Source organism: Glycine soja, chromosome 12 (genome assembly GCF_004193775.1).
Source record: "Glycine soja cultivar W05 chromosome 12, ASM419377v2, whole genome shotgun sequence".
Lineage (NCBI taxonomy): Eukaryota > Viridiplantae > Streptophyta > Magnoliopsida > Fabales > Fabaceae > Glycine > Glycine soja.
In genome coordinates this window covers 2,089,291-2,203,411 of record NC_041013.1, presented here as the reverse complement: position 1 = coordinate 2,203,411, position 114,121 = coordinate 2,089,291, and the positions used below count along the sequence as shown (strand labels likewise).

The following is a 114,121-nucleotide window of genomic DNA, read 5'->3' as shown; positions in this document are numbered from 1 at the left end:
TAGTGACAAATGGTACCATGGGACTTAAGACAACAAAAAGTAACATGCCACTCACTTCTAGAGTTTGTTATTAGTATATGGTGAATGGTGAGTATGAGGCGATAAATGATCTTTGGTTTCTTCAACTAAAAGTTTTTTTTTAATAAACCAAAGTTAGTCAACTTCACCATTGAGTTTTTATCCTATATTATGATGATTAATATTTACAATATCAACCAATCTGTACATACCAGAGTATTTTTCCAAGTCTGGTTTTGGCTATTAAATCGGATTCCTTTGGTTGTTCTCACTACAATCATTAAAATTTCTCTGTTTTTTTGTTGACAAACCTTACATCTATTTTCTATGAATATTTTCCTATATCCATTATTTTGTCTTGGTAACTGGATTTGAATAAAACATTCTAAATATCGAGAAATCACAAATCAGTCATAGTCTTACAACTTCATTTAAAAATATTAAACGCTGTAAAGAAGCACCCTTGTCGAATGTGTGTCTTGCTCAACTAAAGTTACTGTTCCTTTTGGCATTTTTATGGTATCATTGGAAGTAATATGCCAAATTGGTGATCGATTGGTATCGAACCATAAAATAATTTTGGATGCTAGATTAAAATCCTCACTCTCTTGAACTTGACCGGCCAGTTTAAGATGCAATATTAAGTTTTCCATCTCCAAGATCGAATAAACACCAGATGATTCGACATGAGAATGATCAAACAAGGTGTGTTAGGGAGTTACAAAGGAAAGAAACGGAAGGAATCAAGGAGTGAGGAAACGTGAGAAATGGAAGGGAAATGAAGAACAAACAAAAACAATACAATATGCCACTTACAAGAACCAAATTGTATATTAACTCAATAATAAGTTGCACAATAGTTTCTGCTTTGCAATATTTCCACAGCACAGAGATATAAGTGCTTGATTGTTACAAAAAATTGTAGCAATGCTCCATTTGCTTCGAGTTGCATCTCTAACACCATTGATTATAATTAACATCATTGTAGCTACCGATCTTATCAAAAGTAAGTGTTAAACCAATCTTACAATGAATCTCCTGGCTCCCTCTCCTCCCAAAACTCCTCCAATTTTCAACTCTATCAAACATACTTTGCACAATTCTAAGCAAACACACTAGTTTCCTCCAAAACTGACAACAGAACCAAAAGACAAAGGAAAAAAAGGAACACGAATCATATTGGATTTCCTACCTTCATCTGAATCAACGACTTCACAAGCTCCTCCTTCCTTTGCATTTGTGTCTCTCACCCTCTGTGTCAATTTCTCTCTTCAATTCAAAGCTGAAACACAAACAGAGAACCTGAATGATTCAAAGCATGGTGATAATTTGTAATAACTTGTAGATCAGATTCAACAACAATTCAATAAAAACCTTATCCCATTAGTAGTTACCGATCGGAATGTAGATTCAATAATAACCAACACACAAATTCAATAAGACAAAAATGAGAGATACTGATGCAATCCTATCCTGTAAGGGCATTGGATAGAAGACTCCAAGTAAATTGGACCAGAGATGCAAGAGAATGTCATAGGGTTCTCATGAGCCTTAAGGTGGATTTCGGGCCCATGAACTAAGTATGAACTCACTTATCTTTGTACATATTAGATTAAAGTTTTATTATTTTTGGGCCTTATATTTAGGGCTCCATAATGTAGGTAGGATACCTTAGAAATGTAGGATTTTTCAGTCATTGTATTTTAGGGCACCTAGACTAGTTTTTGTATTAGGGATAGTTTTGTAATTTCACATGTATTAAGTGAATATTTGATGTGTGTGTTGAGAAATAAATTTAATTGAATTGGAAGAAGCTCAATCCAATTAAATTTTAGAGGGAGAGGTGAACATTTGCTTGCTACACCCCATTGCCACTTCATATAGTCACACTTTGCGTATGTCCTTCATGCTTTACATGCCTCATGACACCTAAACACATTTAGTGAAGAATCTTGGACTTGATCTTGAATTAGTGGGCTGAATCATAGCTAAAATTCACTAATCATAATTAGTGAAATTTTGGCTCCAACATTTAACTCCACAAATTCAATTTCAAATTCAAGTGAAATTTGAATAGAAATTCAAATTTCCCTCCAATTTTGTGTGATACTTAGGCTATAAATAGATGTCATGTGTGTGTATTTTTTTAACTTTGATCATTTGAGAATTAAATTTCAAAGTTCAGACCTCTTTTGAGGCACAAAATTTTGTGTTCCTTCTCTCCCTGTCCCTTCATTCATCTTCTCTTACCTTCAAACTCTTATCCATGGTTTCCTATGGTGGTGAGCTTCTTCTAGACTCATCTTCTCCTTGAAGTTGCATCTCCAATCATCCTTCTCCTCCGTTCTGCTGCTATCAAACTTTAAGAAGCAAAAAACTCCATTGATGAAAAAAATCCAAGGCCTACAATGAACTTCACTCCAATGGACTCCGCTCCAATGGACTCCACTCCAATGGACTCCAATGGAGTTTGTAGGCCTTGGATCTTCTTCATCAATGGAGTTTTTTGCTTCTTAAAGTTTGATAGCAGCAAAACGGAGAAGGAGAAGGATAATTAGAGATGCAACTTCAAGGAGAAGATGAGTCTAGAAGAAGCTTACCACCATAGGAAGCCATGGATAAGAGCTTGAAGGTAAGAGAAGATGAATGGAGGGAGAGGGAGAGAAGGAGCACGGAATTTTGTGCCTCAAAAGAGGTCTGAACTTTGAAGTTTAATTCTCAAATGATCAAAGTTAAAAAAAATACACACGCATGACCTCTATTTATAGCCTAAGTGTCACACAAAATTGGAGGAAAATTTAAATTTTTATTCAAATTTCACTTGAATTTGAAATTGAATTTGTGGAGCCAAAATTTCACTAATCCAAAATCAAGTCCAGGATTCTCCACTAAGTGTGCTTAGGTGTCATGAGACATGTAAAATATGAAGAACATGCACAAAGTATGACTATATGATGTGACAATGGGGTGTAACAAGCAAATGCTTACCTCCCCCTCTAAAATTTAATTGGATTGGGCTTCTCCCAATTCAATTAAATTTATTTCTCAACACACACATTAAATATTCACTTAATGCATGTGAAATTACAAAACTACCCCTAATACAAAAACTAGTATAGGTACCCTAAAATACAAGGGCTAAAAAATCTTACATTTCTAGAGTATCTTACCTATATTATGGAGCCCAAAAATAATAAAACTTTAATCTAATATGTACAAAGATAAGTAGGTTCATACTTAGCCCATGAGTCCGAAATCTATCCTAAGACTCATGAGAACCCTAGGATTTTCTCTTGCATCTCTGGTTCAACCTACTTGGAGTCTTCTATCTAATGCCCTTACGGGGTAGGATTGCATCACATACTTGAACAAGATTTTTGCAAAATTTTGACAAGCATCTATAGTGATGGCATATTTTTACAAATTCATAAACCCTTAAAGAGATCAAGAGAGGGTCGCACTAGAGAGTGATGAGAGAAAAATGGGTTTCTATTGAGTCTTTGCACTAAATCACAAAGTTGTAATTTTACAGCTTAAACAAGGGATAATGGATACAATTTGGAGAAAGTCAAAATGATTAAGAGGAGAGTTCTCTTTTTAAATATCTCCCAAATGTTGGAAAAACATGTTTAGATATCTTTTCTTTCCCTCTATAACTCCCCACCCAAACACACTCTTAAACTCATGAATTAAAATCATCCACCTCTATCAGACTATATCTTGGAGTCTTTTCCACTCGTAATCCTTTTATGAGCTTCCTGACCTGAGCAGACACTTCCCAGTTTTGAAACATTTTATACAAGTTAGCCAGAAGTGCATAATTACCACTATGGTTTGGTGGCTGATTTACCAATAAATTCCCCATATGTTCACCCATTTCAAAAGCTTTGTAGACCATGCATATTATCAATAATTTGTTTGGCATCTTCCAAATACCCCGCTCGACCAAACATATCAACCATGCAACCATAATGGTCCATCTCTGGCTTCAAATGATATACATATTTCATCGATTCAAATAACCTTTTCCCTTCCTCTACAAAACCTCCATGAGAACATACAGCAAGAACTCCGACAAAGGTAACTTCATTGGGTTGAATACCACTTTTTAACATGCAAGAGAAGATATTCAATGCTCCTAATGCATCCCCATGCACAGCCAAACCATTAATTATTGCTGTCCAAGTGTACACGTTCTTAACTTGCAAGTTTTCAAATATCCTTAAAGCTTCATCAACACACCCACATTTTGCATACATATCCACCAATGCAGTCCCTAACGCTACATTCATATTTATCTTGTTACACTCAATGTATTGATGAACCAATTAACCGTCCTTGATCCAAAGCCCCCATGCGAGCACAGGCACTAAGAACACTTAAGAGTGTGAAATCATTGGGCGAAACATTGTCCAATATCATGTCCCAGAAGGCACGAAGTCCTTCTTGGAACTTGCGATGCATAAATCATAAAAGGGTCATGTCATGACCAATGGACTTGGAGAACGTCTTGAGAAGCAAAGGGAAGGTGTGTTTGTCTGGTAGCACGCCCTTTTGTCGCATTTTTGCTTAGCATAGAAGGGATATGTGGGGATGGGAGCAGGTTGCGATCATTTTGTTGAAGAGTGTGGATGGTGCCGAAGAGAAGCAAGAGACAGGTATTTTGATTTTGAGAGAATGGCACAGATTGAATAGAGACCGCAAGTGACGATGATGGATTGAATCCAATGTTTGGTGTTTCTTGAAAAGGGAGATAAGGGTGTTGCTCATAGCATAGCAATTGGTGCAAGAAGCCGCGAGAACGAGAGTGGTTACTTCACCAATTTGTGTTACTGTTGGTTTGTTACATGCGAAATTGCAAATAGCCAAGCGGAACTTTCTCGTTTTTTTACCGGGTTTTTGGGTCGAGTACTGATTGGGTTTAATATAACAAAACCCAATAGCAATTCTCCAAAGCCCAAGAAATAAGACCCAAATCCAACAAATCGGCGCACAAGAGGATCCATCACCAGATAAAAAAACAAAACAGCTTGATTGACATCTTATTTTTTTATATTTAATACAATGAAATATTGATTATTAGGTTTTAATGTAATTTCTGTCCCTTTGTTTTGTTTGTTTCGTAATTTTTGATTCTTTAATTTTAAAATTGAAACATTTGATCCTCTTATTTTATAAAATTCACGATATTAGTTTTCACATTTTAAAATAAAGACATTTAGTCATTTTATTTTGAAAATTTTGTATTTTTTTTACATCTTATTTATTTTCTTTTGGCCCAATTAAGCTTTAAACCTAACATATTTACCTAAGGTACTATGAACAAAGGATTTAATTAAATACAAAGTAAGAAATAAAACATAGTCAAAATTAAAAACTAAATCAAAATTATGAATTTTTTAAAATACAGTAATCAAAATTATAAATTTTTTAAAATACAGGAAACCAAATGTTTATATTTTGAAATAGGGGAATCAAAATTGTTAATTTTTTAAAATAGAAGAATCAAATATCTTAATTTTAAAATAGAAATATCAAAATTATGGATTGAGTCAAATAGGGACTAAAATTACATTTAAGTCTAATTATGATATTAATATTCATGTAATACATTAAATAGTTTATTTTTGCTTCTCTTGCTATTTCAAATTGAAAGATGTTTGATAGACAATGTGTTATGTAAAACCTAGAAGATAGTAAAAAAAAGAAAAAAAAAATATAAATATGATATAATTTATGATGTGATATGAAAAAGTAAATAAATAATTAAAAAATATTAATGAGATATTTAAAATAAAAAATAATTTATTTTAAATTTTGATATCAGAGAGAAAACGACACCCATCCAAAAAACTCTTTTGGGCAGTCATTTGACTTAATTTTGTTACACTAATCCAAAAATCTAACTTTACATAATTTATTTTTACCAAAAACTATAAAAGTGGTTTTTTTTAATGTCACCACTCTAAAAAGCGTTTCGGTTTAGTTGATGCAATAATATAAAAATAAATAAATAAATAAACGTAATTAATAATTTACTAGAAAAAAAAATTTAAGCCATAATAATTATAATTATTACTAATAAAACAACAAAGAGAATAATATGTACACGTGAAGCCATAAAAAAGAAATCAGTATAAGATGTTGTGTGTGTGGGCAAGTTGACACATAACTTATATTATAGGTAAATTGGCCATGCCAAGCATTTAAATATTGAAAGATGCATTGCATTGGTCGGCGGAGAGACCCGTGATTGACTCTTCTTAACTTAATTAACAAATTGTAGCAAATTTAGGAGACAAATATTAGTCCTCAAAATTACATGTAGACATCATATACATATTTTTTCTTTGACAGGGGGCACCGACGGTTCTAATTCAATTATTCAGAACAAAAGGAAAAAAATTACATTAAAAATGATTTTTTGAAATTTCAATATGTAACTAATTTTATATATTAAATTTTAATCTTTGAGAATTGAAACTGTTTTTATTTTTTTTCTTAATAAATGAAATGAAATGTTCTTATCAAACATTTTATATATTATTTTTTAAATTCTACTAGTTTCAGAAAATCACTTCCAATTTATTATGTTAGTTAAAAACCATATTTCCAGATTTGAGATTAAAAAAAATTAATTTCATTATTCTTTATTAAATTAATAATGAATTTTGCAAATAAAGTTTGGTTCAATTAATAGGTAATTGGTATCTTTCCATAAAAAGAAGGTAATTGGTCTCTTAAATAATTCAGGATTTGATCCTTGTCATAAGAGAAAATAAAACTCACTTTGATATGCCGCAAAATTATTAGTCTTTGACTGTAGAAGATACCATTTTTTTTATTTATTTTTTAAATGGAAGATACCATTGTTGCATACAAAAAAACTACTGAAATAATTAATTTACACAATTTATTTCCGTATTTTTTTTCATAATTTAAAATGTTATTAGATTCTTTTTTATTAAAATTATCAGGATTCTTAATGCAGTCATTAGATTTACCTACATTAATTATTAGATAAACTTCTTAAAGTCATTAAGGAAAAAAGTCTCAATTAAAAACCACTAAAATTGACTGAATGATAGTGGTTTAAGGTCCTAAATTCAAATTCCGTTTCCGCCTGCATACACTGCAAAAAAATCTCAATCAACGCAGTAACATACACCTTTATCAATGACCACGATAATCTTTTTCCAGGATCCTCGTAAGGTCCCTTCTTCACGTGTTACGAAAGTGTATCAGGCAAAAATCCAGGAGGCAAATGTGATTTTTTATTAAAAAAAAGAAGAAAATAAGGGTCAACATATATTTGTTTAAAATTTAAAAATAGAAAAGTGTTAGTAGCATATTCTCTAATACACTCCTTTTATATGTTGCTAGTATTTTTTTTAGAAAATATTTTTAAAAATAGATCTAAAATTAAAAATAACAAATCAACATTTTTGGATCTTCTCTAAAACTCGATATATGTTTTTTAAATCTTTAAAAATTTAAAAATAAATAAATAAATAAATACTCAAACCAAGCGTCACTTATAATATATATTTTGGGTTCCAACTTCTTTACTTACAGACACATATTTGCTGCATCTGACAAAATCCTTACATAAGGTCTTGCTATTCGTTCGACCAACACATATATAACAAAACCTTTTTGTGATTTTCTTCAATTATTTCATATGGTACAACAACTTGTTGGTTACATGGATCAATAGGACAATTTAGGCAAATATACATAGGGGTATTAGCTCCTGTGCCTCCACGTTTACAATAACACCAAAAAACTTGTCACAGATGGGACATATACATGGGATCTGTCATAAAATAGCCAAAACTAAAACATGATCACTACCACTGTAGACTCACGGCAGAAAAAACCGTATTCAATAATAAACAAATCATCATATAAACTATAAAGAATAAAAAAGAGAGAGATGAGAAACCATTGATTCAAGTTAACAACAGAGGTATGAATAATAATGTAGTTAGAAAGTTGTAGCTGAAACTTGTTCATAATTTAATTGGGTGAGTTGGGAATGATGCACCCTTCTATGCCACATAAATAAATAAAGCACCTATTTTGGTTAGAATAATAACATAAAACCAGGCTACTGTAGGAGATGATAATAGGATATATCTTCATGTGAAAAAGCATTTTCTCTTTTTGTCATAAGGGGTGCATATCCAAAAGCACAATTTTTTTTTTCTGTTTTCCTTCAATGCAGAAGTAGCTATGCCGAAGCCTTGTGACTTGAAAATCAACATTGATGGTCAGCAGATATTCCTTTTGAAAGAGGTATTCATTAGTGTTCTTCACTGACTCTTTCTAGTTTGACATATATTTCAAAGAAAAAAATATAAACATGAGTTGTGTAAGGTGAGGTGACACTAGTGTATTTATTTTGCAGAAGGTTATATCAAAATACTGTGGAGGGTTGAAGAAGATCTTGAATCACCAAAAGAGAAGATGTCATGTGAAGGAGTTGGGGATTAGAATCAATGATTTCCCTGGAGGACCAAAAGGGTTTGAGCTAGTTTCAATGTTCTGTTACAACAATGGAAAAATCCAAATCACTGTGGCTAATGTGTCTCTCCTCCACTGTTGTGCTGTTTATCTTGGAATGACTGAGGAGGCATTCAGCAACAATCTCTTGCAACAAACAGAAACTTTTCTTGAGAGAATCTATTACTGGAAATGGAATGACATACTTGCAAGTCTCAAGAGTTGCCAGCTGTTTTATACATATGCAGATGGCTATGGTCTCTTGGAGAAGATCATTAGTGCCTTAGCAAAGTTTGTCCAGAATTCAGATTCAAACCTCCTCACTTCCTCGCCTTCGGCATCATCATGGTCATCTTCACCAGAAAGCAACTTTGCCAAGAGATTCTCTTTCTCATCCAAGAAAACTACCCCAGAAAAAATCAAGTCATGTTTGCCGCGCAAGGCATGGTGGTTTGATGATTTGGCAACTTTACCACCAACGATCATTGAGAAACTCTTCCAGACTATTGGAGCATACAAAGCTGATAACAAGGATTTAATCCTCACAAGATTTCTGTTGCATTATCTGAAAATAGCTACTCAAACCAAAATGGTTAATTGCAGAAACAGCAATGAGTATGCTGCTCTTGCAGAAACAGCTGCTTATGGGGTCATATCTGTTGGTAAAGAGACATTTTCTTGCAGAGGCCTTTTTTGGGTACTAAGGATTGTATCTAAGTTTGGGTTGAGTAGAGACTGCAGAACTGAATTGGAGAAATTGATTGGTGGAATGCTTGAGCAAGCTACACTGGATGATCTTCTAGTCTCTGGGCATGACATGGGAGTTTATTATGATGTTAATTTGGTGATAAGATTGGTTAGATTATTTGTTGATATCAATGGTTCTGATGGACTGTCTTTACAGAAAGTGAAAAGGGTTGGTAGATTAATTGACAAGTATTTGAGAGAGATATCTCCTGACCAGAACCTCAAGATCTCTAAATTTCTTGGAGTAGCAGAATGCTTGCCAGACTCTGCAAGGGATTGCTATGATGGGGTCTACAAGGCCATTGACATCTATCTTGAGGTGAATAACACATACCCTTCTTCCATTGCTTTTCATATGAATCATCTTCCTAAAGAAAAGGAAATGGAAAAGAGCAAATAGATTACAGGACTTGTTTTGCTTGAGAGAGCAATTTTTTGTTTTTAGTTTAGTTTTTTTTATAAATAATTACAAAAATGTTACTTTGTTTTGATTTTGTTTTCTGACACTAAAAATTTGTACAAAAAACAATAAAGAACACTGTTTATTTTATGCTCAGTTTGTTTCTCCCTCCTTTCTTTTCTTCCTTTTTATTTTATATATGTATACGTGTTGTTTTTATTTTATATACATATACATATTACTGTATTATGTGACAAATGCAATCAACCAAAAAAAAAAAAGGACAAGGAAGGTGCCTGGATAGGTACAAAATTTATCTAATTAAAATTAAAATTTTAAACATTTTCCTAAGATACTAATTATTTTCCCTCCATCTTTCTAAGAGTATCTCTCTTCCATTATGAGTAGGAGCTTCAGCCGTCAATATATTAAATTGGATGCTAATTTTTCTTAATCCGTATTTTGTCTTTCACCTTTGTTTTGTGGTCTTCTGTTGTAGTTTATGCTTCTTTTTGGTACAATAGGAAAATAAAGACAGAATAAAGTAAAGGCATGTAAACTAGTGTGGAAATTTTTACACCATCAGTGCGCACTTCTAATAAAGTTCCAATCTCAAACAAGTATTTTAGACCGTTGAAATCACTGTAAATAAAAATCTGTTATTCGTAATTGCCATTGATCTTAAATATTATGATTTCTGAAGTCTTGCTCCCAACTGATCTTAGTAGCATTTGCCTGTTACTATAATGTTATATAAAATTTTCTTTCTTTCACACCACCGTATTTGACTACTACTATACTATAGTATTATATAAAATATTCCCATTTCCTGAACCAATAATGATTTTTGCAGTCTCATCCAACTATCACATTTGAGGAAAGATCGAGACTGTGTAGATGTCTTAATTACAGCAAACTCAGCTTTGAAGCTTGTAAAGATCTGGCCAAAAACCCCAGAATACCTCCAAGGGTTGCAATGCAAGCTCTTATTTCTCAACAGCCAAAAATTTCAACAAGTGACCGTGTAACTGAGAGTCCAAGGATGAAGCATTCCCAAATAGTTTTGTACAATGAAGCCAGCAGAGAAAGCTTCTCCCAAGAGAGGAGAGATATGAGACTAAACATAGAGAAAATGCAATGGGGTGTAATAGAACTGGCTAAATTACGCAAGCAAACGAACGTTCAGATGCCACAGTTGTTTACCCATAATGTCTTGCTTAATCCTGCTCGTGCTTCATCCTCACCAAGATTTTGTTGAATACCTTGACCTTCTGTACCTGTCTACGACTATCCATGATATTATGGTGTATTTCTGGAATTGTAAAAAGATGTAATTGTATTTTTACTTTGTACTTTATATTTGCTTTAGAATTTTAACGTGATATATGGAATCAAATAGTAGTAAAGATTTCTTCTTCATGGCAACACTTTGCATACATAAACATTATAGTATGATATTCTGTGAACAAGAGAAAAATGCTATTGTGTATTAAGTGCTACGGGTAGTAAAGTTTTGATAGCTTCAGATGTTTTAATCCATCTGTAACTAGTGATATGACAACCGGCTTGAGATGCATATTAAGCTTGGTTTTTCTTTTCCTTCTAAATAATAGGAATAAGAAATAATGAACAAGAGCAGAAAGAGATGTTATAACATGCAGTGTTACACTGGAGAACATAACAATGAAACCAGAGTACATCAAATCATAGCAATCAATTAAACTAGACAGTAAAACAGATGGCGACCTGAATTTCTAGCTATGCAGTTTGCACTCTACCATGGCCCACTACCTTTCAGTATGTTGGGAATGATAATTCACCTGGCTGTCCTTGCATTCTAAATTTGTTAGGCTTTGATTGATATAATGAAAATACATATAAATGAATGGAATCTATGTAAATATATAATCATTTCCTTCCAAAAGGGCGTAAGAAAATGGTGGGGCTTGCGACAATTCTATCACCACAATTCTTTCCTTTCTTTTGCAAATGTGCTACCAAACATAGGATGCACTTCATCCTTCCAATCCAACCTTTTTTCCTTACCTTTACGTCCTAAAAAAACATAACAAATAAAAGAGAGAATAATAGGTATGTAAAAGATTAGCAACAATGCAATGATCACATAAAAAGAAGAGAAAATTTTATTTAAGGATGCACAAAATAATAATAAAAAGATATTTCCCTAAACAAAGAATGTAATATTTGCGAATGAACTACTCATGATATGAACTATGAAGCATCAGAATTTTACAGTGCAGACATAGTGATAGATGGGGAAAGGTGTATGTTAGTTGTCAGTTAGTTAGGATAGCTAGGATAACTAACTATTAGTTAAGAAATTATAAATAGTCTATTAGAGGGGAATTAGAGGGAATGGGGGATTAGGAAGTGGAGGGTGGTGAGACCTCAAAACTCATTTGTATTTTGTCATGGGTGTTGGAGGACCATAATAATAATAATAAGCATTCTCTTCCTCTGTTTCTGGTCCAGTTCTATCAACTCGTATCAGAGCTTCGATCTAGGAGCAGGGGAACAGTTAACGGTGATGAAGGCGAATACAAGAATGGAGACACACATGGAAGTCATGGAGAAGGCAATAGAAGAGAATCGCGAAGCAGTGGAGGCACGACTTAGTTTGATAGAAGGGATAATACAGCGAGTAGTGGCAGCATGGGAGAAAAAACCTCCCGAATCGAACGTTCACGCGGACAATTCGATAGGAGGGAATAAGGGGAACACTGTGCAGGGCAGCAATCGGTGGAGAACTCTTGAAATGCCAATATTCGAGGGAGAAGATCCGATGGGCTGGTTAACGAAGATAGAAAGGTATTTTCAATTGCAAGCTGTAAGAGAAGAGGATAAGCTTGAAGCACTGATGGTTGCCACGGACAGAGAAGCTCTAGGGTGGTTCCAATGGTGGGAATCTTGGAACCCAAACCATTCTTGGGAAGGGTTCAAGATCGCAATCTCCCAAAGGTTTCAAGCGTCTAACCTAGGGAATCCTTTTCAAGCATTGCTGGTGCTGGAACAGGAAGAAACAGTGCAAGAATTCAAAGGCCAATTCAAGAAGCACATCGGAATGGTGAAGGGGTTGGAAGAACCGTTTCTGGTGGAGGTGTTTCTCAAGGGGCTGAAAGAAGAGATCAGCACTGAGGTAAGGCTCCATGAACCAAAAAACTTGATGGAATCTATGGTCAAGGCTCGTAGGGTGGAAGATAGGAATCAAGTCTTAGGAAAGTTACCCGTGAGTAATAGTAAGGGGTAAATTTCAGAAACCCAGTTATTCAGGTCAGAGATTTGTAAGGGATTGGCAACCAGCAAATAGTAAGGTAGTTAATCCTACTAATGCTGATAAAACAGGATCTAGTGGATGGCAAGGTAGAAGAACATTCCATAATTTGTCACCTGCGAAAGTAAATGAGAAGATGAGGAAAGGAGAATGTTTCACCTATGAAGAAAAGTATAATCCTGCTCATGTGTGTAAGAATAAACAATTCAGATTGATGATTATGGAAGAAGAGGATGAAGGAGACCCTTGCTTATGAAATGCAGGATGTTTTCCTCAACTTGACCTTGAGGATAAAGTCCATCTTGAAGGGGGAGTGGGGGGTATTGATAGATGGGGAAAGGTGTACGTTAGCTGTCAGTTAGTTAGGATAGCTAGGATAACTAACTGTTAGTTAGTTAAGAAACTATAAATAGTCTATTAGAGGAGAATTAGAGGGAATGGGGGATTAGGAAGTGGAGGGTGGTGAGACCTCGAAACTCATCTGTATTTTGTCTAGGGTGTTGGAGGCACCATAATAATAATAATAATACACATTCTCTTCCTCTGTTTCTGGTCCAATTCTATCACATAGACAAGTTACAGATATAAAGAATGTGTGGGTGTTTGAGGAGTTATGGAAGATACGAGTCCCAACTAAAATTACTATTTTTGCATGGAGGTTATTAAAGGAGAGACTACAAACAAAGACAAACTTGAGGAGGAGAAGGGTGGCAATTAATGACACATTATGCCCATTCTGTGGGAATTCTGAGGAGAATGAAGCACATGTATTTTTGATATGTGATAGAATACTTCCTTTATGGTGGGAATCTATGACATGGGTCAACATTCATGGAGCTTTTCCGCAGAAACCGTGGCAGCACTTTTCCCAGCACGCGTTCTGTTTGCCTAACAGAATTCGTGTTAACAGATGGAGAAGTTGGTGGTTGGCCCTCACATGGACAGTGTGGCAGCACCGGAATAAAATCATCTTCTCAAATGAAACTTTTGATGGTAACAAGTTAATGGAGGATGCTATTTTTACACTGTGGACATGGATGAAGAGCTTCGAGAAGGACTTTGCCTTCACCTACAGCTATTGGTCGTCTAACATAGCATCAGGATTTGTCTTTTCAGGGGGGTAGAAATCATAGACAGTGGGAGCAGTAGGTCTTTGTAATACCTAGCTATGGTTCCTTGCGAGACTGATCTCAGTCTGAGCTTGGAACCATGTTGCTGGCAAGTCAATCTAATTACATGTACTGTTTTGTACCTCTGGTACTCACAATACATATAAATATAATTTATCTTTGCTGATCAAAAAAAAAAATAAAGAATGAAAGCAAAATCATGGCCGGAAAAAGATGTGGAGGGATTGAAAAAATGGTCAATCTTTCAGAAAGAGCAAAGTGGAATAAAGTTCCCCCTTTGTTTCTCTTATGGCATATAAGAATAACTTAACCTCAGACAAAAATGGATCTTGACAATAACTTGATTTGGATCCTATCTATGTCATAATATTAAATCCGGTCAGGAAGTCACATGCATATTCTTTTCACTCAAGTTCTCTAAGAGAAGTTGTATTACATCAACTAACAACCAAGCAATAAAAAAATTGAAAGCATATAAGTAAGGACTGCTAAAGTAATAATGATACTGACAAGCAAGCATATATTTAGAATGCTCAGAAGAGACAAGACACAATAATTTAGTTACCCACAACTGAAAGAAGGATAATGGATCACATACAGAGATCCCTTTGCAACAAGTGCTTCATGAATCGACAAAGACACCAGCCTACAAGTTCAACAAATCCAAATTAAGCCCAACAAAAAAATCCAAGTTTAATAACCTTAAAATTGTCCATAACCATGATCCACACATCATGTTCTTACATCTTTCACTACAATCTTATCCGGAAAACTCAATCTTGGCAATAACCATTCCAACAAATAGAATGAGGAGTTTTGATTATTGGTTGTAACAGGATGCTCATCTGAAAGTCAAGAATATGCTGAAATCATGGCTGATGACAAAAGCAATTGGCAATTGTAACCAGTGCAATGGAGTCCAAACCTGAAGAACGTACAAGTATTCTGTGTGTAACAAAGGACTGTGACAGTTGAAGGAGCAGTATCAAATTAGAAATCTTAATACTGAATTAAAAAAAGGGCAACTATATTAGAAATTACAATGAAAAACAGCATTATGAATTACTTTCTTCTACCCAGGAAAATAAAAAGCATTAGAAGCCATAACAGCAGCCAGATCATAATTTTGTTATTTAGAACATATCCACATTTTAATTCATGCTCATTATTTAGAAAAGATTCTTCCAGTAAACAACTGCTTTTAGATCTCCAAATAATTAAATATGAAGTACTTAAAAATATTATTTGAAGAATTTCCTGAAATTTTATAACTGAATATAAAAGCTTCCACATTTAATGATTGTCATACAGCCACACATAAATAAATTAAAATCATATGCAGAAACCAGTGATATTGTTGAACATCTAAGTCCATTAGAATATATCTAAAATCTTATCTATAATACAAATAAAGATAACTGTTATTTGTGGGTTGTTTATCTATCATAAACCTTTGCCCATATAATGTTTATAAATATCTTCATATTACATAGCATATTTGCCAGATAAAAGGCGTAAGGGTATTTATATAACTGGTTAAACAATATCTCAGATAAATACTCTCACTTTCTCCTCTTCTCTCCCACTACTCCCATTATTGCCTAGTGTGCTTCCACTTTCCATCATTATTATTAAGGTTTAAATACATTTTTAGTCCTTGCATTTTAGTGTTTTTTTGCTTTTTGTCCTTGCAAAATTATTTTTTTGTTTTTATTCCTTATAAATTATGTTTATTTTGTTTTTCATCCTTAAAGCGCTATAAACAGGGACAAAAGCACTATTTAAAGTATTATAAGGACGAAAAACAAAACAAACATAATTTGCAAGGACTAAAAACAATTTATACGGATGAAAAGCAAAAATAAACGCTAAATTGCAAGGACTAAAAAGATATTTAACCCTTATTTTTTATTAATATTTCAGATATCATACCATTTTTAGGCCTTCACCTACAAAAACATAAGATCTTATGAGATGGTCACGCTAAATTGCAAGGACTAAAAAGATATTTTAACCCTTATTTTTTATTAATATTTCGGATATCATACCATTTTTGGGCCTTCACCTATAAAACATAAGATCTTATGAGAGTTGGTCTTGGGACACACTGACAAATATATATGACATGTATGTATATGATGTATGAGTAATGAAACTTTTACCTGCCAGACAGAAGGCATGTATTCACGATACAGGTAATTTTGATGGTTTCTTGTCACATTTTTTGAACATCTTTCCTCCATATTCCTGTTATAGGGTATCATGCATAAAATCAAGAAGTACACTTGAGACTAGAACAGAAAATAAAGCCTTATATTTTATTAGTGGCTGATCAATGATAAGCAGAACAATGATACAAAAGTATTTAGACATTGCCGATGCAAAGGACCTGAGAAATCACAATTGAACTACAAAGGCCAATTGGGTTTGACTAAATTATATTTATAGAAAATATTAGAGAGAGAAAATAAAGGCATGCCACACAGAGGTGTTACTTTGTTAAAGAGAGAAATATATTTATAGAGAAAAGGATACACAAAAGGGAGGACATTTATAAGACCTCAAAGCTCATACCTACAGTTATATTAGAGGAAAGAGTATATGATAGTGTTATTGCGAATCAATTACCCCTTGATCAGCCTCCTAGCTAACAGCAATCAATCAATTAAATTGATTCTCCTATTAATCAACCTTGAAATGGGTCAACTCTTCTTAACCCACAACTTTCCTAAATAGTTTTTCATGCTTTTGACATATTGCAAGGAGTTATCAAAATAACCCTGTACCAAATCAAAAGATATATTTATGTTCATACAAGATTTCAGGTCAGATTCAAGAGTTCTTGAAGCTTCTCTATTATTTGCAAATTGAAAGGAACGATTTTTCATTTCCAAAACCATTATAGAACTCACCCTTTGACCTCATTTGAAGCTGTAGAATATCTATTCCCAAAAATCACTGACTTTGTAGCTATAATAAGCATAGGGTGCACCTGAAGAAGTTTTTTAATATTCTGAACTACAGCTTCTGACACAGTCTGAAGGAAAAGTTTTTTTCTGCATCACATATGCATCCACGAATTAAAATCAATATATATCTGAACCAATAATACACATAGGTACTACTATTAATAGAACCTCCTTTCAATATTCTCCATGCCTTGTGTCTATAAGTTTCACTCTTTTTTAAGAAAGCTAAAAAGGGACAAACTGATCATATGAGATTGAGGATTCTGAATACAAATTGATCTTCCGAGAATTCTGAATACAAATGAGGCCAAAAAGACACCAGCCATCCATTAGGAAATACTAACATGTATAACTCACTTTCTGTTTTCTCTTTGAGACAAGAACATCGATGCACGATCCATCCAATGAAAAGCTCCGATGCTGTCAATATGGTTCAATCAGTCAAAGTTTACTTATTACATCAGATCAAGTCTTCACATAATTAATGCAGAAACATTGAAAGTAAGAGTTGGATGAACCTAGTGTTTATTTTTGGTATTTTATCTAAATGGTTGTATGGAAGCTATGAAATAGCTGCATCATTAACCACAATTATACAGATGGCATTCCAATGAATATATCAATGGAAACCATGGAATAGAAAAGGCCTTTATGGCTCACAGTAAGATGACCCAACCCAACTAATGACAATATAAAGATCATAACTAAAGCTTTTTAAATTATAGAAAAAACAGGCCTAAACTTTAGTAAACGAGAAATGCAACCAAAAAACAAGAGCAGATTTATTTTACAAAAATCATTTCAAATTATAAAGTTGATCCTTCAAGAAAAAGCAAGAAGAAACCAACCTGTCAATCATGAGCAAGTGAACACCAACTCCATGAACTTCTTTCTCCTTCTCTAAGCGACAATGCAATGTCTGTTGCAGAACAAAAAGAATAAGATACATTAACAGGAGTAAAAATAAACATTGATACTCCACCACATGCACTATTATATTAGAGAAGCACTACAATGTTTCTTGGTGAGAAATTACTTTGAGGAATTATACATTTATACTGAAGGATTATGTCACAATACGTATTGGCATCAAGAAATCATTAGTTTAAGGATCAAGGTGTCTTAGTAGTGTCAATATTCTCGGCCACTTATGATTCATTACAGCACTCATTTTACTTGAGGAAGACACAAAAATCCGAGTATAATCCAGTGTCTAGCAGTGTACAAAGAGATACTAGTTATATTAGAATGGTTTAATTACTCATTTGATCCCTACAATTGCACAGTTTTACGGTTTAGTCCCTACACATACACTTTTTACAATTTTGGACAACAGAGACTACAATAGATTAAAAAGTATAAGGACTAGAACGTGTAGTTTGTAAGTGTAGGAACTAGAACAAATTGTATCAAATATAAGAACTAAACGAGTAACTAATTGCATGTTTGGATTGAAGTTAGAAATGCTGTACGCGCGTTCCAATGCAAATCCAACGGTCCCTTGGCAAAAACATGAAACATATTGTATCATTTTTTTCTTCTTATTTTCTAGTGTCTAAAGAAAATTACCGAAACATGCCCAATAGCAAAATGAAAGTTAAAGCAAGGGTGCTGATCCTTTGGCAGAAGTCTTTGGCAAAATTACATTTGCCACAAAATTACTTTTTCACCCAAAAACCAAACATGCACTAAACCTGCGACTCTATAATACAAGGAAGTACCAGAAGTGTAATGCAAAAATACTAATGCAGTATAGCACAAATATATGCAAAAATGAAAAGAAAAAAAAACATTTACCCTGAGAGTGTGAAGAAATTCAAAGCTGTCGTAACAACGGACATACAAAAAACGGGCCATGCAGAGATCATAGAGGGTTTTATCATAAGAATCCGTTCCGTGTAGGGTAATGCGGTGAATGAGCAATTGGGAGAAGCGCGTGACGTCGAAGCGGGAATCAAGGTCGAGAAAGAGGACCAAGTGGTCGAGGCCTCCGTGGCGTTTGGGGAGAACGGAAGTGATGGCGGCGTGGATGAGAATGTGCGTTTTGGCGGAGGGAGAGGGCCCCACAAGCTCGAGGACGTTTCCGACGCGAAGAGGAACCCTGTGGAGCGGCGGAGGAAACAGGAAAGGTCGCACGCTGCTCACTCTACTCAGCATCTCCGCGCCACTCTCGTCTCCCTCAATCCACTTTTCAGTCTTGTTCATTTCTCTTCTCACGCTCCCACACGTCTTCCCCCTACACTCTCTACTCTCTCCTCTTTCTTTTTCTTACTAGTTACTAGTGTCTAGGGGCACTTTTAATTTAACTCACCAGTAAAAATTTCAACAAATTAATTTATATTTTTTTAAAATTACTCAGATTCTATTTTTTGATTAATTGTGATTTTCTGCAATCAGAATAGCCCTTGACGTTTTAGAACGTGTTTCACCGTAAATTTCAGTTACCTTTTAGTTTGTTTATTAGTTAAAAAATATTTTTTATTGTTTAATAAATAAGTATTTGTAACATTTTTTTAAATAATAACGTTACCTCTATTTAATAAATAAGTAAAATTTTATTATTTTTATCCTTTATGTGATTTCATATTTTTTTAGCTATTTCAATATATAATTCTATAAAATACTTATGATTTAATAAAATAGATTTTCAACTAGTTTTATTATCATTTGTGATTTGTTATTTGTTGTATGTCAAGATTGATTCTCTCTCTTATTCGCTGTAAGATGGATTCTCTTATTTGCTTATTTTCTTATCATGTTTATTATGTGGGTTGTTTAATCAATAATTTGCATAACCTTAGATGTTTTGAGAAAAACTAAAAGGTAGACCTAAACATTAAAGATATATATATATATACAGAAAGAATTTAGGGGTGTTGTTTTACGAATTTAATTATATCTTCAAAAATAATATTTTTTAGTGTTATTACTGAAATGTTATTTTCCCCAGAGATGTTTGATAAATACTTATCATTTCTTTAAATGTTTTAAAAATATATATTTTAAAATAAAAATATTAAATAAATAAATAAATGAGATAGAATAAGAAGAAAGTGAGAAATTATTTTAGAAAATAATTTCATTTTCACGAGAACAATAAGACGAGGAAACATGTGTAATCTAGATTATCCGGAATCAGTTATATCCAAACATATTTTTTTAAAACTTGTAATAAACACACATGTTACATTTCCATGTCAACATTTTTTGAAGCACTTTTAATTCGTGAAATAAATATACTCTTAATTTTTAAATCACAAAATTATGTTTATTTCTTCAAGAACTAAACGAAGTAACATACATCATAATATGTCTAATTGAACACTACTGACATACAAGTAATAATCAATTCTGTTAAATATACTTTTGTGTCATGAAAGGAAATGAAAACTATCTTAGGTTATTTTTGAATCAATCCCATCATAGAGATCATAACAATAAATTTATGGATAATCATTGCGAAAACCTAATTATTTCTTAGTGTACACTTATGATTTCACCACATTAATATACATTACCCCAATTAATGACAATGGTACGCTTTTTCACAAAAAAAATAAGTTGTTTAACATTCAAAGTTGCAAGAGGTTTCTCAGACGAAAACAAAATTTATCTAAAATGGTGAAGCAAATTAACAAAAGAACGGAATACATACAAGTAGATAACTAATTGAACTAAAATAAGGATACGCCTAACACTATTTTGAACCTAAAGCTAAAAGCAATCTAGAAAAAATATAAAGAACAAATAACAAGAGGACAATCAATCTTAAGTTTATGTTGATGGATACTTGAAGCTAATATTACAATAACTCAAAAATACCTATAAAACCTATTTAATATTCTTTTATATATAGAAACTACATTAAAAATCTTAAAGTGAATAAATTATATGTTCAACCATAAATAAAAAGAAAGAAAGATGTTAATGAGAGGGCGAGATATGCTTTAGGTTGGAAGTGGGAGGCCTCACAAATGTATGTAAGAGGGATGCTAGCTAGTAACCCTGTCTCTCATATTTTATTTTATTTTATTTTTTACCTTTTTCTTGTGAAGGGATGAAGTCTGTTAAAAATCATAATATTTTCTCGGTTTCATGATGAATTAATAATTTGATCTCCTGATTTAAATAAAATTGATAATTTTTAATAAATTTGACTCCATCACAAAGGGTTTAAAAGAGAGTATTGGCAAACTAGCACTCCTCACGTATGTAAATGCGTGCCGTGGCATGTGATGTTGTCACGTACGTAGGGTGAAGTGAGGAGACGTGGCCTGTTAGTAACGTATAACATGCGTTTTCCCGTGCGGTGTAAGAGTTGCGTACTGTTTGCACATGGCAACCTGTGGTTGGCCTTATTTACAAGAAAAAACGTGAGGTTCTTATTCTCTTAATTGCACAACACCCTTTAATATCCACAGTCCCACTTCTTCTTAGTTTATCTCTTTCATACTCTCACGTCATTATATTAAGCTAGCTTTGCTAATATTGGACCCTTCTTCAACCCCAAAAATATAAAAAACTAAAAAAACATCAACCGAAGGGGTCATTTCTCCCAATCCGTTTCTGTTTCTGTCTTCCAGGAACACTGTCAGGTTTGCTCTCTACATGTACTGAACATGTTCATTAATACAGTTACTGATAATTTACCGCATGTATGTATGGTTTTGTTTTATGTTTACACAGAACAGCTTATTAGCGAAATAATATTTCTGCATGATTTTGATCATAAAGAGTATAAATATCTATTTTGTGGCATTCTGTTATGTAGTTACTTTAGTTTGCACTATAGTTCTATTATCTTCCTTTGTAATTTAATAACCAGCTTTTTAAGCTGGTAGCTAGTTTTTCCGCTATTTTTTTTTAAAACATAGTCTTGGTCTTAAAGTAGAATTTGGGAAAAGCATATGATGATCTCTTTGATGTACTCCTTGCATGGAGTTAGGAAGGTTAGTTAACTAAATTCATGCTTCTAAGCTTATCTATTTGAAAATTGTAAATGATCAGGCATCAGAGTAATAATTGTCTCAATCTATTTATTATCCGTGGCCTTTTTGTTTCCATAATTGTTAATTGGTCTTATCAAATTATGTTATTGCTTGATGATTCTTGTGGCCTACTTTTCAAATGCCCATTTTGTCTTTTATCAACAAAAAAGAAGAAAAAACAAGTCCGTGTTGGGCTGAGATTTGAGAACAATATGTCTATTTTTGTTTTTTGGCTGCTAACAGTGTTTTCCACTTTCCGTGCATATTTTGAATGACAGTGAGTGAAGGATACGATGAACATCATGTCTACCCACCAGTGTAGTTGGCCTGTGAGAATTCAGGATCATCCTGACAAAGGAAGTATTAATAGGGCTCCATTTTCCAGAGGATCAGACTTCCTTAATGTTGGATACCATACTCAAAAATATGGTCATAGTGCCAGAAAATGTAGGCCCATTTTTTCCAGTTCAGTGAGCAACAGTACGGATCCTTCAGATTCAGATAACACTGATAAGAAAAAACCTCAGAATGGTGAAATGGGAGGAGTATGTTCAATTCTCAGTTTCCTATTGCTTGATCAATTTATATTTATGTCAAAGTGATTTTCCAACTGGATTATTATTTATTAAGTATTAACTTTCCATTGCTGTGCTTACCTCTGAGTCTGGGTTCTTTGAAATATTCATCAGGTGAATAGTGAAATGCTTAGAGAGAGTCTCGAGAAAATAGTTGGAAAAGATGATTCCACGTTTAGTGGATTTGACCTTGCTACCCTTATCAGGAACAAATATGGGAGGTCTTATGATGTTCAGTTGATAAAGAAGGTTAGTTTTTAAACAAGTGGGTTATATGCGAGATTTACTTGCCCTGAATTCTACATGACTAATTCAGCCCATATAATATCTGGCTAGTTTGTTCCAAAGTATAATTATTGAGAAATGAGGTTTCTTCTGGCATAGAAAATTGTACATTTCTGTTTCTTCTGTCATAGAATTTCCATTTTTCAGCTGATATATCTTCTTGTCAAGTCTATCCAGATTGCATTTGTTGATCAGGCATATACTTTGAAATACTGAAGCATACATGCTGTTGTTCATAGACATGCAAATGGTGATCAAATCAACAGTGCACATTGACATGCTTGTGGTTGAAAAAATTCTGATAGTAAAGAGATCAACGTTGTAATTAATAATTATATCCTGCAGTATGCTATTAAAAAATTAGGTTTATTCCATCCCACCTCCCTTAGGGTGGGATATAGGAAATTATATTGAAAGAGTTGGAAATGCTTAGCTGCCATTTATAGACCAATATTTTTCAAAAAGTTTCTAGCATCCTTGTTCTTGAATGTTGTTGCATTATCTGTTTCCTTGAATATAACTTGAAACTTCATCAGTCTGATGCTTGTTCCCTATTTTCACATTTTACTTACGAAGTCCTTGGAGCATTATATCAGCTCCATGGTGTGTGCTTGATTATTTGAAATTGGATAAATTGTTCAAGTAAGGCATTGTTTAATCTCATACTGTTAAACATAATCTGTGCTAGGAATTCATGGGAAGAAATCTCCTTGCGATGAATGTCATGTGGAAGTACATGGAGCAGGTATTAAAAATTCTGTGCTACATCTAGTATTTGCTTTGTATAATATAAATGATAAATGATTTGATTAGATTCCTTTCAAATGAAATGTACAATTTGTTGGACATTAAGAAAATAAAGGAAAATACTGGACACAATTTTTTTCTCTTAGAGTTTTTGCATAATGAGTTGATATTGTTATTGATTCTGTTGCATAAACGAATGGTCTCCTGCAATTTCACTTATCCAACAGCCACGCTTACAAATTCTGAGGGAATTATGTCAAGCTGGCAATGTTGCATTAATCAAAATGAAAACAGCTTATGCTTTCTGTCAGTTTAGAAAGGGAGAACAAAAGAAAAAGCAAAATGCAAAGGTTACTGTTTTCATAGATTGCATTGGTATGAAGAGTTTGTGTACCTAAACCATGCATTGGTTGTACTTTAAAGTACATGGTTATTAAAAGCATTTTGTACCACTATAGAATTGCTTGTATACATTGAAATTATCCATGTAATTGTATTTCAGTATCTCCAATATTTTTTTGCTATTAGAGATCCTTCCCATTGACCGAAGAAGAGTATATTTTGAGGCTTGATGATATTGCAAACAACTTAAAATGTTGGGGAGCTGTGTCTCATATTCGGAACAGCCTAGAAAAGTCGAAGGAACGACCTCGGATAGGGAAGGTATATGCTCTTCTGTCTTTTATATAATTATCTAGGTGCTGTTTTTAAACTTTGAAATTTGGTTACCTGATATGTGCTTCAACTCAATTTTCGATGTACTATTCAAATTTATGTTGAAGCCTGTTTCTTTCTTGGATAATATCATTAACGTAGAAAGAAGTGCATATCCAAAGGTGGATATATATATATATATATATATCCTTCTTAGAGAAGATAGAAGACAGAAGAACACAAATAAGAAAAACAACAAAACAATGACTGCTTAATGCAAAGCAGCATATATGTAAATTAAGACCCGGACTAGAATGAAAAATTCTGCAAGAAGTGTAATTTTGAACGGAGATTTTGATGTTTTATACCGACAGTAATCCTAGACATAAGCTGTGGCTGACAAGAAAAAAACAATGGTCCATGTACATTCTAATTTGTTGTTATTTGCTGCAGGCAGTAAGCATTTTTATAGATATGGATGAGTCGGGTGCTCGTTCCAACGAGTGGATCTACAAATAGAATGTGTTACTGATTTGAAATCTTAAAGTTAGTCACTGGTTTCCAGATAACAGTGAAGGAAAAGTCCATAGGCAGCAGGTCCACCACTTTTAGTGAATTTCGTTAGTTTGGAATTTATTACACTTGGATCTTAACATCTACAGAAGCTTTTCTGACGTTTCTGTTGGCAACTTGGCATCAGGCCTAGGCAACTATATTTTTGGTTCTGCCCTTCTTTTTTTCCTTTGTTCATATTGATGTAAAATGAGTTAATATAAGAAAAAGCATTCATATTAAATTTCTAACAAACTTTCTCTTCAAATTAGAGGAGACACTAATATTAAAGGTGTTGTCCTAAGTGCATGCACATTCCTCGTGGGAATTACTTGAAACATGAGAAAAATTTGAATCCTTTGCCAGCAAGTATGATTATAGCCAGCTGATGCTATAACTGCTTGGATAGAGAATACGATTTTTCAGTGTAGCTTTTATCAAAGTAGAAATTTCTTTCGATGCCAAAAGGAAGTTTTCAGGGCAAAACAATCAGATTAGATTACTCTCAAAATAATAGATTCCAATCCCAATCTATGTCCAGGTTTAAATAGCGTGAAATGTGAGAAACTATGTATTTTCCACCATTTTTATAGCATCATGTCGACTCCACCTTAAAAAGATATATGCCCGAGCAAATCGATAACTTTGTAATTTGGCCATAAATTATTTTGTGAGCATCAACTAAGGTAAGAATGTAGATGTTTACTTATCTACTTTCTCTTCAAGTTGGTATTTAAATATTCAAGTTCACAAATATAAATGCACAGAAGACAAACAACATATTCTACAAAAACTGAATTATGGCAAAAAAAAAACATAAGATCTATTTTAGTAAATGCAAGCTACAATTTACATGCTATCTAATTTATCTTTGCCTGCTTTCTTCTTTACAATAATTATAAGCCGACCTAACATTAGCATCTACACAAACAACCTCGTTGATACATTATAAACTTCTATCGCATGCTGTAAGGAGCCGGACCAGTCAATGTAATTCTTTACAATCAAAGATCAAGACTACAAAAGTTTCCTTTTTTTCTGGTGGAGGTAAAAGGAAAGAAAGAAAACCTATAATAAATCAATTTTAAGAGCTGCTATTTTGAATTGGCTGTGAGGGACACTGGTCCGCTGGTGAGTTTAAGATCTTCCTAAGAGAACGGTACTGCAGGCGGACATTCTCTCCGGTTTCAATAATCTTGAGCAAATACCTGCACAAAAGTTCACAATTAAATGAGAATTTTACTTTTTCACTCTTTTCCATCTCAAAGGGTTGCAAAGAATGTAAAAAAGTATGATAAGATACATCAGAGTGCATGCAAATATAAAAATAAAAAAAACATATAAACTACCAAATGCCACCCACAAAAACCCAATAACATAATAGTCTTAAATTTATGCATAATAGTACAGTGCTATTAAAACTAGACGGGATAGCAAGTTGACTCAATTTTAGAAAAACTTTCGGAAAAGTTGGAAAATAGAGTTGATTCACTTGATTGTGACAGTGTTTGCTTTCATGAGCATACAAGAACATGCTATAAATCACTCAAAGAGGATACCCTAAGGGACCTTTTGAGGTTGTTGCGAGTTTTTGGTTTTAAAAAAAAAACGCATTTGGAGCTAAAATGGTTTTTAACTCAATTTTAAAACATATTCTTTCAAAACCAAGAAAAAATTATTTATGAATTTGGTTTTAGTCTTAAAAAAAACACTCTCCTCACATTTAACAATGGTCCTTCCCTTGCCGCCACCCCCACCCACATTGGCACCACGACCAACATGGCCATCAACACCACCGCCACCGGCTCCACCACTACTACTGACATTACTACCACCAATACTGACACTGATACCATCACCATCACTACCACCATTGGAACAGCAGCCGCCATCGCCAACCACCACTACCGGCAAAACCGCTGTCATAACTGTCATTATAACCACCACCACACAAACACACCCTTAAACTAATTTTAATATGATAGGAAACTTTTAAAATAAGTTTATTTGAAACTAAAAATTAGACAAAAAAAAAAACTAAAACCAAATTTTAAAAACTATAAACTTGTTTTTAAAAATTTTGAAACTTACAACTAAAACACCCCAAATGGACCTATGTAAGTATATTATTCATAAACAAAGGGACTAGGAATGGTAATTTTGGTTGGAGATGAAGACAGCACAAAATCAGTGAAACCAAGCACACAGAAAACCTCTATATGGCCTTACCACATTCAAATGGGAAAATGCACCAAGGCATAAAAGAAGCTGACTAATGTGCATGGAAACAGAATTTTTATATTAATATTTCTACATTACGGGTAACTTATAACTCAAAATATAGAGTCTTAATGCAAATTTAACAAATCCATCCTTGATAACTCACCAGCCATTGAGACACTGAGATGTAATCACAGCTTCTTTCCCAACAAATTTTTCTGGTGTTCTCCTGTTGCCCTGTAGAAATTGGTTGTTCTTGATTCCGCTGACCATTGGATATATTAATTGCCAAAAAATTGAAAACGTAAAACCAAAAATGTTTACCTTAATAACAACTTTCTCATTTACCGAAAATGGATATTGTACGCCCCGCTGAAGTCCATCGGTAGCATTAAAATCTCCATTTTCCTGAAACATTTAAGTGCTAATATAAATAAATTTCTCTCCAGACATCTAAGTCCTTACAGTCTTGAACATTTTGTTTAATCAGAAAACATGTCCTAATTAGTTAATTATGACCTGTACACAACACTACTGATTTGCTACTCATGTCAACTGGTCAATCTCTTCATCAATATGTTTGATGGGTTTATGTAAGTCAGTTTATAAAATTATATTTTAAAACACAGATATATTCTCTTACACAGATGATAAGAAGAAAAGGCACAACAACAAAACCCAGGAAAGCAGAAACAAAAAGGAACACAAAAAACAGGAATTGACACCAGATACATAGCCACTCCTCCATGCCAAAGGCCACTCTTCTCACCCAAAACCTTACATGATTATTCCCCCATCATTCCACTCATGACTCTTCAATTCCTTTTTCCAGTTATCCAATCCGTTAGTCATTTCTCTCTCTCCTCCAACTGATTCTCCACTCATTGACTCTCTTTTTTCTCATCTTATTTCCATTCTTGTTCCTTTTCCTCTTCTTGTTCCCTCATATACCTACATGCCTTTTCTACTGTTATACCCACCTGTTTTTTTTTACTCTCCTTCCATAAACACAGGTGAATGGCACATCATAATCATTGTGATTGAATATAAAATAAATTCATTTTAATCATTGCCCATAAATCCCAAACTTTTCCTGTTCTACACATATTGAGGAACTTATTTTTAATAAAATATGAGTAAATTTAAATGCCCAAATTTTTTCCAGTTGTAAGATATAGGAACAACCATATTATCATTTATCAAATATATAGTCAAACATTGTTGTATTAGTATATCTTGATTTTTATATTGATGCTGCAGACAACTTCCAGGCATATTGTGGAAACTTTTGGGACCAGGATTTCCTGCAGTTGGGTATATGACTGCAAGGTCCTGAATTCATAATCCAAGGGCCCAAATATTTTTGAGCTCATATTTTATTAAATATTTAATATAAGGAAGAAAAAAAAAACAGTAGAGACTCTTCTTGCATTCTCTCTCTGACTGCAGGGTATCCAATTCCAAATTTTTGCCACCAATAGGAGTATAGGATATGCAAACAAGAAATATCTGCACAAAGATTGCACTATCTAATTGCTAGTGTTAAATTTCAAATCAAAATTTAGAGAAACTTAGTAAATAAAAGTATAGTAACAATTGTATCTCAAATCTGGAATTTCTGAATAAAAACAAAACGATGAGTTTTGTTTTTATGAAGTGGAACTAGCAAAAACTGGATAACACTTTTACCAAGTACATTTCTGTAACAGTCTAGGTAAATCATACTATTCACAGTCAACCTTAGATTCATCCTATTTCCTTATCATTATTGAAGAAATCTTTTACTAAAAATAGCCACTTAAAAAAGAAGCTGAATAAAACATTTCTGGAACATTCTTGGTAAATCATACTCTACGTGGTCAGCCTAAGCTGTCATGCTATCTCCTTATCACTGTTTAAGTAATCTTTGATTAAAAATAGCCACTATATATATTTGCCAATTGCACATTTAATGTATAGCTTCACATTTTTAATGTGAAGAGATAAAAAATGTTTCCTGCCACTATTTTCTCTTTGAACATTTGCTAATATTTTATAGAAAAAGCCAAAAAAATCACAGGCTACTTAAGTTATATACCCTATTCACTCTTCTCATTGAATCCATTTGGTCACCCATTTCTTTCCGCCGCTTTCGGAGAGCGGCATTACGAAATAACCTCCGATCGTCCTCATGCTTGACAGCGGCTGCTGCAGCTCTAAGAGCTGAAAAGGAAATCAAATTAATTGATGTCAGAAAAATAAATAAATAAAAAAACAACAAACCAAATGCATCAGAAAGATATAATAAGGCTGTGTATTTGTGTATATTGTGTAGATGGATGAAAGAGTGTTAAGCTATGAAGGAAATGGAAGATACCATGATTAGGGATCAAAGAACCAGTTTCAATTTCTGCATTGCAGAGAGTACATCTTGACTGTAACAGAAACAGTAACTGTAAGTATGATTCTTGTCTCTCCCCATCTAAAAGTTTAATACCATAAATAAAGTGGAAGGTAATAAAAATGAGACAACACAAATACAACCAAAATAAGAATACAAAATGCATGGAGGGCACAAATACCAAGAGAATAAGTTTAAATACACAGCAAATAAGGATATGGTACAATTTGATACTGGATTTAATTGTGAAATTCAAGGCATTAGCTAGCTTAAAGTTGTTAATATTTGGATATAGAAATTAAATGATAATATTTAGAAGACCAAATATTTTAGCAACACATACACCCAATCCCAAACACATGGAATAAACTCGGCCTCTCAAGCAGTCTCCTCTTGTGCATTGGTCAAGCCTACCGGTAATAATTTGGATATGGCTTGGAATTGAAACAGCTTACGAGACATCAACAACAGGAATGCTGTTACTTGCCATTTTTGTGGCAAAACTGCCACTGGTAGGATTACCCAAGCGCAGAAACATCAAATGGGATAGAGGAGATGTTGAGAGTTGTGCCAAGACTCCTCCTAATGTGAGAGAATTGCTCAAAGAAGCTTTTTGGAAGAAGCATTGATTGAGCTTCAAGCAAATAATGAGGAGGTCGGAGAGGCAGAAGAAATTTTCAATATTCTAAGAGGAAAAGGGGCTGTGGCATCAAGTGATCTAGCTGCTAACAAGAAAGCAAAAAAATATCAAAGGCCCCATGGATTTACTACTGCTCGTTTGTTTGTATTGGATGGATGGATGGATAGAATAAAACCATGATCAATTTCTTAGTAAATTGTCCAACTGGATCCATGTTTGTTAAGAGTGTTAATGCAACTCCTTACATGAGGACTGGAGAAAAATTATTTGAGTTGTTGGATAAGTTTGTTGAGGTTGGAGAAAAAAGGTTGTGCAAGTGGTCACAGATAGTGAAAGTAATTACATGTTGGCCGGTAAAAATTTTGATTCTTGATTATTTATTACTAGATAATTTTGATTATTACTTGTTAATGTTTTATACTCATTTCAATTTGTAAATTTTGGTCTTAGGTGAGATGTTGCAAGCCAAAAGACTGCACATGTTCTGGACTGTATCAATGTAACGTTAGAAGACAATGGAAAAATGGCAAGGGTCAAGAGGACTATCCAAAAGGGGATTAATCTTGTGGGCTACATTTATAATCACTCATTTGCATTGAATACTATGAGGAGGTTCACCAACAAATCGGAGTTTGTTAGATATGGAGTGACAAGGTTTGTCACAACCTTCCTCGCATTACAAAGATTGCATACTAAGAAAAACAACTTTATAAAGATGCTTAATTGATGAGTGGTTGAAGTCAAAGGCAGCCAAGGAAAATAAAGGGAAAAGAGCAACCGACACGGTGCACATGCCTAGTTTTTGGGCTCAAAATAGCAGTCTTTCTGCTATTGACTACTATGCTAGTAAGTTCTACTATGTCCGCCTTCAAATGCAAAAATATCACTTTATTCAGCAATGGGCTTTCATTTCTTAATGCAGAGATGTAACATAAAGAATCCTACTTACCGTTTCAATGACTCTCCTCAGCATGAGACCACCAAAAGAATGTCCACATGAGACAAGCATGGCATCTTCAAGGAATGTGCCACTGGTAAACAAAATTGAAAGAGGAAATGAAAATAGATATCAGAATTAAATTAAATCTTAGTACATCCTTAAGGGCATATTTTTCTTTTCTGATCATAATAAATGAAAAGGACACAAAATGAGCCAATATGCAAGTTAAAAAGAAAATCTCTAAATGCGAACAAAAGTACCAACAAAAAATCACCAATGTTGCATTAGACATTAAAAGAAAATTGCTGATGTGCCGAAAACCCACGACAATGTTCCAACTTCCAACTCAAGTTTTACTTAAGACAATCTATAGCTTCATCATGCAACATGGAAAAATTATGCTATTAAAGAATCCTTTCTCTTCTCCATATTACATTGTGAAATTTTACTCATTAAGATCAATATCATCATTTGTCTGGCAATTACAACTCTGTCTCCATATGAATGTCATAGACAATCATTTGGTACAATCAGTAGAATCTGAAGACATACATAATATAACAGCAGCTCTCTTCACAGAGTTATACATTCAGCAACACTTGCACAGACCAATAGCAGCAGAAAAAGAACAGAGCAATGAATTAGACAACCTCAAGGCATAGCACAATTTTTCTAAGGGATAAAGTAAGAACATGAACAGAGCAAAGATAATAGTTTATTTCCATGTACTTAAATCTATTGCATATGTTTTATAAAAGGGGGAAAAAAACATGGCATATGGAATTATGGATCACAATAAATAAAAGGAAATGTGCACTATATCAAGCATTTTCAGAATGTAAGATTTCAAAATAAAAGAACAAAAGAAAAAAGTATTCTCAATCTCAAGGCTTTGGGCATACAATGCTCTAATAGCATAGTGTTACTATCATGTATATCTGTAATTTCACTATGAACAATCCACTGCAAAAATTAGCATAATATTTTATGTATTTCCCAAAGCGTGAATTTATTAGTCTTTTACTTTTAATCAACTCCTGTCAGTCTTGTGTTATGGCAACTTCTTTTATTTTTTTAATTTTTGAAGAAACTTGAAAAGAATTATGTGAGACTGTTAATGACAAATCACATAGTATCAATAACATACTTCTCAAACAAAATGCTAAATCAGTTGGAGAGTTGAAGTTAAACTAAACTTACGATAAAGGATCTGATAGAACACTTCTTAATGATGGCTCCTTATTCACATTGTTTTGAGCAGCAGCCTGTGAATAAAAGAGTATAAGTTTCCACATACAACAAAGAATATTTTCTTAAAGGGAAATCGTAGAAGTATTACAAGAAGAGCCATTACTATTACAAGAGCTGTTATTAATGACAGGGAAACAAGAAAAAGACCATTATGATCTTCTGAATAGCTGGCCTCAATGGTTAACCAGACCCTCCAATGCCAACAAGCTTACAGACAAAAATACTACAGGCATAAACTTTTAATTATAAATAAGTGAAACAAGAGAGTCATAATCAAATTAGTTTAAAAGATCAATTCAGTCAGTAACTTGGTATAGGACACTGGACAGATTAACAAGCTAAGCTCTAAGGATTAGTCTGTACATAGCATCACGCCACAAGAGCTTAAATTCAGCTTTAGTTTCACAGCAGAATGCTAGCAAAAAGCTATCAAACATGGTCATTATCAACAGGGCAAGAGGCTCATCACTAATCCTCAATATTTCACCTAGTGTGCAGCAAATGAAAGTTTAAATGCAAAAAAAGTTTATTAGTTTCATTGTAATAATATCCGTGTCTTTTCAGGGGCAATACCACAATAGGAGGTAAGAAACAATATTACAAAAGAAAATGAAGTGTAAACATTGTTGATGATTAATTTTCTGTGAATTGTATTCTACTTTCCATTAGGATTCAGGATATTTTACATTAGAAAGAATCCTATTGAATGATTGAATCTATTTGGAGAGGAACTCCTGTGGCTTTTGCAGCAGGAAAGTTACAGTTGGCGAGAATATGAATGCTGAGATTTAAGCAGTTTGTAATTTTACAGATCTCTGATGAATTTGGGTTGGGTGAAGAAGAATGCGGTATTTTGAAAGGTGCCTCTTAGCACTTCCATTTCTCATGGTTAGGATCTTCTTTTGTTTGTCTGGTCATGATCAGTGTAGAAGACTTCCATAATGCATATCAAAAAATAAATATTAGGAGAAATAACTTACATCAGCATTATCACATCTGCTGCCTATCAGTTCTTCGGCAGCAAGGTCATCCATAAATTGGCTTACAGATATTCGAACATAACTTTGGGGAATAACATGGCCAGCTGCTGCAATTGGGGAACAATCTAATATAGCATTGCCCTGTGGCATGAGTCTATATGCAAGAGAAGTCCTACAGTCACAAAGCTCAAGAAAGTACCTAAATAAGTTCCTTGGAAATCTTATCAGTCATCACAAATACAAGACTTTTGTTAAAAAAATTATTTGGTACCTTCCTCCACCATTAGGACTCAGAAAATAATCAGGAGAAGCTCTATATGATGCAGCAGGACATAGGCCAGCAGTAGCATGGGTAAGTGCCTTGCCTGTTATGAGTAAAAGATCTCCAGGCACAGACCCACTGTCTGCCAGATACCAGCGACCACTGGGGTCACATACCTAGAGAAGAAAATATATTATTCATAAAAGTTGAAAGATAAATCAACTCAAAAGTCACCAAGCTTTAACAGACACTAAACAGAACTACTCAACAGGCTAGAAAATAATTATTGGACAATAGCACAAGACATTGTGAATTCTATGGGAGCTAAAGCTAATTGTTTTTTCTTCAGTGAACTAAGACACACTTGAACTCTACTTTTTCAATCCACATAAAACAATTAAAATGACACCTGAAGACCAGGAGTGTCTGAAGATATCAATGTCAACAATCCCTTCTCAACTTCACCATTCATGGGAGGCTTACCACCTCCAATGGCACCTCTTCCATTTTGCAAAGAAGCATGTGAGTAGGTCACAACAAGAACTGATGAAGACACCTCATTAGCAGGCAATGGAGCATCATCAAGCAAATGGTTAAAAACACTGCACAAAGCAACTGTTTTCTCATGAGCACACATGATCATAAAACTAGAAAGAAAAGAACAATCAGACAACACACAGTAACAAGACAGTTAAACTAAAAAGAAAGGCTCTCCTTCACAATACTCATTCCTTACTCGCTTCTAAGACGCAAATGCCTCGCAATGGCACTCAAGGCAGATCGAGACGCCTTTCCCATGCACTTAAAAATATCAGCCATGCAGGGGGGAGAAGAATCCCAATCCTCCAAAGCCCTGAAGCCAATAAAAAACAGTAACAGATCAAGGTAAGCCAAACATCATCCATCTCAAAACAGTAATTTTCCATCAAAACGCTAGGCTCTCCAAACTTATCAATAATAATAACTACTAGGACCTTGTATGGATAAACTTCTCCATAAACACTCGTAAGATAAGAAAAATAACAAGGTAAAGTGAATTAAGCTTGTAAAATGAATTAACTGCACTGGTAAAATGAATTGAGTTTCTCTAGTGTGCTAAAATCAACTTCTCCAAGAGCAACTAACTTTTACAGAAACTTCCTCATCTAATCTAACGTATTCAAACGCTAAAGTGCATAAGTTGATTTTAGCTTATGCAACAAGCTCAGCTCATTCAATCTTTTTATATTCTTCTACTAAGTGTGTGAGGTTGAATGGTTTATACCTTCCTGCTCTGTACATGTAAACCCCACGGCTACCCTTGCCAGAACCAAGGTGGGCCCTACTTCTGAAAAACAACCTCGCACCTTCCAAGCCGCATCGCATCAGAGCAGTGTCTTCGTTCCCCAATTCGATCAACGCAGCATTGTGCCGCAACAGAGACCCACACAGTGCCTCCATTGCTCTGAGATAGGGCCCCGCCGGTGCCCCTTCATAGGGGGCAATGTCCGAGAGCCGGACTCTGACCAGCGGACACGTCGGTACCGCCGTCAGAGCGGGCTCCACAGACGTAACCGGCACCGGATGCGAGGAGAGTGGGGATTGCCGGAGGGGCGGGACGACGGATAGCGGCGAGGAGAGCTGCGACTGGGCGGAGGGTGACCTAAGGGGAGTGGCGGCGGCGGCGGTTGTGGTGGAGGATTGGGGATTCTTGAGCTGAAATGGCACCAGTGCAGAGGGGTTCTGCTGTTGCTGTTGTTGCTGCTGCTGCTGTTGCATGATCGCTACCATCAATCATTCTGAACAAACGTCGGGAATATGACTGATGGAGGACTCGGTTAGGGTTTCTAAGTTCTTTGGGTTCTGTGATTCATTTTGATGGTGGCGCGCCATTCGTCCATGTTTTGTTTTGTTTTTTGCCTTTACTTATTGGGGTTGGAAGGCTACTATCTCTACCAGGGTTTTTTTTTCAGCAGGCAGCTGCAGAAGGGAAGATCCAATTCCCCTTTCTATAAAATTTAAACTATTGGGATATTTTATTTTGATAAATAAAAACAAGTAAAATCATAAATTTTATAGTATTTATTTGACATATAATTATCTGTTTCATGATGATAAATGATGTCATTAAGGTATATTTTTATTATTAATAATAAATAATTATTAAAACAACTTATATTTTTTTCTCTTAAAAAAACCTATATTTTTAAAGAGATATTAAACACGATCAGAATAATCTGAAATACAAAGTAAACTTATATTAATAATAAAATTAGATTTTGTTGCATTCACACAATCACATTATTGTAAACCATTAAATGAATATCATATGATTCATATTTTTTAAGTTAGACGTATGAGTTAAGATATGATTTATTTGATTTTTATTAGGAGATTATCATTATATGAATGCATCAAAATTTTGACGGCAAAAAAACGGGTCCATTAAAGATGCATCTAGTGTAATTTCAATATTTGAACCGTTCAAAACAGTCTTAAAATTGAACTGAGTTACCATGTTGTGTTAGGATATGCTCACCTCTATCAGAAATCATCTAATGCAAAAGGTTTGTAAAAAAAATTATAATCATTTTATGGTTTACACACTTTAAGTTTAGTCGTTTATCACTTTTTTTTATTGCAATTTCACATAAGAGTAATTTAATATAAAAATCTCAAATTCATAATTTTTGAAAAACTCTTTAAAGTGGATTAAGAGGACTTGATCAGGGAACAAAATTCCTTCCTTAAATCAATCCCTTATTTCATTGAACAAAACAACCCCCCAACTGTGTGTTAGTAAACACAATAATTGAGCATATTTCACCCCAACAAACATAAATACTCAAATTTACAGTACATAATTAAATTTTCACTTCAATTTTAATTTTGAATTTAGTTTTCACGGAAAAGTTTTATATTACTAACTACTAACTAATTAGAAATATGCCCTCATGTTTTTTTGAGTGTTTTCATCATATGAAAGTGAAGGACAAGAGGAGAAGGGGCTACATGTGTCTCCATCTAGATATGTCAAAAGCATATGGTAGAGACCGTAGAGTGGTATTTTCTTGAAATTGTTTTAAGAACAATGATAAAAAGATGGGTTTCTTTGATCATCATCTAGATATGTCAAAAGCATATGGTAGAGACCGTAGAGTGGTATTTTCTTGAAATTGTTTTAAGAACAATGATAAAAAGATGGGTTTCTTTGATCATCATCTAGATATGTCAAAAGCATATGGTAGAGACCGTAGAGTGGTATTTTCTTGAAATTGTTTTAAGAACAATGATAAAAAGATGGGTTTCTTTGATCATGAAGTATGTTTCCACTGTATTTTTTTTTTCTGGTTTAGAGAATGGAAGTCCTCGCACTCAGTCTAGGCCCCACAGAGGATTGAAACAAAAATAAATAAATTTCCTTATTTATTCTACATGCTGAAGTATCATCATCTATGCTCTTCAAATCAGTTGAACAAGGAGTGATTCATGGCATTAAAGTTCCCAATTTCATTCCAAAGATTTCACATTTTCTTTTTGTAGATGATAGAATTATTTTTTGCAAGAGTAACTGTTGAAGAAGCTTCTCATATTTGCAATATCTTTAAATCCTATGAGACGGCTTTTGGATAAAGGGTTAATAACCTCAACAAATCAAAACTTTACTTGATGACCTGACAAATTAATTGGATCTAAAAAGCGGTGGAGAGTGATGACAAATATTTTAACAACTTTAGTAGAAAGGTCAAAATTAATTAAAAATCATTTTTTATGTATCTTAATATACAACAAAGCGCAAAACTAAATACTTATATTATTATTATATTTTAATTTTACGTGCTAAGATTGGGATAGTATTGGAGACTTTGAGTAATTTGTATAAGGTTTTAAGTTCTTGTCGCCTATGGTTAAAAAATATATTCATTAATTTTTCAACATAATAAATTAAATAAATATTACTTTATCTTATATAAATTAAATAAGTATTACTTTACCTTAAGTTTACATATGATTAATCAAAATTCAATTTTACATAGTTTTCGTCATTCAAAATCAAGAGCTGCTATCCGACCCGTATTGTTGTGGAAAAAAAAAAATGGTGAGAGGAAAAAAAAAAAAGGTATAAGGATTGACATTGGAGAAGAGGAAGAGAAACAGTGCAGAGAGTGTAGAGGGAGTGAAAGGAGAAGCGATAAATCACAGATCTAACCAACAACACAACAACTGCAGTTTTTTTCAGATATCAACCTCCTCCGATTTTGGGTACACACTCTCGTTTCATTTCTTTATCCTTTTATCTCTAATCTCTATTAGTTTCTCTGTTTTATTTACCCTTAATTTCGTTTATTCAACCAAAACCTCCCAATTGATTTTTTTTCTTCTTCCCTACACCCCTTTCTCTCCGACTGTTTTACTATCGAGCAGTTACTTGCTCAAACGGTGTCGTTCAAACTGCCACAATCGCGAAACGTGGCTTTTGGTTTTTTATAACGGGGAGCATATTTCACCGTTCCTTTGTTTTTCAATTGATACACTGGCCTAAGATGTTATGAGTTTGTGCACTGTACGATTTTTCAACCGATGATACTTTCTCGAACATGTTTTTTCCTTGCTAAGGCGCTGTTCTATGCAGTAAACTTATTGTGCCTTTTCTCCTGCGGTTTCCCCTCTTTAAATAACTACGCACTTTTTTTTTTGGGAAAACTAATTTCTTCAATGTCACATTTTGCCCCTTAATAAGTAATTTGTGTCGAATCCGAATGTTTGTATTTGTTGTCGAACCTTGTAGAAGAATCTATGTTAGGGTTGTTATAGTTTTTTTTTCCCTAGAGGTTAATTAATTACTTGTCTGATTTCTGTCTTCACTTGTGTGTGTGTGCGCGTGCATTTGTGTACACCTGTCAATTAATTGTCTTGCTCCTTCAGAGCTCTGGTGGTTCTGATTGCTTCTGTTTCATGAGATTAAGGCCCCATGGCAAGCCATCCTGGAAATCATGCTCCTTCAAATGGGTCTGTCTATGTATGCAACTTGCCCTATGGGACTGACGATAACATGCTGGCTGAATATTTCGGTACCATCGGATTAATAAAGGTATGGAGTCTGCATCATGCATGGCAACCATTCAAATTATGTTATCTTATTGTCAAAATTTCTTTTCTACTCTAGGAAAGATCAGAAATCTTATAAGGAACATAAGTATGGACGCAATTTTTACCTTGGTCAAATTGAAATCTCATATTTCTACGTTAAAGTGGTGATATTTGAATTAATTGTGGTTTTTTATCCTTGCAAAATGAGGTTTATTTGGGGTTGTTTATATGAACACTAAAACAAACAATAGGTTCAAATTTTCAATTAATGATTGACTTGTCATTTTTTACATTTCTCTCTCCATTTAATATTGTTTCTTGTCTTTTTTTTCTCCTCTATGTTGCATTTTTTTTCTAAACTGTTAGTCCTATTTCCTTTGCAATTCACATTTTGCAGAAAGATAAACGTACAGGGAGACCAAAAATATGGTTATATCGAGACAAAGAAACTAATGAACCAAAAGGAGATGCTACTGTAACATATGAGGATCCGCATGCTGCTGTAGCTGCTGTTGAATGGTTTAACAACAAAGATTTTCATGGCAATACAATTGGAGTTTTTATAGCAGAGTCAAAAAACAAGGATGACCAAGCATATAATGCAGCAGTTGAACCGGGAGTTACTGATAATGTTGGTGGACTAGAGGAAACTACCAAGGATGTTAATGGTGGTAGTGGAAGAGGTAGAGGTCAAAATGATACTTCAGGCAAAGCATGGCAACAAGATGGTGATTGGTTGTGTCTGAATACAAGGTCTGTGATATGAAATTGGTGAGCAGCTCTTTCTTGCTCTTCTACTCACTTCAGTCATTTTAGATGATTTAGTGTAGAGAGAATAACATTTTTTTTTCTCTCATAGCAGTTGCTCCAATGTGAACTTTGCTTTTCGTGGTGCTTGTAATCGCTGTGGAACTGCTCGTCCTGCTGGTGCTTCTGGAATTTCAGGGGCTGGTGGCCGTGGCAAGGGACGTGCTGCACAAGAATCAGGGGGTATTGGCCGGCCAGCTGGTGGAGGACTCTTTGGTCCCAATGATTGGCCTTGTCCAATGTATGATTATGTTATATTGCCCGTGTGTTGTTTTCTTTCCTGAGTCTGATTTCTTTATAATTATTTTCTATTCCATCATCACTAATTGTTTTACTGTTGACTAAGTTTTTTCATTTCTTGTTGAGTCATGTTATAATTAACACTTGGCCTGAGGTAGTTATACACTTATACTTGACATTCAATTTGCACATCATGTGTACACTTTTGTTGTTTATGCAGGATTTTTAAAATAAAAATTTAATGTATGAATTGACTTTCTCATGTTTTTTTTTTTTTGCTTAGGTGTGGGAATATCAATTGGGCAAAGCGGACTAAATGCAATATCTGCAACACAAATAAGCCTGGGCATAATGAGGGTGGTGTAAGGTATTGGATTGGATTCTATTCTTTTTTATACATTCTAGTGTTAGTGAAGTACATAGTGGCACCCAGCCACCCCTGATGAAAGCCTCTTCATGATGACTATTCTCTATGCATGCTGGGAAGTGTGTGGGTGTGCTTGTGATCTGTTTCCTGAAGTCTTTTTGTAAAATGCATTCCATTATGTTTTATGGGAAATACCATGAAGTATTTCATTTTGGGAGACTGGGAGATTTCAACTTATGAAGTCTTGTCAAGTCAAACAAACTTCCATTTAGTTATAAAATTAAAATTAAGTCCACATATTTTGTTAACCCAGTTGGTACTTGGTTTACACATGGATTAACCATTATTTTTCATTTTGGTTTCAATTTTGAAAATGTTGGATTTCTTCAATCATAATTGTCTCCTTCATTTTTCATATGTTGAAGTCAAAATTTCAATTTAGTGTCTGTTTTACTATTCACATTTTTTTCCTTTACCGATGAAATGCTACCGAGGTTACTCTGCTAAGGTTTGTTCTTACTTTCTAATTTCTAATTAAACAGAGGAGGACGAGGTGGAGGTTACAAAGAGCTTGATGAAGAGGAAATAGAAGAAACTAGACGTCGTAGGAGGGAAGCTGAAGTAAGATTGATTAAAATCAGATCGTACATGCTATATATATATATATATATTACCTTTGTCTTATAATATCCTTTTTACTGGCAGGATGATGGGGAGTTGTATGATGAATTTGGAAATCTAAAGAAAAAATTCCGTGCCAAAACACAGCAAGCTGAAGCTGCACGTGGGCTTCCTGGTTCAGGGCGTGCTGGTTGGGAGGTTGAGGAACTAGGTATGGCTGCATATCTAGAATTGTTTATACTACATGATCACCTCCGCACTTTCCCCACATGTTCCATAACACTAGTACATTTTGGGATAGAGTTGCATGTTATTCTAGAATCATGATGATTGCATATCATTTCTTTTTTCTGTTTTCTTATTTCTTTTTCATTTTTTCTTTTTAGCATTCTTGATCTAGGCTTTATGCAACTAGTTGATTTTTTAGTTTCTAAACCTGCATACTAGATCAACCTGGTTATTGTTTGTCTTGGGCATTGTTTGGATAAACTTCTCCATTAGCACTTGTAGAGAAGAAAAGAAGGAACAAAATAAAATAAGCTTTTCCCACAAGCTAAAAGTAGTTTATGTATAAGCTAATTTGTAGAAACTCTCTTATATTAACTTCTTCAAAAGAATACTTGAACTTGTGCATAAGTTCATTTTAGTTTATTATGGGAGAAACTTATTTTATTTTTCTTCCTATTTTTTCTCCTATCAGTGCTTATGAAAAAGTTGATCTAAATAGTCCCTTAGTGCATTTATGTAGTGGTTGATTGCCCAACTAAAGTTTCAAGGTAAAATTATATTGAACTGGTTATTTGTGTTGGAGTATATTAAACAGGTATATATGGTTTGCCTAGTTTTTTTAGCTATCATGGTTAATTAGGATGCCTAGATATGCAAGTTAGTGAGTGTATACTTATTGATATCATCATTTAACGTGTTTGTATGAAATTATGAATTATGAATTGGTTTGATCTGCAGTAACCAAGCTTTTCTGTAATAATACCTATGACAGGGATAGATAGGGATGCTAGAGAAAGTAGAGACAGAGGAAGGGAGCGCAATGATGGGGAGAGCAGGAACAGAGAGCGAAGCGAAAAAGAGAGGCCTAGCAGTTGGAATAGGGAGAGGGGAAGAGATCGAGATTGGGATTATGTTGATCGAGATAGAGATTATGGGAGAGATCGGGACCGAAGTAGACACCGTTACTAAAATTAGCAGCAAGAGTGCATTCTGATGTGTTGACTACCATGCTGTGTGGGCCTTTTGTAGAAGAATTTCAATTGCTTTGAATTCAATCCGTAAGTTTGGGGGATCAACTTCCTGCAATCTGATCATGGACCTTTTGTACAACCTATGGTATTTATGTTTTTTCTATTCACAAAGACAAGTTTTTGTTTGAGAACGTCACAATAGTTTGAACTATTAGTTGTCGTCAGCTAATTTCTTGTGTTGCTTGAATGGAGTAATTACTAGAGCGCGAATGATAGTATTACAAGACGATGATGATCTTGAAGGCTGACAATTTTTCCTGTTGCAATTTGCTAATTAGTGTTTGTTGCTTGTTCGAGTTTTGATCGTCATTTGACTTGTTACTCGGTCATAGATGCTTTGGGCGAACTAGTATTACAAGAATACAGTGACATAACTTGTTGGAGGTAAAGACGCCAGAGAGCAATCAGCATGCAGAACATGAATTAACCCATTCGGGGTTGAGAACACTTGTGTAAGTTTATTAAATGATAAATTTGTCCTATTTGAGACACTTTATTGTAAACTAATCTTAAAAAAATCGTAAATATTATATTAGACCCTTTTTAGTCTTCTAACTTTGGAAAAATTAGACTTGAGTATTAGTTTATTTATTTTTCATAGTTTAATAATTTGATTTACTAAGGATTTATTGGCCTATTAGCTAATTAGCTTATTTAGAGGTAGTTTAGGTCTACCAATTTTTTTAATATGAAACAGATTTTTAAAAAGTTTAATAGACTAAGTCAGACTTTCAAAAATGTCTAAAAACACATGCAAGTAAAAAGCCAAATTTAAACTTATTTGATTTAAACTATTTCCATCCTAACGAAAAATGTAAAGATTAATAGAAAGTGTGATATTTGAATAAATAGTAATAAAATAATTAAATTAAATTGAGTATAGGATGATTTCAGGCTAACTCATAAGGGTAATTTGGACCCTTTATTTGGGCCTTAGTCACATACTACTTGTTGCTTGGGGTACCTAGCATTTTTACTGGTACAATCAGCAGTTTTCCATAATATCAAAAATGTTTTTATAGGTATTTTTGGCTATAAATAATAGATTATTTTTTTCATTTATGCAGTGTTTTTTTTTTTTTTTCGTAAAATCGCACTCCCTTAGTGTAACTTGTTTTCATTAGTGTCCTTTTTTGTGAGCGTTTGTTATTGTCGATGGTGTATGTGCATTGTTTACGGATATACGATGAAGTTCGATGATTTTTCATTGTCGAAAAAATAAGAGGTGCGTTTTTTTTTTTCAAAACATATGAATTGAAAATCTGCATGATTAATACGGATTGTTAATCCGTATGTTTTAAACTTTTTTAGAAATTATAATTTATTTAGATTTTTTTATACATTTAATTTATTTACAAGATTTTATAATCAAACAAATTTGATATTTAACTGAATGTTATATTTAGATATTTATTACAGTAATTAATAGTTAAAAAAATTGGTATTTAATTGAATGATGTATTTAGATGTTTATTATAATGATTAAAATTAAATAAATATGATATTCAATTGAATGATGTATTTAGATGTTTATTATAATAATTAATAATTAAAAAATTTGGTATTTAATTTAATGATGTATTTAAATGTTTATTACATTGAAAATTAACAAATTTGGTATTTAACTAAATGATGTATTTAGATGTTTATATGTGTAAAAAAATACATTATTAAATCAAAATTAACTATAATAAGGTCAAAAAATACATTAGTAGATTTATGTTAATAATGTATTTTTTTTACATATGTAAATTTTTATCAAACATATGATTTTTATTTACAATTCATATATGTAAATAAATTAATTATTGATAAAAATTAATTGTCATAAGATTTATTATGTAAGTTTACATGTGCATTAAATATACATTAAAAAATTTAGTGTTATATATAATAATATTAATTATTTTATAACATAATTGATTTATTAATTTAGTTGGTTAGAACATCGTGTTAATGACGTATTTACATGTGTTCTTTCTCCCTTAAATTAACCATTTTTCAAGTAAACAAGAAGGTGTTTAGGAGAAAATGGATGTATTTAATTATGAGCAATATTTAATACCACATGTATGTAGTTAAATTGTTTCTAATAATTTCATCTAATTAAATTTTATAATATAATATTCATGTGATTTTTAATTTGCTCATTAGGAAAACATGACTTTATTCCATAATTTATTTGACAAGTTTATATTTCTAAGTAATACAATCCTATAAATAATGATCGTTAAGTAATCTTAATATTTACGAATATGTAGTTTAATTATTTTTCAATATTTACATCTTAATAAAAAATGATTTTAGTATTGTAAAAGAATTCAACTTCAATCAAATATTTTAAATTTTATCAGTAATAATTAATTCAATTGAAATAAGTACTATGTTTCTTATAATTTAAAAAATGTATGGCTATCATTTCTCTTCTTATAATTAGAGAAAAAAAACTTTAATTGGTTGATAATGTATAAATTTTAAGGAGAAAATTGTTTTAAGCTATCTACTGGCAATTAGGGAAGACAAAAATATCAGTATTTATAACATATGAAAGAAAAATATTTAAATAAATACCTTTAAATAATTTAAGAAGATATATTGGTTATCACTAATAAATAAGAGCAAGGATGAATGTCAAGGTGTCTGTATCGTTAAATGTCCGCTATAATAAAATTATTTTAAATATCTTTGTTTAAGTACTTTTATTTTTTTAAACCTGTAAGATTGAAGTATTATATCCTATTAACTTTTCTTTGAATATATGAGATTGAATTATTTTATTTGGACTTGTGAGATTGAAGTATTTTAAATATAATTTCTAAAATGAATAATCTTGTATACTATAATTGTATAGAATATTTGAAAATTTTTAATTTTCTCCTTTAAACATTTTTAATTTTTTAAAGAAACTGTGAGAAGGAGCAAAAATTACAATTAAATTGTATTCTAGAATAATTTTAAATTATTTATTATTTTTGAGTAAATATCTATGAATATTAAAAACAAAGACGCTTCTAGTTAATGGACCTCATGCGAGTACATGACGATCACATGCATATTTATACGGCAGGATTGGATAATGAGTAGTTACTAATCCGTGTTTGTCCTATCACATTCTCATCTTTTGGAGAATATAGTTGAATGATATTTTATTTATTATATATATATATATATATATATATATATATATATATATTATTCCTACTCTATCTATTAACTTACTCACCTTTTTATGTATGAATGAAAATATGAGAATATGAAAATTATTCTTCTCCTAAAATTTTTTAATGTTGGAGAGTAAAAAAAATTAATCTTATAATAAACATGAAAACATTAATTCCCCATCTGATATTCTTAAAAAATAGACACAATAAAATTGAAAACGTGTGAAGTGACGTTTGGCAGGCGTTTGGTTGAATGGAAGCGCGTGGGCGGGTGGTTCGTGTTTCCGTTCACAACAGTGTCAATGTCCTCCTCCCTTCTTTTCCCTTTTAAGTCATAGCTTTCCCCTTCCCTTCAAATTCTCCTCAAACCCTACCTCCCTTTCCCCCCCCCCTCTTCGCGTCTTTTCGCAACCGGTAAGTCTCTTAGGGTTTCAATTTCTTTCTCAGATCGCTCACTACTGCTCCGTTTCTCTGTATCGCTATTCTTTTCTGTGTTTTCTTTTCAATTCCTCTACACCCTAGTTTTCCAGAAGGTTTCTCCTCTGCTTCAATCGGTGTTGTTCTGTTCTGTTTCGGTTTTTCTTTTTTCTTTTTAGTTCGATCAATTTATTTATTTTTATATATATTCCGCTGATAAATTGATGATTATGTGTGATATGATTGGAATCGGGTTACTTCAAGAAGCTTTATCGTGCACCAGAGTAAACACGCTTTAGTTTTTTTATGTAATCTAGCACTGTGCTGTTTGTTGTAGGTACGTAGAAAGTTAGTCACGTGACTTGAGAAATAGTGATGGAAGATGGTAGTGATTCTTTAATTTTCTATTCAGTTGCAGGGAATCGCTGTATGCTTGCACAGATTGTAGTGCTGGCGTTGTGTGTGTGTTTAGGTTGTTTAAGTTTTTGAATTTTTCTGTTTTGTGATTGTCTTCTAACCTTAAAAGTTTGCCACTTCACCTATTATTTTATGCCTAGACATTCTCCTAAGCGCAACGTTTGTATGATATTGGATTTTTTCAGACTGCATCTTGGATACTGGAATAGTGTGCCAATATGAGCTCTTGGGCAGGCAAGGGACCTGCCGTCAGAAGTTATCGGAGGAGAAAGACAGCGTTGGACCTTGACCTTAACCGTGTACCAGCTGGTGAGAATCGTGAGCAGGAGGGACCTTCGACTCAGTCGGTGCCTCGAGAAGTTCAAGTTGAACAGCAGCAGCAGGCTACTCAACCTCCGATGATTGACGTGGAAGCCATTGATGATGATGTTGTTGAATGTACCCCAAGGGCTTTTGCTGAGGTTTATCTTCCCCTGTACTTGTTTGGTTTCTATTATCTTTTCACTTATTATATTTCATTGTTGGAAATCAATCTCATTTTTTCATTTGTGTTCCATCTTAGGCTAAAAACAATTCAAGAAGAGTTCGTAGGAGGACTATAGTTGATGTTGATCTAGGTAATGTTATCCTCCCCTTTCACATGCCTTTTTCTCATCAGGTTGTGCTAATGTTGAACATTGTGTTTTTAGAAGACAACAGTTGTCAGATAAGATAACCTCATAAGTCATGACCAGTAAGTAGACTTGACTCAACTAAGGTAGTCAAAGGCTACAATAGAACTCAAGTGGCAGAAGATATGATGGAAGTTTGTTTATAGCCAAAGACTGGTAACCCTAGACTTGTGTACAAGTGAGAATGTGTTACTACCAGTGACAATGAATTAGTCCCATGTCTTCCCTTCAGTGCAAATATCCACATAATGTATTTCAGTAGTTCCTCTTCTAACTTTCCCAATGCTTTTCTATGCTGATTGTGTTACAGGGTCTTGTACTAATGCTACTGTATCCCAGTGATTAACTTATAAAAGCAGGGTTTAGAAGTTGCTAAAGCAAATAATAGTAAATTCAAACTTTGGATTCAATTTTAATAAGAAATTGTGATCATATATATGATATTGTGCTGAATATCTTGTTCATTCTGCTTTTATGGTCTGTTCTATGTGAGTTTACCTCCCCAAACATTCTGTAGGTAGGGACTTTTTGTGCTCCTCGCATGTTACCTAAAGTTGTCTTTTTGCAAAATGGTCTTTATTCTCTGTGATTAATGGTGGTTAACTTATCTGCCATTCATGATTGTTGCAGAAGATCAGACTAGGCGCAACAAACGCCGAAGAGAATTGCCAAATCTGATTATTAATTGTGATAAGTATATAAATTTGGAAGGCGGTAGCAGTTCCATGGTAAAAAAACCTTTCCAAGATGACATACTGTTCTACGTTCTGTATTTCATCTTCTGTTCATCTGAAAGAAAAATAAAATTAACTGTCAAATATGTAATTATTGAATACCCAACTTGGAAACATAATTTGGTGTTACCTCTTTATCATTTGCTTCTGGCTATGATCTTTAGGCATTTATGTATTGTGTTTTTTATTTGTTTTGTTTTATTTTATATTTTTTGGCTTCAAGAAGCATTCAGTTTTAGTCAATAGTTGCTTAGAATTGGTCGTTCAGATTTCTGTTGCTTATTAAACAGCTATATGTAGTTGGTGGAGACTAATAGTCTTTGCTTATAGTTGTTTGGTACCCAAGGATTTAGTCAATACTGGGTGGGGAAGAGTGCCAATCATTGTGGGAATAGGTTACTGCTGAATAAAAGCTGGAATGGCTTGCAAATTTTGAAGAATCATAGAGATAAAAGATTTTAGTTGTTTTTTAAATGAAAACATTTTACTTGCATTTGATGGAATTGTTGCATACTTGGCATTTGGATATCGCTGCTTGCTTTTACAGATCTTGTGTTGGTAGAGCAGTTTATTATTTCAAACTTAACTTGATTTCCTTTATCTTATTAACTTGTATAAATTTAATTATTCCCCTCAATAAAGAACATAATAGATGAGTGTAAAGGTTTACTGGAATTCTAATTTCTGACTTGGATTTTTCTTTTGTAGGAGCAAAGTTTTAAAAAGCCACCTGAACCTCCAAAGGAGCTTGTCTTCAACTGTCCAATATGTATGGGCCCTATGGTACATGAAATGTCGACAAGATGTGGTCATATTTTTTGCAAGGATTGCATCAAAGCTGCTATAAGTGCTCAGGGTAAATGCCCTACCTGTAGAAAAAAGGTTGTTGCGAAAGATCTTATAAGGGTGTATCTCCCATCGACTAGTTAGAGGTATGGTTAAAATTACTTGAGATTAATTATGTTGGTTGAAGTGCTTTCTTGTTACACAATATATGTAATAAGTGATAGGTCTAGAAAAGGTTGTCATTACTTCTATTGGTGGGGATTTTTTTTTTAAATCTTTAGTGTGTTTTAAATAAGTATATGGGATTAATATTACAAAACGATAGGGAAATTAATAAAATTGTCAATAGAATTGATAGGCATATTATTTGGCATTATTTGTGCAAATTTGTTGGCCTGTTAAACCAGCATATCTTGCATGATTGTATGGTTGTAACTGTGTAATTATATCCTTAATTAGTTAGCCCAGCTGTAGGTTACCATTTATAGTTTTTTAGTAAACTTCAAGGCTAGAAATCAGATTGTATCATATTATTTAAATGAGAATTCTCCAAACGAGAACACACAGTTTTTATCCCAATTTATCTGAGTTTAACATGCTATCAGTCTAGGTTTTGATCCCAACCTAGTTTTTTTCTTTGCTACGCTCCTAGTCTTCGAGTTCCCAGTTCTAGTCTCTTGCATGGTATTGTTCATGCCACAGTACTGTTCACGGCACAGTACTGTTCACATCACGATACTGTTTGCAGTGCGGTTACTATTCAAGTTGATCCTGGTTCTGCTCTTGATTTCTCCAGTTTCTTGTTTTATCTCCTCTTGCGATTTTTCTCAGCATCATGTCTACTGAAAAATATGATGTCCTTTTTGTTCGTCTTAATGGAAAGAATTACTCCACCTGGGCATTCCAGTTTTGTCAAAGGCAAGTAGCTTTGGGTTCATGTTAATGGAACTAATTCTACTCCTAACAAAACTACGCACAAGGAGGCACATGCCAAATGGGAGGTCAAAGATGCACAAATTACGTGGATCATAGGCTTTGTTGAGCCTAATATCGTCCTCAATCTCAAACCCTTCACCACGGCTGCAAAGATGTGGGACTATATGAAGAATATTTATAACCAAAACAACACTGCTCGCAGGTTCCAGCTTGAACATGAAATTGCCATTTTTCAACAGGATAGTCTCTTAATTTCTGATTTCTATTGTCATTTCATGAATCTTTGGGCTGAATATATTGACATTGTCTATAAAGATTTGTCAACTGAAGGACAAACTGAAGTCCAAAGCATTCATGACACCACAAAACGAGATCAATTTCTTATGAAATTGAGATCTGATTTTGAGGGCATTCAAACCAACCTAATGAACAGAGCTACTGTCCCTTCCTTGGATGAATGCCTAAATGAATTGTTTCGTGAAGAACAATGTTTCCTCACTCAAACAAAAATGGAACAGCAGAAATATGCCTCCCTTCTTGTGGTGTATGCAATACAAGACAAACCTCAAGGATGAGACATGAGTACTGTCTAATGTTTCTGCTGCAAAAGCCATGGAAGTTTTGCTTCCCACTATCCTAACAAGTTCTGCAATTACTGCAAAAAAGGTCACATCATAAAAGAATGTCAAATCAGACCACCACGGAGAAATGCAACAGCCTTCACTGTCACTATTGGCTTTTCTACTACTCCTGTTTCAGGGGATCAGAATCCGCCTGCTTCTGTGCCAACTTTAACCCCTGAAATGGTTCAACAAATGATCGTTTCAGCATTTTCTGCTTTGGGTCTTTCCGGTAAAGCTTCTTTACCCAACTATCCTTGGTAGTTTGACTCTGGCGCATCCAATTATATGACCAACAATGTTGTTGCCCTTACCAATGTTACAAATTACTCCGGTAATTTACAAATACACACTGCAGATGGAAACAATTTACCTATCACAACAATTGGTGATATTTTTTCATCTCTTACCAATGTATATGTTTCCCTTGATCTCACCAGTAACCCTTCAGTTGGTCAATTAGTTGATAATGATTGCAGAGTTGAATTCTCCAAATCTGGTTGTCTTGTGCAGGATCAACACTAAGGGAAGATGATCGCGAAGGGGTCTTAAGTTGGATGTCTTTTTCCTCTTTATTTATTGTTGTCACCATGTTTTTTTCTGCCTTTTATTTCTTGTAATTCCTAAACTATTAATTTCCAATTATGGCATAAGCGTCTTGGTCACCCAAATTCCTCCTTGTTTATGTGGATGACATTATTGTCACTGGCTCAGATCAAGAGGCTATCACTACAATCAAACAATTGCTGCATACAACTTTCCACATGAAAGATCTTGGACAGCTCACTTATTTCTTGGGATTTGAAGTACAATTCCAACAAAAATGCATCTTTGTCACTCGACACAAATATACTCAGGATCTAATTAAGCTAGGTGGTCTCACCACTGCAACTACGGTCGACACTCCTATGGAAGTTAAGACGGGATGAAGGTGAACTCTTACAAGAGACCCAACATTATACAAAAAGTTAGTTGGAAGTCTCATCTACCTAACCATTACAAGACCTGATATCTCTTTTGTTGTCCACACAGTCAACAAATTCATGCAAAATCCTAGACACTTGCATCTTATAGCAATACAACGAATCATTAAATATTTGTTGGCCACTTCTAGTCGTGGTCTCTTCTTTCCTACAGATGCAACAATACAACTTCAAGCTTACAATGATGCTAATTGGACTGGATCTCCCGACACAAAGAAGTCTACTATTGGTTGGTGTATGTTTTTAGGAGATGCCCCTGTCTCCTGGAAATGTAAGAAACAGGAATCAGTCTCTAAATCCTTTATTGAAGCAAAATATAGGTCCATGTCTGTAGCATGCTCTGAGAATATTTGGTTACGGGGTCTTTTTTCAAAACTTGGTTATTTACAAGCAGCACCAACTCCATTGTATGTTGATAATACAAGTGTCATACAGATTGTAGCAAATCTTGTATACCATGAAAGAACAAAGCACATAGAGATCGATTGTCATTCAATTAGGGAAGCCTATGACCACAAAATTATCACTTTGCCTCATGTCTCAACATCTGTTCAACTAGCAGATGTCTTTACCAAATCTTTGGCACGTCAATGGCGTAATTTTTTAGTCAGCAAATTGATGCTTGTAGATTCACCAGCATCAATTTGAGGGGGGGTGTCAATAGAATTGATAGGCAGATTATTTGGCTTTGTTTGTGCAGATTTGTTGGCCTTTTAAACCAGCATATCTTGCATGGTTGTTTAGCTGTAACTGTGTAATTATATCCTTAATTAGTTAGTCCAGCCGTAGGTTATCATTTGTAGATTTTTAGCAAACTTCAAGGCTAGAAATCAGATTGTATCATATTATTTAAATGAGAATTCTCCAGTGGAGAACACACCGTTTTTATCCCAATTTCTCTAAGTTTAACAAAAATTCCTCACAGTTTACAAACTGTGTGGAAGTATGGGAAATGATCAATTGAGTATGTTAAGAAGAATGTGTCGCCATAAAGAATGATTGTGTACAAAGAGATATAAGTGTGACACTTGTAGAGGAAAATCAACCAAAAATTGGTTAATGTAGTTTGGACATGTGCAAAGAAGGCAACGAAGGCACTGGTAAGGAAAGTAAATTTTATCCATGTGATAAGGGATAGATAAATCGAGAAGAACATTAGAGGAAATTATTAAGAGGGATCTCATGGCGAATGATAAACAAGTCCAACTAATGGCGTCATGTGATCCATGTAGACTACTTACCACCTAGTGGGACAAGGCTATTGTTGGTGGTGTTGGGTTTTAAATAAACTTGATTCAAAAACATGGACATGAATACCACTGTACCCAAATTTAAGGAGTTGTGAGAGAAAATGAGACAGTAAGAAAAGGTGCTGGAGACATCAATGTGTGTAGGAAATACAAGTAGAGAAATGAAACAAAATATAATAAATGGAAATATCTGATTAAATTTACCTCCTTTGCCCTTTAAATAGGATAGATGGCACACAAGATACTTTCATATGTTTTGTTAAATAGAATAATTTAGAAAGTGGCAGGTGGTAAATTAAAATTGGACCTTAGACATCTGCAAAAGACTGGCTAAGGCCTATGTTTATTGGAAAAGCTAAAACAGAAGGAAGGGGGGATTTTGAATCCAACATTGTCTGCCCCTCCAGTATTTCGTTTTTATACTTGATCAGGAAGAGTTACCTTTCTCTTTGTTTCATTGTATTCTTCTATTGCATATGCATGTGCTTTTGTCAAGGTCAAGCAATAGCTTCCTAATCTCTTTTAACAAGAAATATTTATTAGTCTCTTGTTTATCTTCAATGCATTCTGTTGAATGGTTGCTCCTTTGCCATGCAACAGGCTTTCCGTGGAAGCTGTAAAGAGGAGAACAGGGATTGGAAGAAACGTCATTGTACTTTGGACAATACTGAATGGCTGTGTTGTTTCTAATATGTTCCCTCATAGCTGATGCTTAGTCTGTTGTTGGGTAGCTGTTTCTCTTAATTTATCATATTAATACATGATGACATTTGGTATATAGATATAATTCCTTGATCAGGTTTTTTTTAGCTTTCATGTTATGAAAACTTGGTCTTTTCTTTTTGGTGATAATATAGGGCAAGAGAGGCCAGTCATGACCCATTCTTGAGTGGGGATTTTTTTTATGTAATCCCTCACAAGTTCACTGATAGATTTCTTTGCTTCGTTATTAGTGGCTTAGGGCAGCAGGTTGCCAGTATGAATAGCTATCTGATTTGGCAAACTGTTTTGCAGTACTAGTCCAGCGTGTTTAGTTTTGGTTTACATGATATATTCATTTGCTGGTTAAATACTGTTTTTTTATCAATCTCCTGCTAGTGCAAATACATGTTGCAGTTATCTTCTACTTGACAAAAAAAAGTTCTATTTTGATAAAATTAATATTAAGATGCAGTAGCAAATTGTGACCTTTTTTGTGAGGTTCAATTGAGCTCTAATTCAGTGAATAATTTGTAATGAGGAAGATGCTATTGATGAGATTGTCCCACACAGATTATTGGTTGCAGTAGCACCTAGAATCAAGAAGTTCGTATGGTAAAAACACAGGAGAAAGGTATGGTAGTTGAAAATACCTCCAATGTTCAAATGGATTTGCAAGTTCATGCCAGTTTCGTGCAAGGAGAAACTTTGTCCAACCGGACAATCCCACTCTAACATTTCCCAATGAATATTATTGTAGAGGCACTAGTTGTAAGGGATTCACCACACTGGTGAAGGATCCTTAGTAGAGAGTTTGATTGCTCTCTTATGGTTCTCACAGAAAATCCATAAAAGTGAAGTGTTTTGTGGGAAGGATTGGTTTTGATGAACCATCCATTATTCAGCCCCAGGGTGGGATAGGGGCCATGTGGTGCATTTGGAAATTTTGAAAGTAGAAAGTGCATTGCTTGAACCATTTTACTCAGTTGATGCATTTGAAAGTTAAGTACACGGGCAAAGAACCTTGGGTGATTACGGCAGTATGCAAAATCTCAAGTTCATGTCAGACATCCCTCTATGGACGGAACTTCGATCATTAGTTGCTTCTACCAGGGACCCCTGGGAAGTCATGTATTGATGGGAGATTGAGCATGCTTCTGAGAATTCCTCTTCACGTGGTAGAAAAACAATTTGTTTGAAAGACTAGATAGAGTCCTTGTGAATAATATTGAAGGTTGAAATTTTAGTTAGCCAATGTCAACCCGTTGGAGCATCCCTAAAGCAAAGACAATCATAGAAGGGCTTGTCGTTTCGAGGCTACTTGGTTAACCCGGCGTGAGAACACTATAAGTAGATGCGTCAAATTCTTTCCCTTAAGAGCTTCAAGGATAATCTGTCTGTGTGGAATAGAGATATATTTGCATAGACGTGATGACATTGCATGATGTCTCAGGTACATTTACAAGGACAGTTGAGGGGAGAGCTAGAAAAAGTATTGGTTTAGGGGGGATCTACATTGGTATTGAAGGTCTACTTGTAAATGGTGACGTTTTTGGAGACAAAGATTCTATATATTTCCCCTACACTACGATTATTAGGAGAAAGAAAGAAACAATGGAGTCTGGATCAATGATCAATTAAATCTTGAGCAGATGATCACAAGACTAATTCAGGAACTTATTGGAGGATGATGGCGAGGTGTCCACTTTCTATTTGAGATTTTTTTTTCATTTTTACAAGATAGCTAAAAACAAGTATTTTTACAACCTATCCAAGATAAAGACATAAGAGCTATTCTCAAAGGCACCACAAAATGATAGTTTTTAATTAGTCTTATATTAGCTAATGGTTGGTTGTTGGCCCATTTATATGCAACTTCATCAAGTGCAGTTTTATAATCCATAGGTGGATGCAGTGAATTCAACCCTTATCATGCTTATCCCTAAAGTGGACATTTCCATAAAAGGTGCCTTTGCAATATAGTAGCGTAAGAAGTGATACACTATGAAGCATAAAGGATGGACTTGGAAAAAGGCTTATGATAAGTTGAAATGTTTTTTTAATAAAGGGTGCATTAGAGATGAATGGTGTATTGTAGGAGTTTATCAATCTAGTTTGGCATTGTATATCAATGCCTTTCACGGATGTTTTTTGTAAAAAGGGAAGCTCTACAAAGTTTCAAGCCTTCAAGGGGCAGCTACCAAGAAAACCCACTTTCTCTATACTTATTTGTTCTATACTTGGAGTGTCTTTCTAAACTAATTGAGGTTATGGTGGACCAATGTTAGAGTGTGGCTACCGTGGACCAGTTTTAAGTGGTCCACCAGTGAATCATTTTGTTTTACTGGTAACAGCATGTATGTTAACCGGTTATCATATATTTTTATTAATCATTAAATTTTCTTTAAAATAATTCTCTTTCTCTTTCATTCTCTCTGGATTAGTAACTTCAGTTGTGTCTTCTCTTCCGACGACGACTTCATCTTCTCTTCGTCGATTCCGCCGTCGCGAGATACGACTCCGCCCTTAACATGATTTATTTTCCAGATCTGGGATCCACTCCACCCACATCTACACTGACGCTCCTCCTCACGCGCTCTCCCCTCGTCGGTAACTCCTACCGCTGCACCGACAGTCCTCCGTCGTGGCGATTTCTAATGGTGGCCCTTTCATGTTTCCTCTTTCGCACCGTCGCCGCCACCATCCCCTATTTCCCCTTTCCCCTTTCTTCTGCAACAACACAAGCACAAACACCAATAGACAATCCAAAACACAACACACACACGCTAGAGTGTGACGATTTGTTGGTATTTTAATTCCTCTTTCACAATTTTTTTTGCTTTCTTCGTTCTTTTTTTTTTCCTTGCTTTGTTTATTTTGCTCTTCTGTTGCAGGGATGAACACTATGGTGGGGGCAGTGGTGCTTGTGGGAACGGCACACCACTTGCGACAATGATTACTTTTTTCTTTTCTGATTGTGATTTTCTTGGATTAAAATGGTTTTTTTGCACTAGTTAATTACATGTGAATGCGTAAGGATTCTTTGCCTGTGGGCTTTTTCATTTTACAGGGATGTGGATTGGAAGGCTCTTAGTGTTGTTTTGTTTGGTGGTTTTTTTTTTAATAATTTCTTTTTATTCTGAGTACATGAATAGCATGGAAGAAGGAGATGAAGGAGGAGTGGAGGAGTTGTTGCCAGTGATGAAGAAGTGGTAGGGAAATAAATAAAATAAAAAAGGCAACGGAGAGAGGAACGCCACCTAGGGAAGAACTGAACTCGGGAAAAGACTGAAGGGTTAAAAGGAAAATTAGGTTACAAAAAAGAAAACGAAAGTATTAGTACTAATTAACAAGATTAATTTAAATTCTTTAAAGAATTAATTTAAACATAAAAGGTAACCGGTACTTGACCTATTATTGTGTAGGTAAAACAAAATCGTTCACTAGTAGTAGTAGACCACTTAAAACTAGTCCACGGTTGCCACACCCCCAATGTTAAAGGATGCCTATCAAACTTTCTAAAGTGAGCTTATGCAAACGATATAATACTTTTTACTTAGCAAATTAATTTCAACTTGTCAACAGGTAGAAATAATTTCAACTTGCATGTTCTAGTTCAGGACTATCTATCAACAGTGACAAAATTAAGATCTAAATATCAAGGAATATTATTTGGAATATTATTGGTCAAATCAATGAAGCCTTTGGATTTGGTAGAATTGATGGTGTATCATAAAGTGTGGGTAGGGCTTTTTTTAAGGATATTATGGATAAAGTCTCAACCAAACTTAATTCTTGGAAGGTGAAAAATAATCACTTGTTGGAAGGCTTATCTTTAGCAAAGTTGAGTTTATAGTGATACCTTCATGTTCCTTGCAATCAAACTTCATCTTATAGGTTAGTTTGTGATGGTTTTAGACAAAAATTTAGGAGCTTTCTTTTCGGGGACTCGACAGATAAGAAAGCTATACAGTGGCGTGGAATCATATTAGCCTTCCAAAAAATGGCTGGAATAAGCATAAGAATCACTAGATATGTTACTAATGCTTTCATGTTGAAGGTTGTCTATGAGTTTTGCTTGACCCAAAGTAGATTGTGGGGGAAAATCCTATTATCAAAGTACAAATATGGGGACCACCCAATACCAAAAAAATTAAAAGCTGAGAATGTTTCAAATGTTTGGCGACAATCGTTGTTATTTGGGATAATTTGTGAGTCTATATTATGGAGGCTAGGAATTGGTTCAATAATCTATTTTTAGGTCGAACAATTGAGTTCCCACGGTTGAACCTCTCATTTCAAAAGCCACTATATTATTTATGATTTTGAGAGGTGTAATGAAGTTTTTGATGTTACAAGTAGGAATGGGACATGGGATGTTCATTATTTGGTCTTTACAGGGAGATATTAACATCTAATCCACATAAAGCGTAGGATAGGATAATATATGTCATACCCTACCCAACGTGTCTTTTGTTAACAAATATTTGTTGTATAGACTATAAGTATTTTTTACTCAAAGTAATTCTCTTTGAGCAAAATAGGATTATTATAGGCAAATTTTGTTATTGAATATTTAATGCAATTGTCACGAATTCTTAGATTTGATGTTATTAGATTGAGTGGTTGAGATTAATTTGCATTGAGTGAACTGGTGTTTTTTCTTATAAAAAAAAAAGTGAACCGGATTGGAGATAATAAACAATGAGTGACTGAGAATAAAACTTGTTCTTACCCTTTCCCCTTTCCAAGTATTGTAGTTGCAGTGCGTCACCGGTGATGTTTTCCGAGATGATAAACGGTGAGTGACTGAGAATAAAAATATTTTTAGGATATTTTTTCTGTAAGCAACCATCATATTCATGGATATTTAAAAAAAAATCATGTGTATCTATTTAACGGATAATCAATTATGTTAAATATTTGGAATGTGAGTTGTATTACGGTAATAGTTTTATTTTGTTGAAGTAAGATTTTTACACGAAAAAAGTATTTAACATCTTTAATGTTAACTAACCTGTTAACCTTGGTTTAATAAAATACTTTTTTAGTATCTATTATTTTTTTATCCGGTTGATACAAATGGAATAGTGTGTAATATTTTAAAAAAGTTTTAGTTTAGTTTTCATTTTCATTTAAATAAATCTCATGCTAAATAGAATGTAATGTATCCTTTTTTAAAACTAGCGCCTTTTAATTTTTTGGGTCTATTAGCGTATTTTAATTTTTTTAGTCTACTAATGGTAAATTTTAAATCTCTATAGTAGAATTTTTCGCATGTTTAGATAAGTTAATTTAGACACTTTATTAATTATTAATGACTAAATCAGAATGAATATGAAGCATTCTTTTTTCTCTTTCAATTCAACACATATTAATTAAAAAGAAAAAGAATGTTAAGAACCGGGCCGAAGGCGTTGTTGCCAGGCCCAATATTCATATATAATACACAACCCTAGCTAGGGTTTTTCCGAGAGTCAGATTCGCTCGCCTTGCTTCGCCACACAACAGCAACTGCAGCAATGGTGAGTTCTATTCACGACTTCAGATCATCTCTGCACATGCTTGCCTACATTTTCTTCGCTTCTCTTATATCTTAGATAGGTTTTAGCTCTTGCGTCGATTTTGATGTGAAACATTTTTTTCGTTTGCGTAATGTGCAATTGTTACTGTGTTTGATTTCGTAGGCTCCCAAACGAGGTGGAAAGGCTCCGGCTCTTGCCGCTAAGAAGAAGCCTGTACGTAACTACTTGGAGTTCATTTCGATTCATGATTCGGTTGTTTGCTATCCGTTTTTTAATTTTTATTTTGAAAGTGACTTTTTCTGTTTTGAAATCTCAGGAGAAGGTTTCGAATCCGTTGTTCGAGAAGCGTCCAAAGCAGTTCGGAATCGGAGGGGCGTTGCCTCCGAAGAGAGACTTGACTCGGTTCGTGAAGTGGCCAAAGAATGTTCAAATTCAGAGGAAGAAGAGGATTCTGAAGCAGAGGTTGAAGGTTCCTCCAGCTTTGAACCAGTTCACCAAAACTCTTGACAAAAACCTAGGTCAGAATAACTTGCATAATGTTTGGATCTAGTATATTTATGCGTGTTGTTCTGTGAGGTGTAATCATTATACATTTGTTATTTACCTAGGCACATCCGAATATGATGATTTATCTGCTATAGGATATTATTTTGGTGATTTGTAAGGGTAAATTAGGCTATCTTGCTATTTTTTGTCAATGCTCTTGAAATAAATGTTGAGGTAGTCACATATATTATATGAAGGCTAATGATTGTGATGTTCTTGTAGGAGAATATTCCTTTGACTCATTCGATTGCAAGCTAGCTGCATTTTTGTTGTATGATAATGATAATATTCAATGTTTTCTGTTCCTAATTTTGATGTTTCTTATTAATCTAATCTGCAGCAACAAGTCTGTTCAAGTTACTTCTGAAATACAGGCCAGAGGACAAAGCAGAAAAGAAGGAGAGGCTCTTGAAAAGGGCTCAGGCAGAGGCTGAAGGCAAAACCGTTGAAGCTAAGAAGCCCATTGTTGTGAAGTATGGTCTCAACCATGTTACCTACCTCATTGAGCAGGTTGTCTGATGTTTTATTACCCTTTTGTGATTGTAGTTTTAACCCATTGTTTTAAGTGATATTGATTTTATTTTTTCCTAGCAGAACAAAGCACAGCTTGTTGTGATTGCTCACGATGTGGACCCAATTGAATTGGTTGTCTGGCTTCCTGCATTGTGCAGGAAGATGGAAATTCCGTACTGCATTGTGAAGGGAAAGGCCCGCTTGGGAACGGTAAAGTTTCTTTGAATATTGCAATTTTCATACTCTATGACTGGATTGAATGACTGATTTAAATCCATATGCTTTTCAACAGGTTGTCCATAAGAAAACTGCATCTGTTTTGTGCTTGACAACTGTTAAGAATGAAGATAAATTGGAGTTCAGCAGAGTTTTGGAGGCTATCAAGGTGGCGTTGATTAAATTATTATGTTTCTTTTATGCTGTTAATGCGGTTGTAAAAAACTGATCGTATTGTGTTTTGGTTGGTTTCCTTTCAGGCTAATTTCAATGACAAATATGACGAGTACAGAAAGAAATGGGGTGGTGGAATCATGGGATCCAAATCTCAAGCGAAAACCAGAGCAAAGGAGAAGCTTCTTGCCAAGGAAGCTGCTCAGAGGATGAATTAGGAGGAGTTTCTTATATCTTGTTGCTTTGCGAATGCTATTAAGTTTGTTTTTTAATGTACTCTTTTAATTATTGTCTTCATAAAAACATTTGTTATTCACATGAGCTAGAGTATTTCGCTAAAATCTCCTGCCGACTGTTCCAATTCCTGAACCCTTGGATTACTTTAATTTTGGTAGTGGACTTTTTTCGGGTACTTTATGAAGGAACTGCATTAGGATGCAGTTGCATCCAATTTTTTATATTTGATTCTCCATGGTTATAGTATAAAATAGTTTGATTGAGAGGTCCTCTAAACAAAGTAACTGCATAGAATCATTCTGATTCTGTTGGCCATTTTTAAGCTTTTGTCAAATTGAAGTGTCCAAGTTAACTGGCACTTACACCGTCGGACCAAACATATTGTCGACTAAACTCACAAAGCCTCAACCTGAGATTAATCGTAAATAATGAGCTAAAACTAAGTAGTCTGGTTGGATGAACATTGCTGTAAAAAAACTGTTGACGGCTTTAATTTTTCAATATTTTTTATATGTTTAAAATAAAGCGATTGTAAGAAAATGGTCGATGGATGCAATAAATGATGAATTACACTTTTCACAAACTAAATTGATAGTGCCACACTTTCAAGAACCTATTTGTGAATCCACTCAGAATTTAGTTGCAAGAGTTCTTTTTTGCAAGCAATGCTATCATGAAGATCATTAAAATTAGTGAATTACTAATTTAGCGCTTCAAATTTTAAAATTTGTAATACTTAGTCAGTCAATTTTGTCCTTGAAATTAAAAAATAAAAATGATTGTATGCTCTTTGAGGTTGTAAATCATCATATTAGTTGGTGTAGATAACACCATTAAAAAATGTTGAATTGGCATGTTATTGCTAAAGTGAGTCACTCAAGTACACACATGGTTGGCATATACAAGATGAAAATGACTAAATATTTGTGGAAATTTTTACCTTCCTAAAATTCCTTTGCCACCTATTAGGTATTTTCACCAACTAATATTTGTGGAATAATCCCTAAAATCAAGTTGTGTGAAACATACAAGATTAAGTGGAGGGTCTCAACTGGATTTTAGGAGTTATTATGGTGATAATGACATTTTCTCGATGAGTAAATTCTAAGACTAATATGAAACTAATGAATAGACAAAATGAAGAATAAAGACATGAAAGTTATTAATATTTCACGTTTTGGTTATTTTCATTTATGTGATGTGTGTCTAGATGTTAATTTAATATTTTTAATCGTGTTAGATTACACCAACTAATAATAAAGGGTTGATTATTTATAATTTTAGGAATTATTGTATCATTTTTTTTTATTCCAATGAATGAGTACTTTGTTGATACCCATTTGACCGAATATTACAACTTCAGGCAAATGCAAAACATTTAGTTTTTTTTTTTTTACGTTTCTCATGCATACTTAGTTTTTAAAAAATGAACATGTGTCATCTAAATATTTTCTGATAAAAATCACTAACAACTAAATTAGTCTTAAAATGATTTAAATGTGGTTTTTGTTTCTAAAAATATAGACGTTTTTGGCTATTATTTTGTTAAATATTTTATCGGATTTTAGTTCATCTATTCAATAAAAATTATATGATTTTAATTTATAACCAATGGTTAAAATACACAAATATTCTCTGTTTTTAATAAACAAACAAATAATTTTTTTTAAAAAAACCAATATTAATTGTTTAATTTGTTAATGGAAAGGGTTCAAACCCATAACTTTTTCTTATATTCTTTGTCTCTTACGTATCAAATCAATTATATCACTCTCAATTAATTATAGGTTTTTTCTTTGATTGTGGGGTATGTCCGATTTATTGTTGTATCATTTTGGATTTAATATAATTTACATTTTTTTCAAAAAAATTATATGACTCTCAATTAATTATTTTTTGAAAAGATTAAAAACTTAGTTTATAAAAACTTAAAATGCATATAAATTATTTTAAAGACCTTAACTCAAAAGGATACAAGATTTAAAATATCACATTATAATTTTATGAAATTATGTAACAATTTTATTTTTTCCACTCCTCGCAAATTAAATTAGCTTGAACTTGAATGATTTTTTTATCACGTGCTTCGCCGTATAAATATCACTTCAGCTGAAAAGGGGGGAAAAGAACACAATACATTCATCCTTGTGTTTCCGTTCCCGCCATTGCAAAGGGAAAAAAATGGCTTCTGCGCCATCGAGAACCCTAACGGACTTTTTCCAACCCGCTTCGAAGCGCTTGAAGCCCACTCTGCCCGCATCATGCAAATCCGACGACGCCAATGCTTCCACGCTCTCCGTCGATCAGAAGTTGCGCATGGAATACAACAAGCTCCTCGCCAAGTCCAAGAGGAATCTCAAACTCTGCGTCGAGAGGGTCTCCAAAAGCAAAGGTAAACCCTCCCTCTGTCGTTTCGGAAATTCTAACGTCGTTTCTGATAGTTCAAAACGCAGAATCAGGTTTAGGTGGCGTGAAGCTGGAAGAGCTGCTGGTGGAAGAAACGTGGTTGGAAGCTCTACCTGGTGAACTCCAAAAACCCTATGCCCTCACTCTCTCCAAATTCGTTGAAAGTGAGATTTCGGGCGGAGACGGCGTCATTTTCCCTCCGACGCACTTGATTTTCAACGCTCTTAACTCCACGCCTTTTCATACAGTGAAAGCTGTTATCCTTGGCCAGGTTCGTGGATTTGCTGGATTTTTGTGTCATTCTACTTTTAGGGTGTGTTTGGAATAACTTCTCTACAAGCATTTATCTGAGAAGACTGTGAGTGAGAAAAGTAAAAAAATTGAACTATTATTCGTAAGTTAAAATCAACTCATAACTTAACTTTAAGGTAAATGCTAGTAAAAGGGGGTTTTATTGGGATGCGTCAAAACGCTCTCCCATATGATTTTTAAATGCGTTCTCTTTTGATTTTCAGTCAAAACTTTTAATAGAAGCTCCCTGGTAACATGGGGCCTTTTTGAACAAATTTCGCTATAAACATTTATCAGAGAAGAAAATAAGTGAGAAATGTAAAATAAATTAAACTGTTTTTCATAAGTTAAAATCAACTTATAACTTAACTTTAAGGTAAATGTTAACCAGTGTCACAAGTTAAGGACACTGGTTAAGAAAGTAAAAGGTAAAGTTTTTATTGGGATGCAGCAAAAGGTGCTCTCATATGATTTTTAAATGCGCTTTCATGTGATTTTCAATCAAAACATTTCTTTTTTATTTCCTTAACTGGTACCTAACTTTAATACAAGCTCCCTTGTAAGGTTTTAAAAAATGGTAAAAAAATTGGCCCGTAATCGTGATTTAGACTGCAACATCAAGTTTTTTGGGTGTATGAGAGTGCAAGGCAACCACAATTGTGACTGCATTTTTGTTCAAGTTCTTGTAATATCAAGATATGTGACAGAAGTGTGACCACAATTTAAAACCTGTTCCCTCAAAGCTGAAGCACATAATCAAGTTTAGCTAATAAAAGAAGCTCAATTCATTTTATCTTTTTTTATATAATTATTTACGGAGAAGTTTATTGACCCTGATTTAACTCTCTTTTAGTGATTTGTGTTCCTTGTTTTATGTTTAGGACCCTTATCATGGTCCTGGTCAAGCAATGGGGCTTTCATTCTCGGTTCCCGAGGGAATCAAAGTCCCTTCCAGTTTGGTAAATATATTTAAGGAACTTCACCAAGACCTTGGCTGCTCCATTCCAACTCATGGAAATCTTCAAAAATGGGCTGTGCAGGTACAATATCCGACATGTGCCTGACTTATGTGTAGGGATTTGTCTTTTTACAAAGATTGCAATAAGGGGAATGTGGATCCTCAAGCAATAATCACAATTGGGACTAGCAGTTTTCATACTCAATTTGATGTGAGAACCATTGACTGAATCCAATGAATTGATCTATTTCTAATTTGTCCACTTGTTTACAAGTATACACTCTGCAATTAAAACAAACAGGATACATGTACACACTGTATTTCTTGCTACTGTCTGTCTACACAGTACTCTCTGTAATGGCAAATTATTAATTTATGCACCTTAGCTTTTTTAGAATCAATTTATGTGCCTTTGCTTTTATAGAATCTCTCTCATCAAACTTTTCCAAAAGCTGAAGTGCATAACTTGATTTTAACTTACAGGAGAAGTTTGATTCATTGTATCTCTATTTCTTCTCCTATAAAAGCATATGAAAAAGTTTGTCGTAATTAGGCCAATATATTTTATGGTCAAGGCCTCTTAAACGTTTTCTTCAAATGTTTAGTATGATTTGAACATAAAATCTATTTGTCAGTAACTAAAATTTTTCTCACCTTTATAAGGGTGCCAATTAAATGTATTCAATAGAAAGATGGGTGAATTCTGTGACTTCATCAGTATAAATATTTTTAGTTTTAACATAATGGGTGACTTCATTCAGTGAGTGGGATTTTTGAAATAATATAATCACAATTTTAACTTCATTTCAGGGTGTTCTCTTGCTGAATGCTGTTCTCACAGGTTAGACTCTTTATTTTTGTGAAATTATAATGAAGTATATTGATGACTTACAGGTATCATTTTGTTTATATTTCACTACCTGCTTGCTTATCTAGTATGAATCTGTCCTTCACCATGTTTGGTGTTTTATGCTTGTATTCTAGTGGTTTTCTTTTTTATTGGTATTATACTTTTGAGTTCAGTCAGGAAGCATCAAGCAAATTCTCATGCCAAAAAAGGCTGGGAACAATTTACTGATGTTGTTATCAAGACCATCTCACAGAAGAAGGAAGGAGTTGTGTTTCTGTTGTGGGGAAACTCTGCTCGGGAAAAATCTAGGTACTTCCATTGTGTGACAATATAGCAAGCATTTGAAATCAAACATGAAATAGTGACCAGGGCTTGCAATAGTTTCCTTGATAATTTTCCAAAGCCAGCTTGAAAAAATAAAATATCAAGTAATTTTTTGTTTTTGAGATATGGATGACGAACAAGTTACTGCAAGTATACATCTATTAACTGCAGGCTGCTTTTTGGAAATTGTTTTCTAAAAACTAAATTGGATTCTTTTCTTTCCTTGCCTGAAAGATAAATTCTGTGAAAATTGTTGATGAACTTGTTCAAGTGTCATATACACAGGTTAATTGATGCAAGAAAGCATCATGTTCTTACTGCTGCACATCCTTCTGGTTTGTCTGCAAATAGAGGCTTCTTTGGCTGCAGGTAAAGGTGGTTTGCATTAAAATTTAATCTGTGTCAATATAGCAGTGCATGTTCAAACGTCTAACTGTTCTGCATTTATAATATGCCAACCATGCATTCATGACCTTTAAGTTTATGTAAAGAATAAGGACATGAGAATTGGCTAACTGCTAGTGAAGAAATGCTGAATTGAAGAAATATATTCAACAGAGTGCTTTCTGTGAGCATGTTAGAGTAGTTTGTTTGTATGATACATTGCATTTTATAGCTTGTGTGACATTTATTAGTTTTTTGTTTCAAAATACTTCCTTTTGGAGTCTGCAACGTTCAAAAATTGGAAGGCTGTAAATGTTGGAACATTTAGGGTGTACTTGGTTGAGTAAGTGGAAAGTGGGAAGCCGAAAAGTGAACATATATTTGAATACAATAAAAGTCTAGAATACATTGTCATTTTCTTTCATTTGCATTTTAATCTAGAATTGAACTTCTCACACTCAACCAAGCTCTCTATTAGCATTTGAAAATCAATGCCGGATTTAAACTGTATGTATTTATTTTTTCATTGTATTTAGTAGTCACTAGCCAATGAAAGAAATATTAGCATGATCTATGAAGTTTCTCATTAGTCATTCACATAGTGGTTGATGTAATACAGCTGGCGCATGTTTTGTTCCACATTTGTGCCGTATCTTGATTAGCTTTGTTGTAGACTCATGAAGTGAACTGAAACTCGGATCTTGATATCCAATTGATATTTGAAAACACCACCTGAACAATTTTCCCTTCATCCATATAAGCAATTTTTTGTTCTTACTTTTCGTGTTTATTTAAATTTATCTGAGCAGGCACTTCTCTCGCACTAACCAACTTCTGGAGCAAATGGGGATTGATCCAATAGATTGGCAACTATAATTATTACCTATAGTTTCAAGCTTCTTTTTTCCCTTTGATTAGGATTATCTTTGAAGCCTACTGCTGTAAGTTTGCGGAGCTTCTGAAGTCAATTTCCTTAATGTGTAGATGATTCTGTCGATTTCAAATCTACCTAGAAAAGATGCTTTTTGTCGATAGTTTGCTCCTGCAGTGTTGCTACCTTGGAGATTCTGCTGTAATGAGTAATGACCATTACTATATAGGATTTTGGCTTAACTATATTCTTGGACACTAATTTCGTGTATTATCTATGTGCTGTCTTATTATTAACGAACAACACATGTTAAGATGGAAATTCTCAAAAGGACCAACTCGACTACTTTTAATCCTAGGTTGAGATCGTAGCAACTAAACATGAGGAAAGTTAACTTTTTATTTCTTTCAGATAAAGGTCACTCAATATGATACGTGTGTTTGTTTGTGGAGACAAGATTTGAATAAAGTATTGGTTTCTTTGTTCTAAAATGACTGTAATATTAATTTTGGGAAAATAAAATATTCTAAATTGATTGAAGTTCTCATTTTTTCATGAGATATTCAAAAATTTATTTTAATTTTATTTTCTAATAAATATTGTTGTCTTGAAAAATTTCAGGCAAAATAATTATTTTGGTTTTTATTTGATTTATTTTGCTCAAAATGATCTTTTAAAAAAGCTCACTTTGATTCTTTATTTTATCTAAAAGATTCAAAATATGTTTTATCTCATTCAAAATGATTCTTCAATTATTTAAATTTATTTAATTTTGTCCTTTGAATTATATTTAGATACAATTCATTTTGAATATATTTATATAGTTAAAAATTATTTTAAATCTTTAAAATAAGATAAATGACTAAAATAAATTTTTTAGAAGATGAAGGATTAAATTGAGAAAAAAAGAATAAGATAAAGAATGAAAATAATTATTAAGTCAACTTATAATACTGTTTATTGAAATTAAGAAAGAAGATAAAGATATTTTAGTAAAATTATCCTCTATTGATTTTTTAAAATTTTTACTTTTATAATAACTATCTAAATTAATTAAAAGTTCGATGGGAAATAGAAATACAATTAACAATAGATAATTAATATATTTTCAACTTTGAAAACGATAGATAAATAAATAAAATTAAATTACACACATTTGCAACAGGATTTTTTTTAAAAAACATACAACTTACAGTAAAATTTATCAAAATAAATTAGGTGAATTAAAAATATTTAAAACGTTTTCTACCAAGCTTATTCAAATTTATGACTGGCGTTAATGTGAATAACCCGTGACCAATTGCCTACTTTACGGAACGTTATTATCTCAGTCCTTAATTAGGGATCCAGCCTCTATGTCTATATTTGATTTGATTTCATTCACACTGCAAAAATCACTGAGTGGAAATGGATTCCACACCTTCCCACTTGAGTTGATGTGACCTAAAATTATGCCAGATAAAAGGTCATTTCTTTTTGTTTGTTGCATTAAATAAATTTAATCAGAACAGACTTTTTAGTACAGTATTATTTAATTATAAATTAGTATGTATAATGGAATTGTTGTTTTTATATAATTAAAACATTTTAATTAATCAACAGTGTAACATTTCATTAGCTATTTTTAAAAAATTATTCTTATTAAATTGAGAAATTTGAGCCAAACCTTTTATTATTTCATTTCACATATTTGGAGCAATTTTTAATTATTGTTTATCACCATCACTAATATTATCATTGGTATCATCACAATTATAATGACAATTTTATAAGAGATGAGAATAATAATGATAATAATGGTACAGATTTTAAAGAAAACTAGAAAATAACAGAAAAAAAATAATTGAAGAATAGATAATTAATGAGATTATTTGTTTTTTTATTATAAGAGATAAAATTATTTTTTACAATTAAGATAAAATAATAAAATAAATAAGTAAACGAGTATAGTAACACGAGAGCTTAACCTTACTTTTTTTTAGTATCTTTCAATTCTTTTCTCGGTATCACTACTCACTATAATTGATTTTTGCTTTTCTTATTTTATGTTCCATCTTCATTTTCTTTCTTCCTTTTTAACTTCCCATTATGAGATTAATACTAACAATTCTCACGTTCTACTTAATCTCTTTTGAGAAATAATACTTATATAACAATTTATATGACAAAATATTCAATTAAGAGAGAAAAACAAATAAAAAGAAAAAATTATAATTATAATAAATGATAGGATTAAAAAGAGAGATAGACACAAAATATGATAATATATAAATTTTTGTACGATTTGTTGTTATATGAGTATCATATCTTTAATCTTTTTTGCTTGGGTTTTTACCTTTCTCTTTTTTTTTATTCACTTATAGTATCGCCATATTTATAGAAAAATAGAATGCATAAGGTTGGTTTGTTTGCATTGGTGATTATAAATGATGATGGAAACGAAAATACTCTTAAACATGTGGCATAGAAAAATGTGAAACAAAAAATCTTTGTGTGCAGATCGTTGCTTTTACTGGATAGGCATAATTTATTGTCTCCTATCATTTAGCAACAAATGGGCACTGCCTGGATAGCCATGTCCGTAAGATATTTGCATGAATAATAACAAAGCGGAGATTACAACCACATATCATTGATAATATCGCCCTAGTGTTATTGGCCAGTGGCCCAAAACCCAAAAAGTCAAAAGAGGATGGGGTAACATTTCAAAGATTATTCTTTAAAAATTAAAAACATTCAAATAATAAATATCTAATACTACATTAAAATTTTGAAACAATATTTTTATTATTAATTAAAAGTAACTATAAATTATTTTACATCCTATTAATTCCCTGTTTATTATACGAAAAAATGTTAAATATTTTTATGTTTTCAATATATAAAACACACATATTTTTCATTAATTGTTTTTATTAAGAAATAGGAGTACTAATTCTTGTTTCATGAAATTGAAAACAGGTATTTCATTAAAAGTATCATTAATATAACTCATCGTGATTTTTAGTGGTTTTCTTTTGTATAACCAATTTCATAACAATACTCGTTAAGAAAACTTACATATTCTATTAAATATCAGAAAGATTAATAAAAAAAATATAAAAAACACTAAAAAATAAATAGCATTTAGTAATAGTGTAAAGGTAAAAAAATTATAATATCATTTAATATAAATATTTAAATATAATAAATTTATTAAATTTTATAAAAAATAACTACAATAATTTCTAATCAGTTGAAATCTTATACTAGTCATGCATAAATTTTGTTTATTAGTATAATGATGAAAATAATCTAGATAAATTTCTAAGACAAAAACTAGTTAATGCTTAAGACGAAAAATTATAATATTTATAATATTTTTATTTTTTTATAATTTACATAATAAATATTTTTTCTTTTAATTTCTTAACCAACGGGTAAACAATATCCAAATTCTAATTTGAAGCTTATACAAAAGAAAAAACATTTATTTTTAAGACGGGTGTTATTAGCATTTCATTTGTTTTCAACAAGAAAGTTTTATTAGTATTAAATAAATAAACAATATCCAAATTCTAATTTGAAGCTTATACGAAAGAAAGAAAAACATTTATTTTTAAGACGGGTGTTATTAGCATTTCATTTGTTTTCGACAAGAAAGTTTTATTAGTATTAAATAAACAAATTATGGTCAGACTGTCTGCAACTCACATGGTAGTGGGGGCAGTTTCCACGTGATTCAAAACCAGTGTGCCAATGGAATCTGTTTACTTGGGCCATCCTTACGTTGGGATTCTAATCTTTTTTTATCTATCTTAGATCTCATGGATTTGCTTCTTTTATTATATATACTCAAAATAAAAGCATTATTAAGTTTGGGTGTTATTTCTATTGTGTTAAATCATATTTTATGATGCATAAATTTATATATCGAAATAATATTTCTTATTATATGTAAATTGATGTGCATATTAATTTTAGTTTAATATGTTTTGTAATATATATATAATTTTATTTGTATATATTTGTTTGTTATGATAACATGATATTAATATATTACATTTGTGGATACATGTTTATTTATACAAAATTAAATAACCCATTTGTGGCACATAATTGGATATTATTCTATTTAATAAATGCATTTATGAAATACTGAAATGATAACATTATTATGTCATTTGTTAAATTTTTTTTTCTTTTGATCTTTAATTATCTTTGTGTTTTAGGGTGTATACACTTCAATTCTAAGGATTTTTTATATATATTTCAAAATAAGATATGTGGTGAAGAGAAAAAAAATTAATAAATATATAAAATAAATATAAAAAAGTGTGTAGAAAGTAATGATTAACCAAACATTTTTGCAATTGTAATTGCAAAACAAAAAAAAAAAATCATTCAAGCCATGTTTCCTTTAAGAGTGTTTTAAAGTTTGTTATCATTGGTTAAACATTTATACCCAAAATTAACAAATAATAGAAATATACAACGGTGTTTGTTTTTTTGCAAACGTTTGATAAATATTTATTTATTTACTTCTTTAGAAGAAGAAAAAAAAATTAAGGAAGGTATTATGTTAAAGTCATTATAGGAACACCTTAGCTTAAAGATATTTTTTTTGTAATGGGATATTCATGTTTTAATGACTTACATGAATTCATTATATAAACTCTCCTTAAAGATGTGTTTGATTTTCTAAAATGACAGGACAGATAGAACAAACACTAGGCAGGTAGTTGAGTCACAGGATAATTTTAATTTTTTGTACTGTAGGTTGTTCTGTGGTCAACGCACAATATAAGTAATTGTGTTATATCTTGTTTGATGTGATTATGTAGTGGACAAAGTAATATAAATTTTACTATAAAATCTTAAATGTATTAGCAGCACCTCAGTGACACAACAAATAAGAGACACCTCCACGGAGGAAGCACAATCCCTAATGCCACCGAGCGCAAGGCCCGACGGCATGAGGCCGCCACAGGGTGTCGACCATGGCGATGGCGGCACGACGCGTCCTCGCCGGAGTTGGCCAAAAGAAGAAAACATGGTGAGAAGGAGGAAGATGACAATGAAGACATTTGAATAAATTAACAATGAAAAAAAGTAAATAATGAGCAAAAAGGAAATAACAACCGTCTATACGACCCTCATTGGCGACCAAGGTAAGACATTTGGAGATGAAGGTTTAAATAAGGAGGCACATATGGGAAAAAAAATGTGAGATAATGAAAAGTCATAAAATAAGAATAGTATTATATTTTTAAGTTTGTTAGACAGTTGACAAAAAGTTATACGGAATTTAATGAGTTACAAGTTTTTAAGTATTTTTTCAATCCATCATTCTTTAATTTGTACTGTCCCTCAGTAATTTTTTTAAATCAAACGTCAAATAAATATTTTTTTGTTATTTAGTCCCTTATTTTTCAGCGAATCAAACACACCCTAAGAGAAAAAGTCATCTTAAACACCTTACAAAAATTCAATAAAATTGTTTCCTAACATTATCAACTATAGATTAACTCATTTCTTCATAATTTGATGTTCATGATCCAAATATAAAATCACTAAAAAAAATTATCCAAATACAAATCCAAAGATCAATTTCAATACAAATTTGTACAACTAAATATTATAATCATGACATGATCAAAGACAAAAGGAAAGAAAGATATATCATCATGTCTTTCACAATTATGTTCCTTTCTTCTTTTTCCTTTTCTATAGACTCATGGCATGCAAATTTTAAATCCCTTTGATACACACAAAAATGAGAGAAAGAAAATCAAAACAATAAAACACAAAAGGAACTTAATAAAAACAAGATTAATTTTAAAAATTAATTGGAAATGTAAATAAATTTAATACACGAGAAGAAAAATAAAAAAGTCTATAAAATATAAGAGGTTTTGTTAATTTGTCTATCCCATTTATTCTATATTCTCTCTTCATATTAAAAACTTTACCAACACAACATCATACATGTTTTCACCATCCTTAAATATTAGAAAATTATATATTCTCATGACTTTCGTTCCCAAAAGAAACAAAGATAATAAAAAACAATTAAAAACTTATAATATGAATGAGATAAGAGAAAAATTATTAGATTTTTTCTTCTTTGCCAATAAAAATAAGTAAGAAGAAACAGTAAAGTAAACACAACACTATAAATATAAGATATTTTTTATTTTATCCATTCCATTTTTTCTCATTTTTCTCTTTGTCAACACAACACTATACATCCTTTGACCTCCTCAAATATTAGAAAATTATATACTCTCATGACTTTTATTTTCTAAAAACTCGAAGATAACAAAAAAGTAATTAAAAAAACTTATAACATGTGAATGAGATAAGGAAAAAATTATTAGATTTTTTCTTCTTTACCTACAAAAACACTTAATAATAAATAATAAAATAATTAAATAAAAATAAAACAGAAGAAGAAAAGACCGTTAAAAAAGTCTATAAATATATAAGAGTTTTTTAACTTACCTTATATTTTATAATTTTCTCTTTAGATTAAAGAATATTTTACCAACACAACACCACACATTTTTGTACAATCCTAAAATATTAAAAAATTATATATTCTCATAATTTATTTTTCATAAAGACACAAAAATAAAACAAAATTTTCAAAAAAAACTTAAAAAAATATCTTCGAATATTGTTATTAGTTTAAAGAAAGTATATGTAAAAAAAAACAAAGTGTGTGATTACACAGCCACAAATGATTAAAATAAAATGTTCATAAAAATCAAGCCTTTAAATCTTAATTAACAGATTAGTGGATTTTTTTTAATTTAAAAATGTATAGTTTTAATTAAAATTTTAGTTTGTTAAATAATTAACAACAAAAAGATAGCAGTTTTCATTTGACAAATTTTTAAAATTTTAAAAATAAGCAGTTTTAATTAATAAATTGGTACGTTTAAAAATTTTAAATTTGGCAGTTTTAGTTAACTAATTTGTAGGTTTTTAAAATTAGTTATCTTTGTTACTATTTTTATTTGTTTTTTTCAAATGGAAAAAAAAAATCACCAAATAAATAAAGAAAATAAAGGGGAGAAAAATAATTAAGAATAGTTATTGAAAAATCTGAAGAAACAAAACCGAGTAAGTTGAAAGCAAATATAGGAAGGAGTTTAATAAAAAAAATTAAAAAAATCAAGAATCCTTCCAATTTTAAAATATGTGCGTTCCAAAATATTATCTATTCAAATGTCTTTAAAAAAAACATGAAGAATAAGGAGAGGTACATAAGTTAGCAAAAACAATTTTATTGAATTTTCTAAAACACTTTATAAAATTTCAAGAATATTTTCTCATCTTCACATATAAAAGGAAAAAATATTATTTTTTCATGTATTCAGAAAAAAAAACCTTCCAAGGACCATAGAGCATGAATATTTTCATATCTTTTTTGAAACACAAAAAAAATATATCTTGTATGCAAACTTATAAGCAACAAATTGTAATACCCAAAAACTGATAACAAAATTGAGCAAAGAAAAAAATAATCTGAAATCGAACAAAGATAACAGGAGAACCAAGAATAAAAGGAGAGATTGAAAAGAATATAAGAACATGGAACATAAAATATAGCCTAGAGTTCAATTTTCGCCAATGCTCATCAATAAACAATGAAACCTTTTTTCCTTTTCTCGAGTATAGGCTCAAATTTCCTTCCCAAATTCTTAAAGAAACCAATATAAAAAACCTATATTCAGCCATTCACATGCTTCAATGAGTGAAGAAAAAAAAAACAAAAAATAAACTAAATCACATGGTACCCAAAAAGAGAAATAAAAAACAATCATTCGATTCAATTATAGAAAAAAAATCAAAATTAAAGAGTTATCTCCACAAACACACTCATACAGAGATTTCATTCTCCGACCAAGATATGTGGATTCTATGCATTTAACCTGAACATAATTTAAAGGAATTGACGAAGTAAACATAGATAATCTTTCATGAATCTCTTCTTAAAAAGCTCACAATTTATTAGTTAATTTGACTAATCCCAAATAGAACAAAATTTCCTGAAAGTAAAAGACGACAAATAAACAAAGAAAAACATATGCAACATCATGCATATATGGAAGAGAAATGAATGTAAATGTCAAGTAGAATAAAGGAAAAAAAAGGGTGCAAATTCTGAAATCATCGGTCACTTTTGCACCATATAAGAGTGACCCATCATGGATGAGAATAGTTGGATGTTGAGAATAAAAAATGATGACAACATGAATGAGAGATAAAAGTATAGCATAATTAGAAAGAAAAAACGGTGAAGTGACAAAAATATTTGGGGAGTTAAATGAAAAAATGTTTACATTGCTCTACTTGGGAGAATAATACAAAAAAAATAAATTTGTAACATAATTTTAAAAAGAGTGGACATCAAATAATAAGTTAAGAATAACAGGGTAACTTTATTGAATTTGTGTAATTTTTTAATAATTAAGGGCTTAATTATCTTAAAAATAGTAAAAAAAAGCGATTAACAAAAAAAAAACATATCCTTTATCTAATGTTATAGATTTAATGGACATTAATGCAAGAAAATTTAAAAATATAATATTTCATTATTTGTATTACTCTCTCAACTGTGGGTGGGAATAGGCCAAACCGGCCTACAGAGCCTACGATCCGGCCTACATAAAACCTGACTTGAACTGACCTATTTAATTAAAAGGTTAGGTTCATACTTTTTTAAAAATCTATTAAATTAAATAAATCAGGCTTAAGCTTATTAAAAAATCTTATAATCCTGATAGACTGACCTATATATATATATATATATATATAATATTATTTTTTGGATATAATTAATTTTTTTAAAAACTATCAGACTTTGATTACACCCATAACTTTTATTCCTATAATGAAGGACTTTAATTACAATTTAGATGTGAGTCATGTGACCTTCTATATTCCTCATTATTTTGATTGACTTTCCTTTTTCTCCTATGTTCTTACTCCATAAAATATTAATATCAGGTCAGATCATACTTTTAAAAAGGCAAGGCCGAACTAAAATAAAAACTTTTGATAGACTATAGCCAGACTCAGACCTCAAAAATTTATCGTAGACTAAGCTGCCTTTCAAAACTTACCTAACCTATTCCCACCTCTCCTCTCAACTTTATTTTTCTTCTTCTTATAATACTTCTTTTCTTCTCAATATAAATAACAAAAATCTTTTATTTTCTGAAATATAAGTTATCGCAGAAAAGTATACTTAAAGATGTTTTTTTTTTGCCATTTCCCTTCCCCAAAAGGTTGGTTATTTTAAAAATAATGTAGTACTACTATAAGATAAAATTAAGCGTTTTTTCAATTTATTCTCAAATACTACTAAATAACGTTCATAAAATTAACATATCATCTAATAATTTATATTTATTTTTTCACAATAATTAAATAAGGCTCACTTATAAATAAAGCAACTAATTCTCATTTCATTAAAAAAAAGACGAGAGCATATTTTCAAATAATCGCTTCTCATTTGGATTTTTTTATTTTTTATGAAGTTAAAGACGATGTTAACTATTATTATTTCAATGATATTTGTAAAATTTATTTCCATTAATTTTTTCTTTTATAACAATAACAATAACCATTAAGTTCGTTAAATTTTGAAGAACTTTTTTTTTCTAAAAGTATTTGATCCAACCTTTTTAAAGTAAAAAAAAGTGAAACACTATGTGATAATTATAATTTTAAAATCATGTATTTCATTAAACATTAAACATGAATGAAAATCATTAAACTTTACAACTCAAACAATACTAATTTTAAATTTAAATTCTAAATACATACTTACATTAAATACTAAAAAATAAATTTTAATTTATTATTATTATTATTATAATAATAATAAGAGTCTTGTTAATCAATCTCCTAAAACAATATTAATTAAAAAATTAAAATTAAAAATATTTAATATAATAATTAAAAAACATAAAAAAAATTATAAATAATATATTTTTGTGTATTCATTCAAAATACTTTTTCATTTTAATTCTTTAAAGTAATGTCTTAAATATCTCTTAGTAAACATACTTGTGGTCACAATCGTAAGCTGAAAGGATTTAGTTGTAATTTGGCTGACACGGTGTTGTGTTCTGAAGTGTAGAGAAGAGAGGCTTAAAACCCCAGCAGAGTCCTCGCATTTCACTCTCACTCTCACTCTCTCAGCTCAGGTACTCTCTCTCTCTCTCTGTTTTAATATATACTATTCATATCAGAAATTGTGGATTTACGCTCTCGATCTTTCATACTTTATCATGTGTCTCCTTGTTCTGCATTTTTGTTTCTCTCTCAACGCTTTTCTATAGCATGTTTACTGTTTTTCTTTATGTTCGTACTCGCTGATTGCTTCACCCGATTTGGTTAAAATCTGTTTTCAGTTTTCGTTTTTCACTCTGTCTTTTTCTCGAAAACCAAACCGACGAGCCGTACCTTTGTTTTTTTAGTCAATGTGAGTTCCATTTTCATGCTCTACTCGCGTTTCCGTAGCGTATGATCTCAGATCTTTGTTAACCACTGCTGGATTTTGGTGGATTTTTCGATTATTGGCCGTTTCATGCACATGCAGCAACCTCTGTTTTGATTAGGACTTCTGTGGAAGCAGTTTTTGCATCATCAATTTGTTGCTGCTTTCTTTGCTGACTAATGTGGTTGATGCGGCCACAATTGTGGTAGCAGACACTTAAAAAACCATGACGTTGCACCCAAAATTACGGTTGCTGACCGTGTTTTAAAACCTTGGTTGTGGCGTTTGCATTATCATAATTATTTATTGATAACTTTATAGAGCAAGGATCCTAGTTCTTAGTGCTGAGGACTTTGTCTTAATTTTGTGTTTGTTTCCCTGTTTTCTGACTTGATATTAATTTGTGCTACTGAATCAATTGTTGTTGTCTTTGTCTTTGTTCTACTAGAATTGTAGTTTTTATTATTTTTTTTGTTGTGTGTGTGTGCGCGTTTGTAGATAACTGTTGATTTTAAATCTTTCATGCTATAGCAGGAGTGTATAACCTGAGCGATGTCAGATCTTGAGGCTCCCTTGCGCCCTAAGAGGAAGAAGGTTTGGGTGGACTATTTCGTTCAGTTTCGATGGATCCTTGTTATTTTTGTGGTCCTTCCCATCTCCTTCACCATTTATTTCCTTACATACCTTGGGGATGTAAGATCTGAGTGGAAGTCCTATAAGACGCGTCAGAAGGAACATGATGAGAATGTGAAGAAGGTTATCAAACGTCTCAAACAGAGGAATCCATCAAAAGATGGTCTTGTCTGTACCGCTCGTAAGCCCTGGATTGCTGTTGGGATGCGGAACGTTGACTATAAGAGAGCCCGTCATTTTGAAGTTGATTTGTCTGCTTTCCGGAATGTACTTGAGATCGACAAAGAACGGATGATTGCAAGAGTTGAGCCCCTAGTCAACATGGGTAAGATCAGCAGGGTGACTGTACCCATGAATCTTTCCCTTGCTGTAGTTGCAGAGCTTGATGATCTAACTGTCGGTGGTCTCATTAACGGCTATGGTATAGAAGGAAGCTCCCACAAATATGGTTTGTTCGCTGATACTGTTGTGGCCTATGAAATTATTTTGGCTGATGGCACTCTTGTGAGAGCCACCAAGGACAATGAGTACTCTGATCTATACTATGCCATTCCGTGGTCTCAGGGAACACTCGGCCTTCTTGTTGCTGCTGAGATCAGGCTTATACCCGTTAAGGAGTACATGAAGCTAACCTATAAACCTGTTGTTGGCACCCTGCAAGATCTTGCTCAGGCATATTGTGATTCTTTTGCTCCCAGAGATGGAGACCAGGATAATGAGGAGAAGGTTCCAGACTTTGTTGAAGGAATGATTTATACACCAACAGAAGGTGTGATGATGACAGGAAGATATGCTTCAAAGGAAGAGGCCAAGAAGAAGGGGAATAAGATCAACAGTGTAGGATGGTGGTTTAAACCCTGGTTCTATCAGCATGCACAGACGGCACTGAAGAAAGGAGAGTTTGTAGAATACATTCCTACCAGAGAATATTATCACAGGCACACGAGATGCTTGTACTGGGAGGGAAAGCTTATCCTCCCATTTGCTGATCAATTTTGGTTTAGGTATCTGTTTGGCTGGTTGATGCCACCCAAGGTTTCTCTCCTCAAGGCAACTCAAGGTGATGCTATAAGAAACTATTACCATGAAATGCATGTCATCCAGGACATGCTTGTTCCTTTGTACAAGGTGGGAGATGCTTTAGAATGGGTTCACCGTGAGATGGAGGTACATTTTCTTCTTACCCAACCTTAATAATGTTCTACTTTTAAGGTAAAGTTGTTTAACATTCTACGTTTAATGATATGAAGCCAAAGTTGGGGCTGAACTCTCATGATTATTTTGCAAACAAAGGTCATTTTCATTGTCTATTATGTTCTAAAGTAACTCCTATGTGTTTTTTCTTTTCTTTTTCAAATCTCTATTATGTTAAAAAAATATCTGAAATAATTCATGTGCTTATTTGTTTCTCCAACTCATGAAGAAGTTTTATCTTTTGAGAAAATTTAAGTGATGAGCATTCTACCAATATAATGTTACTAATTTGTCTGAGTAGTACTAATTTATATATTATTTCAATTAAAACTGGAATTCTATTTTCTTATATAATTCAGTTGGTGCAGTCGTATATGTTGTTTCTTACATTGTTGATTGTCAATACATTAGGTATACCCCATTTGGCTCTGCCCACACAAATTGTTCAAGCTGCCTGTCAAAACTATGATTTACCCCGAGCCAGGATTCGAACTACACCGCAGGCAAGGAGACACCCAAACTGCTCAAATGTACACAGATGTTGGAGTTTATTATGCACCAGGTCCTGTTCTTAGGGGTGAGGTATTTGATGGGGCAGAAGCAGTGCGTAAAATGGAGAACTGGTTGATTGAAAATCATGGTTTTCAGCCACAGTATGCTGTGTCAGAGCTGTCCGAGAAAAACTTCTGGAGGATGTTTGATGCTGGTTTATATGAGCATACTAGGAGGAAGTATGGAGCTGTTGGGACCTTTATGAGTGTATACTACAAATCAAAGAAGGGCAGGAAAACTGAGAAGGAGGTACAAGAAGCAGAGCAAGCGCACCTTGAAACTGCATATGCAGAAGTTGATCAACCAGTAGACTGATTTTGGATTTTGATTCATCTCATGGTAGTAGAATTTTATTGCATCTCGTTTCCCACATATGCAGGAGTTGATCAACGGGTAGACTGATTTTGAATTTTGATTCATCATATGGTAGAATTTTATTGCATATTCATTCCGTATTTATCGTTTTGCCTTTTGTAATTTTGGATCTCTGGCTTCGGATAGCCTCAGTTGCTGATACTCTTTTGCTGTTTCCAATGTCTTTAATGAATTATGTGGACTTAACTTTTCAAGTGCTCAAGACTGAAATGGCTGTGTGCTCGAGTGTATCTTTAATTCTTAGGTACAAATAAAATGCATCTGCAGACGTGCAACGTCCTAATCAAATCCTTTCACGGGTTGTTGCTCGTACATATGTACATGATACATTGTGTATCCCAGTGACCTGGTCCTACCACATTTGGATCCTTGAAAATTTACATGGCTTGTAATTTAAACTATGTGATTCAGTCTAAAAATTAGTTGAAACTCTATTCGTTAAAAATATGGTTGACATGAATGTGAAACAAGTTCGATTAACTCATTGACTTGGTTGAAAGAAACATGTATTTTAATTTCATTGATTTTACTCATATTTTGAAATCTAATGTTGAGTCAAATGTTCGATTAACACATATAAACGATCTAAAAAAATAGAAAATGATTGACGTGGAACAAGATATGTTCTTTCACTCGGAGTGACTTCTTATGTGACCAAAAAAAAAATCCTGGGAATGTAGATGTATCAGTTTGGTTACAAATATAAAGCGTGTAATTTGTAATAATTCTATTTTCGCGCAAGTGTTAGTTTTGAATCAGATTTAATCATCAATTTTGTTCTTATTATTTTACATGCTTCAATTTGATTCTAAAATTTTAAAAATGTTTAACTTGTTACTCAAGTTGTTAAAAATAAATTTTTAAATTTTTAAAAGGTTTAATTTGGTTTGCAAGTTTTTAAAAATAATCAATTTGGTTATCAAAGTTTTAAAAACTCGACAATCAAATTTAACCATTTAAAATAATTTGAAGAATAAATTGATTTTTTTTTAAAAAGAGGACCAAATTGATGATTGAAACCCTATTTGAGGTGATTTTTAGGTTTGAGTTTTGAAATTTTAAAAAATAACAATCAGTTTTTAGTTTTAGTTTTAAAAAAATTAAAACCAACTTTTAAAATATGATTAATTTCAAAGTAAACTCATTTTAAAAGTTTTATATTATAATGAAATTAGTTTAAAACTACTTTATGACAACAATAGTAATGATGGTGGTGTTAGCAACGACAACGGTAAAGTGGTGATAGTTGTAGCGATGTTGTGATGATGATGGTGGTAATAGTAATATAGATGGTGGTGGTGACAATGATTGTAATGATGATGATGATAATAATAGTAATGTCAATGAGAGTGGTAACAATGATGACAGTAGTGATAACTAATGGCGACAATGATGTGACAGTGACAATAGTAATGGTGATGATGAAGATATTAGTAGTGCTGATGGTAACGATAGAGTCAATCATAATGGTGGTGGCGGTAATGGTAGAGATACTTGCAATGATGTAAATATTGTAAAAATAGTTTAAGAATCATTTTAAATTCATTTTTATTAAACTTATTTTATTTTAAAAATTATATTTAAAAATATAAAATATAAAATTTCCAACCACCCCAAACGATTCAAACCTCAATTCTACGCAAAATTTTCTATACAGTCAATGACATAATAAATCTCGAAACTAATCACGTTTTCCATACTTATAATTTATTTGGAAGAAAAAGAAAAGTCAGACTAAGAAAAGACCGATCAAAAAAGAAAAAACTTCTCCAACCGAAACGCGTTTGCTCTAATTCTCCCAACCGACCCATGTGTGTAAAGCCAAAACCTCGGTAAAATTTTTGGATTTAAAAGTATTTTCTGTTTTGTATAATTAATTATAGATAATATTATGTTAAGTGTTAACTAGATGAAAAGAGATATTTCGGGTCTAATGAAATACTACTTGGTGAAAAGAGATTATTAAGGGTAGTATTTAACAATGGTCTAATGACCCTAACAATGTTTGGTCGGATTGAAACGAAGATAAATATGTTTCAATGCTCCTCGTGCCCACCCTTAATAATAATAGGAAGAAGATACGATAAAATAATTTTATAAACAATTTCAAAGATCAATTTCAGTTGAACTGTAAAAAAAAAAAAAAAAAAATAGCAATAGTGGACTGTGGACTGAAGCCATTGATTCGAGTTCCGTCCCACCTGAGTTATTGATAATCCACGTTGTCCGGATTTTGAGGCCATAAAACTAGGTTGGAATTCCCACAATCATAAAAGAAACGAAACCATTCTGAATTGTTATGTTTTGTTCAGACATGGCACTTCAGCATCCCAAGCTTTCAAGGTTACATTTATACTACTATACCTCCCTTACTTCAATTTCCATTTCATGTTTTTAACCGACCATGCCCCTTATCGATGATTCTCCAACACGCTTCTCCCACCTCTCCACCCCTCTGCCCCTGTAACTTGTTCGCCAATTCCGCCTCCCTCAAATTCCGCAGAAAATGCACTGTCCTACTCTGCGCCGTTCCCTCCGACAACCCAAATTGGAACGCCGATTTCGCCAATTCCGCCCGCAGGACCGCCACAACCTTCGTCCTCAAACGAATTTCCAACCAACTCGAACCCCACAACACCACCACCACCAACGATAACGGTGTTATTGATTCCGAATTACAAGCAACACCGCCGGTTCAATTAGGTTCAAACTTCACCGCTTTCAGCGAGGATCCTATTGTGGATAAGCTGAGGACCCAGCTAGGGGTGATACACCCGATTCCCTCCCCTCCGATTAACCGCAACGTCGTCTTCCTGTTCGTCTTCTTCTTCTTCGTCGGCGTCGTGTTCGACAAATTGTGGACTTCGCGGCGGCGGAACAAAAATAACAGTGAAGATAGGTTGCGTGGCGGCGTGTGGCCGCAGGTGCCGACGAGCTTCTCGCTGTTTCTTGAGAAGGATTTACAGAGGAAGGAGTCGGTGGAGTGGGTGAACATGGTGCTGGGGAAGCTGTGGAAGGTCTATAGAGGCGGAATTGAGAACTGGATCATAGGGCTGCTTCAGCCTGTCATTGATAACCTCAAGAAGCCTGATTACGTGCAGAGGGTTGAGATTAAGCAGTTCTCTTTGGGGGATGAACCTTTGTCTGTTAGGAACGTTGAGCGCAGGACTTCTCGCAGAGTTAATGATTTGCAGTAAGTTTAATTACTCTTATGCTCCTATTGTTTAAATAAACTTCTCCATAAGTTTGATTGGATTCTCGTGTGTGCATGTATTTGCTTGCCTTGCTTTATTGATTGGATAAATTTCTCCATAAGCAATTTTAGACAAGAGAATACCAAGGTAAAATGAATTAGGCTTTTTTTCTTAATTAAAAATCAACTTATACACCTCAACTTTTAGGAAAAGTTAGATGAAAGAGATTTTATAAAAGTTAAGCATATAAGTTGATTTTAACATATGGAAACTTTCTTATTTGTTTTTCTTCATATAAGTACTTGTGGTGAAGTTTACTCAAACAAGACCTATGCTATGCTGTCTTCATAAGGTGGTATGCTTGGGTGGATTACTGCTCAAATTCCGGTGTTGAAGTATCTCAACGTACTTTTGGAAAAGGAATTCTTCTGTATCTTTCACTCTTAACGTACTTTTGGAAGAGTTCTATCCGTATCCCAAACATGCACATACTGTTCATTTGGAAGGGAGTAGCTAAGTTTTCAATCTTATCACTTATCATTTGGTCTTGGGGAGAAGAAAGCCAATAATATGTGGCTCGGATCCTCCCCAGCCAACATCCTATGGCACCTCAGTAGTTGATCAGTTATTGTACAGCGTTTGAGGAAGAAAGAGAACATGATAGATGGTCAGGATTTTTGCCTTCTATAGATGTAGGAGAGGATCTAGGTTCATTAATATCTCTTAAGCATAAGTTAGAATTTGTTGATCGGTGACCTAAAGCAAGTGAAAAATAGTAACTGTTCACAATGTTGTGTGCTATACATATATGTTGGTTATTATGCTTAGGGTAAATCAATAGTAATGAAATGTTGAACCTTGGTATTTGGGAAGCAATAGCTCACTTAAATGTTTTGCTGGCTTTCAAATATTTAAATTGCTTATTTTGCTTCAATTGAATTTGAATTGCTGTTTGGGTAATGTTTCTGGTCATATCTTGTGTAGTATGGAGCAGTTTGGTCTTTGGAGCATTTTTATTATTTATTTTACTTCTTGATTTTTCTTCCTGAGTTCCGAAGCTGTGAACTTGATTTAGTTTTGTTGTCACATTATTTATATAATCAATTAATTTCCCTCTGTTTATGTAGGTACCAGATAGGCCTTAGGTATACAGGTGGTGCTCGCATGCTGTTAATGCTTTCTCTGAAATTTGGCATCATTCCCATTGTTGTTCCTGTTGGTGTTCGAGATTTTGACATTGATGGTGAACTTTGGGTAAAATTAAGATTAATACCAACGGAACCTTGGGTGGGAGCTGCTTCATGGGCTTTTGTTTCCCTCCCAAAGATCAAGTTTGAGCTGTCTCCATTCCGTCTGTTCAATTTAATGGGTATGTTATACTTTTGTAGATATAAAAAATTATACTTTTTTTATTTACTTGGATCTGAATGATTTGGTAAGCAATTCAAGTAAAGATACTGATTTCTCCTGAAATCCTAAGCTAATAGGTGAATGATTTAATATCTAATATCGTGTCTTCTTTTCTATCTGTCATTTTAATTTTAATAATAGATAAAGTTCTATTCATTATTTTTGGTAGGTCAAAAGTAACATAGAGTCTCTTTGCATGTCAAATATATACATAATTTTAAATGTCGACATATTATTGCTGACATCTATGTTATTTTTTCTCTTGTGCAACGTTGGGCATGGTCAGCAATTCCAGTTCTCTCGATGTAAGTTCCATCTATCTTCTTAATGTTATTAGTTCTTGGCATTTGATGCTTGTGAAGCTGTATGTGTGTGCACTAGCTTGAATGCATTTTGAAAGTGATACTGTTTATAGAGTATTAGACACGTTTCTGATGATGTTACTAATTGTGAAAGGTATAGCACTTTGGAAGCTTTAACTACTCCAGATTAAATATTTATTTTATTTAATAGTAAATAATTACATCTTTTGATGTTGTGTTTTCTTTTTTTTTTCCTCTTCAGTAATAGTTGTTCTCTTAAATATTTATGTCAATGATAATAATTCTTTAAAACATTCTATGTCTTCTGAATTTAATCCATTCCAAGCTCTCTTCATCTTCATGGATTTGTTATCCTTAGATTGTGAAAATTGTGTTTTTTGGTGTTTTCCTGTCACTAATTGTAAGGTAATTTCTTGCTTTTCTCTTGTAGGTTTTTGACTAAACTTCTAACTGAAGATTTACCTAAACTATTTGTACGCCCAAAGAAAATAGTTTTAGATTTCCAAAAGGGAAAAGCTGTTGGTCCAGTTGCTGGTGGTGCTAAATCTGGAGAAATGCAAGAAGGAAACAAGGATTCTGTTGGTGAACTATCTGTTACTCTGGTGGATGCTCGAAAGCTTTCTTATATTTTTTATGGTAAAGCTCTATTGTGTTGTATTTTCTTTTAAGTGGTTTTTTAATTATTATTATATTATTCTAACTTGATTGGTGTGTTCTTTGATCTTTAATAGATTTTTATTTAGCCATCTATTCTCTAATTTATGTTTGTTCAGTGGACATATTTTTTGTTTTGTCTCATGTAAAGCATTTTTCTTTGTTATATTATGATATACCAGTGCCAATAAACATGCTACTTTCCTATGTTGTCCACATAACCCTTGGATGTTTTAATCCGGACTTTAAGTTGGATGAAAGATTAAATATGACAAATATTCTCTATAGATGAGGTGAAAGAAAGGGAAAAAGAGAAAGTCAAACTAAGCTTTCTGATATAGTTTCCTGCAAAAAACTAATGTTAAAGTAGTTTGTATTTGTCCTAGAAAATACTAAGTAAAAAAATAATTGTTGAATTCAATGAAGTGGGATGTTAAGTTGGTATTCTATTAAATATATGCATTTCTAAATCAAACTAAACAAAATTTAGGTTTTATTACCTTGGCTAACAAGGAAACATAATTGATGAACATGGTATTATTTTCCATTTACAATGATGAAGTTTTTAACATAACTGCAATATTGCAGAGTTTTGGATTTTCATTTTATTCATATATAATATTTTATGGTAATTGTATTACTAGTCTATATAAGTGTATAGGCTTTAGCTCATATATTGAGCCATTCTGATTTGTGAATATTTAGTGAAATATTGTGTTCTCTCTATATTTCTTCTCTTCTTTGTTCACTCCCTCTGTCTTATTTATAAAACTAATTTGTTTTCAAACATATTGTATACTGATAATGATTATAGTTAATTGACCTTATTGTAGAATTTCGCTATTTGTAGTTCATTTTGCCCTATCTGTGTTTTCTTACCAGTTTTAATTTCAACAGAAAATTTAGTTGTGAATGGTATGCAATATATATGCTCTATTACCTACCATACTTAATTTTTATTCTACTGTTTTTCCAGGCAAGACGGATCCTTATGTTATTCTTAGCCTTGGAAATCAAGTTATACGCAGCAAAAAGAACAGTCAAACTACTGTAATTGGACCCCCTGGAATGCCAATTTGGAATCAGGTGTCATTTTTTTATTTCCCAATTCATCTTTATTATGCCATTTCTATAATCTTTTTTTTTTATCATACTAATGTGTTCTTGCTCTACAGGATTTTCACATGCTTGTTTCCAACCCTAGAAAGCAGAAGTTATTCATCCAAGTAAAGGATGCTCTAGGATTTGCAGATTTGACTATTGGTACAGGAGAGGTATGTATTATGCACAACATCATTTAATTTTAGTGATTATTTTTTTAGGTATAGATCATAAACTATTTAATATTATTGAATGAATGTTAGTACGTGGTAGATTCCCTATATTTTATGCCACTTGGACTGACTTCTCCAATGGTAGGTACACTGAATAGTTTGGTGTATGAAAAATGGATGTGTATTTGGAATGATTTTCATATAATCTTATGCTATGCTTTGTAACAGAAAGAACTGAAACCTACTTATTAAGAAGCCTAATGGACGGACGTGGGTAATTGAATTGAAGGAAAGACATTAACATTTGTCTGCCATTCCCTCTTCACTGTCGTGGGCTTTGTGGTCACTTTTTTTCTCTATTGGCTGTTGTCAGGCAGCAATGAGAACTATTGTTGTATGGTTCCCTTCTGGTGACCCCTATTCACAAGTCACGACACAGAAAAATATAGTATTCTTATATTTTTTTTAATGGTTTGTGCGTGCATGTGTTTGTGTGTATTTATATATTATAGGGAAGTTATTGCAAAAATAAATTTTATCTTCCCAATCCCTTGCATCACAGTTGGATCTGTGCTGTACAATTTAATTTAGTGTTTTAAAGGCAGTCTTTTTTTAATATTTTTTTTCAGTTTTGTTATTTACGATTGTACAAAATTTTCATCTGTCATATTGGGTCTGTGTTGAAAGTTACATAAAAAAAAAGAAGAAATACATGGGATTTCTGAGTAAAATTTGTATTTTGCCATATGTTTATGCTTAATTGAAAATGTTTTCAGGTTGATTTAGGATCTCTTAAAGACACTGTTCCAACAGACAGAATTGTGGTTTTACAAGGAGGTTGGGGATTCTTAGGAAAGCGCTCTTCTGGGGAGATATTACTTCGGCTAACATATAAAGCATACGTGGAGGATGAGGAAGATGATAAAACTGAGGTGGATGCCATTTATACTGACATTTCTGATGACGAGTTGTCTGATTCAGAAGCAAATGGTACTAATGGGAAGGATGAAAGAGATTCTGTGTATGAAACAGATAAGGAGTCGTTTATGGATGTTTTGGCAGCATTAATTGTTAGCGAAGAATTTCAGGGGATAGTAGCATCTGAAACAGGGTTTAGCAAAGTTTTGGATAATGGCTCAAATGTTGGATCTAGAGTGTCAAATTCTCAAGTTCCCAATGTTGAACCAATTCCCTCTAGTTCTGATAATTCCGAAGGCTCTGGAGGTATCATTATATTGTGATCTTTAATTGAATATTCTATAATATTTGTTATGTATTATCTGAAGGTTTATAAGATTTAAAAAGCATTTTGTGTTTCATGATGACAATTAAAACTTCCAATTGCAGGGTCAGCTTTACTTTGGCTTGCTGTGATTACTAGCATATCACTACTAATTGCTCTCAATGTTGGGGGATCCAGTCTCTTCAATCCGTAAGGTGGTGTTCTGCTGCTTGGAATTGATCCTTTTTCAGCTTAAGTAATTCTTAAATAGCTTTTCATTGCTTACCAACTTCGTCTTTAATTATTACCAAAGATGCCATTTTTTATCCTATATATTAATGATAGCTTTTTATTTCTTGTCTTATGTCCAAGTTTCCAACTATATTATATCTGTCATGCATTCTAACGCATAGCACCTTGGAGTACTTATTAAAGTCAAAATTTTCCTCTAGAGGAAGAACATTTTGTTATATATGGTTTTTCAATTGGCTACGTCTATGGTTTTTTTTTTTGGCGAAATAAAACAATTTGCTGTAAAAAGCTTGTACTTTGTTGTAAATACTGTCAGATATTTTTCATTTACCGGGGACAATTGGGGTAGTATTGTAGATGGTTGCTTGGAAATAATGTCAGTTCGTGTTGCAATGTTGAACACTTCGAGTGTAAATGTCAGATTGCTTACATGTTATGTTCATATTTCTCGTTGTGTTGGTTTGCCCTTGAGAGATGCTAATTCCATTTTGTTTATTTCTTTTTCTGGCAGGTTGGGCTGTAGATATCATTAGATCATTTTTCTTTCATTCACTATTATAGTGTTTGTATATTCGTGAGTGCTTCTGATGGAGAAAAGCATCTACCGGCGGCGCATATTTTTGGCTTCATTTTGAGAGAGCCACAAATTTTATTTCAGCTTAAATCTGTATTACTTGTCTATATGCTAGCATTTTCTTTATACCCGGCTATAATAAAATAGAATAACAGGTTTCTTATTTTACTGGCCTGAGATTTTCTCTTTTTTAGATAAACCTTGTCATACCAAATATTTACAATACATGGTGAAGAATGACGAAAATTTCTTATTTTATTAAATATTTTGCCTTTTGGTGTTTGAGGGTTAGAATCGCCTGATAAAATCATAACAGTTCTTATATGTTCATCACGCTAACCAATAATGGTAATATCAAGATCCATTTAAGCATTCACAAAAGTTTGATTCTAAGTAAAAAACAGAATTTCGGTAATCCCTCTACCTCAAAAAGGATTAATCTTTTGTTATACGCTAAAGAATACAATTTATGCAGACCAAAAAAAAAATTAAAATACTCCAGTGAGCCGATAAGTTAAAAATATTTTGTCAAACAATCTAGGTATAATAATATATAAATTTAGGAAACAAACAAAAAAAAATATTAATTTTAAAGATTTAATTGAATTTTTAAAAATATTTATAAGCTTATTTGAGTTTATTTTAATTTTTAGGACTAAAATGATAATTTGATACAAAATCAGAATTAATCATTTACTTCTTTGATTGTTGATAAAAAGAATCATCCTCATTTACAAAATAGATTGAGAGTATGTTGGGTTTAACTTTGTCAGGAAGGCCTCAATCTTACTTTAGTTAAAATACATAATATGAATGTGACATGATAATGACTTCTTTTAAAGGTTTAACTCAACTTACATAAAAATTTAATTGAACCTACAAACTTTTTTTTTTTTTTTGAAAAAACTCGCAAAAAGAATAGAGTTTAGATTATATTAACAAAAAGCGTAAAAACAAGAAGAGACCTGGGGGACTAAACCAGACATATAGATATACATAAAAAAGAAACCATGCAATTTTATTTTTTTTATAAAAAAGTAATCCTAATCTATTCCCATTGAAGTCCTCCAAAAGAAAGATGGGACATTGTCAAACAAAAAAAAAGGTCTTAACAAATTTGTTAAAGACTTATTTTGTGATAATTTAACACCAATATAAATATAAAAATATGTATGTTAGATTTATAAAAATCAAACTTAACGTTAATTTTTGATATCATTTTCACTATTTTTTTTTTCACATTCTGCCTCCATACTTGTAAAATATATTCTGACCTATACCTTTATAATTACACATTTTGTCAAAATTTTCACAATATCAAACATTTTAGCCCCTAATTAGATATTACAAGTTAGTGTCATATCATTTATTTATGTTAATATCACATGTATTGTCACGAGAATAAGTGCCACATCAACAATCAACTAACATAATTAACGATCAAATGATGGAAGATTAAAATTTGCAATATTTTTTTTTTTTGAAAAAGTGGGGAAAATATGATAAAAAAAATTAAAGACAAAATTCGTGCGAAAAAAAAAATGATAAAGTGCCATTAAGCTTAATACGTAGATGAGGACCGACTAAGCCAAGCCCGCGGTGCTGCACTCGAGTGGTCGGTCCGAGCAAGCTAAGGCAGCCCTAACCTAACTCCAAACATACATAGCATAACCGACCTATTGCCTCTTCTTCCTTTCAACCAAGTTCCAACTCAAAACACTCACTCCTCTTCCTTTTCCACACTCTCACTCTGGTTCGTTATCATCCTCTCTCTCTGCTTTGTTCAATTCATTCTTTATTTGCTTTACATCGAATTTCTGATCCCTATGTCTGTTGCCTTACAAATTACGATTTGCCTTTGCGAAAATTCTCGTTCGTTGCCGTGTTTCCGCTGTCTAATACCTCGCCGGTTGTTCTGAACGCAGATCGCTTACAATGGCTTCACCGGCGTGGTTGCCGCAGGAGGCGCAGCCACCTGTGTCCGGAGAAACGCCTCTTCCCATGGCTTCTTCCACCCCTAATTCTGCTCCTGCAACTCCTTCTACTGGTAAACCTACTGCACTTTTACGTTTTCTTTATGGTTTTAATTCACGGAATGTTATTTCTGCTGAATCAATTCGAGCAACAGCTCATGCAATATTATTTAACGCAACTGCGTTTGTAGCTCCGGCACCGGCGTCGCCATTCGCTCATGGCATGCTTCAGAATGTTAACGCTTCTGGGAGTTCCCAGCTGTTATCGACGCATCCCGTAAGTACAGTACCGAGTTTTTTTTTTTTTTTTTGCACAGCAAAAATCAATATATTATATATGAAATTCAGTACTAGGTGTACTGAAGATACAAAGATAAAAGCAAGACAATTACAGTCTGCACCCCATTAGGAGAGACCGAAGGCAGCCCACAAAATAATACAAACCCATCCCCTCTAGGAAAAAACATCCTTTAGATTGGTTGACCAGAAATTAAAGTGCATTTCAATCTCAGACGTGTTAGGTTTGTGGTGATGCGATGTTGTATTTCAATCTCAGACGTGTGTTCTTACACTCTACTATGTATGTTATATATGTTATTTTTTAATGCAGGCGATTATATCCAATTCTGCAGTGAATCCCATGGTTGTTCAACCTCCAGGTGTCTCTTCACATGCCGCTCCTTCATTTTCATATAATATTCCCCAAAGTGGTGCCATTTTTTCTAGCAACCAGCAGCATGCACAATCTAGCACTGTAAGCTCCGTACTCTTACATTAAATTGAAGAGAGTGCAATTGGTGAGATTGATTAGAGAGAAGGGAATAAGTTTTGAGTGATTCCATATTTTAGGAAAATTTTCAATATTCTAGGATATGATTGTTTTTAAGTAGCTGGAAAATTTGGTATGAGGATTACTTGACACTTGATCAGTTTGACAACAATATATGAAGATTACTAAACCCTAAATCCTAAAGTGGTGGAGTCAGGAGTGCAACTCCTTTATTCTCCACCCTATAAAATATGGTCACCCCTCTACTATGAAACAATTGAAATTGAGATTTTCCTCCTGCTACCAATCAACGATTAGTTATGAGTGAACACCAAAACCTTTCAATTCCTTGCTTCATTTGTAACATACTACTTCGTGATGTATGTATAATGTTGATAATGAAAAGGTTTGGTTGGTTACATACTACTTCGTGATGTATGTATAATGTTGATAACATAACGGGTTCTATACGTGTTACTTATATTAGGTTTTCATGCAATAGTGTATAACAAAAAAATGTTGTATTCAGATGTGTGATATAGGTACACTCTGACTGTCTAAAATGAAAAATGGATATCATGTAGTGTTCTAGTGATGAGCATTGGCATTGTGTAATTGGTGCAGCAATAGTTTTAACATGGAAAAATCTCAACAATGATTATTTCCTCCTACTTTTACTTTCTTATTGCCGAACATGTCGGATTCTATTGCACAGGATGTTAGTAAATTGTCATCTGCGTCAAGCATCCCACATTCTGTCCCTGCTCATACTTCTACATCCCTAATGCCTCCACCCTCTGACCCTAATTATTGCCCAGCTACTTCATGGATGCCAACTGCCCTGTCTTTTCCTGTGCATCCAGTAATGCCTACTCAAGGGAATCCTGGTCCTCCTGGATTAGCATCATCTGCGATAATATCCTCCAATCCTGCTGCTCCATCCACAGGCACAGATTCTTCTCCAGCTGCATTTCTGAGACCAAACATGCCAACTCCAGCCATTGCATCAGATCCTACCGCCCCTCAGAAAGGCTTACCCTATCCATCCATACCTGCCTTGGCTGCTCCCCCTCAGGGACTTTGGTTACAGCCCCCACAGATGAGTGGTGTACTTAGGCCACCATATCTTCAATACCCTGCTCCTTTTCCTGGTCCCTTTCCATTTCCAGCACGTGGTGTTGCTCTCCCTGCTGTTCCAATACCTGATTCTCAACCTCCTGGTGTTACCCCTGTGGGTGCTGCCGGTGGCACTCCTACACCTTCCGCTTCCAGTTATCAGCTGAGGGGAACAACTGCTTTGCAAACTGAAGTTATTTCAGGGTCTGCTGGTATGCACAATACAATGTTACTGCTCCTCTGAATTATTTTTTCTCATTGACATGCAATAGAAATCTCATTCCTAACATTTGTTCTTGTGGTTGTAGATGATAAGAAGAAATTAAATTCCGTTGACACTTTGAATGAGGATGCTGCTAATAATGATCAATTGGATGCCTGGACAGCCCACAAGACTGAAGCAGGAATTATATACTATTATAATGCTGTGACAGGAGAATCAACATATCATAAACCTTCTGGCTTTAAAGGGGAGGTACTGATACATAGAACCTGTATTCTTGGCAGATCTTATACCTTATTGTGTCTTGCATCACTAAATAATTTTTTTTATTAAATTAATTATAATTTCAATTATCACCAAAATTCTTCAGTATACTTTATATTATCAATATATAATATTTAATTATTGTAGGTAGGATATTGGATACCTAACCAATGGTAAAAACCTCGAATAATAGATATTTGTAGACTGAAACTGTTACACGTAACTGTAGAAAATCATTTTAAATGTCTTTCCTACTATCCAAAGCTGCCTACTTTCATATGTCGTAATGTTTGTGATTCCTATATACATATATATATATATATTTTTATTTTTTTTTTCATTCATTTTATTGATATTTTTGGATTGCAGTCTCACCAAGTTTCTGCTCAGCCCACTCCAGTTTCAATGTATGTCATTACTTATATTCTGGTGGCAATAACTATCTTTTTGTACAAGTTATGTTGTTTTTCATCTTGCACTAACTTCTAATATATACTGGGTTGTTGTTTCTCTATTTTTCCTGTTGACATTGAAAAAGTGTCTTTCAATTTCATATTTAGAATTTAGTTCTATTACTTGTGTAGTAAGGAAAGGGGATGGTGGTAAGCCGGTATTATCCCCCTGGCCCCATCTCCAGATGCTTAAAATGAATGAAGGGAGTGAGGGTTGAATGATAACAATTTTTACGTACTATCTTTTGTTAATATGTGGGTGCTAAACTTTAACTCTTAGTGTGAACTTTGGTTGTTTGGATGAAAGGAAAGAAAATGAAAGAGGAGAGAAAATTTGAATTTCAACATTTTGAATTGGAGACAAAACATGGAGAGAAAAATTGAAAATTTTTAACTTTTATCTTCAATCAAAGAAGATAAGTTTTCAAATTTCAATTTTTTTCTCTCCCCCCAAACATAGGGTAAATGTGGCTTTACAATTATATTTCTTGAAGAATTGAATTCACTGCAACCAACATTCTTAAGAAAGTTTAATGCCTTACGAATAGAGATATGGATTGATTGGTGTGGAAGGGTCCGATGTTCCTATTAACAAATCTATAAGGTTTGAAGGAGTTTTTGGTATCAATACTGTTGGATTGCTAGAATTTTAACTACATATAGTGTCTTGCTACAGTGCTGGGTATTATGAGATTCTTTGCTCATGGGTTAGGTGACCTTTATGTATTTTCACTTACATTTATAATTTCTTCTCTTGGTAACACAATGTTATTGGGTCTTAAAAGTGTGTTATTTATAACCAAAGACTTACAATCTTGCCTTCTCACTTTTTGTCATTTTAATTTTAATAGGATTGATTTGCCTGGTACTGATTGGCGGTTGGTCTCCACTAGTGATGGAAAAAAATATTACTACAACAATCTAACCAAGGTATGGTTCCTATATTCATGAGTCAATCAACTATATTATTTCAGTTATTTGTCTTATTCTCCTGCCACTCTGCCAGTCTCCTTGAGTTCTTGTCTTTCTGGGATGACCTACCTAGTTACATTCTAACATGATGTTGCCTGTTCCCTGTTTGTAATTATGCTTTTTCTAAATTGTTATTTACATTGCTGTGACAAATTCTTCGTTCTTTCCCTTGTTTTACTCTACAGCTTTATATTATCATTATTATTAACTGCTATTAGCTGGTGTAATATTATTGAAAAGATGAGGAAAACAGGAATAATGTTTCTTTTCCATATGAGATTATGTGGGATGTACATAGGCGAGATCGAGGAACTTAAAAAATTGGATATGAACTTCTCTAGTAGAAGGATAATTTGTGAAAGAAAGGAAAAGAAACAGGAACAACAAGAAGTAAGCATTTTTTCTAGCAGATTGATTTGGCTACATGTCTGCATGGATTGAAGCAGTGTGCAAAAATTCATTGAAATATTTTGAAAACCAAAATTTTAATAAATCCATTTAAAGTAAGGTCTTCTATTCAATTTTTTATCATAAAGAAAGGGAAAGAAAAGGAAAATACAAGCTATTTAATTTGATTTGGTTGAAGCAGTCTGCCAAAACTCTGCAGATTGCTTTTTACCACTGCACTTGATTTGCTGTAGGATAGATTTTCTTGGCTTCACTATGATAAAATGGAGGGTTTGCATGCTGGATAACATTTTTAGGAGAGGAAATCATTCATGGGCATCCATCGAATAGCTTAAGCTTCATAGGAAAGGAGAGTTTAGGAATATGATCCTTGTCAACCCCCATTTTACATATTGAAGTCAATTTTTTCCACAAATGGACCTGCACATAATTCATGATTCTTGCCCAAAGATCTTTTGTGTGTGAGGGTGTGTTAGACATGTCCAAACCATTCTTTGTCCTAGCAGTTACAATGGAAATTTGAGGAGTTCTGATAGTAATATAGTATAGTTGAAGGCTTTTTTATATCTCAGAGGTCTGTCTTTTTTTTTTTTTGATCAGCAAAAATATGATATGTTATAAATAGATGAAAGTACCAGGGGTACTAAAGATACAATGTTAATTCTAGGTAGGCTGCTGGATCCAATTGTGTTAGGATCCAAGCTGCAGACCTAATTTATTATTACAGTGTAAAACCCTTCATTGTTGTGCTAGATACAAAAAGCTGCTGGTAGATTACTAGACCAGTAATTATAGGGCTCTACAAAATCTTTCTCCAACTCTCTAAGCCATGACCATACTAGGAACACTGCATCCTCCAGCAGCTTGCTTCCATTGAATGGCTCTTTTAGGAAAACAGTCCGATTTCTGTGCTGCCAAATAGTCCAGGTAAGGGCCATCCACCAGCACTTCCATCTAGAATACTGTCTCCCTCCATTTATGCCAATTGGTTGCTGCATGAAGTGTTGCCTTGGATTTGTTGAAAAAACTCCCATGGTTTTAGTCCAAGATAGGGATTCCCACCATAAGGGTTTTGTTTTTGGGCAATCAAAAAACAAGTGAGAAGCTTTCTCCTCCTTACTTCTGCAGAAAGGACACATTGTGTCATTCATCTGTATTTGTCTCCTTCTCAGATTATCTTTGGTTGGTAGTCTGTCTCTGATGAGTCGCCATGCAAAGATTGATGCTTTTGCTGGGATTTGTAGCTTCCATAGGTCCACTAATGCCTCATCCAAAGACTCCTCTGCTGTTCCTCCTTGCAACAGGTGATAAGCACTCCTTGTAGAGTAATGGCCACTGGGTTCTGGTTTCCATATCCAGCAATCTGTTATTTGTTGATGGATTGGTATCTGTGATATTTCTTCCATGAAACTGACTGCTGCGTCTACTTCATTGTCAAATAAGGGTCTTCTCCACTCAAGATTCCATTCCCAAGCTGTTCCGGTTTGGCTCCCCATTTGCTGAATGACTTGTTGTTGTTGACAGGAATTTTGGTACAACCTAGGATATTTTGTCATTAGTGCTTCCCTTCCTCCGGTCCATGGATCCTCCCAAAATCTGATCTTGTCCCCACACCCCACCTTCCATTCTGTTTCAGTTTGGAGCACAGTATTCATCCGCTGTTCGTGTAACACCGCCATTAGGTCCTGCCACCATGTTGATTCATTGTTGACTCTTTTTCCTTCAGCTAGTGCTCTCCACCCTCCATACTTGGAATTCAGTATTTTAGCCCAGAGTTCTGTGTGTTGCTGCATCATATCCCACCTCCACTTTCCCAGCAATGCTTTATTGAATGTCCTGATATCTTTTATTTCCAGACCACCCTTTCCCTTTGGGAGACAAACTGTATCCCATTTGTTTGGACAATTAATAGAACTAACAAAATAATTTATTACAGATGCATCTGCCTCACTGATGCATATATGTATATTCTGGAATAGCATAAGAGTTATTTCTGATTTACAACATACACACTTTTCTATGTGAGAACCTTTCTGGGATTTTTTATTGGCATGCTGTCTCTTACCATGCAGTAGTTTTTTGTTGGTTTGTTTTAAAGTTTTGGTAAAAGCAAGGAAACCACTTTTATTGTTGACATTTCCAATTTTGGAACATAAACTGAAATATGGGCTAATAAGTCATGTTATCAACACATTAGCCATTCTTTTGGTTTCCTAATAGGAAATATATTCACCTGATCTTAAAATGTAAATTTTGCTAAATTGTATTTAATGTACATGTACAGTTAATATATATATATATAGTTATATAGTTATATACTATTTATCTGTTATTCACTTTTTTTATTCTTTTGTTCTATGTTAGACTAGCTGCTGGCAAATCCCAAATGAGGTGGCTGAATTGAAAAAGAAGCAGGATGGTGATGTTACAAAAGATCATTTAATGTCAGTTCCAAATACTAATGTATTGTCTGATAGAGGGTCTGGAATGGTTACTCTGAATGCTCCTGCTATTAATACTGGTGGTCGTGATGCTGCAGCTCTTAAACCCTCTACTCTACAGAACTCATCATCAGCGTTGGATTTGATCAAGAAGAAATTGCAGGACTCAGGAACACCTATTACTCCCTCTTCTATTCATGCGCCATCAGTACAAATAGGACCTGAATCAAATGGTTCAAAAACAGTTGATTCTACAGCTAAGGGCGTGCAAGTAGATAATAACAAAGATAAACAAAAAGATACTAATGGTGATGCCGATGTCTCTGATACATCCTCAGATTCTGAAGATGAAGATAACGGGCCTTCAAAGGAGGAGTGCATCATTCAATTTAAGGTATATTAGTTTCTTTCTTTGAGCTGATGTAGTTCTTTCCCGTGTTGTCTTTGTTTCTGTAATGAGGAATCCTGATCCTCCTGCACTGATTTCATAATAGATTGTTAACTACATTAAAATTATCATATGAAATGTACCTCCCCCTACCCCTTTTGCTTTTCTTCCACCCTATGTTTTTATTATTTGGTGGTACTTTTTTTTGGATGTTATTTGCTGTTTTTTTTGTGATTATATTGTTTTTTAATTTTTAATCATCAAATTAGTTTATGGAAGATTGTTAAATTGCTGCATAATTAAATTATCTATTGCACCATTTCACATACTTGTATTCATCTTGTTTGGTGTTCTCCTACTTCGGGTCCTGGCTTGAACCCTTGTTTTGTCTTGAATAAAATCAATCTTTCCTCTCGTTTGTTTTACCAGTGTAACAACTGCCATGTAAAATATCACTTGCAAAATGAAGTTCTTGATAATATGACATTGAATCCCTTCTTACTGCATTTTTACATAACTATAAAATCTGCTAAAATTTATATCTTGTAAGATTTACTGAATAAAATTGTGTTCATGTCTTATTTAAACCTGTTCTGGGTAAGCAATACACCATGAACCGTGATGCACTCTCAAATGTGCCTTAGTTTATATCTAATGTTGTGTATATTTGTGCCTGTGAATTTTGTAGGAGATGCTTAAGGAGCGAGGAGTGGCACCATTCTCAAAGTGGGAGAAAGAATTGCCAAAGATAGTATTTGATCCACGCTTTAAGGTTTTATGAAATGAAATGTTTTTTATTTATCTATTTTGATTGGGAAACAGTGGCCTTTCCTTCAATTGGAACTCTTATAATAATAGGCTTTGCATGAGTTGTGCAGTTGTAGTCTTGCTCAATGCTGCTGGGATTTCTGTCAACTTTGTTTTAATTCTGTCATGCTGTATGATGTCTGTAATGGTGTCCATTTGGTAGTTATGCCTTTTGTTAGATTACATAATATTCTCTTATTTATCATTAGATAGCAATTAGGGATTTATTCCTTATTACTCTCATTATCAGATTGATCCTATGTAATCAATATTGATCCTATTTGCTTATTATAAATAAAGGCTTTGTGTGGTCATCCAAGACACACAGTATCCATACAAATTCAATATGGTATCAGAGCAGATTATTCTTATTCGTGGGTGAGGTATCACAAAAATCGTGTCTCACCAGGGACCCACTGTCCCCAGTGGGTCCTCTACTCGCCATTTCTTTTCAATAACTAGTTTAAGCTTTTCTGGCCACTAGCAGTGGCTGTGGCCGAGCTCTGTGACCTTTCCGGCCAATAACCCGCGGATCTTTCTTCCGCTGATCTAGGCTGCACCATTGATCATGTCTTGAAGAACCACCGGCGCGTTCTCACGCACTTCTTTTTGCTTGCACAGTCCCTCATCGCAGTGAACAGTACCACACTGCGTCTCTGCCTTGTTTGGAAGCCTTCCCGACGCCCTTTCGTCGGTGCCTACTAGAGACCATCATTGCCTGTCTTTGATGACCTAGACGCCACAACCGCGTTGCTGTCTGCCGCACACGTGGCCCCATTCGCGTGCATCTCACGCTTACATTGCATGCTCTTTTCACAGGTAAACAGTACCCGTCGTAACCACAGGCCTTCATTGACTGCCGCTGAGCTGTCATTTATTCAGCACGACCACATGGCTAGAACCGCCTTTCCTTGCTAGTAGGTTTACCATATTTGTAACAAGCTTGGTTCATATTGCATATATGCTCCAGCTTGAGGGGGAGTGTTAGATTACATAATATTCTCTTATTTATCATTAGATAGCAATTAGGGCTTTATTCCTTATTACTCTTATTATTAGAGTGATCCTATGAACCATTACTGATCCTATTCGCTCATTATAAATAAAGACTTTGTGTGGTCATCCAAGACACAGTTTCTATACAAATTCTATACCTTTCATGAGTAAGTAGTCTAATTTTTTGTCAAAAAGTGAAAATGTGAAAACAAAAAAAATTGTGTGGAATTAAGTCTAATTTTTTGTACATCACCTGATTGAGTAATGGATTTAACAGCAAGTTCTAAATTCTCCATGTATATAAACGTTTCAGCATAGGAGCCACATTAATATTATATTTATATCTACTTTCAATTTTGTAAGCATTTGCTACTTTCAATTTTTTAAGAACTTGCTACTTCTAACACTGTTTTTTGGGGTGGGTTGGGTGGGAAGGTAAAACTTGGCGTGCCTCATTGGACTCTTGTGGAATTTTTTTCCCCTTTTGCAGAGTTTTTGGAATAGGATTATCTTCAATAGCTTCCTTGTGGTTTTCTGTCCATGGTTTCTTTGGGGGAATTTCTCTGATGGATATGCATAGCTAGGAATTTTTTTTGAGAGAATGTACCTAGGTTTAAAATGGTCTATTCCTTTTAGATGTTTTACACCCAACATTGTATTTTCTTCTATCTTGATATTTTTTCTTTTCACATTTTGTCTTGTTTTTTTTTTTTTTTAATCAGCACATTTTGTCTTGTTTATGTTGTCATCTACAATTTTTTTTTTAATTTTAATCTGTGTTATTACAGGCCATCCCAAGTTATTCTGCTAGGAGATCCTTGTTTGAGCATTATGTTAAAACTCGTGCAGAAGAAGAACGCAAAGAAAAACGTGCTGCACAGAAGGCTGCAATTGAAGGATTTAAGCGGTTACTGGATGAAGCCTCAGAGGTTAATATCACCTCATTTCGATGCTCATTCATACTTATTATTTTTCTGTTGTAAAATCTATCTACCTTTTTTTCAGGATATTAATTACAATACTGATTTTCAAACTTTCCGGAAGAAATGGGGAAACGATCCACGGTTTGAGGCATTGGACCGCAAGGAACAAGAGCACCTATTGAATGAAAGGTGCCACTTTGCATTTTGATAGGATATTCCTTTTAGCTTTCTGTCAACTTTTTTGCATGTGATGTTTTCACATAAGCAGCATCCTGTCCATCATATTTACTTATTTGATTTGTTAATTTTCACACTGATCATGCTTTTAGACCTCCTAGCCTGGAAGCTGAGTTGGCCTGTCACATCAAACAATTATACACATCATATGATGCTTTTGTGGAGGTTTTATGACTGGAAGTCTGTATTTTGTATCTGTGTCATTCTTAAGCATCTTAACATGGAAATTTAATAGTTCATTTGGTTTTTCTGATCATTCATCATGTATGTAGGGCATACAAAATAGAGAAGGCCGATATTTGGTTAATTTCTCTTAATAGGCATGTTTCTGAATTGAATTATGGTTGCAATACATCCTTCAGTGGCAAACATGAGATTGAATTATCCACAAATTAGCCAATACAGTATAAATATCATGTTGTGGATTTGCAATAATGTTGGCAAATGCAAATCTGCTGACTTAGAAATATGAAAGATAATGCTGGAAGGCACTAGTCTGACTATGGGGTAGGGTTGGTTAACAACCTCAAAAGTGTGATGATTGATGACAATATTCAAAGTTGTGCTTTATGTAACACTAATTACTTGAAATCCAAGATTCTGTTATCAGTTGAAATTTCAATATTTTGTCAAAGGAATTCGATGAACCTATACATGTTATGATGTCAATGTCTTGATTTGTATTTAGTACGTATCTAGGAGCTAGGATACTATCTATTGATCTGCTGCGAAACTCACAGGATCCTGCTACTGCTTAGAATGGGTTTTGATGGTTGCTATTCTTCAGGTCGATAGTGTTAAAAGGAGAAAAGTGTTAAGGTTGTTAAGCTTAATTTGGCACGGACGGAAATATATTGGTTTAGAATTTGGGATGCAAATAACCAATCATATACTTGCTTGGTAGTTGGTACAGCTTAATATATATATATATATATATATATTCAATGAGATGCAATTTTTTCCCGCCACCCTCTTGGCTCTACAGAATCTACCAGTTAACTGGGAGTGCAGATGCAATATTTCCTTTGTTAACCTTCTTTACATTCTACCTTCTCTTCCAAGAATGCCCTAGAGAGGGGAATTATATTAATGTAGCTCATCTTCTTCATAACAAATAGGCATAAAGATGAAGGAATTAAGTCATGTTTGTTGCATGCCGGTGTCTATTTTTTTTCTACACCAGCATCAGCACAATTGTTGTATGCAACAATTTGTTTGAAATCAATGACATCTTTCCGGCCAATCCTTTTGATTTTGTTATTCGAAATTTGGTGCATCCGACTAGGCTTAGTCCTTTCCTTTGTGTGTATATGTACTGCTTTGGTTTGGTTCCTCATTTGCATTAATATTGAACTTTTTCCTAGACAGAGAAATGATTTCTATTGATAATCCTTGAAAGCAACATGAGTCAGCAGGTAGTAGGCTAATGACAGACTCTCGGATTCTCTGTGGGTGTGTCCTTATGCCCTCTGAACTCTTTGAATTTGCATGGTAGATGGTTTTTTTTATTATCAAATGGGACTTTTACAGAATGCTGGTTGATGGGGTTCCTATTTGTGTTTCAGAGTGCTTCCTTTGAAGAAAGCTGCTGAAGAAAAGGCTCAAGCAATGCGTGCAGCTGCTGCTGCCAGTTTTAAGTCAATGCTTAAAGAGCGAGGAGATATGTCTTTTAACTCCCGTTGGGCCAGGGTATGGGTGCACTTTGAATTAGTTGTGACATTCATTTTTGTTCTTTAGATGCAGGATTTTGAAACACATTTTGTCTTAAAGTGCTAAGTCCATTCTGCTAGATGGAAAAAACACTGAAGCACATTCAGAAAATTTAGCTCTCATTTTCTCACAGCAAGCTTCAACTTTGGATTTGTTAATCAAGGATATAGTTCATTATTTAACTCCTTTTAGAAACAAGTGGGAGTATACATGTACATGTGTGTGTGTAACTTTTGAATGTGGCATGTCTTACCTTTTCTTTGACATGTGCCTTCTAATTTATAGTCTTCTGTTCTGTTGATGCAGGTTAAAGAAAGCTTAAGGGATGACCCAAGATATAAATCTGTGAGGCATGAGGATAGGGAAGTTTTGTTCAATGAGTATATATCTGAACTGAAAGCTGCTGAACATGCAGCAGAAAGAGAGACCAAAGCTAAAAGGGAGGAGCAGGTATTAACTGGTTAATGTGTGCTGAATGCCTTTTTTAATCAACATAAGCTGCTAAATAGAATTGAGAATAACTGTCATCTAATTTTTTTTCTATTATTATTGTTATTGGTTCCTTAACATACTGCTGCTCTATGTTCCTAGTGTGTAGAGGATGCTGTAAGTTTGTTGTAGTGACTTTTATTATGGGAATATGGGTATTGTTTCAGTTTTCCTATTGATTTATTTGTGTATAGATGTTCTCCCAACAACTCATTTTCATTCACTTTTTTGTGATGTATCTGTATTGGTTATGAAGCAATACTTGAAGTTGAAACTTGTTTACAGGACAAGCTCAGGGAAAGAGAACGGGAGCTGCGCAAAAGAAAGGAAAGAGAAGAACAGGAAATGGAAAGGGTGCGACTAAAAATTCGGAGAAAGGAGGCAGTTACTTCTTTTCAAGCTTTACTTGTGGAGACAATCAAAGACCCTCTGGTATAGATTATTGTTTTTTGGTATGGTTACATTTATTATTTTCATCTTTAATAATCAACTTAAGTCCCCACATACACAAAAAAAATAATCTCAAAGGATTAGAATGTTTGTAGCCCCGTTGGATTAATTTCATTTTTGTTGAGTATTGATATCTTTTCAGCTGTTCTACCGGTTTCTGATTAGATGCTATACAGTACCATCATGAATAGGACTAAACCGAATTCAGTAGATTAGGAGGGATAAATTGAAAAAATAGATAAGAATTAGATTAAATGCGAATGAATGTTTCTAACACTTGGAAGGTTGAATTGCATTAAGATTCCTTGCTTGTAATTTGCTTTATGTTAGTAGGAAGTTGCTGTTAATGGTGATAAATTGGTTTATCCTATTTTCTTTCATTAATTATAAGTTAATGACATTTGTGTGCTCCTGTTCTTAGGCATCATGGACGGAATCTAAGCCTAAATTAGAAAAGGATCCTCAAAGACGTGCAACTAATCCTGATCTTGATCCATCGGACACGGAAAAGCTCTTTCGGGAACATGTCAAGATGCTTCAGGAAGTAAGTGCAATATATAATGCTAGTGGTTTTCTATGTCATCCTCTTTTGCTATATTTATTGTCTGTGTTTTATGGTTTACATATATGGACATATATATATACATATATATACATGTGTGCTTTTCAGTGATAATTACGACACAGTGGCACTTGTATGTCCCACTCTTAACACTTGTGACCATTGTGATTTGACCAGCGTTGTGCACATGAGTTTAGAGTTCTCTTGGCTGAAGTATTGACTTCTGATGCTGCATCTCAAGAAACCAACGATGGAAAAACAGTGCTTAATTCTTGGTCTACTGCTAAACGTCTTTTAAAATCTGATCCAAGATATAACAAAGTTCCAAGAAAAGAAAGAGAAGCATTGTGGCGCCGCTATGCAGAGGATATGCTGCGGCGGCAAAAGGCATCTTATGATTCCAGGGAAGAGAAACATACAGATGCTAAAGGTAGAACTTATCTAGAATCTTCCAAACATCCATTGGAATCTGGGAGATCGCACGAGCGAAGATAATTCTTTTTGTAATTGTCATAACAATTATCTCTTCTCTCCTTTGCCAGAGATTAGGTTTCTTTAGTTTGAAGCCCTGACATTAGAGCAGAATTATATTATCTTTTAAGTTCTTAATACTGTTTAGTACATTACTCTTATTCCTCTGACCGCATTTGTATACTAATAACATTCTTGAGAGCAGAAGTATCATTGAGGGCAGTGCCCCATATCCTTTTTCAATTCTCAAATCAATTTGTTCCGTCTTTGAAATGAGAGATCAATAAAGTTCATTATATCCTCTCCATGCGGTTTATAAATGAAAAAGAATATAGATGAAAAAGTATAAAACTAAACTTTTAATTTATTTTTATCATTACTTTAACTATTCAATTGATTTGAATTATCATACCATATATTAAAATTATTAATTAATTTAAATTAGAATATATTGCTTGTGTTATTAATTTAAGGTTAAAATAGTGTGATTTTTGATATATGTCTAATTTTTGTTTTTAATCTTCAATAATTTTTTTCCTGATTTGAAAAGTTTTATTTTTTATTTTTGTTGTTAGGATTTTTATGATAACTGATGATGTGATTCTTAATTTTTTAAAAGTATGATTTGTTGTGGTTTTAAATTGTTAGTATTTTCAAATTATAAATTATAATTTTTGGTGATTTTAAAAAGGACTGAAATTAATACAAAGATAATATGCTTACATAGCAATTTTGTTGAGTAATTCATAATTTTTTCTCTATTGATATTAGGTTGACTTATTTATTTCCAATTATATTATATTGCAAAATTTTTATTTTTATGCATAGACATTAATGATATTCTTTAAGCATATTTCTTATAGTTATTTCTTGTTTTACTTTTACATATTTAAATAACTATATTAGTTCTTAATGTAACAAGAGAAGAAAGAAATAATAAAGAAGCAAAACACCCGAATGGATCAACTAATCTGCATGGTTTTGGGTCTTATTTGTAATTTTATTTATTTATTTTTGTCATCAATGCCTAACTTTTAGAATAATCTTAATTGTCTTTATGTATATGTTAACTTTAATTACGTAAGTTATTATTTGCTATAATTATACGTCTTCTTAACCAACATCCAAAGGTATTTTAGTATCAATCACAGTATTTATAGTAGCATACGTGTAAAAAATAAATAGATGTATATCAGTAAATCTCATAAGCATTTATTAAGTATACTCACTTGTTTCATAAAAGAAGTATATTAGCAAATCACACTAGAATATATTTTAGAATTAATTATAATCATAATTTACTAGCGTCTCACTTGGGGTACGTCGTCATATATATTAATCATCTTGTACCTACTTTCTTTTATTTATTTATTTATATTGATACTTTGCGACCATGTAAGATTAATTTTGTATTGAACACTCAACAAAGAAAATGCCACTACAAAGTAACAAAAAATGAACTGACTATAGTCTAGACCCAGACACAGTTGCATAAATATAGGAATTTCTTTAACTCAAATTCTAGATTTAAATATAAGAATAGGTAAGCATAATAATCGCAAAGCAATATGATTCTATATTTCTATTTGAAATGACAATTCCCTATTTGCTAACATAAGGTAAAATATTAAGATGCAAGCAAATCATTTTTTCACAAATTAAAAAAGGTTGTCAAAGCTTTTACTGACACTCGTTTCAACATAAATATGAGAATGAGTTTAGCAGAGATGAGTGATACTTAAAATTCATTGAAGGATGTGTGATACTTAAAATTCCAATATTGGAAAAAGAGAATAATATAAAGTCAGTTAGATGAGATTGTCAACATCTGTCAAAGTTGGGCTCATGGGGACATCAGAAAGTATAGGATCATCTAGCAAATATTGTCAGCAACGAGTTCAACCTTGCCTTCTTCACGCTGCTCTGGTTGATACGGTTTATTTTTTTTAGTTTTGATACCACTAATGGGGTATTTTTGTGTTATTTGAGTGTAGAGATAAAAATGACCAACTCTTCCAACATCAACAACAGCATAAGTAATGCTCTAGTGTTTTTTACTTTTTTGGGAGTGAGAAATGTTTTTTTTTTACATATTTTCGAATTACTGTTTGCAACAAAATTGAGAAATATTTTTAGATAGACGTTAGGTACAAGTATATAAAGTCATTTTAACTAAGACGAGACGTTAGGTACAAGTATATAAAGTCATTTTAACTAAGACGAGAAATAAGCATTAGCTCAAGGATGGGCCAAACAATCCTACATCCTCTAGCGGCTTCCAAAAGATAGCTGCAGGACAACACGGATTTTAGACAATAAAATGTGAGACCAATGCACTCCACGGAATATAGTTTTCCATGTTCTATACAGTGAAGATTCAAACAGAAACTAATGTGACACTGGCTTGTCCGATTGTCTGCTAGGAAAGGCTACTAGCGGCTGAGATTGCAAGTTGAAACAACAGTAAATGTTGAAGTTATGTTGCCTGGTATCCTTACTTTGTTAATCCAAGTAATGAGAACAGACCGTATCAACAAGGATTTCAGTCTTTCAGCATGGTGGTTTGTTTGATCAGGAGCGCCTATTAAGGCCATGAAAAAAATGGTGCTTTCTCCTCTTCGAGTGCCTCCGAGATTCTTTTGTCATGACATAGGAGACAAAATTGAACCTGCACAGGAATAAAATACCAGTAAATTACACTGTTAAAGATGTCATTCAATAAGTGGACAAAGCAAGAAAAACTAAAGAATTTGTAAATAAAACTCAACAATGAAATATCAAAACACAAGATCAGAGAAAGGACTGATTTCTTGAACTCAAATTCTAGATTTCATTATACTAAGCAATATAATTCTATTTGAAATGACATGCCCTATTTGCTAAGATAATGTAACAAATTAAGATGCAAGCAAAACATAACATTTTTCAGGAAAAAAAGGTTATCAATCAAAGCTTTTTACGAGATTTGTTTGAACATAAATATGAGAACGAGTATAATAAAACAATGCCATAGGAAGAACGATTATTTTAAGGATATGTGATGCTTAAAATTCCAATATTGGAAAAAGAGAATAATGTAGAGAAAGTGAGTTAGCTGAGAAAAGATACAAAATCCATTTGAATGCAGAACACAAAAGGCTAACCTGAGAATTATTTCTCACACCAAAATGTTGAAGTGCATCATTATCGTCTAGGAGCTTGTTGTTATGGCATGACAAACAATAATTTTCACATATGTGCTTCCTGCAATTACATAAGTTTTTGTAATACAGAGTTGCACAAAATCAGGATTTCCAGAGATGAACTATTGCTATAAAATCAAATATTATACCATTGACTTGAGTGCTATTGCAATGAGCAGTAGCTTCTGGAGCACAGCAAAGTAGTGCACTAACTTCTTTCTCATTTTGAGAAAAGAAATGGCAATGGAAAGAGAAAAAGAAAACTGCAACTCACCAGGAAATATGCCGGTGACCCATGCTGGATTGTTCCATGTCATTTACCTTCTTCTTGATGGCAAGTTTCAATCCTTGACTGTCGCTGAATTCATCACTGTCACATCTTACACCACCAAAATAAGTAATGAATCAGATCAGAGCTTTAAATTTTCAATTTGCAATAGTGAATAGTAATGTAAGTATTACCAAATGTAGTTCCATCCAATTTCAGGACAGAAATGCGCATGGCGCTACCCATTTCAAGGTTGATCAGAGTGTCAACATCTGCAAAAGTTGGGTTCTTGGGGAAATCAGAAAGTATAGGATCATCTAGCAAGGTTGTCAGCAATGAGTTCAACCTTGCCTTCTTCACTCTGCTCTTATTATATTCTTCCATGTTTGTGCTCCCAAGCTTTCCAAAACAACCAACTTTCTGGTCAGCGTGCATAAAATTGAGGCCAGTGAACATTATTCCCTTAAATCTTAATTTAAGTAAATGCATTCAAATCCAACAATACATATTCTCTTGGACCTAGACATTAGTAAAATGACTACTGTTTATTATTACCAAACAACAACTAGCATAACGCAACACCACCCCAACTAACAGGTGATCTCCAAATTGAGCAAAAAGAAGAATTTCTAAGACTCACTGTTCCTTGAAACATATTAATTGTTTGTCTGTAGAGTAGCAATTGTTTGTTTCTAAAGCATAGAACTTCAAATAGTGGACATCATATTCTTTTTTATTTTCCCACAACAGCAAAGGATAAAAATCTATACGTAATATTTATGTTCACTTGTTTGTGAAATTTTCATGCACCAAATTTACTATTGAAGACAAGGATATATTTAAAATGCAGATTTCAGCTTAAAGGAAAACATCTTAAACAAATAACTTCTGATTGAACTGATGAGAAATTTCTGGAACAATGCTTCCTAGAATGCAGAAAACATGAACAATTTAATTTGTAAAATAATAGAACAGCACAGACCAACTGAAGTCAAAATTCACATAGTTTTGTGCGCAGAAAAAAAAAAACACAACTCTCTACAAAATACTGCATCCAATTATCCAAACACACCTGTTAGAATATAACATTACATGATGAAATTGCACTAAATCTACATAGGCGCGCAAATCTAAGCAGCAGAATACACCTGAAAAGAGGCTTTTTAGCTTATCTTATCGATTGCGATTGTCAAGCAACGACTCGAGACGATTCAACTGAGAACTGAGAAAGAGAATAGCAAAGGAAAAAAGAGAGTTGCGTGAATTTCGGAATTAAGAAAAAAATAAAACTGAAGAAAGAAGAAATGGGCCGGGCCAAACTAAATATGGTTCGAACCAAAACCCGACCGGTCCAGGTGAGCGAAACACATGTTGTATGCGTGCGTGCGTGTGTTAGTATCTTGAAGTAAGTGAAGAGCAACTTCGCCGAAGCGTGAACGGCATGGCGGAGAAAGCGGCGGCGCCACCACCGTTGAAGCCTCTTACAACTCAGGAGTGGGAAACCCTAATCGAGAACTTCCAGAATGGCGTGCACCGCAAATGGAACTCTCTGGATCCTCTCTTCGATCTACTTCTCTCCTCTCTTCACCGGAAGGACTTCCCTCTCTCCCTCAAGCTCCAACTCCTGGTCTTCCTCGACGAATTCTCCCTCTCCTTCTTCACCTCCCACCACCACCTCCACCGTCTCGTCGACGCGTTTAAAACCGTCGTCCATGCGCCCATCGACGCCGCGGCTTCCGCCTTCAAGGACCAATTCATGGTCTCCACCTCCTCGATTCTCATCTGCGCATCTGAAAACGTCGTCGTCGAGGCTCAAACGGAGAATATGCTGGTCGAGTTGCTGCTGACGGTCATAAACCGGCCGAATTTCGGTTCGGACCGGCACACGCGCGGCGTCGCGTGCGAATGCCTTAGGGAATTGGAGCGGTGGAAACCGGGATTGCTTTCGGATGTGGTTGGACACTTGTGGAGTCTGTGCCAGAACGAGCGAACTCACGCTTCGCAGTGTTACCTCTTGCTCTTCACTTCGGTGATTCATAACATCGTCGCTCGGAAACTCAACGTCTCGATTCTCAACACATCGGTTCCGATGGTTCCGTTCAACGCGCCGAATTGCGTGACGGATTCGGGTTCGGGTTCGGATATAGGTTTGGGATTGAATGTGAAGGAGTTGAGGAGGGCGTTAGCGTTTTTGCTGGAGTGGCCGCAAGTGATGACTCCTTGCGGAATGATGGAGTTTGTGTGTATGATAATTCCCGTTGCTGTGGCGTTGGAATTGCAACCTTCCATGCTGAAGGTGCAGTTGTTTGGAATGATTCATTCCTTTGACCCTATTCTGTGCCATGTCGTTTTGAGCATGTATCTGCGTTTCTTGGATGCGTTTGATGGTCAAGAGGGAGAGGTTTCTCGCAGGCTCTTGTTGATTTCGAGAGAATCTCAGCATTATTTGGTGTTTCGCTTGTTGGCGCTGCACTGGTTGTTGGGTTTCAATAGAATGATTTTCGAGAAGACAAAGCCCACCCTTGAATTGTGCTCCACTTTCTATCCTGCTTTGTTTGATCCTCTGGCTTTGAAAGCCTTGAAGCTTGACCTTCTTGCCTTTTTCTCGGTTTGTGCTCGTGTATTGAGGCTGAAAGGTGGTTCAGATGAGTTAATTGATCCGGTGAAGCTGTTTGAGGATGGCCTTGTTTGCGTGTCTTCTTTCAAATGGTTGCCTCCCGGGAGCACAGAGACTGCCGTTGCATTCCGCACCTTCCATAAGTTTTTGATTGCTTCGTCGTCTCATTCCAATAACGATCCTTCCACCACAAGGAATATGTTGGACTCCGCAATATTTTGCACTTTACAGGTGCTTAAGAGTGTTTCTATTTTAGAAGTTGCATTCTAATTATTGGAAGGTTGTACCATAGTATGCTAGTAACTTAAGAGTTCAGATTCCAAGGTTCATTGCTGCTGAGAGCTCTTGTTTTTTCACCAGTGTTGTGTGTCAGGCATGATGTACTCAAGTTTCTTTGTTTTGTTTTTTAGGGGTTGCTTGTGGACATGATGTTGGAGAGTAGGAGACTGGTTCCCGTTGTTGTTGCTTTTGTTGACCGTTTACTCTCATGTCAAAAGCATTCTTGGTTGGGTGAGTGCTTACTTCAGAAATTTGATAAGCACTTGCTTCCAAATGTGAGGATGGATTATAAGTTGGTTTATTGCTTCCCAATATTTGATAGAATTGCTGAAAATCAGGCAATACCTCCTCGTGCATTGTTAGAGCTGCTCACAAACTTCATGATTTTCCTTGTGGAGAAACATGGCCCAGATACGGGGATGAAATCATGGTCCCAGGGAAGTCGAGCTCTTGGAATTTGCCGAACTATGTTGATGCATCACCATAGCTCTAGATTGTTCCTTAGGCTATCTCGTCTATTTACTTTTACATGTCTCTATTTTCCTGATTTGGAGGTCCGTGATAATTCAAGGTATTATATTATGAATTGTTGCTCTTGACATAATGTTCTAGTTTTCTCCTTCACCTCTGGCTTATGAATTATTTCTTGGTTAAAGATAGCTGTAGAAGGTTTAGAGGGCCTGCAAAAATGATTGCCTGTTTGTGCTGATATATAGTATTTTGCAGGATCTATTTGCGTATGTTGGTCTGCATTCCAGGAAAGAAGCTTAGAGACATCCTGAATCTGGGGGACATGATCCTTGGAATTTCTTCCTCTTCACATCCAACCTCATTTTTCAATGTTCAGTCACCTCGACCTTCTCAGAAATTCAAGACATTTAAAAACATATCATCCTGCATTCACCTTGAGCGTCTGGTCCCGTTGCTAGTCAAACAGTTTTGGTCTCTGTCATTATCAAATTTAGTTGTAAGTAACACCAAACCTACTTATCTGGAGATCATCAGAGACCTCAAATCTCCTGTTGAGGAAAAGGAATTTTCTGATAGTTCCAATACACAGATCATTCCTGAATTTGCAAGAATAAATCAGCCACAAGAGCCACTTCGTGTCATGGATTCTAAAGTTGCAGAAATTTTGAACACATTAAGGAAGTACTTTTCCTGCATTCCTGACTTCAGACATATGCCAGGTCTCATAGTCAGAATATCATGCTGTTTGAGGTTTGAATCCAATACTTTCAATCGCATGTTGGGAATAGATAAAACTGCCACATCTTTGGAAGAGGTAGATGCACTTCCTGCTATATATGCTACTGTGTTAAAATTCTCGTCATCTGCACCATATGGGTCAATTCCATCCTATCGTATACCATTTCTTCTTGGTGAACCTTACAATAAAGATCCAGCATCTCAAAATGCCTCCCTAAGTATTGTTCCTGTTGGTGTTGGAAATGATTCCAGGGAAGAGGAAAAATATAGAGCTACGGTTGAGATTGATTTGGAGCCCAGGGAACCCACACCAGGTATAGTTGATGTTCACATTGAAACAAATGCAGAAAATGGTCAAATCATCCAAGGTCAACTTCAAGGAATCACAGTAGGCATAGAAGACATGTTTCTCAAGGCTATTGTCCCAGCAGACATCCCAGAAGATGAAATACCTCGATACAACTTTGACTTGTTCAATACTTTATGGGAGGCATGTGGCTCATCCTCCAGCACTGGTCGGGAGACCTTTCAGTTGAAAGGAGGCAAAGGGATTGCTGCCATCAGTGGAACTCAATCAGTAAAGCTTCTTGATGTCCCTGCAACCTCTTTGATCCAGGCAACTGAGCGCCATTTGGCACGCTTTGTCGTAGGTGTGAGTGGGGAGCCACTTATTGATGCCATATGGGAAGGGGGAATCATTCAAAATGTCATTTGGGAAGATGCTTCTCCTGATGCTACTTCTGTTGCTAATCATGATACGGGTCCACTCCGTCTTACTTACAATGATGAAGAGTATGAGAAGGGGGCTATTAGCAATAGTAGAAAAAGAAACCTGGGTTGTTTTCTTGTTCTAATATTTCTTCCACCACGGTTCCATCTCCTTTTCCAAATGGAAGTTGGTGATCTTTCAACTTTAGTTCGTATTCGTACAGATCATTGGCCGAGCTTGGCCTACATTGATGATTATTTAGAAGCTTTGTATCTGTCATAAGAGCTTTCGTTTCACCTACATTGATGACTGCAGAAAGATGACGTTACGTTTCGTTTTCGTTTTTTCATGGGAAACGACATTATAGAGTTTTTAGATAATGTGGAATTGTTAGCTGTACGTGTACATGATCCTGTTAAGGCTACCAGTATTTTGGGAATGCAAAGGATTGTCCCTTTTAGAGTTTTTAGATAATACGGCAAAGTATTACTTTGAAAACATAATAACTCGTTCATGTCCAATATTTCTTTAAATTTTTTTCGCAAATCAGTTGTGTGAAAATACGAGAAGCTTTAACCTGTCCACTGATATTAGTGAATTGTCTCGTTTACATTTCTCCAATTCTTACAGGAATAAGCAATGGTCAGTTTTTACAGGATTGATCAATCATTCCGTAAGTTTAGTAAGTAATGAATTCTTATTTGTAACATTGTAAATGAATTCTTACATGATCAGTCGAATTATTATTTATAATTTTTAAATTGATGTGTAAGTATAATTGTTATAAATTAATTTATGGAATTAATTTTTTAAAAATTTTCATATTAGTTTCAATTTTCTGCAACACTACAAGTAATGTAAATGTAGGGTTTTCTACTCATGTTGCTTGTTATTCTGTTAGGTGGCGTTTAATTGTTCTGATAATGCTCAAAATGTAAAAGTTAGTTTTATATCAAAATTAAAAGTAAGACATTTAAAATAATGGTTAATTAAATTTTTCATAATTTTATAATTTATTTTAATTTAGAAGCTGTTGTAATTAATTTATCAATCTTACTGATGTCTTTAAATAATGGAATATAAAATAAAATTCTTAAAATTAATATGTCTTAAAAAATATTAAAATATATTCTCTTGTTTTTTTTTAAGTTTTGTAACATTATATTTAGGAATTTAACTATATAAATTATTTTACAATCTTATTTATTTAAATTTATGGATTAGTTTTACTTCTACAAGACCATTAATGAGTTTTTAATCACCGTCATTAATGAATTTTTAAATTTATATATATATATATATATATATATATATATATATATATATATATATATTTGGGATAAATAGTCATTTTTATCCCTTAATGTGTAATTCGCTAACAAATGCGTTCCTGAAAGATGAAAATATAGAATTTAATTCCTGAAAGTGAAAAAAGTGCGATAGGATAAATATATGTTGTCGTTAACTTCTTTCCGTTACCGTTAATAAAATAGGCATCCAGGGACAAATTTGTCTGAAATGATTGTCAACGTGGATTGCAAGCACATGTGCATATTTGTCATAATATTTTTTTGACTTTTTGTCTTCCCACGCCGCTGACAAATACGTTAACAAATGAAAATACAAAATTTAGTCCCTAAAAGTATGAAAAATGCGACAAATATATCCGGAACGTTAATAATAGATTGTGATTAATTATTATTATTATTATTATTATTATTATTATTATTATTATGTGTTTATAATTTACTGCTCCTATTCGTTTAAAACTTATGTAATATATTTTTTAAATTTCCTTTTAATATATATATTTTTATTATTTTGATTTTCTTGTCAAACCTTAATCTTTGCTGTTAAAAAAAATTATCTTATATCTCATATTTAGATTGAAAATAATATGTCGATAATTTTGAATAGAAAAAACACAACCACGGGATCAAATTTATTTATTTATTTATTTTAAAAAGAGAATTTAATCAATTATTTTAAAAAAAACAAATCTCACAATTTAAACTAGATAAAGCTAAAGTGAAATTATAAGTCTTTTATCTTAATCAATAATATATATATATATATATACCTCAAATATGAAAGAATCTCTTGGATAAACCTTATGTGCTTCCATTCGAGACAACACTTATTATATATAATATGGATAAAATAAAAATAGTTACTAACAAATAAAG

The 114,121-nt window shown here is 33.5% G+C and overlaps 12 protein-coding genes and 1 pseudogene across 26 annotated transcripts; 10 read left to right on the top strand and 3 right to left on the bottom strand.

The window, feature by feature from the left end:
- Positions 1-7,951: 7,951 nt before the first annotated feature.
- On the top strand, positions 7,952-11,097 carry LOC114379789 (BTB/POZ domain-containing protein At1g50280-like). The gene is made up of 3 exons (XM_028338507.1): positions 7,952-8,316; positions 8,429-9,589; positions 10,524-11,097. Exons 1-3 carry the CDS (start codon positions 8,254-8,256, stop codon positions 10,926-10,928), a joined length of 1,629 nt encoding a protein of 542 aa, XP_028194308.1. The 5' UTR covers positions 7,952-8,253; the 3' UTR covers positions 10,929-11,097.
- Positions 11,098-11,286: 189 nt separating this feature from the next.
- Positions 11,287-19,333, bottom strand: LOC114379790 (DNA repair protein XRCC2 homolog). 8 transcript variants are annotated; one of them, XR_003659606.1, is made up of 9 exons: positions 18,859-19,333; positions 17,910-17,980; positions 17,419-17,481; positions 17,005-17,148; positions 16,255-16,339; positions 15,018-15,054; positions 14,837-14,937; positions 14,658-14,738; positions 11,287-11,725 (listed from the first exon to the last, which is right to left on the bottom strand). XR_003659606.1 is itself a non-coding variant. In XM_028338508.1 (9 exons), exons 1-8 carry the CDS (start codon positions 19,264-19,266, stop codon positions 14,715-14,717), a joined length of 933 nt encoding a protein of 310 aa, XP_028194309.1. In that variant the 5' UTR covers positions 19,267-19,333; the 3' UTR covers positions 11,287-11,725; positions 14,691-14,714. The 8 variants fall into 8 exon arrangements, 2 of the variants coding, with proteins under 2 accessions (XP_028194309.1, XP_028194310.1); XR_003659605.1 differs by having other exon boundaries at positions 14,662-14,738; XR_003659607.1 differs by having other exon boundaries at positions 14,662-14,738; positions 15,031-15,054.
- A 2,166-nt stretch (positions 19,334-21,499) lies between these two features.
- On the top strand, positions 21,500-25,166 carry LOC114379677. Its single transcript, XM_028338368.1, has 6 exons — positions 21,500-21,656; positions 22,328-22,594; positions 22,739-22,873; positions 23,598-23,654; positions 24,185-24,319; positions 24,764-25,166. The coding sequence occupies exons 2-6, from the start codon at positions 22,343-22,345 to the stop codon at positions 24,827-24,829; spliced, it is 645 nt and encodes a 214-aa protein (XP_028194169.1). The 5' UTR covers positions 21,500-21,656; positions 22,328-22,342; the 3' UTR covers positions 24,830-25,166.
- Positions 25,167-25,642: 476 nt separating this feature from the next.
- Positions 25,643-35,513, bottom strand: LOC114379676. The gene is made up of 12 exons (XM_028338367.1): positions 34,800-35,513; positions 34,272-34,388; positions 33,945-34,137; positions 33,545-33,711; positions 33,274-33,445; positions 32,243-32,307; positions 31,052-31,133; positions 29,439-29,496; positions 29,160-29,284; positions 27,407-27,490; positions 27,249-27,319; positions 25,643-26,070 (listed from the first exon to the last, which is right to left on the bottom strand). Exons 1-12 carry the CDS (start codon positions 35,303-35,305, stop codon positions 25,947-25,949), a joined length of 1,764 nt encoding a protein of 587 aa, XP_028194168.1. The 5' UTR covers positions 35,306-35,513; the 3' UTR covers positions 25,643-25,946.
- A 2,040-nt stretch (positions 35,514-37,553) lies between these two features.
- Positions 37,554-42,454, top strand: LOC114380541 (transcription initiation factor TFIID subunit 15-like). Of its 2 annotated transcripts, none has more exons than XM_028339650.1 (8): positions 37,554-37,777; positions 38,482-38,606; positions 39,003-39,358; positions 39,468-39,653; positions 39,936-40,019; positions 40,562-40,640; positions 40,725-40,851; positions 41,641-42,454. In XM_028339650.1, the coding sequence occupies exons 2-8, from the start codon at positions 38,487-38,489 to the stop codon at positions 41,835-41,837; spliced, it is 1,149 nt and encodes a 382-aa protein (XP_028195451.1). In that variant the 5' UTR covers positions 37,554-37,777; positions 38,482-38,486; the 3' UTR covers positions 41,838-42,454. The 2 variants fall into 2 exon arrangements, with proteins under 2 accessions (XP_028195451.1, XP_028195450.1); XM_028339649.1 differs by having other exon boundaries at positions 38,441-38,606.
- A 2,842-nt stretch (positions 42,455-45,296) lies between these two features.
- LOC114380197 (E3 ubiquitin-protein ligase RNF4-like) lies at positions 45,297-52,946 on the top strand. The gene is made up of 6 exons (XM_028339164.1): positions 45,297-45,474; positions 46,080-46,355; positions 46,457-46,511; positions 47,196-47,293; positions 48,008-48,231; positions 52,475-52,946. Exons 2-5 carry the CDS (start codon positions 46,113-46,115, stop codon positions 48,227-48,229), a joined length of 618 nt encoding a protein of 205 aa, XP_028194965.1. The 5' UTR covers positions 45,297-45,474; positions 46,080-46,112; the 3' UTR covers positions 48,230-48,231; positions 52,475-52,946.
- Positions 52,947-57,946: 5,000 nt separating this feature from the next.
- Positions 57,947-60,007, top strand: LOC114380196 (60S ribosomal protein L7a-1-like). The gene is made up of 7 exons (XM_028339163.1): positions 57,947-58,098; positions 58,261-58,311; positions 58,415-58,616; positions 58,985-59,154; positions 59,239-59,367; positions 59,450-59,542; positions 59,634-60,007. The coding sequence occupies exons 1-7, from the start codon at positions 58,096-58,098 to the stop codon at positions 59,763-59,765; spliced, it is 780 nt and encodes a 259-aa protein (XP_028194964.1). The 5' UTR covers positions 57,947-58,095; the 3' UTR covers positions 59,766-60,007.
- A 1,886-nt stretch (positions 60,008-61,893) lies between these two features.
- Positions 61,894-66,164, top strand: LOC114378574 (uracil-DNA glycosylase, mitochondrial). Of its 3 annotated transcripts, none has more exons than XM_028337205.1 (7): positions 61,894-62,176; positions 62,244-62,461; positions 63,363-63,521; positions 64,250-64,280; positions 64,463-64,598; positions 64,899-64,982; positions 65,807-66,164. In XM_028337205.1, exons 1-7 carry the CDS (start codon positions 61,966-61,968, stop codon positions 65,871-65,873), a joined length of 906 nt encoding a protein of 301 aa, XP_028193006.1. In that variant the 5' UTR covers positions 61,894-61,965; the 3' UTR covers positions 65,874-66,164. The 3 variants fall into 3 exon arrangements, with proteins under 3 accessions (XP_028193006.1, XP_028193004.1, XP_028193005.1); XM_028337203.1 differs by having other exon boundaries at positions 62,226-62,461; XM_028337204.1 differs by having other exon boundaries at positions 61,895-62,176; positions 62,238-62,461.
- A 9,784-nt stretch (positions 66,165-75,948) lies between these two features.
- LOC114378101 (delta(24)-sterol reductase) lies at positions 75,949-79,339 on the top strand. Of its 2 annotated transcripts, none has more exons than XM_028336640.1 (3): positions 75,949-76,070; positions 76,898-78,163; positions 78,602-79,339. In XM_028336640.1, exons 2-3 carry the CDS (start codon positions 76,916-76,918, stop codon positions 79,055-79,057), a joined length of 1,704 nt encoding a protein of 567 aa, XP_028192441.1. In that variant the 5' UTR covers positions 75,949-76,070; positions 76,898-76,915; the 3' UTR covers positions 79,058-79,339. The 2 variants fall into 2 exon arrangements, with proteins under 2 accessions (XP_028192441.1, XP_028192442.1); XM_028336641.1 differs by having other exon boundaries at positions 75,974-76,070; positions 76,895-78,163; positions 78,602-79,338.
- A 1,909-nt stretch (positions 79,340-81,248) lies between these two features.
- On the top strand, positions 81,249-88,283 carry LOC114379898 (tricalbin-3-like). 2 transcript variants are annotated; one of them, XM_028338709.1, is made up of 9 exons: positions 81,249-82,310; positions 83,439-83,680; positions 84,008-84,026; positions 84,475-84,680; positions 85,675-85,784; positions 85,874-85,972; positions 86,749-87,196; positions 87,320-87,450; positions 87,958-88,283. In XM_028338709.1, exons 1-8 carry the CDS (start codon positions 81,535-81,537, stop codon positions 87,406-87,408), a joined length of 1,989 nt encoding a protein of 662 aa, XP_028194510.1. In that variant the 5' UTR covers positions 81,249-81,534; the 3' UTR covers positions 87,409-87,450; positions 87,958-88,283. The 2 variants fall into 2 exon arrangements, with proteins under 2 accessions (XP_028194510.1, XP_028194509.1); XM_028338708.1 differs by having other exon boundaries at positions 81,250-82,310; positions 87,320-87,409.
- Positions 88,284-89,585: 1,302 nt separating this feature from the next.
- Positions 89,586-103,926, top strand: LOC114379493 (pre-mRNA-processing protein 40C-like). Of its 3 annotated transcripts, none has more exons than XM_028338167.1 (17): positions 89,586-89,773; positions 89,946-90,067; positions 90,185-90,270; positions 90,604-90,747; positions 91,478-92,090; positions 92,187-92,353; positions 92,735-92,772; positions 93,669-93,747; positions 96,562-97,032; positions 97,715-97,798; positions 99,618-99,758; positions 99,835-99,941; positions 101,555-101,678; positions 102,006-102,149; positions 102,474-102,620; positions 103,060-103,182; positions 103,378-103,926. In XM_028338167.1, the coding sequence occupies exons 2-17, from the start codon at positions 89,956-89,958 to the stop codon at positions 103,693-103,695; spliced, it is 2,898 nt and encodes a 965-aa protein (XP_028193968.1). In that variant the 5' UTR covers positions 89,586-89,773; positions 89,946-89,955; the 3' UTR covers positions 103,696-103,926. The 3 variants fall into 3 exon arrangements, with proteins under 3 accessions (XP_028193968.1, XP_028193969.1, XP_028193970.1); XM_028338168.1 differs by having other exon boundaries at positions 89,887-90,067; XM_028338169.1 differs by lacking the exons at positions 89,586-89,773; positions 89,946-90,067 and having other exon boundaries at positions 90,626-90,747.
- Positions 103,927-106,242: 2,316 nt separating this feature from the next.
- On the bottom strand, positions 106,243-108,224 carry LOC114379243 (annotated as a pseudogene).
- A 311-nt stretch (positions 108,225-108,535) lies between these two features.
- LOC114379241 (AP-5 complex subunit beta-1-like) lies at positions 108,536-112,519 on the top strand. The gene is made up of 3 exons (XM_028337869.1): positions 108,536-109,969; positions 110,149-110,588; positions 110,744-112,519. The coding sequence occupies exons 1-3, from the start codon at positions 108,563-108,565 to the stop codon at positions 112,215-112,217; spliced, it is 3,321 nt and encodes a 1,106-aa protein (XP_028193670.1). The 5' UTR covers positions 108,536-108,562; the 3' UTR covers positions 112,218-112,519.
- Positions 112,520-114,121: the final 1,602 nt, after the last annotated feature.

Coding starts and splice junctions, on each gene's coding strand:
- LOC114379790 (XM_028338508.1), bottom strand. CDS start 19,266: ATGAACAAGACTGAAAAGTGGATTGAGGGAGACGAGAGTGGCGCGGAG. Junction 16,340..17,004: donor GCTTCAAATGAGGTCAAAGG/GTGAGTTCTATA, acceptor ACCCTATAACAG/GAATATGGAGGAAAGATGTT. Junction 14,938..15,017: donor AATACTTGTACGTTCTTCAG/GTTTGGACTCCA, acceptor CTTGACTTTCAG/ATGAGCATCCTGTTACAACC.
- LOC114379677 (XM_028338368.1), top strand. CDS start 22,343: ATGAACATCATGTCTACCCACCAGTGTAGTTGGCCTGTGAGAATTCAG. Junction 22,595..22,738: donor AGAATGGTGAAATGGGAGGA/GTATGTTCAATT, acceptor AATATTCATCAG/GTGAATAGTGAAATGCTTAG. Junction 23,655..24,184: donor TGTGGAAGTACATGGAGCAG/GTATTAAAAATT, acceptor TTTTGCTATTAG/AGATCCTTCCCATTGACCGA.
- LOC114380197 (XM_028339164.1), top strand. CDS start 46,113: ATGAGCTCTTGGGCAGGCAAGGGACCTGCCGTCAGAAGTTATCGGAGG. Junction 46,356..46,456: donor CCCCAAGGGCTTTTGCTGAG/GTTTATCTTCCC, acceptor GTTCCATCTTAG/GCTAAAAACAATTCAAGAAG. Junction 47,294..48,007: donor AAGGCGGTAGCAGTTCCATG/GTAAAAAAACCT, acceptor TTTCTTTTGTAG/GAGCAAAGTTTTAAAAAGCC.
- LOC114379676 (XM_028338367.1), bottom strand. CDS start 35,305: ATGGTAGCGATCATGCAACAGCAGCAGCAGCAACAACAGCAACAGCAG. Junction 31,134..32,242: donor GTTCTATCAGATCCTTTATC/GTAAGTTTAGTT, acceptor TTTGTTTACCAG/TGGCACATTCCTTGAAGATG. Junction 26,071..27,248: donor TCTCAGTGTCTCAATGGCTG/GTGAGTTATCAA, acceptor ACTTTTGTGCAG/GTATTTGCTCAAGATTATTG.
- LOC114378574 (XM_028337203.1), top strand. CDS start 61,966: ATGGCTTCTGCGCCATCGAGAACCCTAACGGACTTTTTCCAACCCGCT. Junction 62,177..62,225: donor GAGGGTCTCCAAAAGCAAAG/GTAAACCCTCCC, acceptor CGTTTCTGATAG/TTCAAAACGCAGAATCAGGT. Junction 62,462..63,362: donor AAGCTGTTATCCTTGGCCAG/GTTCGTGGATTT, acceptor TTTTATGTTTAG/GACCCTTATCATGGTCCTGG.
- LOC114379789 (XM_028338507.1), top strand. CDS start 8,254: ATGCCGAAGCCTTGTGACTTGAAAATCAACATTGATGGTCAGCAGATA. Junction 8,317..8,428: donor AGATATTCCTTTTGAAAGAG/GTATTCATTAGT, acceptor TTTATTTTGCAG/AAGGTTATATCAAAATACTG. Junction 9,590..10,523: donor CCATTGACATCTATCTTGAG/GTGAATAACACA, acceptor TGATTTTTGCAG/TCTCATCCAACTATCACATT.
- LOC114380196 (XM_028339163.1), top strand. Junction 58,617..58,984: donor AACTCTTGACAAAAACCTAG/GTCAGAATAACT, acceptor TCTAATCTGCAG/CAACAAGTCTGTTCAAGTTA. Junction 59,543..59,633: donor GAGTTTTGGAGGCTATCAAG/GTGGCGTTGATT, acceptor GTTTCCTTTCAG/GCTAATTTCAATGACAAATA.
- LOC114379898 (XM_028338709.1), top strand. CDS start 81,535: ATGATTCTCCAACACGCTTCTCCCACCTCTCCACCCCTCTGCCCCTGT. Junction 85,785..85,873: donor GAATGCCAATTTGGAATCAG/GTGTCATTTTTT, acceptor CTTGCTCTACAG/GATTTTCACATGCTTGTTTC. Junction 85,973..86,748: donor TGACTATTGGTACAGGAGAG/GTATGTATTATG, acceptor AAATGTTTTCAG/GTTGATTTAGGATCTCTTAA.
- LOC114379493 (XM_028338167.1), top strand. CDS start 89,956: ATGGCTTCACCGGCGTGGTTGCCGCAGGAGGCGCAGCCACCTGTGTCC. Junction 90,748..91,477: donor AGCATGCACAATCTAGCACT/GTAAGCTCCGTA, acceptor TCTATTGCACAG/GATGTTAGTAAATTGTCATC. Junction 92,091..92,186: donor AGTTATTTCAGGGTCTGCTG/GTATGCACAATA, acceptor TTGTGGTTGTAG/ATGATAAGAAGAAATTAAAT.
- LOC114380541 (XM_028339650.1), top strand. CDS start 38,487: ATGGCAAGCCATCCTGGAAATCATGCTCCTTCAAATGGGTCTGTCTAT. Junction 40,020..40,561: donor CATAATGAGGGTGGTGTAAG/GTATTGGATTGG, acceptor CTAATTAAACAG/AGGAGGACGAGGTGGAGGTT. Junction 40,641..40,724: donor GTCGTAGGAGGGAAGCTGAA/GTAAGATTGATT, acceptor TTTTACTGGCAG/GATGATGGGGAGTTGTATGA.
- LOC114378101 (XM_028336640.1), top strand. CDS start 76,916: ATGTCAGATCTTGAGGCTCCCTTGCGCCCTAAGAGGAAGAAGGTTTGG. Junction 78,164..78,601: donor GGGTTCACCGTGAGATGGAG/GTACATTTTCTT, acceptor TCAATACATTAG/GTATACCCCATTTGGCTCTG.
- LOC114379241 (XM_028337869.1), top strand. CDS start 108,563: ATGGCGGAGAAAGCGGCGGCGCCACCACCGTTGAAGCCTCTTACAACT. Junction 109,970..110,148: donor CAATATTTTGCACTTTACAG/GTGCTTAAGAGT, acceptor TTTGTTTTTTAG/GGGTTGCTTGTGGACATGAT. Junction 110,589..110,743: donor GAGGTCCGTGATAATTCAAG/GTATTATATTAT, acceptor AGTATTTTGCAG/GATCTATTTGCGTATGTTGG.